This window comes from Gorilla gorilla, chromosome 14 (assembly GCF_029281585.2).
Source record: "Gorilla gorilla gorilla isolate KB3781 chromosome 14, NHGRI_mGorGor1-v2.1_pri, whole genome shotgun sequence".
Classification (NCBI taxonomy): Eukaryota; Metazoa; Chordata; class Mammalia; order Primates; family Hominidae; genus Gorilla; species Gorilla gorilla.
In genome coordinates, this window is record NC_073238.2 from 90902995 (window position 1) to 91047173 (window position 144179).

Here is a 144179-nt window from a genome sequence, read left to right on the forward strand (position 1 = left end):
GAAAACTAGTCAGCATCACTACAGAATTTGAAGAAAGACTTTCTGATCAGAAATAGGGTGGTCAATATAGCTGATAAAACAGGAACCTTGCTAAAGATATAACAAGTATCAACTGGTAGTAGTTGAAGCTCTTTCATGAAGTGAATCATTCAGGCTACATTAACTTAAGTCACTTAAATGTTCAAATACCATAACTAACTATTCTTCTTCTCATTCTACCTATTTCATTTTCCATATATCTTATAAATGTTCTAAATGCCAAGACAAGAATTTTTTCTTTCATTTATTCATCCTCTTATACATTCATGCAACAAATATTTATTGCCAAATTCTTCCATATTCTTTTCTGGATTGCGAGAAGAACCTCTACTTTCATTTGTCAGAATTTCTTTTTCCATGATTTTGGCTTAGAGTCTACCAATGAGACAGATGCTCATGTGATTTGGAAAACGGTAGAGAGGGAGAAGTCATTATTCTCCAGTGGCAGCAATTTCCAGGAGCCTCACAGGTGCAGGGCAGAAGTAAAGTTCACAGGTGAGCTGGTAATAGTAAGCCACTTTGGTGTTGCAGCCAGCTGATGCTGGTGTCAGTGACTTTACTAACCCCCGCCCCCTCCGGGTCTTATAATGGTGTATGCACTCTTAATTTCTGTATTAAAATACTTCCTCTTTAGAATTGTTAGGGCAGCTTCTATGTTCTCTACCAAATCCTAACTGATATGAGTATGGTTTAAACATTTTTGGCTTTAAATGTATTATTTATTTTTCAGGGAAAATTATATTGGTCTAGATGAATATTGCATATAATCAGGGTGGATTTTTCTCCCTATAATACTCTCAGTTTTAACAGTTGCCATAAAAACAAAGCTATATGTTGAAGAAAAGCAGATAAAAGTCTTTTTTATTTATTTTTTGTTTCTTTTGTCTGTGGCTTTTACAAATCCCAGTTGATATAGAATCATGTCATCTACAAATGGATAGTTTAACTTCCTCTCTTCCTGTTTGAATGCCTTCATTTCTTTCTCTTGCCTGATTGCTCTGGCCAGGACTTCAAATATGATGTTGAATAGGAGTGGTGAGAGAGGGCATCCTTGTCTTGTGCCAGTTTTCAAGGAGAATGCTTCCAGCTTTTGCTTATCCAACATGATGTTGGCTGTGGGTTTGTCAAAGATGGCTATTTATTATTACTTTGAAGTATGTGCCTTCAATCCCTAGTTTATTGAGTGTTTTTAACGTAAAGGAATATTGAATTTTATCAAAAGCCTTTTCTGCATCTATTGAGATAATCATGTGGTTTTTGGTTTTAGTTCTGTTTATATGATGAATCACATTTATTGATTTGTGTATGTTGAGCCAACCTTGCATCCCAGGGATGAAGCCTACTTGATCATGGTGAATCAGCTTTTTGATGTACTGATGGACTCAGTTTGCTAGTATTTTGTTGAGGATTTTTGCATCCGTGTTCATCAAGGGTTTGGCCTGAAGTTTTCTTTTTTGTTTTATTATCAGCATGAGCTTGCCTTACAGAATGAGTTGGAGAGGAGTCCTTCCTTTTCAGTTGGGTTGGTGTTTTGTTTTTTTTGTTTTTGTTTTTCTTTTTTTTTTTTTTTGACAGAGTCTTGCTCTGTTGCCCAGGCTGGGGTGCAATGGCGCAATCTCGGCTCACTGCAACCTCCACCTCCTGGGTTAAAGCGATTCTCCTGCCTCAGCCTCCTCAGTAGCTGGGATTGCAGGCATCTGTTAACACGCTTGGCTAATTTTTGTATTTTTAGTAGAGATGGGGTTTTACCATGTTGGTCAGGCTGGTTTCGAACTCCTGACCTCAGGTGATGCACCCGCCTCGGCCTCCCAAAGCGTTGGGATTACAGGCATGAGGCACCGCACCCGGCCCTTCCTCTTCAATTTTATAGTAGTTTCAGTAGCAGTGGTACCAGCTCTTCTTTATACATCTGGTAGTATGCAGTTGTTAATCCATCTGTTACTGGGCTTTATTTGTTTAGAAGGCTTTTGGGCTTTTTATTACTGATTCAATTTCTTAAGTAGTTATTGGCCTCTTCAGGGATTCAATTTCCTCCCTGGCTCAGTCTTTGGAGATTGCATGCATCCAGAAATTTATCCATTTCTTCTAGATTTTCTAGTTTGTCTGCATAGACGTGTTCATGGTAGTCTCTGACGTTTTTTTTTTTTTTTTTTTGTATTTCTGTGTGGTCAGTAGTAATGTCTGTTTATCATTTCTAATTGTGCTTATTTGGATTGTCTTTCTCTTTTTATTAGTCTAGCTAACAGTCTGTCTTACTAACTCTTCAAAAAATTCCTGGATTTGTTGATCTTTTGTATGGTTTTGTGTCTCAATTTCCTTCATTTCAGCACTGATTTTGGTTATTTCTTATCTTCTGCTTGCTTTGGGGTTAGTTTGCTCTTGCTTCTCTAATTCTTCTAGTTGTGATGTTGGGTTGTTAATTTGAGCTCTTTCTAAGTTTTTGATGTGGGTGTTTAGTGCTCTAAATTTCCCTCTTGACACTGCCTTAGCTGTGTCCCAGAGATTCTGGTATGTTGTATCTTTATTCTCATTAGTTTCAAGGGATTTCTTGATTTCTACCTTAATTTCTTTATTTACCCAAAAGTCATTCAGGAGCAGGTTGTTTAACTTCCATGTAATTGTATCATTTTGAGGCATTTTCTTAGTATTGATTTCTATTTTTATTTTGCTGTGGTCTGACAGTATGGTTGGTATGATTTCGGTTTTTTGAATTTGCTGAGTATTATGTTCAATTGTGTGGTTGATTTTAGAGTGTGTGACGTGTGGCAATGAGAAGAATGAATATCCTGTTGTTCTGGGGTGAAGAGTTCTATAGATGTCTATTAGGTCTGTTTGGTCAAGTGTTGAGTTCAGGTCCTGAATATCTTTCTTAATTTTCTGTCTCAATGATCTGTCTAATACTGTCAGTGGGATAGTAAAGTCTTCCACTTTTACCCCATAGTCTCTGCCCAAAAGCTACTTAATCTGATAAACAACTTTAGCAAAGTTCCAGGATGCAAAATTGATGTACAAAAAACACTAGAATTCCTATACACCAACAACATCCAAGCTGAGAGCCAAATCAGGACCACAGTACCATTCACAGTTGCTACAAAAAGAATAAAATATCTAGGTGTAAAGCTAACTAAGGAGGTGAAAGTTCTCTACAATGAGAATTACAAGACACTACTCAAAGAAGTCAGAGATAATACAAACAAATAGAAAAACATTCCATTTTCATGGATAGGAAGAATCAATATTGTTAAAATGACCATACTGCCTAGAGCAATTTACAGGTTCAATGCCATTTCTACAAAACTACCAACAACATTCTTCACAGAACTAGAAAAAACTACTTTTAAGTTCATGTGGAACCAAAGATGAGCCCAAATAGCCATGGCAATCTTAAGCTAAAAGAACAAAGCTGGAGGCATCAGGTTACCCAACTTCAAATTATATTCTACAAACAGCATGATACTGGTACAGAAACAGACACATAGACCAATGGAACAGAATAGAGAGTCCAGTTATAACGCTACATACCTACAAACATCTGATCTTTGACAAAGCTGACAAAAACAAGCAATGGAGAAAGGACTCAGTATTCAATAAATGGTGCTGGGATAACTGGCTAGCCATTTGTGGAAGATTGAAACTGGACCCCTTCCCTACACTATAAACGAAAATGAACTCAAGATGGATTAAAGACTTAAATGTAAAACCTCAAACTATATAAACCTTGGTTTGCATTTGTCTAATGACCAGTGATGATGAGCATTTTTTCATATGTTTGTTGGCTGCATAAATGTCTTCTTTTGAGAAATGTCTGTTCATATCCTTTAATTTAGAAAATAATATTCTGGACATAGGACCTTGCAAAGATTTCATGACAAAGACACCAAAAGTAATTGCAACAAAAACAAAGATTGACAAATGGGATCTAATTAAACTTAAGAGCTTCTGCAGAGCAAAAGAAACTATCAACAGAGTAAATAGTTATCCTACAGAATGGGAGAAAATATTTGCAAACTATGCATCCGACAAAGGTCTAATATCCAGATTCAATAAGTAATGTAAACAAATTTATAGGAAAAAACAGGCAACCTCACTCAAAAGCAGGCAAAGAACATGAACAAACATCTTTTCAAAAGATATACATGCGGCCAACAGGCATAAAAAGTTATCAACATCACTAATCATTAAAGAACTGCAAATCAAAACCACAATGAGATGCCATCTCATAACAGTCAGAATTACTATTATTAAATAGTCAAAAAATAACAGATGTTGGTCAGGTTGCAGAGAAAAAGGAACATTTATATACTGCTGGTAGGAGTGTAAATTAGTTCATCCATTGTGCAAAGCTCTGTGGTGATTCCTCAAAGAACTTAGAATTGCCATTCAACCCAGCAATCCCATTATTGGGTATATACCCAAAGGAATATAAATTGTTCTGCCATAAAGATGCGTGCCTGCATATGTTCATCACAGCACTATACATAATAGCAAAAACATGGAATCAACCTAAATGTTCATCGATGGTAGACAGGACAAATAAAATGTGATACCGTACACACCATGGAATATTATACGGCCATAAAATGAATGAGATCATGTCCTTTGCAGCAACATGGAAAGAGCCAAAGGCCATCATCCTAAGCAAACTAATGTAGTAACAGCAAAGCAAATGTGACATGTTCTCACTTACAAGTAAGAGCTAAACAACGAGAACACATGAACAATATGAGGTGAACAACAGACACTGGGTCCTACTTGGAGTGGAGGGTGGGAGGAGGAAGAGATCAGAAAAAGTACCTCCCAGGTACTATGCTTGTTACCTGGGTGATGAAATAGTATGTACACCGAACCCCCAGGCCATGTAGCGTACCAATATAACAAACCTGCACGTGTACCCCTTCACTGAAAATAAAAGTTAAAAATAAATATATACATACATACATAAAACCATACCAATTGAATCAAACTCATTCATGATGCTTAAAGTTTAGGGCAGATAAGGATACATTAAATTTAAAATGGTGTTTATTATACCTTCACCCATTTTTGTTTTAAAAAATTCTTTTAAAAGAAGTGAGAAGATTCCCTTAAGTATGTTAGTTGTGTAATTCTCTGCCACAAGTTACAGAGAAGTTTCTAGCATTCCAGAAATAATTTAATGGCTTCTCTTAAGAGTCCAGAATTCTCTATCACGTATTTTTATCCCAAGCATGTCTTTATAATTTCAAGCTGTAAGTTGACTTTTTTTCCCATCATGTTCTAGGATTTGTCTATCCAGCTTGGAGGATTTTTTTGGTTTGTTTGTTTGTTTTGTTTTGGGGTGGGGGAGAGAAGTTTGAAATTTCAATCTTTTTTTTTTCCAGGGAAAATGGCAACATAATCAGACATCATTATTACTCTAGACTCATTTCCCATATTTAGAGATACCATAGATGGGATTAATGATGATCATTTAGGAAGAAAGGTTGAAGTAGACAAGATCTGATGAGGATGTGGTAATCAGAGTGTGCAGATGGGTAGAAATTCTACAGGAGAAAACGCCCCATTAGCAGCTTAGCAATTAAATTCATTTCTCTTAAGAGCAGATGTGGAATATTCCTTATTGCATATAGTGCATGTTTGAAAGAACATGTAGGGACAAGCCGTTGGGGACAGTTATTTTCTAAGTCATATATGAAAATAAACTAATTGTGGAAGATCTATCTTGGATTTTTCATTTTGTTCAGAAAAGGCTTTAACTTTCATTCTCTGATAGCAGAGCTCTTGGGATTTTTCTTTTTTTTTTTTTGGCTCTCTCACTAAGATTAAAATAAGTTCTACCATTAAAGCCCTTTCCCTGTCTGACCATACAAAGAAAGTAAGGAGCACAACCTTGCTGGAGTCGTTGACCAGATTATAATGAAGGGGACCACAGGTCAGGAAAAATCTTTGCTCATCATCAAAAATCTCTTTGACTTTTTATTTCCAAGCTCTTTGAAAATGCTAAGTCAAAGTGTTAGGTTCATGCGACTTCCAAAATGTGTTGTGCTGAGATGAGCCAAGAACTCTTCCTGCTGTCATGTATATTCTCCAAACCAATCACTTGTCAGGTGTGTTGTGTTACCTACCATTTATTATGGATCTCCATTATAATTTCTCTTCAGATGACTAAATACAGCACCATTACTTACGGGCTCTCACATCCAGTTGGCCTCTATTCCAATTTAATGCTCCTGTTGGTCTGGATTTTAAAGTCTTGTTTGTAATTTCTGAAGTCTATCAGTCTGAGGAGGAAAACTGTGACTGATGTGCAAATTGTGTACTCCATTATGTTTTGCAATATTCATTTTCATTATTCACACCATGGTGCATTTCTTGGCAGAAGCAGAGAATTTTGAAAAAGTACATTCCCAGTGGTGTGGGTGCTATTTGAAACATATAGTGATTTTCTACTTTTATTTCATTAGGGCTCATCTATTTCTGGTTTGTGGTCCTGTTGACCTATGTGGGTTTGCATAGCTAATAGTAAATATAAAGGGAAAGGAAAAAGAAAAAGGCTTTTTAGTGAATCTCAAAAAATAAGGAACTAGTTTCCAGACTACAGTGTGTTGAGGGCAAACCCTCGCCTGTGACATGAGTTCCTTTCATTGATGAAAATAACATTGACTCCAGTACTCCAGTACTCAGTTAGTATGGAGCTTTCGTTTGTTTTTTTTCAGCTTTAGATAATGGTTGACCAAAGGTCTCAGGTGTGAGAATGTTAAATTGTGAGCAACTCTGCCTTCCTTGTGAGTTGTGGGATAATTTGGGGGCTAACCAATTTCCACGTGGAAATGTTCAAGCTTTTTGTTTTGCATTTCTTAACACCATTCTTCTACTCTTCATTTTTGTGAAAATATTTTAGTTACAGGTAAATTTCTTTTGGTTAAATGCTACAGATACCTTACCTGAATCAGTCCCACTGACACTAATTAAGGTGCAAAAGAGTCAATGCTACACTTCTTTCTTCTGTTGCAGAATTGTATCTTGATGATTATTTCAGGATTGCCATGGCCTCAAATCATCTAACTTTTTGTAGTTCCCTTTGATTTTTTAGCTTCAGTACAGAAAAGATCAATTTCCTCTCTTTGAGTGCTCGTGTTTTCCTGGAGGTCACCTTAAACCACCTTTGGCTTTCACTTTAATCACAGCACACTTTCCTCTGTTCCTGGATTGCTTTTCTTTCTTTCCGTGAATATTTATCGTCTTCCAAATTGTTGCAGAATTCTGTCTAGCTCATCATGCTATCTCTTTGCCAAAAGGAGTATATCTGTATCCTCAGTGGAAGGTACAGCACAGAAGCGTGTTTTCCACAGAAATCTAGATTGAAAATAAATGAGAGAAAATAAGTATTTCATTGGAGAAAACTAGCCTTATAAGACTACCTTATGGGAGGTGATTTCATCAATTTAATGAAGCCATTTTTGGTATGAACTGTGAGCCTGGCATTGTGTTAGATGCTGAGAAGCAGAGATAACTAAGGCACTATTTCTGCCATCGTAGAGCATCAGATCACTGTGGTTCAACTTTTATGCAACAAAGGTTTGAGTTGCTTTTCAGTTGCCATGGCCCATCAGAAAGAAGTTCTTCTAAGCTGAGAATGCTCAGCTGAGCCAAGTATGCAAACCACAAGTGGAACCTATGTGCTCAGACCCAGGAATGGGACTGATTTAGGAAGTAGACACTATGTGGTGGGTTATAAGGACCAATCAGATTGAGCCCTGGAGTCACCTGTTGGCAGGATCTAGTCAGAGTATGCCTCCTGGTATCACCCAATGGCAATATCCAATCAGATTATGCCTCATCACCCACTGTTATAAAACCTGCCCCAACCCCCAGCTTGGGGAGACAGATTTGAGCATTTCCTCCTATCTCCTTGCTACTCAGCTCACAATAAACTTTTCTTGCTGCAAAACCCCCATGCTTTGGTGTTTGGCTTTCAGCTGTGCATTGGCAAACAACAGACCCAGTCTGGTATGCTAAATAAAGGAGAAAAACACCAAAATGGAGCAATCATGGAATATAATAGTTCTGCAGTAATGTGTGTACTGAGTATCCTGAGAATAGAGAAGAGTCTACCCTGTCTGACTTTCCTTTAACTGGATGGCCAATGGTAGTTTGAGACAATCCCACCATAATTAGCCTAAAATATGAATATCCAAGGTCACATAAAATAAAATAACTACTCAATTTCAGGTATAAATGACCTATGTACAATCTCTTTGCTTTTAATGACTGTGAGGGGTATCGGCATGTGATTTTTTTGTTTTTTTTAGATGGAGTTTTGCTGTGTTTGCCCAGGCTGGAGTGCAATGGCATGATCTTGGCTCACTGCAACCTCTGCCTTCCAAGTTTAAGTGAGTCTCCTGCCTCAGCCTCCCAAGTAGCTGGGATTACAGGCACCTGCCACCATGCCCAGCTAATTATTATTATTATTATTATTATTTTTAGTAGAGATGGGGTTTCACCATGCTGGCCAGGCTGGTCTCAAACTCCTGACCTCAGGTGATCTGCCTGCCTCAGCCTCCCAAAGTGCTAGAATTACAGGCGTGAGCCACCATGCCTGGCCTGGCATGTGATTTTTAAAATGACACTCTTCTTAAAAAGTTCATGTGCTCAAAAAAATTGATATTCTCATCTCTAAAGACTAACTAAAGTCTCATCTCTAAAGACTAACAGGTAAGAAACACTAATTGTGTGCAATTTGAAGTAAAAAAAAAAAAAAAAAAAAAGGTGGGCTATGAGAAGTGTTGAAGACCCAAGAAAATGAAGGCATGAAAGAGGCATTTTATTGTTTATCCTGTAAAGTGTATTGGCATAACATTTTTTTTTAACAGCAACAACAGTGTCCACATTAGATCCTTTTCTGACAGTAGATTTACATGAATGTGGCAGCCGAGATAGGACAAAAAGAGAGGCTAAAAAATTAAATAGATCTGTGTCTATTTTACAATTTTGCCTAGGACCAACCCTGTTTCATAAATATAAGTGACTTGGACTTCACATCTTGTTGATTGAAAAAATTGCATTGTAATGTGACATTATTTTTAAAATGGTGTAAATAGAATAAGTGTTTATATAGTTGATAAAATTTCACTCTCACATGTGATATAAAACACACGTGTCATATAAATAAATGCACAAAGTGATTCTGAGAAGGTAATTCTCCAAAATGCAGCAGCAGTTACTTTTTATGTTGGAGATGGGTAGCTTTTTATTTTCTTCATTAAACTTTTATTTTCCTTGAATTCAAAAAAAAATCATTCAAATACATTATACACTAGGCATTGGCACTATTATCTGAATATACAAAATACAGCCAAAGCATATGTAATTTTTCCCTCACCAACATATATCATTGTTTTTATTTCTTCTAAAAAAAAGGGGGATACATGTGCAGAACATGCGAGTTTGTTACGTAGGTATACATGTGCCATGGTCGTTTGCTGCACCTACTGACCTGTCCTCTAAGTTCCCTCCCCTCACCCCCAACAGGCCCTGATGTGTGTTGTTCCCCTCTCTGTGTCCACGTGTTCTCAATGTTCAACTCCCACTTATGAGAACATGTGGTGTTTGGTTTGTGTTCCTGTGTTAGTTTGCTAAGGATGATGACTTCCATCTTTATCCATGTCCCTGCAAAGGACATGATCTCATTCCTTTTTATGGCTGCATAGTATTCCATGGTGTATATGGACGACATTTTCTTTATCCAGTCTATCATTGGTGGGCATTTTGGTTGGTTCCAAGTCTTTGCTATTGTGAACACTGCTGCAGTAAACATACTTGTGCATGTGTCTTTATAGTAGTATGCTTTATATTCCTTTGGTTATATACTCAGTAATGGGATTGCTGGGTCAAATGGTATTTCTGGTTTTAGATCCTTGAGGAATTGGCACACTGTCTTCCACAGTGGCTGAACTAATTTACATTCCCACCAACAGTGTAAAAGCGTTCCTATTTCTCCATAGCCTTGCCAGTTTCTATTGTTTCCTGACTTTTTAATAATCGCCTTTCTGACAGGTGTGAGATGGTATCTCGTTGTGGTTTTGATTTGCATTTCTCTGATGATCAGTGATATTGAGCTTTTTTAATATAACAAACATATATCATTTTTAACAACCAAGAATAACAATACAATTAGATAGACGGAAAAATAGAGCAATAATAATTTTTTAAACTCGAAGAGATTTAATATACTCTGGGGACACTTAAAAAATAAATATTTGAAGGAGATCGAGACCACCCTGGCTAACACAGTGAAATCCCGTTTCTACTAAAAATACAAAAAATTAGCTGGGCGTGGTGGCTGGTGCCTGTAGTCCCAGCTACTTGGGAGGCTGAGGCAGGAGAATGGCATAAACCTGGGAGGCAGAGCTTGCAGTGAGCCGAGATCATGCCACTGCACTCCAGCCTGGGCGACAGAGTGAGACTCTGTCTCAAAAAAAAAAAAAAAAAAAAATTTGAGAGGCATTAGCTTGCCAGATGTTTAAAAATAGTCTCATATTGCATGGATGTTGAGCCCCGAGGAAATTAGAATGAGTCTTTTAACAACATGATAATCTCTTTTCCCAATATTTTACCTATTTGTTTAGGTTGGGAATTCTTCTGTGATTAAACTATATTTCTATTTTCTTATGGGTATATACTTTCTCTTTTTTTCAGTTTTGCACTTCATTTGGAAGCGGGAGGTAGGGGGCGTTGATAAATAGAGGTGAGCTGGAGACAGTTCACATAGATGACAAATTTTATGAAGCAATTTATAAGGTTAATTTAAGTAATAGAAAAACACAGGAGGAGGGTTGAATTTCATGTTACAACATGGCTGATAATGGAAAGATTAAATTAAAAAACAGAACAGTAGAAGCATGTTTTAAAATAAATTATATATTAGAATTATTTCCCCAGGGAAGATATGTAGTGGTCAGTGCTAACAAACACTTTGAGAAACACTAAAACAATTTTTTTTAGTACATTCTTCAGCAAAGTGTGTATGTGTGTGTGTGTGTATGTGATCACTTCAAAGAAATAAAAATCACAAAATCATGTGTTCAAGAATTTGTTTAACTCCTAGCATTACCAACTTTGTTAATATCAAATGTTTTGGAGTTATATGTTTCTTTCATTAAATGATAATGTGTGAATGAAGAAAAATGCATGGAATGATAAGCAGTGATAAGGAAATTTGCACTCAGCATCTAAGAAAGCCTGAATATTTTTCCTACAAAATCTTTCCTGTAGTGAGTACTTTGTAATCATCTAAAGCCATCACTTTTTGAAAATGAAGTGGACCAAGATTTTGGTTACAGAATGTCTTCTTCCTCTAAAGAACTTAGTTTTTAATTAAATTATTATTTTTAAATAAATTACATATTATTTGATTTATTAATGAACATACATGTAGATCCTGTGGATGTTCCTAATAATGCTGTAGCAGCTTATACACATACACACACAAACTCAAGAGTAGTTTGTCTTTAGAGGACCTGTGGCCAGATTAAACTTATTTATGTACCGCTTCTTAGAGTAGAAATAATTTAAGCAAATTTCCGAAATTCTACTACCACACAGGAATGCCTTTCCCTCTAAACTGAGTGGCAGTCACATTTCTAAAGTTTACACTGAAAAATCAAGGCTCATAAGATACAACCAGAATACAATTCATCCCCTATTACCAATAAAACTACCCTGGGGGATTGTTTCTTAAAATTTTGGGGTGGTTCCATGACTTTTGGTGTCTCTTGGAAAATCAGAGCTTCTGGTTACTTCAGTCACAGAAAAAGGAAAAAAAAAAAACTCAATTTAGTAATTAATGTATATATTCCAGTGTGATAATTGAAACTCTGAACTTCATTGCAAGCTCAATTTTTACCCTGTTTTGAGCTAGAGCTTGTTTGAGTTGAACTGCTGCAAGGGAGAAAGAGGGCATGAGAAGTTTCTCTTCTAGGTTCTTGTATATTGCTCCTGACCCTACTTGTCCAGTATCTCAATGCCTCTAACTCCTTCATGGTTAAAGGCTGGCAAGAACAGATTTTACTTGACCATGAATTTGGCATTGGATGTATTTGACCATGATTGATGTTTAAACTGAACCTTGTCCTTGTTGGTGGGCTCCTTGAGATTTCTCTCTTGGGTATCTCTGACTTCTGTGCTCTTGATATGTATAGGGCCCTTTCTTTAGCAGGCATCCTAAGACCCCCTGACTCTTAATATTAAGCCAATTTTTGCTGAGGTCTTCTTATCCTGCGCAGGAAGTCCTGAGCTGACATTCCTCCTACAAGTTACACATATGGTTCATGGATCTGTCCTTGGTGGAGATGTACATCTGGTCCTTGACCTGTCCTTGGTGCGGATACAATCATTCTCCACATGGACTCCTCTGCTCCCATGCCGCATATCTCTTCAGCCATCATCTCACCATAAACCAGACATCTATCCAGCGCATCCTCAAACTTCAGGCAAAACGTCCCACATACTCAAGTGATGTCTTTGAAGACCTCCTCACAATGTGTGAGATGAGAGAAAAGTTCTTTTAATTCTTCCCAATGGTGGTAGGCTGTGAATGCAAAACCCTTACAACTGTCTCCAAAATAAAACTTTCCTTAGTTTCCATCTTCTTGTACTCCTCTACTTTAGTTCTTTAATAGCCTTAAAGTGACTATAAGGGGTCATGATCAGAAAATTATTTTATAGACTCTTTTGAATGTCTTGTGAAGTTGGTCTAGCATAGAAGGTGTTGGTAGCTATTGTCTTAAGGCCTCATTAACTGAGTCAGAAAGTTTTGAATTTTGATATCCTGTTATGAATGTATTTGTACATATCATTATGTTATGAGCACATACATATATGTGTTATGTGTATGTGTGTATATGCTCTTTCTTTCTGTCTTTCAAACATACACCCAATTTGTGTTTATATTAATACATTCTCTTGTACAGGCATTTATGAAGATACCTCTCAGTGTAAACCCTGTTAGGAACTGGTTATATAAAATGGCTAAGATTTCTTCTTAAGAAATACAGGCTGGCAGGATGATAAACATAAAAGCAGATAAATACATTATAAAGTGAGAAATGCTGCTGGAAAGCTCTGTCAACTACTTGAAGGACAAAGATTAGCCATGATGCATGGAGGATATGATCAAACAAGCATCATTAAACCAGTAACAGGTCAAAGTAAGGATCTTCAAGTTAATGGGCAGTAATTACAACTCCACCCTATAAATAGCAGAGCATTCCTGGAACTACTAAAGAAGTGCATGTGTTACCTTTGTGTCATTATATTGATCCAAAATTTAGGGTTTCCTGCTTGTGTATCCTCCTTCTACCCAATTTAACTGTGCAATACACTGAAAATGTCTCTCTCGCTGTCTCTTACCGAAGAGAAGCCTGACTTTAAGAAACCAGCCTAATCAGACAGCTGTATATGTTAATCAAGAATAATATTGTTCTCTAGAATACAATTTTTAGTAAAACTGTATTGTAGAGATAGCTTAGTTGAAGTCTCCACATAAAAACGTTTTGTTTTTCATCAAAATTCAGTAAAAAGGGAATCTGAATTGAGTGTCTTGTGACTTTGCAGATGAAAATCTGCAGACTCCAAGAAATTTACTCTTGAAAAATCAGTTCAATTGTAAGGAAATTGCTTACATATTGAGAATCTACTCAGAAACTGAGCAAAATTTAGGGTCAAATAATTCTCTTGAGTAAAGAAAACAGTGATTAAAAAAAGGAGCGAAATATTGCTCAATTTCTATTTGTTAATGAAAATGAGTTCATTTGTTTTTTTCAGATGCTTAAAAACATTGCCTTCCAGTTTAAATAGAAATATTTTTCATTGACTATACTGCTTAAAGAAATATTATACTTATCAAGTATAAATGCCACTGACTCTCTGAATTGTTTCTACATGTGCGTGTGTTGACTAATATTAACATTTTAATGTATGGTATTAATCTTTCATTAAGGATGTTATCTTACTACATTAACAATAAAAGTTAATGCTTTTTATTGGAAAGGCAATTACCATGGTTTAGATGGTAAAGACATGATGATAAATTTTCAGGCCATGTTTTCTTATTTACTTTAAGAATAAATTTAGCATAATTAGTATCCTAACTTGAACTTGAACTAGTGTGGTTGTCTGGAGACTTGCTGGAGAATTCACAGGATTTTTCCAGATATTTTAAGGTTGACTACAAATTAAAACCATATTTGTTTATGTAACCTAAAACTACCTCTTAACAGGAATTCCAAGAGGACAGTTTTAGTAAACTTGAAATATGTGAGAGTTTAAGATACAAATATGAAACCTGAGAAATATGGGGCTTACAAACTTGGAACAAGCTGTTTTTAGCATCTTAATCTCTAACAGTATCTGTATACCTTCATTAAAATGTCATACATCAATGTTTATACATTCGTACACACAACTGAAACTAAGTCTATCAGGTTTTAATTTCCAATTGGAAACATATTACAGCATATGAAATTTCTTTTCTCTATTAAATAAGAAATGCAGCAAAAAATGGATTCCTATGATACTTCAACATCTGCTCATGCTGACATTTCAGAGTTCTTTGTGAAGATTCTTTAAAAATTTTTTATTATACTTTAAGTTTTGGGTTACGTGCGCAGAACGTGCAGTTTTGTTACATAGGTATACACATGCCATGGTGGTTTGCTGCACCCATCAACCTGTCACCTACATTAGGTATTTCTCCTAATGTTATCCCTCCCCTAGCCGCCCCCTACCCCCCACAGGCCCTGGTGTGTGATGTTCCCCTCCCTGTGTCCATGTGTTCTCACTGTTCAACTCCCACTTATGAGTGAGAACATGTGGTGTTTGGTTTTCTGATCTTGTGATAGTTTGCTGAGAATGATGGTTTCCAGCTTCATCCATGTCCCTGCAAAGGATGTGAACTCATCCTTTTTTATGGCTGCATAGTATTCTATGGTGTATATGTGCCACATTTTCTTAATCCAGTCTATCATTGATGGACACTTCTCAAAAGAAGACATTTATGCAGTCAAGAGACATGTGAAAAAATGTTCATCATCATTGGTCATTAGAGAAATGCAAATCAAAACCACAATGAGATACCATCTAATGCCAGTTAGAATGGTGATCATTAAAAAGTCAGGAAATGACAGATGCTGGAGAGGTTGTGGAAAAATAGGAACGCTTTTATGCTGTTGGTGGGAATGTAAATTAGTTCAACCATTGTGGAAGACAGTGTGGCGATTCCTCAAGTATCTAGAACTAGAAGATTCTTAAGGTAGCATACACTAAATTGCTGTCCTGTGCTGTAGATGGTGACATCATTGTTTGCTAAAGTGATATGATCTGATAAAATTCATCACAACATTGATAGACCACCATACAGAAATCTACCCCATCTCTAAGTGGAACAAGCCATGGCTACAATGATGGGAAAAGGCCAGCCTTATCACTTGGCTACCATCGGCTGATAATTGAGCTTTTTTGCTTTACCTCTCTTCCTTTATCTTTTTTGCTTTTGGTTAATTAACTTTTTGTAAAGAAAAATTCAGAAAAAAAAGAAAGATGGTGAGATTCTTTCAAATTATTTATCCACTTATTATTTGGTTATTCCTAAGTACTTAAAACAAGTTTCTTTTCACTTACTTTTTAAAAAGTTTCCTTATCCTCTCAAACTTAACCTTAGCCTTTTAGTTTTGTATCATCTACCAAAAAGCAAAGCGTTAATTTTTATTCTCTTTTGATAGTTCTCCTACCCGTGATCATTTTTGTTAGTTTTTTCTCTTCTTTTGCATACCATTCAAATGTTCACGTCATTCAGCATTCTTCCTTTAGTTCTCCCCCCGCCCCACCCAGTTCTCTATATTTTCCCATATTGACTTCATTCATCCTCATAACTACAACAGCTATCTCTATTCTATGGATATCCAAATATATTTCACTGTCATAACTATCTCTTCTGAATTCCAGTCCTTTTTATCTAACTGCCTATGAGACACCTCCATACTGGATATCCCATAGTTGTCTCATCAGAACAAATGTTAAGATGAAAAACTTTTCCTCTGTACTTGCTCTCTGTGTATTGCCATTGCCCTTTAAAAGAGAATAAAGCTTCCTCCAGCCTGAGCACCACCATCCCTGTGATTAAGGAAGGGACCCACTGAACCTGGAGTGCTCTTGTCAGTTGCTCTTCTCTCCCAACACTGACATTCTCCTTTACACTAATGATTCCTCTAATACATTGGCTTCCATGTCTTTGACAGTTTCCTCCAAAGATCTTGTCCTCTGTTCTGAGACATCCACTCCCATGATTTAGTCTAGACCTTACCAATCTATAATGAATACATCTCATGCTTCTAACTTTCTTTAGTGCCCCGACTTTAAGGATTTCTCAAATTCTCCAGGATCTTTCCATAAACTATTGCTCCTGCCCCACTTTTCATTGCCTCCCCACCCTCCTCAAATGTTCACTTCCCAGCTTACTCAGTTTAAGTTCCATGGGCAGTCGTAACAATCATTTTCATATATACTCTCAACTACTTCTTCCTTTCCCTGCATAGTGTATTGGCAAACACAAACCCACACAAAAATATATGGCCTTTACTCTTCACATGAACCTTAGCAGGTGATCATGGTGAGATCACATAGCTAATTTGCAGAGAGAGGTTTTTTGTTTTTTGTTTTGTTTTGTTTTGTTTTTGAGATGGAGTCTCGCTTCCATCATGCAGGCTGGAGTGCAGTGGTGCAATCTCGGCTCACTGCAACCTCCACCTCCGGGGTTCAAGAGATTCTTCTTCCTCAGCCTCTTAAGTAGCTGGGATTATAGGCGTGCACCACCATGCCTGGCTAATTTTTTGTATTTTAGTAGAGACAAGGTTTTGCCGTGTTGGTCAGGCTGGTCTCAAACTCTTGACCACAGATGATCCGCCCGCCTTGGCCTCCCAAAGTGCTGGGATTACGGGTGTGAGCCATTGCGCCCGGCCTGTGTGGATGGATTTTTAAACTCATGATGTCTAACCTCAAATACGCCTCCAGTGTTGCCTAAAAATTCCTCTCCATTTCCCCATGGTAGTCATACTCCCACTCTTATAGATGAATAGTAGTACTTACCTTTTCTCTTTTCTTTAAGCTTCACTACATTCTCCTCATTCTTGTTTTCAGCTGATAACTGCTTCTTATTTAACAGAGAAAATACACATGACCAGACAAAAATCTCTACTTTTTATTTCAAACGAATATAGAAAGTTACCTGCATTTGTAAGCAAATACTGAATATTTTTGGTTCTATTCCCACTTCACCCCTCACCCAACTTCTCACTGAATTCCTATTCCTACTTCTGGATATTGTGAGGTCTCAATCCTGGTATCTCACTGCCTTGGTGATGTCAGCTGTGTCATAAGTTTAAATATTGTCTACATGCCAACCAATCAGAAATATTTATTTCCTGTCCAACCTCTCTCCTGGATTCTAGATTTCAAGTGTCCATCAGCTTAATTAACATCTCTGCTTAGATATTCTGGAGATTGTTAAGGTTGTTCATAAATACTCTCCTACCTTTGGTACATGGTACAGTTGCATTTCTCGGAACCCTCATACCCATGTTGTTAGCCAGGAAAGTATTTTATGTCATGTACGTGAGAAACCTTAAAGAGCCACAGTGTAATGGCCACATTCCTGTTCCTGTCATTGCTGTCTATTGGGGAAGCATGTGTCTACAGACAGCCTACATCAGATTGGCTCTCTGAGTGACTGAAGTGGGTATGGCCTGCTGCCAACCCTGGAGGATTTGAAGCAAGAGTGAGTAATAAATTGTCTTACTAAGCCCTTGGTACTTTGGGATTGTTGGTTCTTCATCATAGTTTATCCCAACTGGTAATATTTCTATTATGCATATCAAATTTAATTTATTCTGAACAACCTTTTGCTTTTCCTTTCCAGATCTGATCTGCCTATAATTTTCTCCATACCAGGAAATGGATTCACCAATATTTCAATGTCTAGTCAAAACTATCATTACTTTTTCTTATAACTCACATCTACTCCATCAACAGATCTTTTTGGCTCCACTTTGAAAAGGTAGTCAGATTTAAATTACCTACACTGCAGGCTAGTAAGTATACAACTAGTACACTTGTCCAAGCCTGAGTTTTGCAATGGTCTCCCAACTTGCCTTCCTGTTTCTCCATTTAAACTATTATAGTCAATTTTCCACATAGCATCAAGAGGGATTTTTAAAAATACATCAGATTAGGCCACACCTTGCCCCAAACCACTCAGGGTCCACCATTCATAAAGTAATATTTCAAGTCCTTACCTAGCTTACAAGATCTGTATCATCTGACCCACTTATAATGATCTGTTCTCATTTTTACTTATCACTACTCTTTTTCACCACTCACTGCTTCAGCTACTCATTTCTCACTTAAACACTACTTACTATATCCAGGACATTGTACTTGCCATTTCACTTGTTGACATTTACTCATCAATTACCATTAATGTAAGTTAAATCTATATCACTCTGAATCTTGTCATAATAGAGTTAACTTTCTGGATAAGTCTGATTACTAAGAGAAACATAGCATTCTATATTATTCAGAGATGTGTGTTGTAATCATTCTGTCTTCTGTTGTAGTCTTGAGAATATAAGTAATAATGAAAAACTACATTTGTTAGAATATTTCTTTTTGAAAGAAGTGTTTGTTCAGTTAAAGTTGTAAACCCATGGTTGTGGAGTTAAAATATGTGCACATATTCTTAGCTACACCTCCTTTCAACAGGTGGAACTTGATTATTTCCCTTTGAGTATGGGCTGTGCTTAGTGACTTATATTTAATGAATAAAATGTGGCAGAAATGGCAGTGTAGTTCTGAAGACTGGATCATAAAAGGCACTATGGTTGGGGCTTTTCTCTCTCTGTCTGTCTGTGTGTCTCTCACTTCTTCTCTCTTTGATCAGGTGCTATCAGGGAAGTTAGATGCCATGTCATGAGGACCTTTCTTACCATCAAAGGTCCACATGGTAAGAAACTGGGGCCTTTGGTCAACATCCAGCAAAGAACTGAGGCTTCCAGCCACAGTGAGTGAGCATTCTTGGGACAGAAAATGAGCATTCTAGGGAAGCAGACTCTCCAGCCCCAGTCAAGCCTTCAGATGACTGCAGTCTTGGCCACCATCTTGACTCTATATTAATGTGAAACTCTACACCAGAAATACTCATCTAATTCCTGGATCCCTGACTCTCAGAAACTGTATGAGACAATAAGTGTTTATTATTTTAATCTGCTACATTTTGAAGTAATTCCTGATGCAAAAAAATAAATAATACACAATATCATTTTTGTCATAGAGGTTTGATTATGATTAAATATAACCAGTGTAAAAATTTACCTCTTTACTACCATCTTACTGATCTCATAAAAAGTCAAACAGTAAAAAGATTATATAGATTATCTTACATTTGAGAATATGTATAAAGCATTCTTCTTTGCAAAATTACTTTATCAATAAAATAGACAATTAACAAATTAATTATAAAATGCCTTACAGAGTCTCTTCTATAGGGGTGAAAATATGAGGGAAAGACAGGAAGTGAAAATTAACATTATGCTTGCTGGGTAGGGTAGTTGTCAGCCTCTCTAGAGTAAAAGGCAAAAAATGAAGAAAAAGCCAAATCATTTGCCTTTAAGCAATTAGTTACTAAGAATTTCTTTGAAAAATAGTACTTATAAGTTTATTTCATAGTTCACCTTAGATTACCTGTAATTTCAATTGAATTCAAATCGAGATTTACTGTTTGCCAGGAACTGGGTTAAAGATTCAAAGATAAGCAAGACTTGGACCATTTCCTGGAAGAGTCTAGTAGGGGAATGAGAGCATCAGAAGATAATCAATAAATGTATTCTATACTATACATATATGGCCAACTGGAGGCACCTTTATGATATATGCAGGCTAATTCTGGGCCATTGCAATAGGCCATGCAACTAACAGGATAGAAAGCATATCTAAAAAGCAACTTGAAAGTCGATTCAATGTTCTCCTGTTAACTCATAGGAAATGATTCTTGTGGTTTCAAGGATATTATGAGGTTGCCCCTTGTGCCTTAAATATCAGTAATAATTTTCCCTTTCAACTCTTGGCGTTCCATAAACAGCTGAAGATGTGGTAGCAGAGAACAACAAATCATCCTGTTGGCTCCTGCCATCACCTGATGACAGAAGAAGAGCTGTCAGATCGTGTTTATAAGCACTACTGATTCCTGCTGGTCATGCTATTGTAGGACCACCTGAGTCCCCCCAAGGGAAAAAGGTTTTGAGGCCATCTCCTAGCAACAACAAATGTAATAACTTAATACCAAGCATTTATTTACTTTCTTTGCCTAAAATTCAGCTTCATTATATCAGAAGAGAAAGATGAGGGAGAAGGAGCAATGGAACAAAAAAAGTGGATGGAGAAGGAAAAGACAGTAAAAAGGTGGAGTGGAAAGAAGGTTGCAGATGCTTGAGCTCAGTATATAGGACAATTGGGGAAACATTTGAAAGCTAGTTCCTTAGGTAAATAACTCAACCTCAACCAGAGCAATTGATGAAACCCTTGCCTTTCCTGAGACAATTTTGTTCCCAGCATAGTTCTTAGGGGGTGCTCAGAAATTGTCCCTGAGGCAGGTGTCAACTATGTCAGCTGCTTTCTTCATAGCTGTGAGCTGATAGTTCCACATCCTTCCTGTTTCCACCACATAACTCTTTTCCAACCTACAGTTTTCTTTCCCTTTTGAAACTGCTAATGAAGCAGAGAGAGGGAAGCTGATGCTCACTGTTTCCCCTTGCAGGGCCCGTTTTAGGTACTGTGGTCTCTGTCACTGTGACCTGGGCAAAAGATATGAGGCTGTACCATATAGGACAGAGGATTCTATAGGAGCTTTGTGGCAGGCCCATTCTTATACGGTACCTGCACACACTCTGCTGCATGGAGGCCAAGATATGCATTGATGTGTAATTCCTTTGTGCCATTGTTCTGGTGTGGTCAGATTTGTCTGCTACAGCCTAACCTAGCTGTTCTCAAACTGGAACATGTATGAGAATTACCTTCAGGGTTTGTTAGTACACAGACAGGTGGGTCCTGATCTCAGAGTTTCTGATTCAGTAGATTTGGGGCAGGCTCAGGAATTTGCATTTCTAACCAGTGCCTATGCGATGTTGATACTGTTTGTTTAGGCCTTTAATATAGAATCTCTCTCCTTAATAATCACTGGCCTAAGCCATAGTGATGAGCTTGCCATTCTCTAAGCTTCTGTTTAGTGACACTGCAGTTTTCTTCTATTTTCTTTCTACCAGAGGCCGAGAGGTCCAGGGAATACCCCTATATTCTTCTTGGGGATTTTTTTTTTTTTTTTTTTTTTTGCTTGTTGCCTGTTGACATTAAGAGTCACATAGTATCTGGATGGAGAGAGAGAAAAGGGCCCCTCACAGCAGTGGTGAGAATGACTCAGCAGCTGGTTTTTGAATGTTCCATGGTGCAGTTGGTGTGCTTCACAGTCTTCACCCAAGCCCCATTCGGAATAGTTTCTCCTACTCTTTTCACAGTAAAAGGCAAGCAGGGGGTTTTGTATTTCCAAAAGTGTACATGAGTAAAGACTACTTTGTTGTCATCTTTCTGGCTAAATGTGTGAACCTGATTCAGCAGCATATTCTCAAATATCTCAGTATCATTTGGAACGTATGTCTGAAGGCCTCCCCACTGAATCCTCTGTGAGCGTAGACTTATTTCAGGTTTGCAGATCATTGCATAGGCTTCTTTCAAGTGCCAAAGTTCACACTAACTTTCTTGCACATTTTCAATCATTTTCCTATGAAAGTTATGCTTTTTTGCTTACTTCTAAGGTTTAAAATAACCAATTGTTTAAAAAACACTTTTTCTTGATCTTTGATTACTTCCTTTCCAAATCATCTCATGTGCTCTGTAATACTCTGAATTACATACACACACACACACACACACACACATATATATATGTTTAAGTTCTAGGGTACATGTGCACAACGTGCATGTTTGTTACATATGTATACATGTGCCATGTTTGTGTGCTGCACCCTTAACTCGTCATTTACATTAGGTATATGTCCTAATGCTATCCCTCCCTCCTCCCCCCAACCCCACAACAGGCCCCGGTGTGTGATGTTCCCCTTCCTGTGTCCAAGTGTTATCATTGTTCAATTCCCACCTATGGATGATGACTGCAATAATGGTGATAGTAATAAAACTTGCATTTGCTTATTATATACTTATTTATTGATATATGCCAGGCACTGTGCTGAAAACCATATACACATACTATTTAGTTTTCACTGGAAAGCAAAAATAATAAAACCATTTCTATCACCATATTATGGATGTTGAAACTAAGACTTAGAAAGGTTAGTACTTCCTAAGGTCAAAACAACAAAAATTAGAGCAAGAATTTGAATTCAGACCTGGTTTCAAAACTGTTTACAACTTTTCTGAAAGATATGTTTATTTCTCTCTCTGGGCAATTAGGAGAATTCCCTTCTCTTATTCGACTTCCCTGTCCAGTCAGTTAGTCAGCAAATATGTTCTAGGCACCGAGTTTGTTTCAGATGCTTCTCCAGTGCTAACAGCCTGGAACCAAACCAAGTGAATATAATTTTATGTATGATTAGTGTTATGTAGAAAATAAGCAAGGCAGTCATAAGTGATGAAGGATCTACATTAACTAGGTTGGTCAGTGAGCACTATCCTAAGGAATTACATTTGCAGCAGGCACTGAATTAATGAGAAGAAAGCAACAATGGGAAGTTCAGTGGTTAAGTCTTCCAAGCCAAAGGAAGAGCAAGTGCAAGAAGGCTGAGAAGGAAATGAGATTAGTGTGAACAAGGAACTCAAAGAACAATGGGGAGTGTTGAAGGAGATGAGGTTGGAAAGGCAAACACAGGCTAGATGATGCAGGATCTCATAGTCTAGAAGAAAGAGTTTAGAAGTTTCCATGTTATTCTCCTTGCTATTTATCAAAGAAGCTTCAGCAGGGTACTGATGTAATCTGATTTATGTTTTGGGAAGATACTGTATGAACAATGAATGATAGTCATGCTGGGGATGAAGGAGAAGAGAGAACAGTTATGTGGCTGTTTCAGTTATCCAAGAAAACAGATGTTGGCAGTAGGAAAAATGAGAAGTGGTCAAAATTCTGGATATAATTTAGAGGTAGTTCCCAAAGGATTTATTGGTGAATTGAATGATGGAGTAAAAGGAGAATGAGAAATTACAGATACTTCTTAGGGGTTGGGTCTGAGCAACGGGTAAATGATGTTATTTGCTGAGATGGGGAAGGTAAGATATAGAGCAGATTGGGGGTTGCAGGGGATTCTCAGAAGGGAGTGGAGGATAGAAATCATAGATCTGTTTTGATATTTAGTTTGAGATGTCCATTCAACATCATAGTGGAGATCTCAAGTAAGGGGTGGATATGTGAATCTTGAACATGGGGAACAGATATAAATGCTAGGGCCAACAGAAGCCAAATGAGATTAATGCCATGGGTTAGGAAGGGATGTGTAGACGTAGGAGGATGAGGACTAAGGCACTCTGAGCTCTGTGCCCTTTGGCTTCATTATTTCATGCAAACTCTTACTATGCTTCTATTTTAGATGAAAAACAGAGACCTCAGAAAAAGAGGTAGCTTGACCTACAGTTTATAATTGGACAGAGTAAGGATCTGAGCTTTTATGTTCAAAAATGCAGAAGGCTATGGTCTTAGCCACTGTTGCACAGTAGGAAGTATCATGAATGTGATATCTAAGTACTAAATTTAAGATCTTTTTAAAATCATAAGATAAATATATTAAATGTATTAATATACTTAAAAATATAATTGGAAAAATGTACTAATGGTCTAAGCAGTGTATAAAGCATATTTTAATGTATTTTCACTTGATCCTTGATAAGTCTAAGCAGGAATAAGAATTATGTCATTTGGATCTCTAAGGATTTATCTTAAGAATTTGATAAACATCAAATCCATGATTGCCGTTATCTTAAAATAACTTACTCAATTAGTTTTAAGTGTGTGCAGAGGGGCAGGGTACAGAAATGGGATCACTCTGCATGAATGATGCATAGCTTTTGGCATGCTAACAAGAGCTATAAAGTACGAATGGAGGGTGTCAGCATGCACACACACCATCACACAGCTGCTGCTTGCAAATTGGAAAGAAAAATATTACTAGGCGAGCATTAGCAAAGCTAAACCAGAATTTCAACATTGCCAAAACCCCAAAGAATCATCAGAGAGGAAAGGAAGAAATGAACCAAGGATGAAATATTTGAATATTTGAATGCAGCATTGTGTGCAAAAGACTGAATTCTTTAAAAGATTTATTTAAAATACCTAAAATTCAGAAACAAAATATTTTTATGAAATGCTCAGTTTAACCAGTAAAGGCGTCTCTTTGCCTCAGACAAAATTCAAATTCTGTACATGTTCCATTATCACATAGTTTTTTTCTGGCCAAAATTGTTCATAAAAGCAGGGATAGGTAGATTTCTACAGTAACCACATTTTATTATTTAATATATTCAGAATGTCCCCCTAAGGTGAGGTCAGGAGAGAGGAATATTTTCTGTCTTTTGTGCATTTATTCCAAACAGACATCCTGAGTTCCAGTCCCCATTCTTTGTGACCGGCTGTGTAGACTTGGATAAGATCATTAACCAATCATCAGTTTCTCCATGTGAAAGGGGATAATAGTAACATCGATCTCATTGGCTTGTTATGAGGATGAAGGTAAATAATTCCAGTGATTTGCTTTGCACTATGACTAGCACATAGTGACCACTCAAAACATGATGGCTATTGTTATTAGCCAGGGATCCTGCCCTCAAAGATAGACGATCAAGTAGGAGAAGATAGTAAAATTCACATCCAGTGCAAAGTAAAATAAGGTAAAAGTATAAACAATGAGGAAATTCAGAAAAGGAAGCAATCTTATTTACAATGGCAGTTAGAAGAGGACATAATGAAGAATGGTGCAAAGAGAATGGAGAAGACCACAAAAGATAGAGTGGAAAGAACATGTTCATCCTTGTCTGCCCATTGTAGTTGGACAGGGGTGGTGATTTGACTCAGCCATTGAGACCAAACCACTCCTAGAAGTTGAAACTCTAGTGTTCTCAGCATTCAAAATCCTGCAGCAGGACTAGAATGGAGGAGAGAAAGTAATTTACCTACTGTTTGATCTGAGAAAGCTTTTGGAAGGTTTGCTAGTTGGTATTATATCAGTATTCAATAAAATCATAATATTTGTTTCTCAAGAAAGGGAGTAGGATTTCCTTCCCGGTTCTGTAAAATTATTCCCTTTTGGAGCACTGTTTCCAGTGATCACTTTTGAGATTTTTCTTTTGAAAATGACTTCAGGTATTTATGAACTATCCTAGTTAATGTTATATCTTTAATCTTTGAGAGAAGATTGATTTTTTTCTTAACTGAAATCCATCTGAACCAAATATTGATCATATCAATCACTATGATATTTTTGGTTAAAAACTAAGTGTTTCTCTAATAAAATATGATCTTCTTTTCCATTTTTTCTTTTTTTTACAACTTGTACGTTATCTCTCAAGTCATTATGTTCATTTGGACCGTGCATATTTTAGTATGCTAATTAACTCACCTAATGCCATTACTTTATCATCTTATTTTTTATATATGCCTATGGTGAGAAACTGATAGACATGACATAATTATCAGAGAATGAATATATGTAGAATGATACATCTCATGATTGTTACATGGGACTTCTTTGTGATTCAGAAAATTTTTGCCCAAACCGTGAAAGATCCCCTACTTGCTGAAAAGAGATAATGACCAGATTTTATCACCACCAATTTGACCCAGCATCTGCATCTTCTATGCACCTTCTCATTGTTCCTGTTCTGTCCATCTTCAGCTGGCTTGTTATAGACTATAGGACAGCTATAGTCCATGAGTCCCCTGACAGCTCCCCACAACTCACCAACACATTTGTCTCTGTTCCAATCATCAGTTTCCAGTCTTGATGTGTTAATGTGGTAATGTATGTGACATATAGAATTTAGAATTAAAGATTTTAATATAAGAAAAGATGTAACACCACAATCACATTCAATTCCTTCAACAACCAACAAATCCATTACCATATTTTAAAGCAACAGAAGGTTAAAATTAGAACAAGTTGAGTAAATCCTAAAGCAAGCAAGAATACTTTTGTCTGGGCCAAATTGATGAATGTTTTGTTCACATCTTTTAATCTAGCTTAGTGAGTCTCAGATTTATAAAGTATGAGAATCACTGTATATTATAGGTGATTTAAAGGATTTCCTAGGGTGATTTGAAATAGATTTTATTTTGGTCTCATCTCTGATTTTAGAACTAATGTTCCCCCACTTATCCTTCCCCCCAACTCTGCCCCTACATGCAAGGTTTATCTCCACCTTGACCTCAAGTCTTTATAATGATATGCCTTAGAAGTGGGTCACATTCCTGAATCCTTCCCCCAAAGTTCTCCTTCCATTTACCACACTGTGGAACTGGTAACTTCTCATGCTAGTAAAGTAACAACCGTCCTTGTCTCCTTTCATTTCCTTTCCCTGTTCATCGCCTGCAACCTGGTCTGGGCCTCTGTTAAGTAGCCAGAACCCTGCATTAATTTGCCTGTCAGTCTTTTTTCCCTGGGCCTGTATCTTTGACCTCACCATCTGAGAGCTTCTCATGTGACTCCCGATAAGGAAATACCACCTCAATTCTTTGCCATGATCGACCTCTAGTAATTTTCTGAACCAACATGGTCTTGCCTACCCTTTCATTATTGTTAACACCAACAGATGTAGCACTGGAGCCAGTTTTGTCTGCTGAGTTTCAATGGCCCTACTGCTTTTGTCTTAACTGAGAATCCGATTTCCTACTTCCATCTTACTGGCTTTTTGAAAGGAAAAAAAAACATGTGTATTACCCAATCTGTGGATTAAATATAGTTAAGTTCTGAGTAATGAAAACTTCTTTGAGTGGTGCAGTAAAGAAGATGCTGATTTTGGGTTCTAATGTAGACTTCAGATTATGACTTCAACACTGATTAGATTTGTGATTGTGGCAAGTAACCAAACTTCTTTCCACCTGGATGTCCTCATCTGTCAAGGGGTTATTGTGATGATTAAGTATGATCATGCATGCAAGGTGCCTAGCAGCACTTAGGGTTGCATGGTTTTATTTTCCAGTGTCAATAAATCTTAGGTCCCCTTCCCTCATTTCAGGATATGAAAAAAGAGGGGAAGTGATGCCACTTTCTTCTTGGGATCAGAATTATCTTACTAAGTATGGATTTCAAATTGGAGTAGAATATGAACCTTTTTAGATCCCAGTTAGATTCCAATTAGGATAATTCAGATTTTATTTTTGGTTTCTAGAAGTATTTTCTCCAATAGTATATTCATCCCATCTTCTGACTCTAAAAGAGAATAGAAGCATAGTAACCATAAACAAGAGAAGAAAGGCTTAGGCAAATATAATTAATAGGGTAGCAGAGAGCCAATGAGTTGGCTGAGAAAAAGGCAAACATATAAAGTTCATTTTCAAACTAACTATTATTTTCATACAAAAAGAGGTGAGAAGAAGTGTAATTCACAGGTAATTTAAAAAATAAAGTCAGATTTTTAAGACACACCAGAAGTGGCAGTATGACTTTTATAGACTTTTTATTTGTCTTTCTTTTAGGAGATTTCTTTCTTTTAGGAGATTTTATTTCTTTGTGCTTCAGTAACTCAGCAACTTATGTCCTGACTGCTTATATATTATGCATGGAATTGATGGTATAGGTTTACATATTAAGTAATATTCCATAAGTAGGGAGAAAGGTTAAAAAGCCTATTGTGCACTGAAACTTGTTTTTAAAGTTGCAAATTAAATTATTAGTTTATCCTTATTCTTGTGAAGTCAGTAACAAACATAATGAGAAAAGTACATAAATAGACATATAGCAAGTTGCCATTAGTCACACAGAGTAACACAACAGAGCTGGAATCAAAACACGCATTTCTTAACGAAGGCAATGTAGGCAGCTGCCTATAGGGTGTAATTTGCTGATGAGACTTTTCTTCCTCAAAATATCTCTACTAAAATTTTATCACTTCTTTTGCTTAACAAATTAATCTTGAAAAATGTAAATATTCTGGAAGGGTTATGACAGCAAGCAAGCTAACAGGCTTTAGAAAGGCAGAATCATAGAGTTGGGAGGGTTCTTTTACAGCATTTTCAGTTCCTTACCCAATTTTTACAGCCCCTCTTTCTTATCTCAGAGAGGTCATCTTTCAGGTAAAATGCTCTCAGCAGGTGCCCTTCATTGGAGAGCAGACCATTCCACTGGTGGCCATCTCCTATGGTGGGAAGACTCTTGCCTACCCTGAGGCACAGTGACGAAGTGCGAAATGCCGGTCCTTCAGCGTTGGAGAGACATGACTATTTATCTTGGTTCTATCCCATTCTGGCACGTAAACTTGAGCATGTATGGCAAATTTTTAAGGCTTCAAATCATTCTTCTACAAAAGGAAGATGAAATGCCTACCTCATGAAACTGTTGGGGCTGGTTGATTGAAATAATGTACACCATTGTCTAGTAAGACAATTGGTAAGGAGTCAAAACCAACATGCTTTTTCCTTCTCTCTTCATTTATCCAATGTGTCCCTCATAGTAACTTTTACTAATTAGTTTCATTTCTGTCTTTGGAGCCACAAAGAATAGGTTTAGTTCCTTCCTCTCTTTCTCTCACCTCTTTTTCTTCTGTTCTTTCCTTCTTTAAAATTTTTTTCCTTACTTGTATTTAATAAAGATATTGCTAATCTTTTTATTTGATCTACCAGTACCGTAACGATAATAAAAAATAACACAGTAATTTTGACATAACTTGTTTTTGCTGAACCAATATTAATGCCCCTGATGACCAACATATTCTTAATACCCACAATTCATCTGAAGATCATGGGTGATTTATATCAGAATTTTGCCTGATGTTAAAATGAGTTATTTTTTAGAAAATTTCCTTTCCTCTTTTACAAAATAGGGAGAGAACTTGCTTATATTTTTCCATTCACTTCATTATTCCATTTGACATAATATTTCCAGAAAATATGGTTTGAAATGCAATTAGCCTATTGCTATAAATTCATCTAAAATATCTAGATAGTTTTGCCTTTTATTGCTCTTTTCTTTATTCTATTTTATTACTTTATTGTTTCCAATGGGAAGATTTTTTTTTCTCTTAGGTAGAGAAAAGTACAATTGTTTTGTCATCTTTTTATCATCTACTAGCAGTAGACCATCTGTTCAAAACAGAGGTTTCTCCTTTTTAATTAATTTTATCAAAAACATAGTTATAATAAAGCTCTTTTAGCTTCTGCCATTATTTTCAAGTCTTAGTTCATTCCAGATTTTAACATTGCTGAGAGTGAACTCAGAGTATCACAACACTCCTGTGTATTCATTCTTGGATATGGACTTCCCTTTTCCTCTTTTGTACCTGCATTTAAACCTAATCCACATAAGCGAATGTCCTCTGTGCTACTTTGGCTTTCTCAGATACCACATCCATTTTTCCTTATTTGCATTTGTGTACTCAATAGTTAATAAGAAAAATTAAATTTAAATTCTCTCTTTAGAATTACAGCATCTTTCTGGGATCTAAACATGGGACGGTGTCTTTCTCTGATAGGCACCAAATTGTATAAATTAAGTTCTAGATATATTATACATCTGTATGGTCATTTTGTTTAAATCTACTTCTCAAACTGGACTCTAATTCCATGAGGGCAGAAAACAAGACTCTTTTTCTTACCATAGTTTTCTCAGCAATCACACAGGGTCTAGCATACAAAAGATATTCAGTGAGAACTCATTGAATGCACTTGTAGCTTTGAGTGTTTGCTTGCTCTGAGCTCGGGTGTTTGAGTCATCTGCACACTAACAAAGGCCTGACAGTACTACACAGTAGATGGTTTCTTTGGTGTGAATCAGAGAAAGGTTCCACAAACTGGCACCACAATTGTTTTCTTTCCCTTATTCTTCTCCTGCTAAATCTCTGTTTTCTTAAACCTCTACTCTCAGGACAAGGTCAAACTATGCCTCTGTTTTACTTACATATTTATTTTCTCAAACCATGAATCATGTATTTCCAACCAAGCCCAAAGCAGCAAAATACAAAGCACATTCTCAGCTCATGTTGGACCAAAGGGTTTCAGCCAAGGTCCGGTAATATAGTCCACCAATCTCTGGGAATTTTTCAAAGATGCAAATGTCACTGACACACAACAATGCATCTGCAGCAGGCTGGACAGAGGAGAATAGGTGGCACTACCAAGACTGATTGACTTGGGTGGACCACGTAAGGTTCTCTTGTTATTTTTTCCAGGTTATTTTGAACCAGGAATAGTTTTAAAATGAATGAGGCACAAGTGAAGAAAAATACTGCTGAAAATAATTTTAAAGTTATTTCAATAGATTTCAAATAACTTTACTCATGTAGAAGAAATTGACATTTAATGCAGAAGAATTGGAGATGAAGTAAAGATTGAACTATTAACTTTTGAACTACATATATTGTATTTGGGGTGTAGTTTGAACTTAAGATTATATTCAAGGATCGTCAAAAATGGTGAGATGAGCTTCCCATCGTAAACATTATATTGAGTAAAAACCCCCAAAATTACACAGTCGAGTTCCAATAAAAAAATATCCTATGACCCAGGGGTAACAGGAAACTGATGACTCCAAGGCCAGGGTCAAGAGGTTCTCAGCTGTGTTGAAGGCCCAGAGGCCAACTCAGGGACTGGTTTGGGCTCCGTTAGCCCATGAAGGCCACTCTCCACGGTATACTTTACTTATCCCTAAATCTTCAGTAAGATGTCTTCAAAAGCCACACATTGACCTTTGCTCTGCTACAGAGAATAGGGAAAACAAAGCCTCCTCTCTGAGGCAAGGGCAGAACTATGGGGCTGTCTCCAGCAGAGGACAGTGTAGCACTGGGGTCAGCTGAACTATTACCACCTTAGTAGACCGAAAACCAGATGCAGCCACAGAGAAGAGAAACTCACAGGCGACCATGGGTAGAGTGCAAGGTACCTAGAAAGGAGAGTATATATATTCTTATAATTTTGCCATGTAGAGTTCATGCCATATTAGTAAAGGATGGAAGAAAGTAATTACTTTGAAGTCACAAACAAGTGAGACTTTTAATGTGGGAGTTGTATAACCCACAATTGTAGACTAGAAAGAACCTCAGCATCCTTCTGCTTTATAGAGAGTGAACCTAAGTACCACAAAGCTTCCTGTATGTGATCCAAAACTAAATGCCATGACCCAGTGGTATGGTATGGCTTACCCCCACCCAAATCTCTCCTCTTGAATTGTGGCTCACATAATTCCCACATGTGTGTGAGGGACCCCGTGGGAAATCATTGAATCATTGGGGTGGTTTCCTGCACAATATTCTCATGGTAGTAAGTCTCATGGTATCTGATGATTTTATAAGGGGAAACCCCTCTCGCTTAGTTCTCATTCTCTCTTGCCCAGTGCCATGTAAGAAGTCCCTTTGCTCTTCCTTCATCTTCCACCATGATTGTGAGGCCTCTCCAGCATGTGGAACTGTGAGTCAATTCTTTCCTTTCTAAATTACCCAGTCTTGGGTATGTCTTTATTAGCAGCGTGAGAACAGACTAATACACCCAGGATTCTAGCTTCATGTCCAGAGTCATTTCTCCACACTGTGGCTTCTTTGAAACTAAATGTTTGATTGCAGGGATTCTATGGGGACTCATCATGGCACGTGAAGACACAGGGGGGCTCTGGAGCCAGCTAGCCTTAACTTAAATCCAGGACCTGCCCCTTGCCAAAAGTGACCCTGTGCCTCAGTTTCCTCATCTGTAAAAAGGGGATAATCAATAATACCAAAGTCATATGGATATTGAAAAGGTTAAATGAGCTGATACATGTACAGCACTTAGATATCAATATCATTCTGTGTTCAGAAAATTCTAAATATTATCACGAGTCATGATTTGGTTCCACCACACCTTTCCTACCTCACTTCCCACTGTTTTCTCCCCCTACCACTCAGTGTTTTGCCGTGTTGACCTTCTTGTCATTTCCAGAAAACCTAGCTTTTTCATGCTTACATGTCTTAATGCATGCTATTTTCTCTGCTGGAAATGACTTTCTGCTTCCTTGTGCATATCTCATTCCTGAGGTAAAGTCCATCTTGGTCCATCTTTACTTCATAGCCTTCCTCTAACCCTGTCTCCCATCCCCAATATCACAGTTAGGTGCTCTGGTCCACGTGTTCCTAGCCGCACCTCATAAACTCTCCATCAAGCAGATCAGATGGAGATTATGATGTTGTGTCTTTGGTCCAAATGACTGTGATGTCCTTGAGGGTACGAACTATGTTTTAATCATTCTTGCAGAATTAGTATCTTGTTCTTCATTGTTTTGCAATAAATGCTTATTTCAAAATGATAAATCAAGGCTGCCCAGGACACCCTTTCTAAATTGGTAACATTGCACACCTAAACACACACACACACACACGTGCACTGCCCCCTCCTTGCCTGAATTTTCTGCTCAGCATTTAACATACTATTATTTATTCATCTTGTTTATTACAGTAACATATGTTCAAACTTAGAACTCTAATGGCAAGCAACACTTAGTAAATTTTCTCATTGTTGTTATTAATATCATTAGTTGCTCTGTCATTGCGAATGATGATAGTATTTGTATTCACTGTCCTTGTTATTGTTATTACTAATACTGTTATCATAATTATTATCACTGTGCTCTTGTTATTCTATATGGTCAAAAGAGAGCAGATCATTCCTTGCTTTATGAAGTCCTGTTCTATGGAAGTACAATTGGTATATTTTGTTTGTAAATATAGTTAACCTATTACTTTTTTACATATAGATTTCTTACTTTCAAGGGTATAATTTGGAAGAATGCAAGACTAGGATCCAGATAACCCAGATTTTGCTAGCTGTGTGACCTGGACCAATCTCCTTCACTTATCTTTAAAATACGTGGTAGGGAAAATCCAGAGAAGCTTTTGTGTTGACTCCTCTGTCTTGCTCCGAAGGCAGCTGTTGCTGTTACTATTGAGGCTGGCTGCAGCTGCAGTGTCCTTGTCATACTCTTACAGAGCATCAAGTTTCCACTGGCCAGAGTTGGAATGCAAGCTGTAACCTACCAGTCGTCCTGGAATGACCCCTGATCCCTTACTGTTTCATTGCATTCTACAGATGAACACAAAGACGTGTGTCCTTGTTCCCACTGTGCACACACACTTCTCCTCACAAGTTCTCATTGGATTCTCCTAAAATATATTTTAGCTCAGTCCTCACCCTAAAGCTGCCTGTATAGAACTTACTAGTCAGTGTGCTGCAAGACCAAAGGGAAATTTCATATGTATCTCCACCTCTGGTATATTACTCACTAGAGGAAAACATAAAGTTTTCTGTTCTTGTTTTTATAGACCCAGAGGCATATCAGCTCCCTTATGGGCCATTGTGTAGTCAAGACAGTTCTCCTTATGGAAAAGCAATACTTACATTTCATCTTTCTCTACAAAGTCAGGAAAGATATTGGTTTTTTAAAAAATCAAGCATATGTCATGTAGGTGAGAAGATGAGTGAGCTAACGCTTATGAAGTATTTTCCTTTGCTTTGGAAAAAAAAATCAAAAGAACAACTCACTGAAACCCCTTCAATTGAGTAGACCTGTTCTGACCCACTCATCGGAGCTCAACCCCAGTATGGAGATTCTTGAAAGCTTATTAAACAACTCGCAATTTACCAGAGATTTGTCTCCATATTTGAAAATAGGTAATAGTGAGTTTTCTCTTTAGTTCTTATTTTTAGTTTTAAATGTGCATCCTTACAAGATTTCTTACTGTTTGGTGCAAATAACGAATGATAAGGGGAAATGGGAGGTATGGTATAGTCAGCCTGAAGGCCAGGAACACTAGCTGCCACCACCACCACCAAAACAATAAGCAAATATTTTACTTAACTTTCTTTCATGATAGAAGAACTGTTTACTTCATGAGTCCAGAAAAATACAGCAAGGAAATCTTCTCTTAAAGAAACTTTGGGTAGCTTTGTAAAAACCTCTTATTGAGTCATAAACTGTTTGCTGAATTCAATGAATCCTCACTTTTCCCTCAAATTAAATTTAGTGGGTGCATCTGTTACAAAAAGTATTGTGATGACACCTGACTGTGGAAATTATTTGCAGAAAGCTTTTCACATCTCCTGGAGAGGCTGCCTCACAGAGAAACTATGTGAGTTAGTTACAGTTTATAGATGCTACAGGAGCACTAACTCATGAGTGTGATCATCATGGCTCTGGAGCTGGACACTTGAAGCTCTGATGAGAAAAGTCCCCAAAGGGAATTGTGGTCCCAGAGGAAATCCAATCTAAGATTGTCCTGTGCTACTTAATCCAGCTGTCACATGTAACTTCCTGGGTCCCCCTTCTACCATATTCCTCTTTCCAATGTAAATAATTACAAACACAATTACTGGACTGTCAAAAGGCATTGTGATATTTGTATAGAAGAGTCAAAAATTCCTGGAGGAAAAACTATCATCACACACACACACAAACACACACACACACACACACACAGCTCTATGCCTTATAATGACATTTTGGTCAATGATAGACTGTGTAGCTGATGGAAGTCCAATAACATTGTAATGTAGCTGAAAAATTCCTTTTACCTAGTGAGGTCAAAGCCATTGTAATGTGATAGAGCAACATATTACTCACATGTTTGAGGTGATATCGGTATAAACAAACCTACTGCGCTGCCAGTCCAATAAAAGTATCGCACATACAATTATGTAGAATACATAATATTTGATAATGATAATAAACAGCTGTGTTACTGGTTAATGTAATATATATATATATATATATATATATATATATACAAGCTTTTATCATTTTTTATAGTGTACTCCTTCTACTTATAAAGAAAAAGTTAACTAAGTTTACCCATCCAGTGGTTTGCAGAAAAAGGAGAAGGAACACAGGTGGATAACGAGCAATAAAGGGCAACATGCTTGCAAATAGAGAACAAAGGCCTCTGAGTGCACAAGGAAGGATAGAGGCTTCTTTCATCTGATAAAAAGAAAGAGGGAAGTTTAATAAAAGAGGTCACACTTGAGCTGGACCTTGGATAAAGACTGGAATTTGATGGTGGAAATGCGATAAAGGTTCTTTTTGCAGTGAACAGCAAGGATAAAGGTATGGAGACAGAAAACCTCTTATACATTGCAAACCTGTTTGGGTGAAATATAAGAATATTGGGAAACAAGATAGAATCATTGTTTTTAAAACTACCCTCGTGTTTCCTTCCTGTAAGATGGGGATAAAGATAATTGTGCCTATTTCATGAGGTTGTTATGAGGATCAAATGAGTTGATGCATGTAAATGGTTTGATTTCGAACACACAGAAAGCACTCAACAAATGAAAAAAACATGAGGCTAGAAAGCCCTCCACTGCTACTGATTGTTAATTTTTGTAAATCTTCCACAGAACTTGAAAGAAAGTGCTTTCTCTGTTTATGTGAAATTATAGTCAATTTACATCAATTAGATAACTCTTACTGTGTTATTTTGTTCAGCTCTGTGTTTACTTAGTTGATCAATTGTGGTTTAGAACAGGAGTTGGCAGACTACAAACAGTAGGCGAACACACCTGAAGCCTGTTTTTGTAAAGGTTTATTGGTAGCCAGATATAAATGTTTGTTTATATAATATCTCTGATAGAGTTGCATGTCTGTGACAGAAACTGTATGGACATCAAAATCTAAAACCTTCACTATCTGGCCTTTTATGGAAAAGTTTCCTGACCCTTGGTCTAGAGAGAAACAAAATTAAGTTTCTTGCTACTATTTATTTCAATCAATTTGTTTTTGTACTTACAGCAATTTTTAGTACTTGTATTTTGGTTCTATATTATCTCATGCTTAAAAATTCATTGTGGCATTCACTTTTCATCATTTTTAAATGACAGTATTTATCCAAGTTATTTATATTTTGCAATAATATTTAACCTTGACAGATGCCTGTATTGTCAACTATTGATTTCTTTGTTTGCATCTCTCAAGATATATCTTCACTTGTACTTTTAGAGCCAACTTGTTATGATTGCATCTTTTTCTATATACTTTTTAAAATTTAATGTGATATAAGGTGAATTTATATCCCATTTACCTATAAATACTCTTCTTAATCTTAAGCCCTTCATTTTGTTTTATGTTTTTCTTTGTAACTATCTTTTCCTCTATAGGATGTGTGTGCGTGTGTGTCTGTGTGTGACAGAGAGAGAGAGAATGCTAGGCTATAGCTACAGACTGCAGAAACCACTCTAGATAGTTCAAATAGAAGGGGATTTACTACCAGCTAGGTCAGTGGTTTGTGAAATTGTTGGTAGGGTTGGAAGAGCAGGATTTGGGCAGAGTTCTTTGCTCCCAGGATTGCACTCAGCTATGATTGTGATTGAGAAACCTGTGATGATTTCTGCAGAGAAATACTGAAACACAAAGATATGACCATGGCACTCACTTTGTCACAGTCTGGAAAACTGCCGTTCCCATTGTGGCCAGTGGTTTTTCCTGGGCCACATTACTTCCACTGTGATCTCCATCTGAAAATGGATGCTTCGTACTCCACCTCCTTCTTACTCACTTCCACATTTCTCAGTGAATGCATATGTTTAGTAGATCCTAAAACACACCTAAAACCCTCATACATGGAAGTCTGGGAAATGAAGATTTTAGCTGTTTTTTCTCTGCAATCTAGGGAGGCATTTAAAAATAAACGTTGAGCAAATCAATCCACCATATCCATCATCTTGTGTTCTTCCCTATTTTAAATAACATGCATGGCTTTGAATAATTATCTCGTTTTAAATAGTACACATAAATATCTATTTCTTGACTTATAAATATTAATTGGAATCTATTATCCCTCAAGTATGAAATATAAAGTATCTAACTCACTCTATTTTCTCCAAAATAGAAAAAAATGAGGCAATGAGCTCACTTCCATTTTCCTGTTTCCCCCATTTTTCTCATAATTTATATTAATCATATTACTATTTTTGAATGATCAAGGTTTATGACACTTAAATTCTATCCTATAACTGTAATTCACCCGGTGATTGGTATGAGTTATACACTTTTACAGATTTAATTAAACTGACAGTCTTTCCATACTATGGCTTTTCCACCTCTGACTAATTGCAGATATCCATGTTTGGCTGTATTTAATTAACAAATATGCCTACCTTGTGGCATATTTGTAAAGATTTAAAATAATGTATTAAATGTCTCATGTATGATAGCTGCTCAATAAAAGGCCATTTTATATGGCCTTACTCTTATTAATAAAGAAAAATAAAATGACAAAATTGAGAATGTAAATAAGATAAAGATAGAATAGTATTCATAGCACATGGTAAATAATGAATAGATTTTGTACTTAATTTTCTTTGAGCATCAATAATGTTAGATTTGAGGAGGAGGCTGAGCAAGATGGTAGAATAGAAGGCTGCACTGATCATTCCCTCTTGCAAGGGCAGCAATTTAACACCTACATACAAAAAGCACCTTCGTAAGACCTCAAAATCAGGTAAGCACTCACAGTATCTGGTTTTTAACTTCATGTCACTGAAAGAGACACTGAAGAGGTAGAAAAAACAGTCTCGAATCGCTGATGCCATCCCTCCCCCACCTATAGCAGCAGTGGCATGGTGCACAGTATTTCTGTGGTCTCGGAGAGGGAGAGTGCAGCAAATGGGAGGCATTGAACTCAGTGCTGTTCTGTTATAACAGGAAGGAAAACCAGAACAAACTTAGCTGATGCCCACCCATGAAGGGAGCATTTAAACCAGCCCTAGCCAGAGAGGAATCACCAATCACAGAAGTGGGAACTTGACTTCCCACAAACCACACCACCACAGGCTAAAGTGCTCTGGGGCTGTAAATAAACTTGAAAGGCAGAGTAGGCCACAAGGACTGCAACTTTTAGGAGAGTCCTAGTGCTGAACTGGGCACAGAGACAGTAGACAGGGGTTGGGGGGAGGGCATGCTGAGACACCACCCAGGACAGCCAAAGGAGTGCTGCCATCACCATTCCCGTAACCGCAGGATGCACAGCCCACAGCTGTAAAAGAGATGCCCCTTCTTTCTGCTTGAGGATAGAAGAGGGAAGAGTGGGGAGGACATTTGTTTTAAACATGGATAGTAGCTCAGCCACATCAGGATAGGACACTGGTCAGTATTAGGAGGCCCCCTTTCCAGCCCTAAATCTTGCATGACATTACTAGACACATCCCCCTGGGCCAGAAGGGAACCTACTGTCTTGAAAGGAAGGACCCAGTCCTGGCAGCATTCATCACCTGCTAACTGAAGGGCCCTTAGACCCTGAATAACCAGCAGTGATACCCAGGTACTATGTTGAAGGCCTTGGGTGAGACCTGATATTTACTGGCTTCAGAGGAGGCTCAGCAATTCCTGCTGAGGTGGCTGCAGGAAGAGACTCCTTCTGCTTGAGAAAAACAGAGGGAAGAGTTAAAGAGACTTTGTCTTGCACCTTAGGTACCAGCTCAGCCACAGGGAGTAAAATACCAAGCAAGCTCTTTGGGTCCCAAATTCTAGGACTTGGCCCTTGGATGGCATTTCTGGACCTGCTCTGGGCAGAGGGGAGCCCACTGCCCTAAAGGGTGGGTTCCAGGCCAAGCAGCATTCACCACAAGCTGACGAAACAACCCTCATGCTTTAAGGGAAAATTGGCAGTAGTCTGGCAGTACCGTCCATGGGCCTGTGGTGGTGATGGCCACAAGGTGAGGCTCCTCTGCCTTTGGAAAGAGGAGGGAAGAGAGGGAAGGACTGTGTCTTCTGGTTTGAGCGCCAGCTCAGCCACACTACAATAGCATACCAGGTATACTTCTAAGGTTTCTGACTCTAGTCTCTGGCTCCTGGACAGCACCTCTGGACCTGCCCGGGGCTTGGGGAACTTGCCACTCTGAAGGAAAGAATACAGGCCTGGCTGGCTTTGCTACTTAGTGAGTATAGAGCCCCAGGGCCTTAAGTGAAAATAGGTAATGGCCAGGGAGTGGTTACAGCAGGCCTTGGACAAGATCCAGGGCTTTGCTTACTTCAGGTCTGACCCAGCACAGACATAGAAGTGGTGACCACAGGAGTGCTTATGTCACTTAACTCTCAGCTTCTGATGGCTCAGGACAGAGAGAGACCCCATTTGTTTGGGACAAAGTAAGGAAAGAGAACAAGGGTCTCTGCCTGGTAATCCAGTGAGAAGAGAAAGAGATAGGGGTGGAAAGTTTATTAAAATGGATAATAACAGAACTTCCCAAATCTGCAGGAAGATATCAATATCCAAGTACAAGAAGGTTATAGAATACCAAGCAGATTTAACCCAAAGAAGACTACCTTAAGGCATTTAATAATCAAACTCCAAAGGTCAGGGATAAAGAAACAATCCTAAAAGCAGCAAGAGAAAAGAAACAAAAAACATACAGTGGAGCTTCAGTACATCTGGCAGCACACTTCTCAGTGGAAACCTTACTGGCCAGGACAGAGTGGCATGATATATCAAAAGTGCTGAAGGAAAAAAAAACAAAAAACAAAAAACCATTTACCCTAGAATAGTATACCTGGCCAAAATATCCTTCAAACATGAAGGAAAAATAAAGACTTTCCTAGACAAATAAAAGCTGCAGGATTTCATCAACACCAGGCCTGATATACAAGAAATGCTAAAGGGAGTACTTCAATCAGAAAGAAAAGGATGTTTATGAGCAATAAGTAATCGCCTGCAGCTGCAAAATAAGCCTGCACTCACTGATAATAGTAAGTATAGAGAAAAAGAGAATATTGTAACACTGTAAGGGTAGTGTGAAAACTACTCTTATTCCAAGAAGAAAGACTAAACAATGAACCAATCAAAAATAATAATTACAATAAATTTTTGAGATATAGACAGCACAATACAACATAAATAGAAACAACAAAATGTTTAAAAGTCAGGTGAGGAAGTTAAGGCTTACAGTTTTTGTTTTCTTTTTGCTTGTGTTTATACAGTGTTAAGTTGTTAACAGCTTAAAATAATGGTATTTGCAAGCCTCATGGTAACCTCAAACCAAAAAACATGTAACAGGCACATTAAAAATAAAAAATGAGAAACATTCACATCACCAGTCAAAATCACCTTCACTAAAAGGAAGACAGCAAGGAAAGAAAGAAGAGAAGACCATAAAACAACCAGAAAACAAAGAACAAAATGGCAGGAGTAAGTCTTTACTTATTAACAACAACAATGAATGTAAATAGGCTAACCTCTCCAATCAAAAGCCACAGAATGGCTGAATGGATGAAAAAACAAGACCCAGTGATCTGTTGTGTGCAAGAAACACACTTTACCTATAAAGACACACATAGACTGAATATAAAAGTATGGAAAAAGATATTCCATGCCAATGGAATACCAAAAAAAGAGCAGGAGTAGCTATGCTTATATCAGACAAAATATATTTCAAGACAAAAACCATAAGAAGAGACAAAGGTCACTGCATAATGTTAAACAGGTCAATTCAGTAAGATAAGAATTTTAAATATATATGCACCCAACACTGGAGCACCCAGATATTCATAAAGCAAATATTATTAGAGCTAAAGAGAGAGGTCCCAATAAAATAACTGGAGACTTCAACACCCCACGTTTAGCATTGAACAGATCATCTAGACAGAAAATCAAAAAGGAAACACTGGACTTTATCTGCACTATAGACCAAATGGAAATAATAGCTACTTAAAGAACACTCCATCCAGTGGCTACAGAATGCACTTTCTTTACTGCAGCACCTGGATCATTCTCAAGGATAGACCATATGCTAGGTCACAAAATAAGTCTAAGACATTCCAAAAAATTGAAATAATATCTTCTCTGATCACAGTGGAGTAAAACTAGAGAGCAATAACAAGGAATTTTGGAAGCTATACAAATACATGGGAATTAAACAATATGCTTCTGAATAACCAGTGTGTCAATGAAGAAATTAAGAAGGAAATTGAAATATTTCTTGAAACCAGTGATAATGGAAACATAGCACACCAAAACCTAAGGGATACAGCAAAAGCAGTACTAAGAGGGAATTTTATAACTATGAAAACCTACATCAAAAAAGAAGAACTTCCAATAAATAATCTTACAATGTATTTTAAAGAACTACAAAAGCAAGAGCAACCCAAACAAAAAATTAGAAGAAAAGAAATAGTCAAGTTCAGAGCAGAAATAAATAAATTTGAAATGAAAAAGAACAAAGCCAAAAGATCAATAAAAATGTCTCTTCTTGGCCAGGCATGGGGGCTCACACTTGTAATCCCAGCACTTTGGGAGGCCAAGGTGGGCAGATCACAAGGTCGGGAGATTGAGACCATTCTGGCTAACAGGGTGAAACTCTGTCTCTACTAAAAATACAAAAATTAGCCAAGCATGGTGGCGTGTGCCTGTAATCCCAGCTACTCCAGAGGCTGAGGCAGGAGAGTCACTTGAACCCAGGAGGTGGAGGTTGTAGTGAGCCGAGATCGTGCCACTGTACTCCAGCCTGGCAACAGAGTGAGACTCTGTCTCCAAAAAAAAAAAAAGTCTCTTCTTGTCCTTTGCCCACTTTTTAATGGGGTTACTTGGTTTATTTTCATGTGAATTTGTTTAAGGTCCTTATAAATGCTGGACATTAGACTTGTGTCAGATGCATAGTTTGCAAAATTTTTCTCCCATTCTGTAGGTTGTCTATCAATAGTTTATTTTGCTGTGCAGAAGCTCTTTAGTTAAATTAGATCCCATTTGTCAATTTTTGCTGTTGTTGCAATTGCTTTTGTTATCTTTGTCATAAAATCTTTGCCAGGTCTTATGTCTAGAATGGTATTGCCTAGATTGTCTTCTAGGGTTTTTTTTTTTTTTGGTTTGGGGTTGTACATTTAAGTCTTTAATCCATCTTGAGTTAATTTTTTATATGGAGTAAGGAAGGGGTCCAGTTTCAATCTTCTGCATATGGCTAGCTAGTTATCCCATCACCATATATTGAATAGGAAGTATATTCCCCATTGCTTGTTTTTGTGAGCTTTGTTGAAGATCAGATAGTTGTAGGTGTGTGGCCTTATTTCTGGGCTCTTAATTCTGTTCCACTGGTCTATGTGTCTGGTTTTGTATTGGTACCATGCTGTTTTGGTTACTGTAGTACAGTTTGAAGTCTGATAAAGTGATGCCTCCAACTTTCTTCTTTTTGTTTGGGATTTCCTTGGTTATTAGGGCTCTTTTTTGGTTCTGTATGAGTTTTAAAATAGTTTTTTCTACTTCTGTGAAGAACATCATTGGTAGTTTGATAGGAATAGAATTGAATCTACAAATTGCTTTGGGCAATATGGCCATTTTAACAATGTTTATTCTTCCTATGCATGAGCATGGAATGTTTTTTCATTTGTTTGTGTCCTCTCTGATTTCTTTGAGCGGTGTTTTGTATTTCTTATTGTAGAGATCTTTCACCTGCCTGGTTAGCTGTATTCCTAGGTATTTTATTCTTTTTGTGGCAGTTGTGAACGGGATTGCATTCCTGATTTGGCTCTTGCCTTGACTGTTGTTGGTCTATAGGAATGCTAGTGATTTTTTTACATTTATTTTGTAGACTGAAACTTTGCTGAAGTTGTTTATCAGCTTAAGGAGCTCTGGGGCTGAGACTATGTCATTTTCTAGATATAGAATCATGTCACCTGCAAACAGGAATAGTTTGACTCCCTCTCTTCCTATGTGGATGCCTTTTATTTCTTTGTCTTGCTTGATTGCTCTGGCTAGGACTTCCAATACTATGCTGAATTGGCATGGTGAGAGAGGGCATCCTTGTCTTGTGCCAGTTTTCAAGGGGAATGCTTTCAACCTTTGCCCTTTCAGTATGATGTTGGCTATGGGTTTGTCATAGATGGCTCTTATTATTTTAAGGTATGCATGCAGCCAACAAGCATATGAAAAAAAAACATTTCCATTGATGCTGAAAAGCTCTTAATAAAATTCAATATTCCTTTATATAAAAACTCAAAAAAACTATATAGAAGGAACATACCTCAACATAATTAAAGCCATATATGAAAGACTCACAGCTGGTATTATACTCAATGGGAGAAAACTGAAAGCCTTTCCTTTAAGATCTGGAACATGACAAGGATGGCCACTTTCACCACTGTTATTCAACATAGGACTTGTGGTCCTACCTAGATCAATTAGACAAGAGAAAGAAATAAAGGGCATCCATACTGGAAAGGGAGAAGTCAAATTATTCTTGTTTGTGGACGGTTTAATCTTATATTTAGAAAAACATAGACTCCACCAAAAAAATCTATTAGAACTGATAAACAAATACAGTAAAGTTTAAGAATGTAAAGTCAACATACAAAAATTAGTAGCATTTCTATATGCCAACAGTAAAGTCTAAAACAGAAATTAAAAGGTAATCCCATTTACAATTAAAATTAAATACTGAGGAATTAACCAAGGAACTGAAATATCTCTATAATGATAACTATAAAACATTGATGAAAGAAGTTGAAGAGGACAACAAAAAAATGGAAAGATATTTCATGTTCATTGACTGGATGAATCAATATTGTTAAAATGTCTATACTGCCCAAAGTAATCTACAGATTCAATGGACTCCTTATCAAAATACCAATGACATTTTTCACAGAAATAGAAAAAAAAATCCTAAAATTTATATGGAACCACAAAAGACCCAAAATAGCTTAATATCTATCCTAAGCCAAAAGGACAAAATTGGTGGGATCACATTACCCAACTTCAGATGATATAGTACAGAGCTCTAGTAGCCAAAACAGCATTGTACTGGCATAAAAACAGACACACAGACCAGTGGAACAGAACTGAGAACCCAGAAAGGAATCCACACACCCACACACCTTTGTGAACTCATTTTCAACAAAGATGCCAAGAACATACACTGGGGGAGAAAAAAACAGTCTCAATAAATGGTGCTTGGAAAACTGGATATTCATATGCAGAAAAATGAAACTAGACCCCTATATGTTCCCATATATAAAAATCAAATCAAAATGTATTAAAGACTTAAATCTAAGACCTCACAATATGAAACTACTACAAGAAAACTTTGGGGAAAGTCTTCAGGACATTGGTCTGGGCAAAAATTTCTTGAGCAATACCCCACGAGCACAGGCCACCAAAACAAAAATGCGCAAATGGTGTCACATAAAGTTAAAAAGCTTTGCACAGCAAAGGAAACAATAAAGTGAAGAGACAACCTACAGAATGGGAGAAAATACTTGTAAACTACTTGTCTGACAAAGGATTAATAACCAGAATATATAAGGAGCTCAAATAACTCTATAGGAAAAAAATCCAATAATCCAATTTTTAAAATGGGCAAAATATTTGAACACACATTTCTCGAAAGAAGACATACAAATGGCAAACAGGCATATGAAAATGTGCTCAACATTATTGATCATTGGAGAAATGCAAATCAAAACTATAATAAGATATCATCTGACTCCAGGTATAATGGCTTATATCCAAAAGAAAAGTGGGAACAAATGCTGGCAAGGATGTGGAGAAAAGGGAACCCCCATCCACTGTTGATGGGAATGTAAATTAGTATAACCACTTCGGAGAACAGTTTTGAAGTTCCTCAGAAAACTAAAAACTGAGCTACCATATGATCTAGCAATCCCACTGCTGGTTGTATACCCAAAAGAAAGGAACTCAGTATATCAAAGAGAGTGATCTGCACTCCCATGTTTTTTGCAGCACTGTTCACAATAGCCAAGATTTGGAAGCAACCTATTTGTCCATCAACAGATGAGTGGATGAAGAAAGTGTGGTATGTATATACCATGGAGTATTCTTCAGCCAGAAAAAATAATGAGATCCTGTCACTTGCAACAATATGGATGGAACTAGAGATCATTCTGTTAAGTGAAATAAGCCAGGCACAGAATGACAAACATTGCATGTTCTGACTTATTTGTGGGATCTAAAAATCAAAACAATTGAATTCATGGAGATAGACAGTAGAATCATGGTTACCAGTGGATGGGAAGGGTAGTGTGTCTGGAGTTGGGGGGGCTTAGGGCAAGTTGGGGATGGTTAATAAGTACAAAAAATAGAAAGAATGAATAAGACCTAGTATTTGATGGCACAACAAGGTGACTATAGTCAATAATAACTTAATTGTACATTTTATAGTAACTGAAAGAGTATAACTGGATTGCTTGTCACGCAAAGAATGAGTGCTTGAGGGAATGGATACCCTATTTCCAATGATGTGGTTATTAAGCATTGCCTGTCTGTGTCAAATCATCTTATATATGCAACAAATATATACACCTACTATGTACCCACAAAAATAAAAAAGAAAAAAGAATTTACAAACAATAAATAATGTTAGATTTGAGTATTTTCTATGATACTAAACTACATTATGACATTAAACCAGGTAAGATGTCTCAGGTTGTTTCCTGGCACAAGTTATCTAGGTTAAGGAGCCTCAGTTCAGCCATCTATAAATTGAAACAGCAGTGCTCAAAAGCCCTTCAGCTTCCTACAATTCTATATTGCATTTTCATGACTCTTGCTGGGTTACCTGTAACTATTTTTAGGATCTAAGTTTGCCTTCTTCCAGGTGCTCTGAATGTTCCTTGACATATTTTCTGTGCTGTCAGTTGATGTGTGTGACAGGGAATGCCAACTAATTGTAATATTAATCTAAAAAGGCTATTATTCAAAATCAATTTGTAACATTTATCAAAATTAAGGAGCAGTGATCCTTGTTTGTCTACAGTGTAGGCAGGGCATGTCATTGCAGGGCTTTTGCAATATGTAAAATAAGAAGCTGACATTATTTGTGTTCAAGTCCAAAGTAGCATTTTGGGAAACTCTGGAGCTATATTTTTTTTAAAAATCAAATTTCATTGGACCTAGTGTGTGTGTGTGTGTGTGTATATATGTGTATAACTATTTGAGTACACTTTTTTCTTATGGCTTCCAATAGCCTCAAAGGCTCATAAAAATGAGGAAGATTATAGAAATGAAAAATAAGAAATAAAGAAAAACCTCATGCATGACTATGGGTTATTTTATAATAATTGGTCAGTGATTGGAAGCTTCTGAAACCATGGTCTGGAACATTAAATTGCAAGCTCGTAACTGAATATCATAGTATCAATTTTCTGAAATTTGACCCAAGAAAATTTAGAACACTTGTGAAATAACAAGGCAATGATTTCCCAAAACACTCATATCACTGAAATTGGAGATGATATGGGAACATACTAGTGAAAGCAAAATACTAAGATTTTGTGGGAAGATATTTTTGAGTCTGCAATGTGAAATTGAGAATTGATTAAGAGGTGACTTTGTGGTGGCCAATTAGGAAAAAGTTATTTGTGTCTACATGTTTCACTAAGTCTAGTGTCTGGAATTTGTGTTAGTTAAGTAACTATAAATAAAAATGAGCTGCCACTCAGGCAGTTCTGACTTTGGAATTCCATAAAAGATAGTGCTACAGGAATCCATTTGCAAAATTTAAAAAGGAATCCCATAATTCTTGCAGAATAGTGGGTTTCGTGAATTGTTTTAGCACAAAGACACCACCATGCACGATCATAGCAAACTACTTAGAAAAGTCTTGTCCCTGGGAAACAGTTAAAGCTTAAAGAGTGTTGGATTCTTTCTTTTTTTATACTTTAAGTTTTAGGGTACATGTGCACAATGTGCAGGTTTCTTACATATGTATACATGTGCCATGTTGGTGTGCTGCACCCATTAACTCATCATTTACATTAGGTATATCTCCTAATGCTATCCCTCCCCACTCTCCCCACCCCACAACAGGCCCCAGTGTGTGATGTTCCCCTTCCTGTGTCCATGTGTTCTCATTGTTCATTTCCCACCTATGAGTGAGAACATGCAGTGTTTGGTTTTTTTGTCCTTGCGATAGTTTGCTGAAAATGATGGTTTCCAGCTTCATCCATGTCCCTACAAAGGACATGAACTCATCATTTTTATGGCTGCATAGTATTCCATGATGTATATGTGCCACATTTTCTTAATCCAGTCTATCATTATTGGACATTTGGCTTGGTTCCAAGTCTTTGCTATTGTGAATAGTGCTGCGATAAACATACGTGTGCATGTGTCTTTATAGCAGCATGGTTTATAATCATTTGGGTATATACCCAGTAATGGGGTGGCTGGGTCAAACGGTATTTTTAGTTCTAGATCCCTAAGGAATGGCCACACTGACTTCCACAATGGTTGAACTAGTTTACAGTCCCACCAACAGTGTAAAAGTGTTTCTATTTCTCCACATGCTCTCCAGCACTTGTTGTCTCCTGACTTTTGAATGATTGCCATTCTAACTGGTGTGAGATGGTATCTCATTGTGGTTTTGATTTGCATTTCTCTGATGGCCAGTGATGATGAGAATTTTTTCATGTGTCTTTTGGCTGCATAAATATCTTCTTTTGAGAAGTGTCTTTTCATATCCTTCTCCCACTTTTTGGTGGGGTTATTTGGTTTTTTCTCGTAAATTTATTTGAGTTCATTGTAGATTCTGGATATTAGCCCTCTGTCAGATGAGTAGATTGCAACAATTTTCTCCCATTCTGTAGGTTGCCTGTTCACTCTATGGTAGTTTCTTTTGCTGTGCAGAAGCTCTTCAGTTTAATTAGATCCCATTTGTCAATTTTGGCTTTTGTTGCCATTGCTTTTGGTGTTTTAGACGTGAAGTCCTTGCCCATGCCTATGTCCTGAATGGTATTGCCTAGGTTTTCTTCTAGGGTTTTTATGGTTTCAGGTCTAACATTCAAGTCTTTAATCCATCTTGAATTAATTTTTGTATAAGGTGTAAGGAAAGGATCCAGTTTCAGCTTTGTGCATGTGGTTAGCCAGTTTTCCCAGCACCATTTATTAAATAGGGAATCCTTTCCCCATTTCTTGTTTTTGTCAGGATTTTCAAAGATCAGATGGTTGTAGATATGCGGCATTATTTCTGACGGCTCTGTTCTTTTCCATTGGTCTATATCTCTGTTTTGGCACCAGTACCATGCTGTTTTGGCTACTATAGCCTTGTAGTACAGTTTCAAGTCAGGGAGCGTGATGCCTCCAGCTTTGTTCTTTTGGCTTAGGATTGACTTGGCAGTGCGGGCTCTTTTTTGGTTCCATATGAACTTTAAAGTAGTTTTTTCCAATTCTGTGAGGAAAGTCATTGGTAGCTTGATGGGGATGGCACTGAATCTATAAATTATCTTGGGCAGTATGGCCATTTTTACGATATTGATTCTTGCTACCCATGAGCATGAAATATTCTTCTATTTGTTTGTATCCTCTTTTATTTCCCTGAGCAGTGGTTTGTAGTTCTCCTTGAAGAGGTCTTTCATGTCCCTTGTAAGTTGGATTCCTAGGTATTTTATTCTCTTTGAAGCAATTTGAATGGGAGTTCACTCATGATTTGGCTCTCTGTTTGTCTGTTATTGGTGTATAAGAATGCTTGTGATTTTTGCACATTGATTTTGTATCCTGAGACTTTGCTGAAGTTGCTTATCAGCTTAAGGAGATTTTGGGCTGAGACAATGGGGTTTTCTAGATATACAAGCTTGTCATCTGCAAACACGGACAATTTGACTTCCTCTTTTCCTAATTGAATACCCTTTATTTCCTCCTCCTGCCTGATTGCCCTGGCCAGAACTTCCAACACTATGTTGAATAGGAGTGGTGAGAGAGGGCATCCCTGTCTTGTGCCAGTTTTCAAAGGAATGCTTCCAGTTTTTGCCCATTCAGTATGATATTGGCTGTGGGTTTGTCATAGATAGCTCTTACTATTTTGAGATACGTCCCATCAATACCTAATTTATTGAGAGTTTTTAGCATGAAGTTTGTTGAATTTTGTCAAAGGCCTTTTCTGCATCTATTGTGATAATCATATGGTTTTTGTCGTTGGTTCTGTTTATATGCTGGATTATGTTTATTGATTTGCATATGTTGAACCAGCCTTGCATCCCAGGGATGAAGCCCACTTGATCATGGTGGATAAGCTTTTTGATGTGCTGCTGGATTCGGTTTGCAAGTATTTTATAGAGGATTTTTGCATCGATGTTCATCAGGGATATTGGTCTAAAATTCTCTTTTTTTGTTGTGTCTGTGTCAGGCTTTGGTTTCAGGATGATGCTGGCCTCATAAAATGAGTTAGGGAGGATTCCCTCTTTTTCTATTGATTGGAATAGTTTCAGAAGGAATGGTACCAGCTCCTCCTTGTACCTCTGGTAGAATTTGGCTGTGAATCTGTCTGGTCCTGGACTTTTTTTGGTTGGTAAGCTAGTAATTATTGCCTCAATTTCAGAGCCTGTTATTGGTCTATTCAGAGATTCAACTTCTTCCTGGTTTAGTCTTGGGAGGGTGTATGTGTCCAGGAATTTATCCATTTCTTGTAGATTTTCTAGTTTATTTGTGTAGAGGTGTTTATAGTATTCTCTGATGGTAGTTTGTATTTCTGTGGGATCAGTAGTGATATCCCTTTTATCATTTTTTATTGTGTCTATTTGATTCTTCTCTCTTTTCTTCTTTATTAGTCTTGCTAGCAGTCTATCAATTTTGTTGATCTTTTAAAAAAACCAGCTCCTGGATTCATTGATTTTTTTGAAGTCTTTTTTTTGTGTGTGTCTCTCTTTCCTTCAGTTCTGCTCTGATCTTAGTTATTTCTTGCCTTCTGCTAGCTTTTGAATGTGTTTGCTCTTGCTTCTCTAGTTCTTTTAATTGTGATGTTAGGGTGTCAATTTTAGATCTTTCCTGCTTTCTCTTGTGGGCATTTAGTGCTATAAATTTCCCTCTACACACTGCTTTGAATGTGTCCCAGATGGCCCAATAGGAACAGCTCCAGTCTAGAGCTCCCAGAGTGAGCGATGCAGAAGATGGGTGATTTCTGCATTTCCAACTGAGGTACTGGGCTCATCTCACTGGGGAGTGTCAGAAGGTGGGTGCAGGACAGTGGGTGCAGCGCACCCAGCATGAGCCAAAGCAGGGCGAGGCATCGCCTCACCCAGGAAGTGCAAGGGGTCAGGGAATTCCCTTTCCCTAGTCAAAGAAAGGGGTAACAGATGGCACCTGGAAAATCGGGTCACTCCCACCCTACTACTGTGTTTTTCCAATGGTCTTAGCGGCACACCAGGAGTTTATATCCCGCTCCTGGCTCGGAGGGTCCTAAGCCCACGGAGCCTCACTCATTGCTAGCACAGCAGTCTGAGATCAAACTGCAAGGCTGCAGCGTGGCTGGGTGAGGGGCGCCCGCCATTGAGTAGGTAAACAAAGTGGCTGGGAAGCTCGAACTGGGTGGAGCCCACCACAGCTCAAGGAAGCCTGCCTGTCTCTGTAGACTCCACCTCTGGGGACAGGGAATAGCCAAACAAAAGGCAGCAGAATCCTCTGCAGACTTAAATGTCCCTGTCTGACAGCTTTGAAGAGAGTAGTGGTTCTCCCAGCACGCAGCTGGAGATCTGAGAACAGACAGACTGCCTCCTCAAGTGGGTCCCTGATCCCTGAGTAGCCTAACTGGGAGGCATCCCCCAGTAGGGGCAGACTGACACCTCACACGGCTGGGTACTCCTCTGAGACAAAACTTCCAGAGGAACGATCAGGCAGCAATATTTGCTGCTCACCAATATCTGCTGTTCTGCAGCCTCCGCTGCTGATAACCCAGGCAAACAGGGTCTGGAGTGGACCTCCAGCAAACTCCAACAGACCTGCAGCTGAGGGTCCTGTCTGTTAGAAGGAAAACTAACAAACAGAAAGGACATTCACACCAAAACCCCATCTGTATGTCACCATCACCAAAGACCAAAGGTAGATAAAACCACAAAGATGGGGAAAAAACAGAGCAGAAAAACTGGAAACTCTAAAAATCAGAGCTCCTCTCCTCTTCCAAAGGATTCTTTTTTATTGTTTAAACATCTGTAGCATCAGTATGATTTTGAACTTAAAAGGAAAACAATTATTTGCATGTATGTTAGTACTGTACCAGCTCTTCCACCTATCAACTACATGAGTTTGGGAAAATCATTTCATTTCCCTAAGCTACTTACTGGCGTTATTTTGAGGTTTATAGAAGAAAATTCATATGATACAGTAAAATTCTACATATGTAACATTATTGCATTGCATTAAAAAAAGCATTAAGAATTATTTAAGCACATATCCACTAGTTAGACAAAGTAAAAACTTTTTAAAGCAACATTTAAATCCAATGCAATGTCTTAAAATATAAGCACTACCAATTCTTATCACTGTTTTCTTAAATGTAGTTAACTTTTAATTATTAGCAGTGGATTGCCCACATAGCAATTTATCAACAGTAAAGCTTCATACCTTCAACAGAAGCATTGTGCTAGGATATACTTTGATTACTTTATCAGTGTGATTTTAATTAAAATGCAATGTTTAATGCTAGAGGGAAAATTGTTTGGGTTTTCTCTTTATACTTCACTAAACTCAGAAAAAGATATTGAAGACACGTTTCACTTTTTAATCCTTATCTAAACATCCTAAAAATTATGAGAAAAAATGCAGCATCGCAAGGAAAATTGTTTAATAATATTATCTTGAATATTTGCTGTTTGCAAATTTCAACAATTTAAGAAAAATGCTAACTTTACATATACGACCATATGATTTCTGCAATTTGTTTCAGCATAACTCAGTGGAGGATGGGAAGGTTACGTATGTGTAGATATACATGAAAAAACATTTGCAAGGCATTGTTGATTGTGGAAACTGAAGAGGTTCATTTTACTGTTCTCTCTACTTTAAAATTTTTATGCTGAAATGTTAACAATAATATACATAAAATGAGAAAAAAAATTATGAGGTGATTTGATGGCTTATAAATCCAATGGAAGAAAAGAAATCCTAAGAGTTAATATGAAATACATTTCATCCAAGTACGTTTCAAGAGCATTTCCTTTAGGAAAGTTTCAAAACCTTTTGAAAACTGAGAATTCATTCAGATTATAGCATGGTCATGTTATGATCCTCTGATGCTTAATATTGATTGTCAACTTGATTGAAGCAAAATATTGTTGCTGGGTGTATCTGGGGGGGTTTTGACAAAGTAGATGAACATTTGAGTCAGTGGACTGGGAAAGGCAGACCCACCCTCAATCTGGGTGGGCACAATTTAATCAGCTGCCAGCTCAGCCAGATTAAAAGCAGGCAGAAGAGCATGGAAAGACTAGAATGGTTTAGTCTTCTGGTTTCTATCTTTCTTCCGTGCTGGATGCTTCCTGCCCTCGAATATTGGACTCCAAGTTCTTCAGCTTTGGGACACAGACTGGCTTCCTTGCTCTTCAGCTTACAGATGGCCTATCATGGGACCTCACCTTGTGATCCCTGTGAGTCAATACTCCTTAATAAACTTCTGTTTATATCTACATCTGTTCTATTCTGTCCCTCCAGAGAACCCTGACTATGGCAGATGCCAACTAAATAGCTTCTCTCTATTATGGGAAATACTAACAGTTTGTATTTCATATTAAGTTCTCTGTCATTATACAATTATTTTATGTCATCCAGACACTAAAGTTATAAACACAGATTATCACATGTGAAAATAAAATTGTATAGGTTATTATTTAGAGGTTCCTAAACATTTCATGATTTGAAAACTATGCATAAATGTATTTATACTTCTACCAAACATTTAAAAAATTCATCTATTTGGTAATATGAAGAAACAAATACAAAATAGTTCTAGTTTAAATGACTATATACTGATTATTACATCTACAAAAGCAAGTGAAGCATTGGCAAACATCATCTGAGAAACTGGGCTTTTCGTATAAATAACCTAGATGGGATCTTTCTGCTGAATCAATTCTCTGGATAAAACTAATTCTCCACTTTTTAAAAAACCTTTGTAAACAGTCTTCCTTAATTTTGTAAGATAAAGTGAGCCCCTTCTGGCAATAAGCTCAGCTTAAAACAAGCACTGATTTCAAGTGAAAGTGTGGAATAATTTGGGAACATTTATTTTGCTGCCTTACATATGTACAGACTGATTACATAATGACAAAGAGGTCAGGCTGCTTAACTCGACGCAAGAGTACTCACTGGGGCAAAACCTGGAGTCTGTTGCTGTCTGTAATACAGGTTTATGTTTAGTACAGTGTTCACAGATCTTCCTGAAGTGAATCCCTCATGATTGTTTTACATGCCTTATTAGTTCTAAAACTTGTCCTACACATTAGTATTATCTAGACAAAATATACATACAATACCTTTGCTGACCACCAAAATCCAGAACACATAGAAAACTAAAGGAATATTATAATCTGGCTCTGCTTTTTAATCTGACATCATTCCTTTCTATTTTCAAATGAAGCATTTCTCCCACCTTAGGGTTTTAGCATTTGCAATTCTCTATCACATGTTTGCTTCTTAATCGTCAGGTTTCAGCTCTATACGGTCCTCCTCTATAAGAGGTATTTTTGGACCATTCAATGTAAAACAGATTCATCCAGTCCTTATCCAATCAATAATTTTTTCCTAGTTAAAACTGTCTTGTTTAATTATTTTTATGTTTATTGCCTGTCTCTCTTCACTAGGATGTAAAACATAAGACATCTCCATGAGCACACAGAAGAACAACTTCTTCCTCCTCCTCCTCCTCCTCTTCCTTTTCTTCTTCCCCTTCCCCTTCTTTTTCTTCTTCTTCTTTTTCCTCTTCCTCCTTTTCCTATTCTTCCTCTTTCCTTCTCCTCTTTTTTTTTTTTTCCAGACAGGGTCCCTCTCCCTGTCAACCAAGCTGAAGTGCAATGGCATAATTATAGCTCATTGCAAACTCAAACTCCTGGACTCAAGCAATTCTCCCTCAGTTTCCTGAGTAGCTGGGATTATAGGAATGAGCACCTGTTTATTTATTTATTTGTTTGTTTTCACCACAGTGTTTAAAATACTGCCTGGCACATTACTAATGCTCAGAAAGATATTTTTGAATGAATAAATGACAAATGAAAATCAATGAACAAATAAAGTTTATGTAGGGCTTGTTTTCTGAATCATAGTTAAATATAAACAAAGATTTACTCATCAATAAAAATTATGACACTTTCATTAGAACAAGTTACTAAACAAGGCTCTAGATTAAATCAATTAATAGAACAAGGGCAAAGTCGTGTCATTTATCACATACAATTCAACTATTTACTATCATATAACAGCAAAAGCTCAAGTACTTTATAATACACATGGTACTTTGAATTCTATTTGGCAGATTTAGAATCCAAATTATTGAGCACATATTCTTTATTTGCTCAAGACATCAGCCTAACAGGGTGCAATGTGAAAGGACAGCTGGAATTAAAACCTATCTGAGTAAATACATAAAGGTAGCATTTTTAAACTTAAAATAGGTTATATTTGAAGAATGAGGAAAAGATGACCCCATGACTCAAATGTAGTAGACTTTTAAAAGGTGAGGTTGCCCTTGATGCTGCAGAAGATTAAACGCTGCTAGACAAAACTGTAGGCTAAACTGATGAGATCTGCTCTAATTTATATTATCTTATGTGAACTAGCTCTAAGGTAGGTTGTTCTTTCTTTTCAGAGACTCTACTGGGTATTTCAGAGATCCCCAAACACTGGTCATCTGTGACCTGAAGTTCCACACAAGTGCATCTCTATTAACCATGCTGACCAGTTGTTTCTCATCCTCCATGTTGCTCCTCCAGATTTTTGGCTCAACAAAAATACCCTCCTTGTTTCGTGGTTCTATCCATATGCTTTTTCTGACAGTTTTACTTACTTCTTTTAGGAATGCTGCACTTATCTTGTCCATTACCCCTTCTTCAAGTGTTTATATATATCTCAACCAACTCTTTCACAATATTTGTTGATGTGGCCACCTGAAAAAAAAACTCTCTGTGTAGTGGAAAGTTTACTAAATTTGGGAGCAGTTTACCCCATTGCTTGACTCTGAATTCTAATATAAAATTCTTCATATTATGCAAAACTCTTTATACTTATAGTTTTTCTAAATTGATTCTGGTTTTCTTTTTGAAGCCTCTTCCATGTAAGATGCCTTTGAATATTTTTAGATATTTATTATGCCATTTCAAGTCTTCTCTTCTTCATTAAAGAGAAACATCCTTAGTTCGAAGTAGTTTGATGCTGGCCCACCCAGCTGGCCTCCACCTCCTTCAACAGCACCATCAAAAGTACTCCTTCTATAGCACTTCCAATCAAGAGTTCTGGCCTCTATTGAATTACTGATTTGCTGGCCTATTCATCTAGAGTCTAACTCCCTGAATAGCAAATGGGCTGGATAGGCTACTTCCTAAGACCAGAGAATCCTACTCCTGACATCAGGGACCTGCATTTATCAGTGATAAACCCACCATGCATCCCATTCCTGTGAAAACTATATACCTTTCCCCATGTTATCCTAATTGCACTGTGCGATGCTGGCATCTGCTGATCCAGCTGCCGACCATCTCTCTCCCTTTCAAAACTGCACAATTCCTCTGGAACTTCATTTCATATTAAATATAACCCCATAGATACTCAAACTTTTTAGTAAACATTCCATGCACTTTATTTCATTAGCTGAAAACTGCTTCCTTTACTGTGTACACCTCCCTAAAAGCTGACATGATTCCATCATGTATTGTCCAAACTCGGATTTTTTAGAGTAAATAGATAAAACCATTAGTAATTACAATATGAGATTAGGGGTAAACTGGGACTGGGACTGCCCTGAACAAACCAGGATGTATGTCCATAATAGTTTCCTGGGGCTTCCATAAGAAATGACCACAAATGAGTGGTTCAAGAAAACAGAAATGTATTCACATATAGTTGAGGAAACTAGAAGTCTGCAGTCAAGATGTCAGCAGGTTTCCTTCCTTTCAGAGGCTCTGAGGGAGAAGAAATCTCATATTTCTCTCCTAGCTTCTTGTGGTTGCCAACAATTCTTTGCTGTACCTTGACTTTTAGATACATCACTCCGATCTCTGCCCATATTGTCACATTGCCTACTTAACTGTGTCACTCTCTTCTCCTACTCTGTCCCTTGTTAGGACTTACACTAAATGTCAGAGTCATTTTAATCCCATATGATCTTACCTTGATCTTTAATTACATCTGCCAAGAGCCTTAGTCCAAATAAGGTTACATTGTGAAGTTCAGGTTGGCATGGATTTTTGAGGGACATGGTTCAACACACCACAATGGTCAAACTACCTACAGGATGATGGTTCTTCTCCCACAGTCCATAGCTTTTGGAGTTGTGAGGTGCAGTTAACACATTCTCTCCCCGTGCCATTTCTACATTATTCCTTCATCTTGTATTAAAATATCCCTCTTGATACTCATGTCAGTTGGTTAAATCATATTCCTTTCTTTTTGTTTCAATCTCAGTCAAGTCCCTTCTTTTATCAAAACCTATTTAAGTTCAACATTCATATGAATAAAGCCTAATATCCCCAAAAAGTCATTCACTTGATAGTCTCTGTTCCATCGACCTTTACCCCAACTCTGTTTCAGGTTTCTATTCCGTGACTCATATTATAGATTGTAAATTATAAAAATATCCATTTCAAAAATGGTTAAATGTCAGACATTTCATACAGTTTAACAAAATAGAATTTGTTCTCAATTCTCTGCCTGATATGGCTTGGATCTGCGTCCCCACCCAAATCTCATGTCAAATTGTAATCCCCATTGTTGGAGGTGGGGCCTGATGGGAGGTGATTGGATCATGGGGGCAGTTTCTCATTAATGGTTTAGTACCATCTCCTTGGTACTGTCCTCACAATGGTGAGTTCTCACATGATCTGGTCATTTAAAACTATGTAGCAACTCCCCCCTCTATCTCGCTCCCACTCCCACCATGTGAGAGGCCTCTCTCCTGCTTTGCCTTCCACCATAATTGGAAGCTTCCTGATGCCTGCCCAAAAGTAGAAGCCACTATGCTTCCCATACAGCCTGCAGAACCATTAGCCAATTAAACCTCTTTTCTTTCTAAATTACCCAGTTATAGGTATTTCTTTATATCAGTGCAAGAAAGGACTAATAACAAAGGACTAATAACTTTACAGCAGTGCAAGAAGGACTGATAACTGCCTCATTGTCCTTCTGTCTTACTTTCCCCAAAACATCCCAATCCTTTGTCAAACTAATTGTCCCTTTTCTCTTGTCTCACACATGGTGTCTGTGGAAAATCCTACACTAAGGCAGATTGTTGCTACTTCATTTTGGTTTCCATAAATTATTGTGTTAGTGTTGCCTAGAGCTCTTCTTAGTCATCACTTGACTGGTTCTTCACAGCGACTATTTCAAACCTTCTCCACTCTGTTCCAAGTTCCTACTTCCCACATCATCCTTCACACTCATCATGCTACCTGTCCTCCTACTTTATAAAGGAAAACAAAGCCAACAGATGGAAAATTTCTTCATTTTCTGACGTTCTATTTTAACATTTTGCTGCATTTACATCTTATTTTATCATTTACATCCTACCACAATGGTATAAAATATCCCCACTTTTAATTTTAGAATAGTTTCTCTGCTTCAATTTTGCATACCATCCGTTTGTCTTCAAGGATACTCCTCCACTGATTATTTCCTGTGTACCACTCTCTTATAGCTCCTACTTCAAGAAGCACTCCTATCAAATATTGAAAAAGCACTTACTATATTTTAGGTAACATGCAAAATGCTGTGAAATTAATAATGAACAAGATATTCACTGCCACTGTCTTCATGAAACTTATAATCCGTTTAACAAGAGACTAATTCAACAGACTACATTTTGTTTTCTTTTTTTTTTTTTTGAGACAGAGCCTCTCTCTGTCACCCGGACTGGAGTGCAGTGGCATGATCTCAGTGGCTCACTGCAACCTCTGCTTTCCAGGTTTAAGTGATTCTCCTGCCTCAGCCTCCCAAGTGGCTAGGATTACAGGCGCCTGCCACCACGCCCAGCTAATTGTGTTTTTAACTGTAATTTGTATTTTTAGTAGAGACGGGGTTTCACCATGCTGATCTCGAACCCCAACCTCAAGTGATCCACCTGCCTCGGCCTCCCTCCCAAAGTGCTGGGATTACAGACGTGAGCCACTGCACCCAGCCAACGGACTATATTTTCTATTCATCAAATATTTTCTCCCATTTGTCTTTTAACTCTGATTTAGTATTTTGTCATACAAAAATCTTCTTAATTTGATTTGTGTTCTGTTTTTACATAGTCAAAGTTTTCTCTTTTTAATTGCATGTAGATTTGAGACATAGTTAAAAAGACTTTTCTAACATCCAGGCTGTAGAGTAATTCTCCACATTTTCTTCTAGTACTTTCATGGTTCCTTTTTTTCACAATTATATTTTCTGATAATTTTGAGTTTATTCTTTGTATGGTAAGGTATCAAACTATTTTTTTTTGCTACCCAATGAATATCCAGTTGATACAACCCCATTTCTTAAAAGGTCTATCTTTGCAGCTGTAATTTTTGATACTATTTTTATCAATTACTAAATTTTCACCTGTAGTTTATTACTAGACTTTCTATTCTATTCCACTGGTCAATCTGCCTTCTTAGGTACCAGTTCCATGCTATTTAGAGAGGCTTTGTAGCTTGTTTTAATATGTGCAGCTATTCCTCTCTCATATCTTTTTCAGTGCCTTCTTAGCTATTCCTGAATGATGACTTTTAAAAATCAACTTGTGCAGATTAAAAAACTGATGATATTTTTGTTGGGATTAAATTAAATCTATTAATTAACTTACGGGGAGAACTCACATCTGCATAATTTTGAATTATTTTTATCCAAGAACAAGGGATATCTTTTTATTAGTTTCAAGGCTACTTTTGTGCTTTTCAGGAGGGTTTTAACTTTTCTGTATATAGTTTTGCAATTTCTTGATAGCTAATTTTTTCTAAGTATTTTATATTGCTACTGTTAATATAATTTTCTCTTTCATCATATCTTCAAACCTGTTATTGTTTGTATATATAGGGTACTGGGTTTTGTCTGTAATTTTTGATCCTATTTCCTTACTAAATTCTTTTATACTTTGGATTTATCATTGTTTCTCTGGGTTTTCCAGGTGCATTATCATATCATCTGCTGATAAAGAAAGTTCTGCTGCTTTAATTCTCATTTATTTACTTACTTTTTACTGTTTTAATTGCATTTAATTGCTGACACTTTTAATATAACATTACATAGAAGTGGATATTCTGATCATTCTTGTTCCCAACCATAATGGAAAAAGCCTTTTGTGCTTCCTGATTAAGTAAGAAACTGGCTTTAGAATTATGTTTTTATAACATTGAATAGTACCATCCATTTATAATTTGAGTACTTTTATGATAAATAGATGTTGAATTTTCAGCATCAATGGAGAGAAACATGTTTTTTCTTCTTATGCCTATTAATTTCTTGAATGTTATTAAATATTCTGATTAATATTAAACCACATTTACATGGCTGGTATAAATCCCATCCCAACTTTGTATTAGTCTGTGCAGGCAGCCATAACAAAATACCATAGACTGAGTGGCTTAAACAACCCAGAAATATGTTTCTCACAGTTCTGGGGACTGAGAAGTCCAAGATCAAGGTGCCAGCAAGGTAGATTTCACTCTGAAGTCTCTTCTCTTGGCATGTAGGCAGCCATGCTCTTCTTGTGTACTTACTTGATCTCTTGTTTGTGCACATGTGAAGAGACAATGATCTCTCTAGTGTCTCTTCTTATGAGGATACTAATCCTATGGGATCATGACTTCTACCCTTATGAGCTTGTAAACTCTATTTTTATAAAGATCCTATCTCCAAATACAGTCACATTGGGGATTAGAGCTCCAACATATGAATTTGGGGGACACAAACCTACATTCCATAATATTTTGCCCCTTCTCCCTCCCCCAAATTTATGTATTTATTGCATACAAAATACATTCATTCCACCACTCTCAAAAGACTTAACTCATTCCAGCATCAACTCTAAAGTCCAAATTCTTATCTGAATACCATTCATCTAAATATGGATAAGACTGAAAGTACAGTTCATCCTTAGGCAAAATTTGTCTCCAGTTGTGAACCTGTGAGAGCAGACATGTTGTGTACTTCTAAAATACAAAGTAGGACAGAGCTAAGGCAAACATTCCCATACCAAAAGGGCTAAATAAGAAGGAAGGAAAGGTGATGGTTCCCAAATAAGTTCAGAGCTTAGCAAGGAAAACTGCATTAGATTTTAAGTCTTAAGTATAATTTTATTTGGTTCAATGTTCTGCCCTCCAGGCCTACTGGGGTGGCAGCATCAGCCCCATGTCTCTGTGAGGTGGCCTTATTTTGTTTTGCTAGGAGAGCGAATTCTGCCCACAGGTCTCTCTTTGGTGGCCCTACTCTCTGCAGCCCCAAAAGAAAGCCTTTCTCCATTGGCCTTTGGTAGGAGTTGCTGTCTTGATCTCTAAATCCCTTTGGGCCATTCTTCCCTTTACTTAAAGAATATCACACATTTATAGCCTGTACTAGTCTGTACTCACACTGCTAATAAAGACATACTCAAGAATGGGTTATTTATAAAGGAAAGAGGTTTAACTGACTCACAGTTCCACATGGTTGCAGAGGCCTCACAATCATGGCTGAAGGCTAATGAGGAGCAAAGTCACGTCTTACATGGCAGTAGGCAAGAGAGCTTGTGTAGGGGAACTCCCTTTTATAAAGCCAACAGAACTCATGAGACTTATTCACTATCACGAGAACAGCAAGGGAAAGACCTGCCCCTTGATTGAATTACCAGCCCCCAGGTCCCTTCCATGACATGTGGGAATTATGGGAGCTACAATTCAAGATGAGATTTGGGTGGGGACACAGCCAAACCATATCATAGCCAAATAACTATATGGTTCAGTCTTGTAGAATCCAAGAAGTCTGGCAACCTTTCATTCAGTTTTGTTTTTTCTCTTCCCTGTAATTCAAACTGTCAGTGTCTCTGCTGGTATAATCCTCTCTCAATTCCTGGATTCTTCTGAGATGGCTGATTAAGCCCATGAGGTGAACCCATGATCTATTCATCAAATGATTGTTCAGTCACAACCCTAGTGTTCTTTTAAGAACAAGATTTCTCATTTTTTTAATGTAGATAGGCCATAAATTTTCCAAATCTTCAAGATCTGATTCCTTTTTACCCTAGCAGTATTTTCTCCAATTGTCTCTCTCCTCTTGCCCTTTATATTTTAAGCACTCAGGAGAAACAAAGCTAATCCTTGAACACTTTGCTTAGAAATCTCCTCAGCTAAATATCATATTTCACTGCTTGCACGTTCTACCTTCTACAAAACATTTGAACACAGTTCAGCCAAGTTTTCTGCGACTTTATAACAAGGACTGTCTTTTCTCCAGTTTCCAATAACTTTTTTTTCCTGAGACCTCACCAGAATGACCTTTAATGTCCACATTTCTGCCAACATTCTGTTCATGACTATTTATGTATTCTTTAAGAAGCTGGAAGCTTTCTCTCCAGCTCTCCTCTTTTCTGTCTGAGTCTTTACTGAAATCTCCTTTAACATTCGTATTTCTTACCAACAATACAATCCAGGCATTTTATAGCATACACTTCTTACCTCCTCCATCCTCTACCTGTTACCTATTTCCAAGAGGCAGGAGAATCACTGCCTATTTCCAAACACCTATTTCCAAAGCCACTCTTACATTTTTAGGTATGTCCTATAACAGCACCCAAATTCTCTGTACCAAAATCTGTGTTAGTTGCTCAGGCTGCCATAACAAAATATCACAGATTGGGTAGCTGAAAAAAACATAATTGTTTTTTCTCACAGTTCTAGAGGCTGGGTAGTCTAAGATCAAGATACCAGATAATTTGCTTCTGGGTAAAGGCTGTCTTCCTGTGAGAGCAGGAGCAAACTCTCTGGTGTCTCTTCTTATATGGACATTAATTCTGCCAGACCAGGGCCTTACTCTTGTGATTTCATCTAACCTTAATTATCTCTTAAAAGCCCCATCCTGAAATACTATCATGTTGGGTGGTAGGGCTTCAACATGTGAATTTTAGGGGAACACAAACATTCAGCCCATAACAGATATGGTGTACTATTGGTGGTATTGGAGTCTACTCTCTAATATTTCATTTTAAAACTGCAATACTTATAAGAAATATTAGTCCATGATTTCCTTTGTTAACTATCTTTAACAGGTTATGGAACAATATCATTCTTGCTTCATAAATGAACTTAAATATTTTTAATCATTTTTCATATTCTAACTTGTCTTTAAAAGTTTGGAAGAATTAGTTGGTGAAGCCATTTATGATACTATTTTTCTAAAGTAATTCATTTACAACTGTATTGCAGCTATGAAAATGTATATCTTTAATTCTTCTAGACTTAATGGAGTTAATGTTGGTAAACTAAATTTTTGTCTAAAGTTGTTTATTTGTATAGAGATCTGCCTGTAGTTCTCAATAGTGAAGTGACTGGGGACTGATCTAGAAGTATTTATTTCAATTTTAAAAATTAAGACTAAAGTCTAAATTTTGAATTTTTTTGTGTTCAGGTATCATGGAACATACATATTATAATAATATGTTTTTCCTTGTTATAATCATTGTTTCTACCCATTTGCATCTCATTTGTTATTTTTCTTTTATACAAGAATACGCCTTTACTGCTACCTAGTCAGGAGATTGATGATAGATTCCTCAAGGTCAGGAACCTGTCTTCTCCTCACTATAATATACCATAGAGTACAAAACTCATAGTGTTCAGCAAATATATATTATTATAAAAAGCAATATGGATCATAATAGATGTTTGACGTTTCATAATAATCTTCTAACAGCATGTTATCATGCAGTACCCCATGCTAAGAACAAAAATTGACTTAAGAAAACATATCTTTGTATATAACTTGTAATAAAAATCATAGCTATATAATTTTGTTAGACTCTGCAAATAACTCTAAATAATGTATTTAGAGAGTAGCAATTGTCAAGAAGTATGAATAAGAAATGATAATTTGACATTTAAAAGAGTGAAAGTTTTACGCCATTAACCATAAACAGAGAAATACGTGAGAACAAAAAAAATGTGCCAAAGGAAATATTTATGAACTAGTTGGAGTTCAAGGACAAGTACATTTAACATCTAAACGAAGTTCACTGTTTTTTATATGTCCTTGTCAAAGATTGACTTTCACCTACTTTCACTCAATAAATGAATGGCAGTTTGGCTTTTTACAGAGTAGGAATCCAGGGATCCATTAAACCTTTCTAAATGTCATTAATGTCATGATCATACATTTTTTTGAGAGGTAACCATTTCTTCAGGTTGGTCTTGTTAATGAATTTTCGCATTCTCTATTAGCATCATTATCGAACATGAAAACAAGGTAGAAGCATCACCATTAGAGTATCAAGTGAACACCAGCACAGCACTTTTCTGAGTCACTGATCTGCTGCCAGCAATAAGCAGTCTATCAAGGGGAAAGTGACCTTCAGATAAACTTTACTTTATCTGTAATGTTTCATTGATTATAGGCTTCTTTTAGCAGGGGATATAAAATGTAGATCCTGTTACTAAAAATCATGATAAATAATTTCACATAGTATCATTTCTGAGCAAAATTTCATTTGAAAATAGTGAATGAAGTATTTATAAGAAAATATTCTTTTAGTCTAAGTTTGAATGGTCTATTTTCATAATTTTTATTTTACCTGCTGTGACTAAACAGCAACCAGCCAGAATATACCATTAAATTTCAAATTTTCAGACACAATTTAATGCACAAAAATAAAACTTGCAAACTGATTCAGATTAATCAAGTATGACTGTTCCAAATGCAACACAATATGTTGCACAAGCTTTTAAAAATGTTTATTTCAACACATTAGATTCTTTGCACTGCATTATTGTACCCTTTGGGTCAAGGAAAGGAAAGTTTTATGCATAGAATTAACTGCCATATACATCTGTAGAGCCATAGACATGTATGACAGTAGGGATGACACGTGTTATGGTTTAGATATACCAATAAAAGTTATTTAACAACCTACCTTTTACATAGTATAAATATGAGAACAATTCTCCACATAATTTATAAATAAATTCATTAGGTATTTCAAGTGTGTGATCTATTTACTTATGAGTTCTGGGAGACATTTGAGAAGAAAATTATGATCTGCCTTTTTCTGAAACGTTTTGTAGTTGAAGCAAGATGTTTAGCCTTGATTTGTCTTAGTTTTTTTTTTATTTACAATTCTCACCTTTGCTTTGCATTTCTGGCCTTAGCCTGAGGCCAATCACGGTCTGAGTGTAGCTATGGATCATTAGGCTATGTCTGATGTGCACTGATTTTACTTGGCCAAAATGTCCCATTGGCTTTAGTTATTATATTGATGATAAGCTTCATTTAAATATTATTGATATTATTTAGGTGATGTAGATTTTTGATGTTTGATGTTTACACAATAGATAGTGAGTACATTTGAATGTATATTTCTTTGCTTGCCATTAAAAAAAAACAGGCAGCTTATCTGCTTAAATATACAAATATATTGGAACCTCACACACTCCTCTAAGGGCAAGTAGTGAAAATAGTTTTGGTGAGAAAGTGTTGGCATTTCTAGCAGTAAAATCTTGATAATCCATTATGATTAAAATTAATTTCTCTACTGCCCCCTCCAAAATAGAGGACACTTTATTCCCTATCTCAATTCATGAATTAAGCTGGAATTCCTGTTGTCATGGTTGACAGCTCCTCTTTCCTCAAACTTTATTTTCACTAATTTGTGTCAATTCTTCCTGTCCAATGTCTTTCAAGTCATTCAACTCCATCCTTTCCTCACTTTCAAAGATATATTTCATCTTCAGGTTTCATGTGCAATTTCTGGGCCTTCGTTTCTGATGCCATGAAAGAACATCATAATGCAAGGGTGGGAAGATGTTATTAGCATGGGAACACAGGAACAACTTTTAATCTGCTGTAGTTAATTAAAATGTTTCATAAAATATATGCCAAAGTAGATCATTGTACAGCATTGGGTCTTGGTACAATTGCTGAAAAATAATGTGGTCTATATTGTGTACTCTGTTGCCAGTTATTAAAAATAATTTTGGTGATGTCAGTTCCTTTTACAACAAACAATACAAATTCTGCATTGCCTGTAGGATAAGGTTCAAACTTCTTGGAAAGCCATACAAATCTCAACAATATAATTTTGGCACATATATCTCCTACAATGTGTGTGTATATACAAGTTATGAAGAGTTATGGGCCAGGCACGGTGGCTCACACCTGTAATCCAAGAACTTTGGGAGGCTGAGGTGGGTGGATCACCTGAGGTCAGCAGTTTGAGACCAGCCTGGCCAACACGGTGAAACCCCATCTCTACTGAAAATACAAAATTAGCCAGGTGTGCTGGTGGGTGCCTGTAATCTCAGCTACTTGGGAGGCTGAGGCAGGATAATCCCTTGAATCCAGGAGGCAGAGGTTGCAGTGAGCCGAGATCATGCCATTGCACTCCAGCCTGGGTGACAAGCGTGAAACTCTGTCTCAAAAAAAAAAAAAAAGTTATGAATTGTTGGAATAACTCTAGGCACATATATACATACCTTGTAGGATTCATATATTATAGAACATCAATGTATGACAATTGGTTTTATTGACTATGAACTAGTAATTAATAGAAGTCATTACAGAGCAGACTGCTGTCAATTTTACTTAAATCAGCATGTCTCTAAGATAGAGGTCAAAATTATACCATACCCACTTTGGCTCTGTTTCAAATGCACTGTGGGGAGGTGTCTGTCTACAAGGTAATTAACGAAACATTTTATTTTCAATCTCAATCTATTGTTGTCTTTATAAATTCCTGGTTTTAACCTGAGAGTTTTTATATATTCAAGTAATTTTAATAAAATGAGAAAAATGTGAAGACATTACCAAATAAAGGAGTCAAATTAAATATTGGGGAAGACAGGAATGCAAGGGACATTATAAAAATACAATTGGCCCTTGAGCGACTAGAGGGTTAGGGTGCTGACCTCCTGCACAGCCAAAACTCTGCAGATAACTTTGAATCCCCCAGAACTTAAGTACTGATAGCCTACTGTTGATGGGAAGCCTTATAGATAACATTATCAATTAATACATATGTATTATATACTGTATTTGTACAGAAAAGTCAACTGAATAAATTGTTATTAAGAAAATTATAAGGAAGAGATAATATATTTACTCTCTGGTAAGTGGAAGTGTATTATTAAGGTCTTTATCCTCTTTGTCCTCACATTGGTAGGCTGAGGAGGAGGAGGAATAGGAAGGGTTGGTCTTGTCTTAAGAGTGGCAGAGGTGGAAGAAAATCCATGTATAATGAATCTGTGGAGTTCAAACCTGCATTGTTCAACCTGTGTTATAGTATTATTACTGCAGTCTAAGGCATCCTGGCAGTATACAAAACTTGCTACCCTGTTTGTTTTCTAATTTCTCTTTCCTCCCAACTATAATGCTTTTCCCAATTCCAGTGAAATACTTTCTTTTTCAAAGTGCAAATGTTTTAAAAATTTAAGAGTAAAGGAGACCTAACGTTAATTCAACTATTCAAATTAAAGAAAATTTATTGGACATTTATTGTTTGCAATGCACAGTTTCAGTGCTAACAATTATAACTTCCTAACAATTCACAGTGTAATTGAAGAGACAGTTGCATAAATATCTCTGTACAATAAGGAAAGATAGAGACTCATTCTCTTTCTGTGCTCTGAGACTTTCACTGAATGGCACTCTTGACCACCCAGTGGAAAGATCACTTTACCTGCTTCCTCCATAGTCTTTTTTTTTTTTTTTTTTTTTTTGAGACGGAGTCTCGCTCGGTCGCCCAGGCTGGAGTGCAGTGGCGCAATCTTGGCTCACTGCAACCTCCGCCTCCCAGGTTCACGCCATTCTCCTGCCTCAGCCTCCCAAGTAGCTGGGACTACAGGCGCCCGCCACCGCACCAGGCTAATTTTTTGTATTTTTAGTAGAGATGGGGTTTCACCGTATTAGCCAGGATGGCCTGGATCTCCTGACCTCGTCATCTGCCCACCTCGGCCTCCCAAAGTGCTGGGATTACAGGCATGAGCCACCGCGCCCGGCCCATATTCTGTTTCAAAAGCAGTCACCAACCTCGGTGAAGTGAATCATATTTTCCACCATTCATTTTTGCTCTTGCCTGGCATCTTCTATCTACCTACCCACCTATCCACCTAAATTCATAAGTAAGTTATTCTTATACCTTCACTACCTATATTTACCACATCATCATGTCTTATTGATTCTATCTCCAAAATAATAAATCTTAAATGTGTCCACCACTATGGCAGTGCCCAATTCTAAACAACACCAGAGTAGGCATTTTAAAAAGTATATTGAATCCTGTCTATTCCTAGCTTAAGCACAAATTTATCACTGCTATATGTAACACTCTGCATGATCTCAACTCATCCTTGATTCCTCCTACTAGCACATATTTATTGAGAGCCCAAGAATGCCAAGCTCAGTGCTGGATATACAATAGTGTGGAAGATGCATATGTTGTCTTGCTTTTAACAATCTTATATTCTAGTTGAGGATATGGAAACAGTCATGTGAGTAAACAAATAAATCAATTATAATACATTTTGATGAATGCCATAAAGGAAACAAATTTGGTTCTAAACCATAATGGGATTAGGGAGCACCTATTAGATACAGTAGCCAGAAAAACCAATGAGGAGGTCACTTAAGAAGAAAAGGCTTAGACTGAAGAAGCCAGCCCCAGGAAGAGTGGAGACAAAGCATTTCAGGCACAGAGATCTGTATGTCTAAAATCCATGAAATGGGGACCAGAAAAAGCCTGAGTGAAAAAATCAAAGTAATATAAAAGGAGAGGGTCAGGAGAAGTGGTAGAGGAGTAGGTAAGGGCTTGTTGATCTGGTTTGGCTGTGTCCCCACCCAAACCTCGTCTTGAATTTTAGTTTCCACAATTTCCACATGTCCTGGAAGGGACCAGGTGGAGATAATTGAATCATGGGGGCAGTTTCCCCCATCCTGGTCTCATGATAGTGAGTTAGCTCTCACGAGATCTGATGGTTTTATAAGAGGCCTCCCCCCTTTTCTGGGCACTCATTCTCCCTTCTGCTGCACTGTGAAGAGGTGCCTTCCAACATGATTGTAAGTTTTTTGAGGCCCCCCCTAGCAACGCAGAATGATGAGTCAATTAAACCTCTTTCCTTTATAATAAATTCCCAGTCTCAGGTATGTTTTTATTAGTAGTGACAACGGACTAATGCACTTGTTTTTTTTTTTTTTTCTGCTTAACAATTACACAAACTTACTTACTGGCTTCAAACAACACACAGTTATTACCTAACTCACAGTATTTGTAGGGAAGGAGTCTGGACATAGATTAACTGATGCTTAGCTCAGAATCTTAGTCTCACAAGGCTGCAATCATGGTGTTAGCCAGTGTCTTTTTTTCTGGAGCTTAGTTTACATGGCTGTCGGCAGGTTTCATTTTCTTGCACTTGTATAACTGAGGTATCCATTTTTCACTGGTTTCCAGCCAAAGTTCATTCTCAACTCTTACAGGTCATTCAAAGTTCCTTGCCACATGAACGTCTCACAGCACTCTTTATAACGTGCTATCTGACTTCCTCAAAGCCAGCAGGAGAATCTCTTGCTCCCATCAGCTATAATGTGATCTTATATAGTGTAATTACACAGTGACATCTTTGCCAAATTCTATTGGTTACAAACAAGTCACAGTTTTCATTGCACTCAAAGAGGGTTGTGCAAAGACATGACTCATTGGGGACCACCTTAACATGTTTCTGCTGCAAGACTCAATCATGTAAGTCACAGTTAGGAATTTGGATTTATTCTGAATGGAATGAGATGTTGTGGAAGGGAAGGAAGAAAGATGAAAGGAAAATAGTTAATGAGGCTCAAATCATGTCCCAGGGAATTATGAGGAAATGTGTACTTAATTCTGTTTATTGACTCAGATATTTCTTGGAGAAGATGGGCTCTAGGATAATAGGACTGGTGGATGAACACAGAAAGAGATAACATCAGAGGAAGATAAAATCTTTGCATAGACTGCAGGTAGACACGAGCAGGATGTGCTTGGGGAAGAGCAAGTAGCACACACTTATCAGAGGGCTCAGGATGCACCAGTTCAATAGTACACAGAAATCCAATGGATTTGAAAGCAGTAGGCTATTTTATATGGTCTTAAATGGAATCTATATTATCAGATATCTTAGTTTGGAAGGTAAGCCTGGTGCTACCAATAGAGAGAATGAATTGGAGGAAGAATTCATCAGACCAGTTAAGGAGATCATTATTTTCAGAGAATTAACAAAATTTTTAATACATTTTGAAATCTTTGAACTCCACATCAAGCATCAGAATAAGTTTCTTTAAAAACGCCGTATCCTGATTAGTAAATGGAATAAATCTTTTGTTTGTTTGCAGGGACTCCTCTGAAGGATGAAGGTTTTAACACATCTAGAAATAACTAGGTACTGTGCCTTTAATCAGCGAGTTTCAGTTTTAGGACAAAGGAATTAGGGGTAAGGAATAAGGGTTTGTAATCAATGTGTCTGCTAAGTAGAAAATTATTACTTCCATTGGAACTGGAATCCTGGTTCCTCTGTTTAATCTTTGCATCCCCAATCGCTGACAACATACTAGATCCTTCAAAATTATTTTTAAGTGGACAAATAAATGGTTACATCAAATAAATGTTATTCTTATTATAACCTCCAGAGCACCACCTCTGTCCATCCCCTCTTTCCTGCTTTTTTTTTTTAACCTTCTGATGTCCAAAGACATCAGGAGATTTGAGGCATATTCTAATCTTAAAATCTCAATGCATTAATTTTTATCTTACTTTCTATTAAAATGAAGTTATGTAGATTGTCTTATTCATAGACTCTATGTAATGCATGAGATAATTCATAAGATGTATGGCAAACTTAAATTGCTTGAGTACTAATGATGATTATACAGAGATTTGCACTGTTTTTGAAATTAAATTTAGATAATTCTTTATCTTAAAACTTCTATCGAATGCCATTCTGGGTTATGAATGACTATCCCCTAGGATATTAGTTCAGAAGAAATAAGTGATAATTGTGAGATAAGATAAAATAGAAGAAACCAATGTTTATTAGTGCATGACTAAAGGTATGTTTGATATTTTCTTCAACACAAATATTTAAATATCCTTTCTGGAACTTTTAAATAAATAGCATATTAGCATTTAGAATTGTTCAGGATACTTACGTGTTCTTTTTCATTAATTTTCATTATTATTAAAGCAGGATAATGCTTTTTTTCTCACTTTAAATAATTCTAGCAGGCCGGTTATAGTGGCTCATGCCTATCATCCAATGCTTTGGGAGGCTAAGGAGGGAGGATTGCTTGAGGTCATGAGTTCAAGACCAGCCTGGGCAACATAGTGACACCCTGTCTCTACAAAAGCTAAAAAAAAAATAGCCAGGCATGATGACGCTTGTAGTCCCGGGTCCCAGCTACTCCGGAGGCTGAGGTGGGAGGATCACTTTAACACAAGAAGTCGAGGCTGATGTAAACTGTGATCAGTGATAATGCCACTACACTTCAGCCTGGGCAACAGAGAGAGAACCTATCTCAAACAAATAAAAAAAATTACAATCCTGTTCAATATACACAAGTCAATAAATGTGATTCACCATATAAACAGATTAAAAGCAAAAACCATATAATCATCTCAATAGACTGAGAAAAAGCTATCGATAAAATCCGATATCTGTTCATGATAAAAACAATCAACAGACTAGTCATTGAAGGAACATACCTAAAATGATAAGAGCCATCTAATGACAAACCCACAGCCAACATCACACTGAACAGGCAAAAGCTGGAACTATTCCCGTTGAGAACTGGAACAAGACAAGGATGCCCATGCTCACCACCCCCACTATTCAACATAGTGCTGGAAGTCCTAGCCAGAGCAATCAGGCAAAAGAAAGAAATAAAAGGCATCCAAATAGGAAAAGAAGAGGTCAAATGATCTCTCTTCACTGACAATGTGATTTTATACTTAGAAAATGCTAAATAATCCACCAAAAGGCTTCTAGAATGGGTGAATGACTTCAGTAAATTTTCAGGATGCAAAGTCAATGTGCAAAAACCAGTAACATTTCTATACACCAATAACACCCAGGTTAAGATTCAAATCAAGAACATAATCCCATCTATAATAACCACATACACAAAAATGAAATACCTAGGAATAAGCTAACCAAGAAGATGAAAGATCTCTACAAGGAGATCTGCAAAACACTGCTGAAACAAATTAGAAATGACACAAATAAATGGAAAAACAGTGCATGCTCATGAACTGGAAGAATCAATATCATTAAAATGGCCATACTGCCCAAAGCAATTTACAGATTCAACATTCCTCCTATCAAACTACCAATGTCATTCTTCACAGAGTTAGAAATACTCTTCTAAAATTCATATGGAACTGAAAAATGAACCCAAATAGCCAAAGCAATCCAAAGCCAAAAACAAAACAAAACAAAACATAAACAAAAGACAAAGCCAGTGGCATCACACAACCCAACTTCAAACGATACTATAAGGCTACAGTAACCAAAACAGCATGGCAATAGTACAAAAACAGACACATAGACCAATGGAACAAAATAGAGAACTCAAGAATAAAGCCACACACCTACCAATTATGTGATCTTTGACAAGGCCAACAGAAACAAGCAATGGAGAAAGGACTTCTTATTCAATAAATGATGCTGAGATAATGAATGTATAGAATGTGTTCATATGCAGAAGAATGAAATTGGACCCTTACCTTTCACTATATACAAAAATTAACTCAAGATGGATTAAAGATATAAACATAAGACTTCAAACTATAAAAATCCTAGAAGAAAACCTAGGAAATACTTTTTTTGATATCAGCCTTGGCTAATTTTTGGCTAAGTCCCCAAAAGCAATTGCAGAAAACCCAAAAATTGACAACCTAGAGAACTGGAGAAAATATAGTGGGGATAGATAAGTTAATATGTGCAACTTGCTTAGAAAAGCACCTATCACTTGGGAAATGCTGTATACAATTAGCCATGACCAGTAAATTTTGGAAAAGAATAGCTTTTATTTTATTGTCTAAAGGGATTGGATATTTCAACAGGATACTGTATAGATTATGCAGTGAAGGAAAATACTTTGTTAGAAACCAGCAAAGAAGTAAAAATATAAAAGAAACAGTTGAACCAAGCTTTTATGAATATTTATGTACCTAAAACTAATTTCTGTTGCTTTCACTAACAGAGGATGTTTTGAATGAGCAACTATTTCTTCTACCCAATTCATTTTCTCCAAAGATTATAGCTTTGTCTCTACTCTCTCCTTTATGATAAAGTCTGAGATTTTTTATTTTTTTAGTAAGGAATCTGTCTGCCTACAACTCGTTGGATTTTCTTAATGTATGTGTTTTGTTCAGCTAAAATAGTGTCTCTTTTTAGTTATTTTACCTGGAATATTTATAATCCTGTTTTAGATTTGCATAGGCTTTTTTCCAACTTAGATATTTTTTTCTTAGACTGTGTGTTTTAGTATTCCTTCTATTCCAAATATTCATATTTCTCACTCTTCTCAATCTTCCTCAGAATGATGACTTTTTTCAGTTTTTTTCCCTGGTCCTTTTAATTTGCCTTTAATAAGCAATAGTTTTTCATGTTATTTTTCTGATTTATGTATTTAGCTTTCCTTGGTTCATTGCAAATTTAAATTTAATATTGTATTATTAGTTTCCTTTTTGATTCTTCCTTATCTTTACTCTTCTCCTTTTAATTTTCTTATTTTCATTTCAGCTTATCTTTATTAACTTTCTGTTCATATTTCATTGAAATCATCATGTCTTCCTGTGTTTGAGGTAGCTGTCAAAAATGTAGTTATTAATTTGAACATCTTTTCTAAATAATGTAGTTACATTGATTCTAATTATAAATAATGATTTTTCTCTTTTTTTTTACAGCAGAAAAAATTTATAGGCATAATCCCTCCTCCCCCCCAACACACAGACACACATTTAAATAAGTAAATGTCTATCCAGATTTGGCATTGCCAATAAACGGAAACCACGGGCCATAGATTGTTTTTGGCCCCACTTTTTATTTACTTAAGAATTATGGTCACACTGAACTATCTAAACATATGTGCATGGCTCCAAGCCAGTTACCATTGTGAATTTGTGTGTGTGTGTGTGTGTGTGTGTTTCCCCAGCTGAGATCTGCTAGAGCCTTTCCTACCCTCATGATCTGATTACCCATCACTGTGATTGTATGGTGTACATGAAAAAGTTTAGTCTTGTTTATTCTCTTGCCTTCTTGCCTCTGCTAATACCTAGAGCACTTGACCTCAAAGAGATACATTTACCAGCACTCATTACCCGAATACAAATAAAAAGAGAAATACTGATGGGAAATACAGATGAGGGGACCCAAAATGCTGGACTTTGAAAACACAGCCCTAAGAGTATTGACACCGCTGGCCAATATATTAATTAACCTGAGTCTTGAGTAAGAAATGCAAGATCAATTGACTTTTACATGGACAGCATATGATATTTCTGGCAGCATATAAAAGATGAGTCACCATTTGATTTAAGTTGATCTTGTCATTTGAAATTCTTTCCATATTATGAAAATACATTGTATGAAAATCTTACCTAATAGGGGTTTAGTGTGTGTCTGTATACTGATGTTATTGCTATTTTTGTCTATATATGCATTTTCAATGAAAAATAGAAGAGTCTGTGTTGGTGATTGATCATCAGATACCATATTAAATCAGAAATAGAGACTTTCATTTTAAGCAGGATAACAGGACTGCCACTACTCATATAAACATTATAGTGAGTCCTGCTCACTATAAATATTTACCTGATCTGCATGAATGGAAGGTCTTCATTTATCCTGTTACTCAGCATGAATGGAAGGTCTTCATTTATCCTGTTACTCAGTTTAATTTAACAGATTTAATTTTTCACTTTGTCTTGTTTTGGCGCAGGGTGGAGGCGATAACTATAGTGAACTGTCTTTGCTTCATTAAGCATATTTACTTATCACTTATGACTTTCTTGTTTAAAAAGCAGCCATGCAGAGCACAGGGCTGTATTAACTATCATAAAGGAAGAATTAAAAAAGTGCTTGCAAGAAACTATGTTCTGTCTTCTTTGACATTGTTTCAGTATCTACTGTTCTTGCTTCAGCTTTCCACATATAGGAATTTCTAGGTAGTATGGAAAAAGGAAGAATAGCATTCCAGTTATTTTTGGCTTGTATGTAACTTAATTGCATACCAGCCGAAAAAAAAAAACACGTGATTTCTGAATACCTTCTATAGATACTCTGCTTTTTTTTCCTAGAAGGAGAAGGAGGAGGAAGGGGAGGAGAAAGACGAAGAGATGGAGGAAAACTGAAAATGGTTGCCTTGCCCTTCCTGCTTCCACCTCAAACCCTAAAATGACAGTTCTACAGATGAGTAAGTCTTGGTACAAATGAGCCTCTGCATTACAGAATAAGAATCCTATGATAAATTTGAATGGAAAATGAATTACATATTTTCACTTATTTTACATTCAAAAAGAATACAATTTGTTTTGTATTGTTTGATATGTGTAAAGAAATCTGTTTTTGTAAATCCACAAAGATCCTTTGTAAATCCCTATGCAAACCTTCGCTGTTGTCTCATTTCCGTATTTTTATTTTCATTTTTATTTTTGATATATATTTTTTATTATACTTTAAGTTCTAGGGTACATGTGCACAATGTGCAGGTTTCTTACATATGTATATGTGTGCCATGTTGGTGTGCTGCACCCATCAACTCGTCATTTACATTAGGTATATCTCCTAATGCTTTCCCTCCCCGCTTCCCCCACCCCACAACAGGCCCTGGTGTGTGATGTTCCCCTTCCTGTGTCCAAGTGTTCTCATTGTTCGATTCCCACCTATGAGTGAGAACATGCGGTGTTTGGTTTTTTGTCCTTGCGATAGTTTGCTGAGAATGATGGTTTCCAGCTTCATCCATGTCCCTACGAAGGACATGAACTCATCCTTTTTTATGGCTGCATAGTATTCCATGGTGTATATGTGCCACATTTTCTTAATCCAGTCTATCATTGTTGGACATTTGGGTTGGTTCCAAGTCTTTGCTATTGTGAATAGTGCCACAATAAACATACATGTGCATGTGTCTTTATAGCAGCAGGATTTATATTCGTTTGGGTATATACCCAGTAATGGGATGGCTGGGTCAAATGGTATTTCTAGTTCTAGATCCCTGAGGAATCACCACACTGTCTTCCACAATGGTTGAACTAGTTTACAGTCCCACCAACAGTGTAAAAGTGTTCCTATTTCTCCACAACCTCTCCAGCACCTGTTGCTTCCTGACTTTTGAATGATCGCCATTCTAACTGGTGTGAGATGGTATCTCATTGTGGTTTTGATTTGCATTTCTCTGATGGCCAGTGATGATGAGCATTTTTTTGTGTGTCTGTTGGCTGCATAAATGTCTTCTTTTGAGAAGTGTCTGTTCATATCCTTCGCCCACTTTTTAATGGGGTTGTTTTTTTCTTGTAAATTTGTTTGAGTTCTTTGTGGATTCTGGATATTTGTCCTTTGTCAGATGAGTAGATTGAAAAAATTTTCTCCCATTCTGTAGGTTGCCTGTTCACTCTGATGGCAGTTTCTTTTGCTGTGCAGAAGATCTTTAGTTTAATTACATCCCATTTGTCAATTTTGGCTTTTGTTGCCATTGCTTTTGGTGTTTTGGACATGAAGTCCTTGCCCATGCCTATGTCCTGAATGGTATTGCCTAGGTTTTCTTCTAGGGGTTTTATGGTTTAGGTCTAACATTTAAGTCTTTAATCCATCTTGAGTTAATTTTTGTATAAGGTGTAAGGAAGGAATCCAGTTTCAGCTTTCTACATATGGCTAGCCAGTTTTCCCAGCTCCATTTGTTAAATAGGGAATCCTTTCCCCATTTCTTGTTTTTGTCAGGTTTGTCAAAGATCAGATAGTTGTAGATGTGTGGTATTATTTCTGAGAGCATTCCATGCTCATGGATAGGAATAATCAATATCGTGAAAATGGCCATACTGCCCAAGGTAATTTATAGATTTAATGCCATTCCCATCAAGCTACCAATGACTTTCTTCATAGAATTGGAAAAAACTACTTCAAAGTTCATATGGAACCAAAAAAGAGCCCTCATTGCCAAGTCAATCCTAAGCCAAAAGAACAAAGCTGGAGGCATCACGCTACCTGACTTCAAACTATACTACAAGCCTACGGTAACCAAAACAGCATGGTACTGGTACCAAAACAGAGATATAGACCAATGGAACAGATCATTTCCGTGTTTTTTTATTTGCTTGGCTCAGAAGCACACCTTGCCTTTTCCTATACAAAGGTGCTAGTGCATGAAGACTCTCTAAAGACAAATCATTAATGAATCATATGAATAAATTTGATTGGAAGAAATTCTATTTCTTTCCTTGCTTTCCAATACTGATTGATGGAAGCTATAAGATGTGCAGATGCTAACTACAGATATTTTGCAAAGGCTGTGCATTAGACATGACTCATGTATATGCTGAGTAGTGTAGGCTGAGAAAATTTGGAACAGTGCATTTTTCTTTTTTTTTCTTTTTCTGTTTTGTTTAATTGTATCATACATATTTAAAGCATATAATATGTCTTTACCTTTGAAAAATGCACTACTATACTATAGCGCACATTTTTCAAAGGTAAAGAGCTTGAGCTTAGTAATTTAAATCACGTTATATGATATCTAATACCACGTGTATTTTTCTTATATCCATGGGCACTATGTAAAATTTAAAAAATAAAGGGAGTATGAAAAAGGGTATCAGGATTGAATTACACCAGGGAAATAGAGATATTTCAATCTTCACAACTAATTTTCAAACAGTTCTTTTGTGCTAGAAATTGTGCCTGACCCAGAGTAGATGAAAGTTACCAAAATAAACAACCTTTTGAGGAAAACAAATATAAAAAAAAAAATCCCACCAAATACCTTCAATTAGTACTACAATGAATGCTGTAAAGCAAAATATAGGATATTTAGGCAGGCTATATCAAAGAAAACTCATCTAGGACATCTAATGCTTACTTCTGAGGTAGTGCATTAATTTAAAGTGAGAAGTAAAAGAGGAGATGGGAGTTACAGTGAGCATCTTAATGAGAAGGTATGATGGTGAGTGTAAGAAGACTCTAAGGTGGGAAAGAGTCCCAGTACATTTGAATGAAGTGCTTGATAGCTGTGTTAGTCAGTGTTCTTCAGAGAAATAGAACCAACAGGAAATATACATATAGATATATAAGATTTATTATGGGAATTGACTTATGCAATTATGCAGGCCAAGAAGTCCCACAGTATGTCACCTGGCAAGCTGGAGAAACAGGAAACCTGACTGTATGATTTAGTCTCAGTTAGAATGCCTGAGAACTAGGGGAGTTAATGGAGAAACTCCCAGTCTGATGCTGAAGGCACAAGAATTGAGGAAGAGGTGGGGGAGGAAGGGTTAAGTCTCAGAGTCAGAACGCATGAAAACCAGGAGCTCCAATGATGAAGGGAAAAGAGAAAATGGATGTTCCAGCTCAAGGAGAGAGAGAGAAATTTGACTTTCCTACACCTTTTGGTTCTATCCAAGCCTTGATGGATTGTATGATACTCACCTACATTGTTTAGGGCAGATCTTCTTTACTCAGTCTACTGATTCAAATATTAATCTTTTCCAGAAATACCTTCACAGCCACACCCAGAAATAATGTTTTACCCACTATCTGGGCATCATTTAACTCAGTCAAATTGTTACATGAAACTAAGCATCACAATAGAAGTATGGTGAAAAATGAGATTTACATCTCAGGGAGGACCTAGCTTATACTTAATCTTCTGGTTATGTTAAGGCTTTTATTATTATTATTATACTTTAAGTTCTAGGGTACATGTGCACAACGTGCGGGTTTGTTACATATGTATACATGTGCCATGTTGGTGTGCTGCACCCATCAACTCATCATTTACATTAGGTATTTCTCCTAATGCTGTCCCTCCCTCCATCCCCAGACAGGCCCTGGTGTGTGATGTTCCCCTTCCTGTGTCCAAGTGTTCTCATTGTTCAATTCCCACCTATGAGTGAGAACATGCGGTGTTTGGTTTTTTGTCCTTGTGATAGTTTGCTGAGAATGATGGTTTCCAGCTTCATCCATGTCCCTACAAAGGACATGAACTCATGCTTTTTTGTGGCTGCATAGTATTCCACAGTGTATATGTGCCACATTTTCTTAAGGCTTTTGAACAAACCTAAGAGCAATGGATTCTGCTGCAGGTAAAGAGGAGTTGAAAATGAGGTATAGCTAGAATCATGAACATACATAGGGAAGTTAGAAATTTATTAATGTAATTTTAATCAAGAGATGATGACTTGTACTTAGTTGGTGACAACAAGAGGGAAAACATAAATTAAAAAGCTGATAACAGGAAGATATAAAACTTTGGTCTTAAAACTGTTTCATTTTCTCCTATAAATGTAGAATTGTTGATTTTGTTAAAGGTCAGGTGTCCTGGTTATCATCTGATTCTGCCTCCTCATTTTACAGATAAAAACAGAGCTTTCCAGTTCATACAAGAGTCTGGGGACAGGGGATAGAAAAAAATGGAGGAAGGAGGCAGGACTAACTTGCAGCTCCAAGTTGATGGACAGAGCATCGTGTGGAGACTCACATTGTGACCTTTTGCAGGAACATACCAGGGAAGCTGAGAGAATCCACAAACCCTTTGAAGGAAGTGGCTTGCTGCTGAAGAGTGGGACAGCAGAGGAACTGTGAGTCGGCTTGCTTTCTCAGCTGGGAGGCTTGTAGCCTGAGGCAAGTTCTCAGCCCTGCTCACTGGCTGCCTGGAAATAAACCAGGTGTTGTTGGAGGGGCAAGATGGGAGTGAGACAGGCCTTTCAGGCTGTGGGCTATATGGGAGCTGGGTGAGGCCTATGGCTACTGGCTTTCCCCCACTTCCCTGGTGACCTGTGTGATGCAGTAAAGGCAGCCATAATCCCCCTGGGAACACAACTCCATTGGCATGGGAACCACACTTCCATCCTCCACAGAAGCCACAGCAAGTCCCCTCGAGAGTCTGAGCTCAGACACACCTAACCCTGTCCCCACCTGTTGATCCTTCTCTGCCTACCCTGGTGGCCGAAGACAAAGGACATAATCTCTTGGGAGCTCTGTGGCCCCACCTGATCCTCTTTATATTACCACAGCTGATATGCTTTTGAAACTGCCACCTCCTGGCTGGAGGCCAACTAACAGAAGACCAGTGCACCAAACAAAAATACAACCGAGGACCCTCACAGATTCCACTTCACCCCCCTGCTACCTCCACCAAAGCAGCTGCTGGTATCCACAGCTCAGAGACCTGAAAATGGATCACATCACAAGACTCTTTCCAGACACTCCCCAGTAGCAGCCCATAGCCAAGTAGCTCCATTGGGTGGCTAGATCCAGAAGACAAATAAAAATCACTGCAGTTCAGCTCTCAGGAAGCCCCATCCCTAGGAGAAGGGAGAGAGCATCACATCAAGGGAGAATCTGAACAGCAGTCCTTGAGTCCCAGATATTCCTTCTGACATAGTCCATGCAAATGAGAAGGAACCAGAACAACAATTATTCTAATATGACAAACAAGGTTCTTTAACACCCCCAAAAGATCATACTAGCTCACCAGCAATGGCTCCAAACCAAGACAAAAATCTCTGAATTGCCAGAAAAAGTATTCAAGCTGATGATTAAGCTAATCAAGGAGGCACCAGAGAAAGGTGAAGTCCAACTTAAAGCAATGAAAAAAATGATATAGGATATGAATGGAAAATCTCCAGTGAAATAGATAGCATAAATAAAAAATCACAACTTCTGGAAATCAAGGACACACTTAGAGAAATGCAAAATGCACTGGAAAGTCTCAGCAATAGAATCAAACAAGTAGAAGAAAGAACTTCAGAGCTCAAAGACAAGGTTTTCAAACTAAACCAATCAAAAAAAGACAAAAGTTGAACAAAACCTCCAAGAAATTTGGGATTATGACCAAATGACCAAATCTACAAATAACTGGTATTCCCAAGGAAGAAGGTAAATCTAAAAGTTTGAAAAACATGTTTGAGGGAATAATCAATGAAAACTCCTGGCCTTGCTAGAGATCTAGACATCTAAATGCAAGAGGCTCAAAGAACATCTGGGAAATTTATCACAAAAAGATAATTGCCTAGGCATGTAGTCATCAGGTTATCTAAAGTCAAGACGAAGGAAAGAATCTTAAGAGCTGTGAGGCAAAAGCATCAAGTAACTTATTAAGGAAAACCTATCAGATTAACAGCATATTTCTCAGCAGAAATCCTACAAGCTAGGAGTGATTGGGGTCCTATCTTTAGCCTCCTTAAAACAATTGTCAGCCAGTTTTAACTGACAATTGTCAGCCACTGGATACAATTTTGTATCCAGTGAAACTAAGCTTCATAAATGATGGAAAGATACAGTCTTTTTCAGACAAACAAATCCTGAGAGAATTTGCCACTACCAAGCTAGCACTATAAGAACTGCTAAAAGCAGCTCTAAATCTTGAAACAAATCCTAGAAATACACCAAAATAGAATCTCTTTAAAGCATAAATCTCACAGGACCTATTCAGGCAACAAATAGCATGATGAATAGAATAGTACCGCAGATCTCAATACCAACATTGAATGTAAATGGCCTAAATGCTTCACTTAAAAGATGCAGAATGGCAGAAGGGATAAGAATTCACCAACCAAGTATCTGCTGTCTTCAAGACTTCCCTGATACATAAGGACTCAAATAAACCTAAGGTAAAGGGGTGGAAAAAGATATTCCATGCAAACAGACACCAAAAGCAAGCAGAAGTAGCCACTCTTACATCAGACAAAACAAACTTTAAGGCAACAGCAGTTAAAAAAGTCAAAGAGGAATATTATATATTGATAAAATATATCAATTTTCCTATTGGACTAGTAAAATAGGACAGTAACACAATAATAGCAGGGGACTTCAGTACTCCACTGATAGCACCAGACAGGTCATCAAGACAAAGTCAACAAAGAAACAATGGACTTAAACTATACCCTATAACAAATGGACTTAACAGATATTTACAGAACATTCTACCCAACAACTTCAGAATATACATTCTATTCATCAACACATGGAACATTCTTCAAGATAGACTATATCATAGGCACAAAACAGGTCTCAACAAATTTAAGAAAATCGAAATTATATCAAGTACTCTCTCAGATCACAATGGAATAAAATTGGAAATCAACTCGAAAAGGAACCCTCAAAACTATGCAAATACTTGGAAATTAAATAACCTGTTCCTGAATTATCATTGGGTCAACAATGAAATCAATTTGAAAATTTAATAAAAAATTATTTGAACAGAATAATAGGGACAAAACCTATAAAAAACATCTGTGATACAGCAAAAGTAGTGCCAAGAAGAAAGTTCATAGCATTAAATGCCTACATCAAAAAGTCTGAAAGAGCACAAATAGTCTAAAGTCACACCTCAAGGAACTAGAGAAATAAGAACAAACCAAACGCAAATCCAGCAGAAGAAAAGAAATAACTAAGATCAGAGCTGAACTAAATGAAATTGAAAAAAATACAAAAGATAAATGAAATGAAAAGCTAGTTATTGAAAAGATACATAAACTTGATAAATCATTAGTGAAATTAACAAGAAAAAAGAGAGGGTCCAAATAATCTCAATTAGAAATGAAACAGTTGATATTAAAACCAATACAATGGCAATACAAACGATCATTTAAGGCTACTAGGAATACCTTTACACGCATTAACTAGAAAACGTAGAGGAGATGGATAAATTCTTGGAAATATACAACTCTCTTAGATTAAACCAGGAAGAAATAGAAACTCTGAACAAACCAATAACAAGCGGCAAGATTGAAATGGTAATTTAAAACTTGCCAACAATAAAAAACTCCAGTACCAGATGGATTCATAGCTGAATTCTATCAGACATTCAAAGATGAATTGGTACCAATCCTATTGACAGTATTCCAAAAGATAAAGAGGGAATCCTCCCTAGAACTTTCTGTGAAGCCACTGTCACCCTAATACTAAAACCAGGATAGGATATAACAAAGAAAACTACAGACCAGTATCCCCGATGAACATTGATACACAAATCCTCAACAAAATACTAGCTAACTGAATCCAACAGTATATCAAAAAGATAATCCACCATGATCAACTGGGTTTCATACCAGGGATGTGGGGATGGTTTAACATACACAAGTCAATAAATGTGATACACCACAGAAACGGAATTAAAAACAAAAATCACATGACCATCTCAATAGGTACAAAAAAAGCATTTAACAAAATTCAGCATCACTTTATGATTAAAACCCTCAGCAAAATTGGCATAGAAGGGACATATCTTAAGAATAAATGGACAACCCACAGAGTGAGAGAAAATTATAGCAATCTGTGCTTCTGACAAAGGACTAATATCCAGAATCTACAAGGGACTCATACAAATTAGCAAGAAAAGAAGCAATCCCATCAAAAAGTGGGCTAAGGACATGAATAGACAATACAAATAATATACAAGTGGCCAACAAAAATATTAAAAAATATTAAACATCATGATTGATCAAGGAAATGCAAATCAAAACCACAATGTGATAGCAAGAATGGCCATAATAAAAAAATAGATGTTGGTGTGGATGTGGTGAAAAGGGAACACTTTTACACCACTGGTGGGAATGGAAACTAATACATCCACTATGGAAAACAGTGTGGAGATTTCTTAAGTAACTAAAAGTAGAGCTACCATTTGATCCAGCAATCCTACTCCTGGGTATCTACCCAGAGCAAAAGAAGTCATTATACAAAAAAGGTACTTGCACACACGTTCATAGCAGTACAATTCACAATTGTGAAAATGTGGAATGAGCCCAAATGCCCATCAATCAACAAGCAGATAAAGAAAATGTGATATGTATATTATATATATATATTTATATATATTTATATATATTTATATATATATTTATATATATATGATGGAATACTACTCAGCCATAAAAGGAATGAAATAATGGCATTTGCAGCAACGTCTATGGAATTGGAGACCATTAGTCTAACTGAAACAACTCAGGAATGGAAAACCAAACATCGTATGTTCTCACTCACTCATAAGTGGGAGCTAAGCTATGGGGACGTGAAGGCATGAGAATGATACAATGGACTTTGGGGACTCTGGGAAAAGGGTGGGTGTAGTGAGGGATAAGACTACACATTGGGTACAGTGTACACCGCTTGGGTGATGGGTGCACTAAAATATCAGAAATCCCCACTAAATAACTATTCATGTAACCAAATACCACCTGTTCCCCCAAAAACCTATTGAAATAAGTAAATAAATAAATAAAAGAAATTTTAAAACAAAAACAAAGAGTTTGGGAACAGAATTGGGAACAAAATCTAGAATCTATGAAGTGTTTATTTTTATATAATATTTATTATTACAGAACTATAATTCTAAAGGCATTCTAGTATTTAACTATATGAATTATATAAAATTGTTATGTTTTATGTGAACTATATAAAATACTTGTGTTTTATATGAACTATATAAAATGTATTTTATATGAATTATATAGTTGTATTTTATATGAACTATATAAAATAGTTATGTTTTATATGAATTAATATAAAATAGCTATATTTTATATAAATATTAGGAGCATTTATGAAGCACTGAAGTAGACATGAGTATTTTTGGATGCTCTACTGCAGAGAAGGCAGGATTTTAATATTCTGGTAGTGTTTTCACTGTGACAGGTTGCCTCAAATCAAAGATGAAATCTTAGGACTCAGAATCTCAGGCTTTGGGGGAATCAAGATGTCAGTGTTAAAATGCTCATCTTCTACTGTTTACGCTTCCATTATCACAAACAGGTTGAATTTAAGGACCGTAGGAGCACGCATTTACTAAATTTTCTTCTAATGTACCTGCCAGAGAGATGACTGGAGGATTTTAGGATCCATTTTGATACTCACTTTCTTTAGCTGCATTCTAAAATTTAATTAGCCAACATATCTGCTGAATCGATGTGGCGAAATTCAGGACTTGGGCCACTTGATTTTGACTTTTGGAAAGAGTCTCTGGGAGTAAGCAGTGTTAGAAACAGATGCATTTTACTTGAATTTCTCTCTTACCTCCAGAAACAAGCCTCGGTAAATAGAAATACAATTCAAGAAATGTGCTGAATAATGGTAAATGTGGATCAAACTATCACCTGCCAAGAAAGACCTTGTAATTAAATTAGTAGAAGTGACAGAATTTGTGGAACTTAAATTTAAACAATTTCTGTGTGCTCAGTTTGCCAAACTCAGCACTCTGCTTGGGCATCTTACTTATTGGTCTTCGACCTACGATGGTAGCATAAAAATTACCTCATCATTCAATTTGAAAAATCTGATTGACCTATCCATTTAGGTAGGATGACTCCTACCTTAGAATTAACCATGGATAGCCCTTCTAGATAAGTTTTGACTGGGGTAGCACCTTTAACTCATATATTTCTCATACCACATTTAATTTCAAGGTATTTTGATGGGGGCAAAAGGATTCAGATCATATGTGTGACTAAATTTTTAAAAGGCTAAACATTGCCACAGGACTGTGACACTAGAGACACTAAGAGCAAAACAGAAATTACAGACTTACACTTCAAATATCTTCTCCTACAGCTCTGTATTTTATAACGGGTCAGGCTCTCTGGTGTGAATGGGTCCTGGCTCCACCCTGCCTAGTCAGCGTCATTTGTAATGGCCCAACATCCTTAACAACTTGCATACTTGTGGAACACAATTGCAGTGTCTAGTAGGGGCAGCAGTGTTGCTAACCTGGTTATCAACTGTTATTGAGATTTGATTCAACAGTGGATATGTGGGCTGGTAAGTGCAATATAGCTGGCAGGACACGATCTAGGCAGCTAGAAGGCAAGTCTGTGAACATTCTACCTTCTCCATTGGCCCAACCTGAAACTTGTACGGTAGCCAATGGTGAATATACTATTGATAGTATTTCATACTTTGAGAGATCTACAACTGTTTTCAATCTTTGGTGTATCTTTGGTGAAGAGGTTAGAATAGTTACATCTCCATTTCTTTTGTTGAGTGTTTTGATTTCAGAGACTGAGTTCAAATGTAAACATGGAAATAGATTGACTACTTAGGCTGAGATAAGCGATCTTACATTTTTTGGCAGAGATCCTCTAGTGTCCTGGGTAATCTATTAGTGCAATACCAGGAAATGCTTCTCGGGGTAGAACTTAGAAAGGACTTAAATCCACAGGCAATAAGGGAATGTGACCCAACTTCACTGTTATCATCTGTGTCTAACAATCCAGATAAATACAGTTCCGGTATGGCCATACAGTGGATCTTCCAAGATTGGGGCTGAGCACAGGGCTTATCATTGTTGTGCTAGCAGTTTCCCTGACTCTGACACCTCAGGGCAACCAAAAAGAGATAACTTCCCATTTTCGCACTACTACCTATCCCTCTCCACTGAGCAGGATAAAGGAAGAAGTAGACGTAATCAAAGCACTTTTGGAAAGGTTGGAAATTTGTTAGGGTTTGACAGTGTAACTATAGGCATTCAATTCCCCAAATGTTTATGGTTTTTGTATATATGTTATTTTACATATATGTTATGTTACGTTTATATTATATGTCATGTATATGTTATTTTTCTCCAACTTTTACAGATCACTTTTATCCAGGACCACTAACAAATAAATTTATTAGAGGCCAGGTGCAGTGGCTCACGCCTGTAATCAGCACTTTGGGAGGCTGAGGCAGGTGGAAAACTTGAGGCCAGGTGTTAGAGACCAGCCTGGACAACATGGTGAAACCCTGTCTCTACTAAAAATTCAAAAATTAGCCTGGTGTGGTGACACACACCTTAATCCCAACTACTCAGGAGGCTGTGTAAGGAGAATTGCCTGAACCTGGGAGGCAGAGGTAGCAGCGAGCCAAGATCACACCATGCCACTCCAGTCTGAGCAACAGAGCAAGACTCTACTCGGTCAAAAAGAAAAAAAAAAAGAGAGAAAGAAAGAGGGAGGGAAGGAAAGAAATGTATTAGAGAACAAGAGGGAAGCACCATGTAAAGAGTATTATAGGGAAAAGAACAAGGGGGCATAAAGGCCTGAGTCTACACAGACCAACACCTTGACCCAGGACAAAACCATTTACATACTGATATCTTAGTGTCTCCATCTGCTAAATGTTTCAGCTGGCCAACAGTAGCAGCCATTAATACCTTTAAAAATAGGTAATTCTATATTCGTGGCTTTGTTTTTCAACCAGCTTATTTTCTTTCTTGGAGATATTAATCATGGTTTTTAAGAATTTATTTCATAGTATTGTATAATGAGCCTCTGCACAACAAAGAAACTATCAACAGAGTAAACAATTTATGGAATGGGAGAAAATTTTTACAAACTATGCATTCAACAAAGGACAGTATCCAAAATCCATAAGGAATTCAGACAAATAAACAAGAAAACAACCCAAATAACCTCATAGGCAATGGACATGAACAGACACTTCTCAAAACAAGACATACAAGCAGCCAACAAACATGAAAAAATGCTCAACATGGTTAATCATCAGAGAGATGCAAATCAAAACCACAATGAGATACCATCTCACACCAGTCAGAATGGCTATTATTAAAAAGTCAAAATATGCAGATGTTGGTGAAGTTGAAAATAAAAGGGAACACTTTATACACTGTTGGTGGGAATGCAAATTAGTTCAGCTGCTGTGGAAAGCAGTCTGGAGATTTCTCAAAGAACTAAAAATAGAATTATCATTCAACCCAGTCATCCCATTACTGGGTATAAAACCAAAGGAAAATAAATCATTCTACCAAAAAGACACATGTACTCACGTAGTCATTGCAGCATTATTCACAATAGCAAAGACATGGAATCCACCTAGGTGCCCATCACTGATGGACTGCATAAAGAAAATGTGCTACATATACACCACGGAATACTATGCAGCCATAAAAAAGAATAAAATCATGATCTTTGCAGCAACATGGATGCAGCTGGAGGTCACCATCCTAAGCAAATTAATGCAGAAACAGAAAGCCAAATAGCACATGTTCTTACTTACAAGTGGGAGTCAATCACTGGGCACACAGGGACACAGATGGGAAAATAGACACCAGAGCTTCCAAAAGAGGGAGAGAAAGAGGGGGCCAAAGGTTGAAAATCTACCCATCAAGTACTATGTTTGCAACTTGGGTGAACAGATCACTAGAAGCCCAAACCTCAGCATCATGTAATATACCCATGTAACAAACCTGCACATGTACTCCCTGAATCTAAATATATGAAAGGAAAAAACAGTACAGCAGCAGTAAATACTAAGATGTGCCACCTAGATTCTCCTTCAGGAATAAAGTACATATGGCCGCAGTTGCTGAGTGAGCCACTGGCATCCAGACCTCAGCTATCAGCCCTCTTCTGAATTGCCTCTGCTGAGGAGTGCTATCTTGCCCAAGGTCATAAGTACTGGACATAAGAATGTAAAGGCTCTGTCTTCTCCCTTAATTCTTAAAAACTGTTAAGGACAACCCTTGATTCAATATGGTTGGCTAAAGGCCTTCGTTGTGACTGCATCACAGCCCAGCATCTTCCTCTGCCAAATCCTGCCTTTCTCTTCATTTCCACAGGTGTTGATCCCAAGAGTGCTTCCTAAGAATCCTCCTCCATGTTAACTTTCATCCTAGAGTCTGCTTCACTGATTGCCCAACTTGCAACAGAAAGTAGTAATATCTCTGCTTTTTTATTGTTTCATGCACTACTCATCTAAGGTTCTAGGACGGTGTTCTCTCTCGTTTCCAATAATAAAATTCTTCTGATTGTCCTGGGGAGTATTTTTGATGTGCATTTTATAGTCTCTCATGCAGCAAAAACCCAAGTGAAATAGCTATCTACACTTTGTAGATTCATTAAATGCATTGAATACTCAACGAAATTGAGCTTCTTATTTATGGTTTCCTTCAATAAATGTGGTTTTAAAAATTCCTTGTTTGTGAATAATTTAAGTTCACTGAAAGGAGTTTGACGGGTTTTTTAAATTGAACGTTGTGGAGAAATAGTATTATTTTAATTGCTAGATGTTTTAGCCATTCTGTGAAATCTCTTTATTCATGGAAATAGCATAATTTTTTATTTTGAAAAAGTGTATTTCAGCCTGCGAAACATGGTGAAACCTTGTCTCTACAAAATATAGAAAAATTAGCCAGGCATGGTGGAGCCCCTGTCATCCCAGCTACTTGGGGGGCTAAGGCAGGAAGATCACTTGCACCTAGGAGGTTGAGGCTACAGTGAGCCATGTTCCCACCACTTCACTCCAGTCTGGGTAACCAAGTGAGAGACCCTGTCTCAAAAAAAAAATTAAGTGCATTATTAAAAAGAAAGCTATTTCACTATTTTTACTTCAAAAAGAGGATCTGAAAAGAGAATGATAGACATTGTCAAATAACGTTGGCTTACAATATTCAACATTAAGTGAAAAGTGTGTAAAAAAAGAACTGCAACAAGATGGACTCTACACAGAAGAGTTATTTTCTCATTGAAAGTCTCTAAAGAACACTTTAGGGATAACTTAATGACATCTCAATATGAGAAAAGGAAAAAAATGGGCCATTGAGACATTCATTGTGAAAAACATCAAATATTTTTATAAATAATATTTACCTATCATTTTAATTTTATGTAACAAAAAATACAAATTTAGTATTATCTAAACTAGGGATGGGGTAGTTTTATTTTAACGCAAACATTAATATTGAGGCAGCTCACCCCACCAACCTGATTTCTGGAAGTCTGATATAATCATTTGCTATCAAATCTACTTATCTCAGTGGTCTCGGGAACAGGGCAATTGTACTCAGGAATTGATGAATTACAGGGAAACATAAGGATCAAAGAAGCACAAACAAGACCAACTTCATGGCCCACCTGCATTATTTTGTTGCAGTGAAATTTTGCATAGAAAATATGTTGCCCTGTATCACATTCCTAGGTTTCAGGAGCTTATGAATATGTATTATAAACCAAATGAAGAAATAAATCATCTAAACATAAACAGAAAAAGATAATGGAAACTAATATGCATTGCTTATCTGGCACAGTTCTAGATACTTTTCCCTTAATTAATAGCCATAGACCCCATAAGAGGCTTAAATTATTAAGCATACTTCGCAAAGAAATTAGTAACTTAGCCAACGTCATACAGTTAATAAAAGGAGGAGTCAAGATTCAAAGCAAGATCAGTGAGGCTCCAAAGTCCATTTACATTTGTTTGTTTGTTTGTTAATTTTTTATTTCCATAGGTTTTTGGAGAACAAGTGGTATTTGGTTACATGAGTAACTTATTTAGTGGAGATTTGTGAGATTTTGGTGCACCCATTATCACTCGAGCAGTATATACTGAACCCAATTTGTAGTCTTTTATCCTTCACCCCCATTTGGATTCTTACCATCACACAAGTAGGAATGATTATGTGCACCTGTGTACTATCCTGGCGTCTCCATGCCCCTCATAATCTTTCTCCTCTTTCTTCTTCAGCCCTTCCCTGCTACTTTTTGTGTATCTCATTTGTTTGCTTATTTAATGAAGGCAAGGTATCTTAACTCCTTATGAATAACAAGAATGTTTGAGGTAAGAAAGATGTGTAAGTTAATTGCTTCTTATTGTGAGAACAATACAGGGTGAGTATCCCTTATCCAAAATAGTTGGGACCAGAATTGTTTTGGGTTTCATTTATTTTCGGATTTTGGAATATTTGCATAAACACAATGAGGTCTCTTGGGGATGGGACCTAAGTTCATTTAAGTTTTATATACACTTCGTACACATAGTCTGAAGGTAAGTTTATACAATATTTTAAATAATTGTATGTGTTAAAACAAAGTTTTTGCTATGTTTTGACTGTGACCTGTCACATGAGGTCAGGTGTAGTGCATTTCAAATTTGGGATTTTCAGATTAGGAATGCTTAACCTGTAGTGCTATTACAAAAATTTAACTTCAACTCATCTAAGCTCCTCTGTCTTTTTCAAATAGCCAATAATTGAGTTGTAGAGGATTATGTAAATTACAATAAGCAATAGTTGAACTCATTACATAGGCTTGGTGTGCTTGTATAAATAAACCTATCACTAATAAAGTCATTTACCATATTTCTGGGATGACTATTATGAAAAATGTGTGCAGTTTTCAAGAGACTTAAAATTATTTTTAACAATCCAAAAGAAAAAACGTGATGCATTTAGGTCAATGGTTATTAGCCATGGTGAAGTTGTCCCCTACGGGACAGTTGGCAATGTCTGGAGACATTTTTGGTTCTTACAATTCTATAGGGTGCTATCAGTATCCAATCCACAGCATCTAGGGATGCTGTTATATATCTTACCATGCACAGGACAGCACTCCTCTGCCCCACAACAAAAACTTATTCAGCCCAAAATGTCAATAGTGGTGTTATTGAGAAATGCTGTTCTAGGTGACATGCAAGTTTTAAGAAATGGGATCAATCTTTCTCTTGTCATAAAATCAAAAGTTATGGAATATTTATTTTCCTGCCTCAATCTGTTATACCTTTATTTTAATAGTTATTTTATCATGAATTTTGCCTAATATTTATTTTAAAAATATTTTATAAAAATATTGCTGATTTTGTCTATTGAGTTTTGTGGTGCCAGGGCATGTAAGACTCAGTTATTCCACCGTGGTCTTTGTTCTGTTTTTTAAAAGGAACATAATACAGCACAATGGTGAAAAATAAGACTCTGGGATTTAAATGTCTGGGCCCAAATCATGGTTTTACCAATTCTAACCCCAGGTCCTTGGTTTAGTTTTTTTTTTTTTTTTTGAGACGGAGTCTCATTCTTTTGCCCAGGCTGGAGTGCAGTGGCGCGATCTTGGCTCACTGCAACCTCTGCCTCCCAGGCTTAAGTGATTCTCTTGCCTCAGCCTTCTGAGCAGCTGGGACTGCAGGTGTACACCACCATACCCTGCTAATTTTTTGTATCTTTAGTAGAGATGTGGTTTCACCATGTTGGCCAGGCTGGTCTCAAACTCCTGACCTCAAGTGATCCACCCAGCTTGGCCTCCCAAAGTGCTGGGATTATAGGCATGAGCCACTCTGCCAACTCCTTGGTTTACTTCTCCATGTCATATGGTTGGCTCAAGAGGTAAATTTATCAGCAAAATATCTGGTAAAGTCAACTCACCATAAACACCATTAAAACATAACACTAAACTGGGCATACTTTGTGGTGTCATAAATAGCAGGGAGGGAGAATGAATGTTCTTTTGTTGTTCAACATTTGTAAGGAATAGCACTATCCCGTCCATTCCCTTTTTCTCTATTTATAAGGGCCACATCCAAGCCCTTCATTTTTGGTTATCTTACCTCCATGTGGTTGTAGAACAGAACCTTCTAGTTACCTAGAACAAAAATCAATTTCCCGCTTCTACTACAATAACAAAATTTTGCATTTAATCTGGTCTCACGGTCATCTGGAATTAAAAAAAAACAATGGACAGTATTTCCTAGATTCCCTTGTAGCTAGCTGTAGCCTTGTAATAAGTAGTACTTACCACAGCAGAAACATATATGTGAAATTCTAGAAAGGCTGTTTATGGATTTAAATTATTAAGGAGGGAGATGTTTTTTGCTTTATCTTTTGTTCTTCATCTGGCCTGCAATGCCAAAGTGATTGGAGATCCAGCCATCACTTCGAAACATGAGAATGTTAGAGTAGGTAGCTAAGCAAACATGAGCAGAAGAGGAGAGGGCCCCCCGTCCCCTCTGCCTCCCAGGAATATCAGGTGACCATCAGGTGATGGTCAGGCAGTTGTTAAAGAGTCTCTCTAAAATAATAATTGGTTGTAGCTGGCACCAAGGAAAGGCAGGCTCCTAATAGACAGAAAACACCTGAAGCTGGTGGTCAGCAACTTCCTGATAAGAGTTCAGGAGCTGGGTGAATGGGCTCAAGCATGCACAGTACGAGACAAAAAAGAAGACTTCAACTGGTATATGACCTTCCTCTAGGAACACTCTACTGGTAAGGAAAAAATGTCTCAAATGAGCATGTGCACAACTTCAGTAAACACACTGTACATGCGACCCCTCCCAAGTGCTGTCAGGCCACTGCACATGTAGACAGCCCACCCCAAAGAAAAATCAAGGGAAAAGAAATGCAAACTTCTGAACCATGCCAGTCTGTAAAAACCCCAAGTCAAGGGCCAAACGGTGCTCTTGGATCTCTCAAGTTGCCCGCTTGGTCCTCTTCCAAGTGTACTTCCCTTCCTTTCGTTCCTGCTCTAAAACTTTTGAATAAACTTTCACTCCTGCTTTAAAACTTGCTTCAGTCTCTTGCTCTGCTTTATGCCTCTCTGCTGAATTCTTTCCTCCAAGGAGGCAATAATTGAGTTGCTGCAGACCTGTATGGATTTGCTACTGCCTACAAGAACACCATGGAAATAGCAGACACTTTATGTTAGCATAGTGAAGTGGAAAGATGGATGTCAGGGTTCCTGATCTGATGATAAGATGGAGTTGCCACTTCAGCCTTAACCTGCCCACTTCTGGACCTTTTTTAAATGAGAGAGAAAAAGAACAATCTTGTATTTCTCGTCAGTCACAATATTTGTGTTTAGTACAGCCAAGCCTTATTTTAACTGATAAAATCACCTTTTCATGTGTCATTTTGGAACCCTTGAGAGCTAATTAGCTTTCCTTAACCACACTCACTCTAACAAGGATTTGTATGTCTAGCAGACTTGCTTAATTTATAAATAGCTTTTTAGGACCTTTATTTTCATTTTCCCTTATCTTCCACTTAAAGTTATTAACTTGGCTTTCGGCTTTAATTTCTGTAGCTCGAATTTTGCTAGTCATATGTGCAGATAAGTGGCCCACACTTTTGACTCACACCCAATAGAGAATGTTTGCTTAACAATGAAACACATTTTATTTTTACATGTAACTTCTTCTCTAGCCATAAACTGGAAAGTTGGATGTCCTTGCTTTTGCAAACTGCTTGGTAACCACTATTCTGACCTTATTTGATTGAGACTATTTTTGGATACAGAAAAATGCATATTTGTGGTTCAAAGCTTAAATTACAAAAACTTGTTCTCGGCTACAGTTGCCAGAGTAAGTCATGGACAATTTCTAATAGGAGAGAACAAAGTGATTCTTAATATTATTAATAATATGGAAATTAAATGGGAAATGGGTAAAATCAGAGTCTCATTTAAGTGCCAGGAAAGTCTTCTGCTTCATGCTCATCAAGTGTGAACCTGCACTGTGTAATACCCAATGGGTAGTGAGGAGGACGAAAAGGAGTAAATGGATAGATAGATAGATAGATAGATAGTAGAAACACATGGCTTTGGTATTTTTTTTTTTCTATTTTCCTTTTCAGGTTTCTTCCTGATGCTAGAAAAAGTCTAGAGTATCATTTGAGGAAGTTGTCAAATTCTATCTAACCTTTTTAAAGACATACACTATGTCTTCTGAAACATACATATATTATAATAGTAAATACTGTCAGTGCCCCACCTCTATTCCCATGTGCCTTATCAATTCAGAGGACTTCATCTGGCCATCACATTCTGTTCTGTCCTCAAGTGGAGCAGGCCAGAAATACCAAGAAGCTAACATCCTTCTGGCAGTAGGCCTCAGCCAGTGAGTTACTGGTGAAAGTTGGTGCGAAAATACCCCAGTTCTCTCTCCTGTTGCATGGTATAACTCTGAAATGCATCTTTTACACCTGCTCCCAGGGATCCTCAATGTGATTAAGCTGGCTTAGTAATGCATAATTTTAATAAAAGATGATTCTTTGTTGCTGTATATATGTCAAGCATTATCTAATTTCAGACAATGTACCTATAATCATCTTCGTGATTGGAAAGGAGCTCAAAGAAGTCCAACTGATTATTTTAATCATGTAGCTCTACAGGATCTATCACATACATTACCTCCTCTGCAAGTGCTTATCAGAGAGCAAATAATAAAATTCTTGAGGGAGAGGAACAATATTTTTTTAAATTCCTGAAGATCATGCATTTACTAAATATGGAACAAATGTTTCCATGTCTTCTGTGTGTCAGATGCATTGCTATGAACTGGGGATATAATGATGTGTTTGTTCTCATGAAGTTTACCACCTAAAATGAGATTAAGGGCTAAGTAATAAAACATGTTTTAAGACAAAAAAAAATGCCATGTAAACTGTATTTATTGCCTGTGCACTCCTCTTTGCAATAAAACTTGCCTCTGTATTAAGCCAGACTCTCAGAGAGACCAGAACAGAGGTGGGTTTTATTGCAAAGAGCAATGCACAGGCAGTAAGTATAGTTATAATACAGAACCGTGTTTTGTTGTAATGTCATCAGCGTACGTAAAAGTAGATTATACAGAAACAATACAATTACACATAGTACTGTGTTTTTTGGAGGATAATATGAGGAGTATTAGTTAAATCCATCTTATAGGATCTCTCATAAGGACACAGAGTAATTTTTCTACTCTCTAATTAAAAGGGATACTTATGCTTGTCCCAATCAACTGGTTTGCTTTTAACTTATGGCTACTATGATCCTTCTATGTTTTCCTATTTTATATTGTAGGCTTTCACTCCCTCCAATATTTGTGGCTCTCACTCTGAAATTCATTGTATTTGTTCTTATTTTTCTCTTATTATGTTTCTCTTAGTTTTTAATATGAATTTGTCTTTATGTAGTGTCCAAATCTTTTTAGGCTACTTCAAATCATTCCAGATTAAGATTGTATATAAGTAACTAATCAAAAATGTGAAATGATTAAAACATCTCAAAGCAAAATATTCCCAATTTTAATAATTTACACAGATATTATTTCATTAGTTAGATAACGTTTCACCTGATCTTTATATCAGAAGTTATTAGAAAACCCATACCTTAGGTCATTGTTGTTAAATTTGAATAATTTTCAATGTGTTTCAAATTTTAAAAGTTTTATATTCTGTGGATATAAGGGAATCATACAAAAATCAGTTTTTTCCTGTACTTCATATATTAACCTCCTAGTCATACAATTTTCAGAGGATTTTAGCACTCATGGAAAGGTTTTTGATCATGCTCAAAGTTTAATATTGCTGCTGCAATAACATCTGTATTTACTTTGAGGAAAAGAACAATCATCCAGCAATTGAAAGACTATACTATGCGGAGGATAACCAAGAACCTTCTTAGAGTTGCAGAGTGTTATGTGTTACTAAAAGAGAGGGACGTTTACCGCAACTAAGTGAAGTCTTCAGATTCAGCAGCCTTGCGAATTTTTGGTGTATAAAATTACAGAGCTCCTTTTGTGGAAAGATGATCACTCTCAAATTTATGTCCTTTGTTTACAGATTATGTATGACTGTAACAACTCTTTGAGTTATTTAGCCTTTGAAATATTGAGATAGTCTAATTCTATGTGGTTCAAATTAGTTAGATGCGTTAGCTGGATTGGTTTTTTTGTTTGTTTGTTTTTTTGGTGGGGGACTCGTTTTTTATTTAACTAAATTTCCCAAAGTGCACAAATGACAAGACTGATTGACGCATTTATTTCTCTAGAAGAAAATAAGATAATTATTCTTTTAAAATATAAAAGGCTGCAGAAAATATCAAAGATTTCAGGCACTTTATTTTCCCTAAGTATTTTAGTTTAATTTGATGCTTCACAGGTACATGACTTTCATATAAATGTATCTCAGAATTGTTTAAACCAATTTTCTGCATTATTTCTGCTCTTGTCCTATCAAGGAACTTCTCACTTTAAACAAGACCCCTACTGAGAATCGAGAAGTCATTTAAAATGCCACCATGGTTCTGCATTATATGACTCTGCACCCCCTTCTCTCAGGATGTAAAAAGAAATAATATTGTACCTGAACATAACAACTATAATAGAAATGTTCTGCTTTTTTAAACAACCCCTCCTATACCATAGGAATTCAAGTTGGTTGATGCAAAAATATAAATAATAACGGATATTAAATTAATAAATAAAGCCAGCTTGGATGAAGGCGATGGGATGGTAGAGGACATAACTTGTTGACTGTGAAAGTGTTTGATCCAAGTTGGAAAAATGAAGATTCCTTAAGAATTAAGTTTCTTTGTGAGCCCTGTGGTCACAGGCAAGCCTGCCCTTTTATTCTGTGTTCTGAAATGATGTGGAATTTTTTCTCCAAGGCTGTCATTCCAGTACTTTCCACAGGCAAGTAACTGAATATCCAAAAGCCTGGTACTGAAGAGCCAAGCTCAACATCCTCTCTTGGCTCCATTCTATGGCTTTTTCTGCTGAATAAGGCCTGCTGAGAATGACTAGATTGTAGTTTATTATGTTGTCCTGATTATGAATCAGTGCAATTTACAAATGTTTTGCATTTGAAACCCAGAGTTGTTTTAGGCTCATTTGCTGACATATGTGAATTTGCTAGAAAGGGCCAGGATCAAATGACATCCACCATCTGTGGAGGGTATTATGTCTAGAGCTAAGAACTGGAAACATAAAAGGGGTTTGCAAAGTGAATTGAACCTACTTAAGTCCCAAACAAAAGCAAATACATATTCTTGCAAAATATGTTCAAAATCATTCCATTTTGAATTACATGTACTCTTGGATGTAGAAGATTATTATAATGCACACACTAATGTAAACTTTTAAATCATAAAGAATATTGAGAACAAATTTAGGCTTTCAGGATATGTTTCTGTTAGAGAAATTATTACAAATTATGAAATAAAAAATCCCAACATATCTTTTGTTCTCAAAGTAACCCCCCCATATATACAGAGAGCATGTTAAGTCCAAGACTCGTATTTCTATCAAAACCTATCTTCAAACACATTTCCTGTCATACTCCTTCTTGTAAATATAAGTTATAGTTCATTACTTTCCCAAGATTAAATATTTTAGAATTAAAGAACTTGTCTCCTTTATTTTAAAATGAGTTGGAAAGGGTGATGGAGGATGGGAGCAGAGGACAGGATGATTTGAAATCGCTTCTCATAGTGAACATAAACCAGGCACTACTACAGAACTTGGGTCTGAAACAATGAACAATCAATAAGACAGTCTTTAACGACATTCATATTCCAATGGGAAAAACAGAAAATAAACAAATATATATCTCAGGTGGTGGCAAGTAACACCAAAAACAAACCAGGGTAGAGAAATAGAAAATTATTTAGACTGAATACCAGATGACCAAGAAAGGACTTTCTATGGAAGTTATATTTGACCAGGACTTGAATTAGGCCGTAGTTGAAACAAATAAACTGGGAAGAACAGAATGCCCAGTATAAAGGCCTAGGCCTGGAGTGTGCTAAGTGTATCCGAAGAGTAACAAAGATGCCAGAGTGGTCATTATTGAGAATGCAAGGGAGAGACTAGCAAGAAAGCATATTACATGTGTAGCACTGGGCCTTTGGACAGAAGTAAGAACTCTGCAGGGTTATTTTTTGGTGTATAAGGCAAAAAAATATGTGAAATAAAATTTACAAATTTTAAGTGTAAAGTTCAGTGATTTTCAGTATATTCACATTGCTGTGGAACAGACCTCCAGAATTTTTTTATTTTGCAAAACTGAAACTCTATACTCACTTAACAACAACTCCCATTTACCCCTCTCTCTAGGTCCTGGTAACCGTCATTCTGCTTTCTGTCTTGATGAACTTGACTAGTGTATATATACAGAAGTGGAATCATATAGTATGCATCTATTTATGACTGGCTTAATGCACGTACAACACATCCATGTTGTAGCACGTGCCATGATTTCCTTCTTCTTTTAGGATGAATGATATTCTAGTGTGTGTGTGTGTATCACATTTTGTTTAATCAATTTATTTTTCACTGAAATGAAATCTTACAATTTGTTGGCTCCTGTTTTGTATCACACTTTAAATCCATTTATATTTTTGCAGGCATTTTATAACTTCTTTTTGTAAATATTACTCTCTGGAAATTTTTCTTTTTTGTATTAAACTTCACTGTTCTTTTTACTCCCTTCTAAAACAACCGCTATTTGTTCTAATCTTGCTTCTATCACTGTTGCCGCATGGCTTCCTCATTATATTCAGTCTTATTACTGGCATTCATCACAGCTAAAGTAAATTATTATTTGAAAAGTTATTTCTTTTATACCTTTCTTATCCAACTAACAGCCAGCACAAAATAGGCCTTAGAACAGGCATCTCTCACAAACACACACACACGACTACTGGGAATCTATGTTCTTTTGCAGTTTAATCTAATTTATAACCATCTCTCTGAGTTATAGTACAAATTCTTTTCTCCTCATAAAGGCTCAGTAATCTAAAGGGAGAAAAAATGCTTTTTAGGGCAAAAGCAGTATCACTAGGAATACCAATTAAAATGCAAATTAGCAACAGAATAGAATATACATCATTTTATAAATAAAGTAATATAAAAGGCAAACCTATAAGCAGCAAAGAACTGTGCTGGTGTATTAAATACTATCAATCATCATTGATAGTGCCATAATGAAGATACACACATTTATGCCAGATAAAATTTTCAAAAATTTAGAACAGAGGATTAAAAAGTTCACATGAATAAAATGATATTAAAGCATGTATTCAATTTTTGATGGGTAGGGTTGGGAGGAAGGGCATTCTAGGTAGAGGAACAGCCTAAGCAAAGGCAGGAGATGGAAGGCAGACATACAGACCCAAATTCTAATGAAATATATTAAAGCATACATCAATTAAGTGTTCTGTAGGGAAACGGTGGGGAAAATAGTGTTCATGCTGTCTGATATGTCAAGCTAGGGTGTTTGTATCTGATTCAGTAGACAGGCAGTGGGAAGATGTGGAAAGGTTTTGAGAAGATGAATAATACAATCTGAACTTTCCTCTGTGAAGAATGATCTTGTAACAGTGGCAGATTTCAGGGACACAATGCCTACAGACTATGAAATCAGGTGAATGGTTATTTCAATAATCCTTAGAGCAGATAACAAAATGTAAAATGTGGCAAGTAGCAATGAGGATGAACAGTGAAGAAGGGATGGAAAGGAAATATATTTTAGAGGTATACTTAACTGCACTGGGTGGTTGAGTGACTATGAGGAATTCAGGAAAGGAATGGTGCTAGAAGATTCTAGGGGCTGCAGAGCATAGCAGACACACACCATTAGGAGTTGGGAGGAATGGAGCCAGTTGGGAAGAAAGTATCATGAATTTGATTTTCAACTTGTAATGATAACTTGTGGGTCTACATGAGTCATAGAGGACAAGCAAAACCTATGGGAAATCATTATGGTGGATTGATAGGTACATGGCTTTAACTAATGTTTGGATAAGGGTGGGGTTTGGGGATATACAGTAGTGGCTACAGAAGGTACAAAATAATAATAAAAATGTATTAAGCATTTACTAGTTATGAGGAAGTAGGCAAACTATTCTATGCAATTTTTTTTTTAAGAAAAAACATCTTTCACAACAGTTCCATGACGTAGTCACTATTGGCTCAATTTTCTTGAAAAAGAAGCAGACATATTAAATAACTTATCAAACATACACAGCTGGTAGGTGCCAGAACTTGTTAGGAGCCTGTTCATCTGACTGCGGAGGTCACTTAGATTAGTGGCCAATATCCCGCTTTTCCTTTAGCACTATTTCTTTCTATCCTGGTCTGTTTTGGTAATAATGCAGTTTTTGAAATTATATTATTTTTGATGCTGAGAAACAACGTGGGGTATGCAAAGCTCTAAATACCCAGAACTAATAAAATTACATTGATCTGTAGCACATCAAATTCACAATCCAAAGCAATTCCAGATACTTTTTCCAATTTAGCAGTAATTAGGTCTAGGGAGGCTCAAGAGTCCTGTGTTCTTAGTATTTCTAGAAGATGATGTTTGCACTCCTATGCTTCCAATTATATTTTGAAGATTGTTTTTATTACCATCCCAGGAAAGAGGCAATATAACCTTGTTTCCCCTGTATTATTCTAACCAGAATAAACCTGGATTTATTTAAAGAAAAACAAACCAACAACTACCCAAATACTTCATACCAGAATTTTTTTTTGTTTCTAGACATAAAAATGATGGTTGCTAAGAGATCCAAAGAGGTGAAAAGCAAAACGAGACAAGGGAGATTGAAATAATATTTGTCTGGTGACTCAGAACAAGATTGAAATAATATTTGTGATTCAGAACAATACACGGTTGCTTTTGCTTTCTTCTTTCCTCTTTTTTAAAATGAACTAGTGATATATTCTAAACTTCTGAGTGAATATAAATACCACCCTTGTGCTACTGACCTACTAATGTCCTCTGGATATTTCTAACTGAAAAAAGACAGTCAAAACATTAAATTTTAAATACTTCCAATATTAGAAGAAATTATCTTTCTTTCTTTCTTTTTTTTTTTTTTTTTTTTGAGATGGAAAACTGTCACTTGGAAAGAGTGCTTTGGTGTTACCACTGGAAACCTCCCCATAGGGATGACTGATGAAGGCAAATGATGAAACTGTTAAAAATATAATTCTATTTGGGGATTGGCGCATGTTGGGTGTGACAATTACTGAGTTGACTTCCAAGCATGTACAGCATCTAGTAACTAGGACTTAGTAAGATAAGAAACTTTTATTAGTACTTACAGTTTGGGGAAAATTGTAATCAACTCCTTTTGAATGCACACTATTGTTAAGGTCTCACATGCAAGCTGGATGGGGACCTATAAGGGCCTTGACTCTTACTCAATCTGATGGCATCATTTAGCTTGAATTCTTTTTTTTTCTTTGCTATTTACAAACAAGTGATTAGGTCAAATAATTACTTTTATCAGGTTCAAAGCATGAGGAAATCAAACCATTTGTCTAAGATATCATTGGGTCAAGCTTTTCTTCAAATCAAGAAAGGAGTTATCTTATTTTCTTGTCAGAGGGAGACATATGAGGAATATTTTTATGCTCTTTAAAACTAAAAGCAGTAATTAGGGTTTGAAGTGGAAATATTCCCCACCCAGCTTCTGGTACCATATTCATCTTATAATATGGTCATCAGGTAGCTGACCACAGTGGCAGACAATTCTACAGTTTTGTTTTTGAACGGAATTTCACATATGCAAATTTAGGAAGAGAACATTGTCCATTGGTGACCAGATAAATGAATTATGCTGTGTTGATTGAAAGCAGAACAGATTGATTACTTACATGATTGTTTTAAAGATATCTTACACATTGGCAGAATTTAAGATTAGATAAGAATTAAGTTTCAAGCTCCCTCTCCCTCCCCCCTCTCCCTCTCCCTCTCTGTCTCGGTCTCCCCCTCTGCACGGTCTCCCTCTGATGCCGAGCCGAGGCTGGACTGTATTGCCGCCATCTCGACCCACTGCAACCTCCCTGCCTGATTCTCCTGCCTCAGCCTGCCCAGTGCCTGGGATTGCAGGCGCGTGCTGCCACGCCTGACTGGTTTTCGTATTTTTTGGTGGAGACGGGGTTTCGCCGTGTTGGCCGGGCTGGTCTCCAGCTCCTGACCGCGAGTGATCTGCCAGCCTCGGCCTCCCGAGGTGCCGGGATTGCAGACGGAGTCTGGCTCACTCAGTGCTCAATGTTGCCCAGGCTGGAGTGCAGTGGCGTGATCTTGGCTCGCTACAACCTCCACCTCCCAGCCGCCTGCCTTGGCCTCCCAAAGTGCCGAGATTGCAGCCTCTGCCCAGCCGCCACCCCTTCTAGGAAGTGAGGAGCATCTCTGCCCCGCCACCCCGTCTGAGATGTGAAGAGCGCTTCTGCCCGGCCGCGACCCCATCTGGGAACTGAGGAATGTCTCTGGCCCGCCGCCACCCCGTCTGGGAGGTGGGGGGCGCCTCTGCCCGGCCGCCCCTTCTGGGAAGTGAGGAGCCCCTCTGCCTGGCGGCCACCCAGTCTGGGAGGTGTGCCCAGCGGCTCATTGAGAATGGGCCATGATGACGATGGCGGTTTTGTCAAATAGAAGAGGGGGAAATGTGGGAAAGGAAGGAGAGATCAGATTGTTACTATGTGTGTGGAGAGAAGTGGACATAGGAGACTCCATTTTGTTCTGTACTAAGAGAAATTCTTCTGCCTTGGGATGCTGTTAATCTATAACCTTACCCCCAACCCCGTGCCCTCTGAAACATGTGCTGTGTCCACTAAGGGTTAAATGGATTAAGGGCGGTGCAAGATGTGCTTTGTTAAACAGATGCTTGAAGGCAGCATACTTGTTAAGAGTCATCACCACTCCCTAATCTCAAGTACCCAGGGACACAAACACTGCAGAAGGTGGCAGGGCCCTCTGCCTAGGAGAACCAGAGACCTTTGTTCACGTTTATCTGCTGACCTTCCCTCCACTATTGTTCTATGACCCTGCCAAATCCCCCTCTCGGAGAAACACCCAAGAATGATCAATAAATACTAAAAAAATTTTAAAAAAAGAAAAAAAAAAGAATTAAGTTTCAAAAGCACCAAGAACTGCAAAAGAGATAAAATATTGTCATAAATAAGCACTATGACATAAAGCTCTCCGAAGCACAGCAAAGAATAATGGCCTGTGTTGGTCCTTCAGGGGACATGCAGAATGGAAGAGATAAACGCTTGCTGACCATCAGGAAATGGACATAATGGTGAGTGCTTTCAGTGGGAATAGCTTGGAAAATAATAGAGTTCCTTCCCCTTCAAATCCCAGTTTGCTCAGACATCTATGTATGCATACGTAGAATTTTCCCATAATTCCCGATATTTAGAGAGCCCTGAGTACAATATAAGTTCTCTGAGAGCCAGGACTGTCTTCTTCATCAATGAGTTTCTAGTTTCTAATACATGTTCTAGCACACAGGCACATAACACATATTGGTGAATGAATAAATGATTTTAGAAAGATCTTAAGTCTTCCTCTTCTCTACATACATCTTCTTAGCAGATCTAATTAAAATTTGAACCATCTTGGGTTTCTGTCTTCATTGGAAGAGCCCATCTGGGCTCATCAATCTCATCCTCTTCACCAAGCAACTTCGAGTCACATAGTATATGTTTAGTAATTTATCACCTTTACAAAAAAATAAAACTGTGCAAGGGAGTCGTTGCAGTGTAGAAAATCTCATTAACATAGCAAATTCAATCCTCCTACCCATCTTTTCAGCACTGCAAAAGAACAAATGTATGCCCAAATTCAAGAAATGATAGTATTTATATAATGCAACTGTAACGTTGTGCTATTTATTATGGTATGGCTTTGGAATAGCTCAGTTTATATGTCCATTCGAATTGTTCAATATATTATGGGATAATTCAGAATAAGACTAAATTGTTCAGTGCTGAGTTTCCAAGTGTTAAAAAAAAAGAAATTTTGAGTGCCAAAAGTAAGAGATTTTTTAAAAAGTATTCACAGCAACAATAATTCTGCCACATCAAATGATTGAACATATACTGTTTTCATCAAGCCTTGAGCTCTATACATACTTGGAAAATCTGTTTATGAGCAAGAACCTGAAATGTTGAATGACAACATTTTTAATAGTTTACTTAAGAACTTCTGATAATGCAGTTATTTTTTATATCTCCATATGTTACTCAAGTGTGCATTCCGAATACCTTTAACAGAATGCAGTTTAGTCTGCCAGAAGGCATTTATACTGGTGATAGCATGGATGCGGGAGCAAAGCAGAGGGTGGCCAAGACCCAGCAATCAAGTACTGTCCGTTTACCTTAATTGTCATATGTCCAATTCACAGCTATTGCCCTTGATGTGTGTCTGAGAGAGGTTCTGTCTAATAGTGTTTTCAATGTGAATGAATGATACTACAATATTCACTAAATATGTATTTGATATGATAATTTATGGACTTATTAATTGAAACAAGCACATTTCTAGATGCTGGGGCTACAGCAATGAATCATATAGGTAAATTTCCTACTCTTACAGAGATTACTTTGGAGAGATACAGATAAAAAAATTTAATATGTCAACTGATTAATAGATGTGATCAAAAATAGAATAAGAATCCTACAGAGTGATATTGGTGTAATAAGGAAAGGCCCCTCTGAGAAAGTGGCATTTGTCAGAGACCTGAAGGGTATGTGAGAGTAATTCATGCAGAGGAACCCGTGAGTGCAAAGGTGCAGCTGGGAGGCTGAGTGGCACGTGAACTTGACATAAAAGGAGCCAGTGTGGCAGCAGAGGTGGGAGTGAGAGGGAGAATGGCAGAGATGAGCAAAAAGAAAAAAAAAAATTCCAGGGAGCTATATCACGTAAAGCCTCTTAGGCCATGACGAAATCTTTGGGTCGCATTCTGAGTGAGATGGGAGCCTTTGGAAGGTTTGAGTGGAGGGGTAAGGTGATCGATTTCGCTTGCATTTTAAATGACCCACTCTGGATGCTACAGAGGGGTTGGACAGCAGGTGGAAAAGGGGATAGATTAGATTACAGGATTGCTGTAGAGATAATGAGATAGTTAAAATTCTGAATATATTTCAAAGACAGAGTTGAGAGGCTATATTGATGGTTTGCTTGTGGGAAGAAAGAAAAAAAGTACAGAGATAAGAATGACACCAAAACTTTTGGCCAGAACAACTGAGAATGTAGAAAGCAATGCCATTAATTAAAGTGGAAACTCATAGAGGGAAAAAGATTTGGGGATAAAAGTAAAAATTTAGTTTTGGACATGTCACATTGAACTACTTATTATAAATTTGAATGGAGATGATAAGCAGAAATTACATAACCAATTTCAGAGTTCACTAAAGTGGTCACAACTGGAAATAAAAGCTTTGGGGTCATCAGGATGTAGATGGTGTTTAAAGCCAAGCTACCAAACTAGTCACCCAGGGAGGGAGAAAGAAATGCAGAAAGGAGCCCTGGAGCATTACCACATTTAGAGAATGTAAACTTTAAAGTTTAAACTTCTTTACTCTCATTCTCTAAATGTGGTAATACTCCAGGGAAAAAACAAACAACCCCATCAACAAGTGGGCAAAGGATATGAACAGACACTTCTCAAAAGAAGACATTTATGCAGCCAAAAGACACATGAAAAAATGCTCCTCATCACTGGCCATCAGAGAAATGCAAATGAAAACCACAATGAGATACCATCTCACACCAGTTAGAATGGCGATCATTCAAAAGTCAGGAAACAACAGGTGCTGGAGAGGATGTAGAGAAATAGGAACACTTTTACACTGTTGGTGGGACTGTAAACTAGTTCAACCATTGTGGAAGTCAGTGTGGCGAATCCTCAGGGATCTTGAACTAGAAATACCATTTGACCCAGCCATCCCATTACTGGGTATATACCCAAACGAATATAAATCCTGCTGCTATAAAGACACATGCACATGTATGTTTATTGTGGCACTATTCACAATAGCAAAGACTTGGAACCAACCCAAATGTCCAACAATGATAGACTGGATTAAGAAAATGTGGCACATATACACCATGGAATACTATGCAGCCATAAAAAAGGATGAGTTCATGTCCTTTGTAGGGACATGGATGAAGCTGGAAACTATCATTCTCAGCAAACTATCGCAAGGGCAAAAAACCAAACACCGCATGTTCTCACTCATAGGTGGGAATCGAACAATGAGAACACTTGGACACAGGAAGGGGAACATCACACACCAGGGCCTGTTGTGGGGTGGGGGAAGCGGGGAGGGAAAGCATTAGGAGATATACCTAATGTAAATGACGAGTTGATGGGTGCAGCACACCAACATGGCACACATATACATATGTAAGAAACCTGCACATTGTGCACATGTACCCTAGAACTTAAAGTATAATATATATATATATATATATATATATATATAAAGAAGTTTCAAAGGAAGGAAAATTGTATTTTCCTTTCTCCTGTTAACAGATACTGACTACTGCTCGACCAGTGTTTTTTCAAACGGAGGTCCTTGGACCATCTGCCTGAGAAACATCTGAAGTGCCCATTCGTTATGTGGATTTCTGGCTCCACCACTCACTGACTAAATCAGAAACTCTGGGAAGGGCGCCAGGGCTTGTGTTTTCCCAAGTATACCAGGTGAAACTTGAGCCTACTGAAGTTTGGAAATTAGTGGTTCCAAAATATTTCATAGCATGTCTAGAAAATGATACAACTTGTACAGCATATTGAGTAAATGAATAAAATGCTGATGTGGGCAGAAGCGATGGGCCTGGAGCCCTGGCTGCCCAGGCTGTCCTTAAGGTGTGAGGGGATCAAGATGTTGGTTGTACCTATAATCAATCTGGAGTCAAATGAGGGTGCTGTGGACACAGTTTAGTCTGTTACACAGAAAATCAGCTTTTTACAAAACTATTATATTTATATATGTCTTCCAGTGCTTATGGGACTTACTGAAGTCATGGAATCAGGGATTAACCAATATCTTATTTAAAATATCTGTTTCAGTCACAAAGGCAAATATAAGATAACCTAAAATCCAAAGGAAATTTCATTGTCTAGAAATTCATAGTACTAAATTTTAGGAAAAAAAATTTGAAGGGTCTTTCCTTAGTTTCTATATCACTAATGAATTCTCTTTCTTGTTTTTCCTCACACAGGCATTTAAGGACTAAACATCTTGTTTAACAGTGAATTTTATGTATTTAAGCCTAAGGTAATATTAAGGTAACATTTCCTGAAATCTACTGAGTAAAATGTTAACGGTTCCATAGTTTGAGATACTGTGGGGCCTGCTATACTTCCTTGGTGGTTAACAATTCACACAATGTTATCAAGGAAAAATAATTTAAAAATAAAAGACAAACAAAAACAAAACCCAAAAAACAAAAACAACACACACACACACAACACAACTTATTATTCACCCCAATATATCCTAGATGTATTTAATCAAAACTATTTCTTTGAAAAAGTATTATTAATGTCTTAAAGTTTAATACTGTTTCTAAGGACCCAATATAAGAAATTCTGGCCTAGAAAATTGTTACAACATGACATGTCAACAACTCCAAGATAGTTTAGTACAATCTGTATACTAGATAACTAACTAGAGCAAAGTGATAATGAATGAGGTGATTAGAATTAAGAAACTCTCTGTAGAAGACGAATCTTGCCAGTAAAGAAAAGTGTGATAGTGAGAAGGAAAAGATAGGGCAGCAGGAGAATAGAAATAGGGAAGATGAACTTTTGCCTAAATTCCGAGAAATAAAAAAAAAGAAAATTCCTCACTTTAGGGACGAGTGTGTGTGTGTGTGTGTGTGTGTGTATCTGAAAAGTATTGTGAAAGATCATTCATTAAGCTGACACTAATTACTGACATTGGAGATGAGAAACCAGTCAGAGGGCTCTTCCTGGAAGGTTATGTAACAATGAGCTGTTGCTGCATAACAAACCACCCCCCCAACTCAGTGGTTTAAAACAACAGCCATAAAATTAGATCACGATTCTGTGGGTACAGCACTTCGGCCAGGTGCAGCTGAGTGATTCTACTGGTTTAGGTAGAGTCATCATGTGTCTGTGGTCAACTTCTGGTCCACTAGACAGCTCTTCTGCGTTTTCACCAACTGTATGCTGGGGCAGAGAAGGCTTATGGGCCACATATCTTCCATCAACCAGGAGACTAGCCTGCTCTTGGTCATGTTCACAGGGTTTCATTAGCAGCAGGAGAGGAAGGTCTCTTGAAGCACAGGCTATGAACTTGCACAACATCATTGCCACCCGATAGGTCAAAGAAAGCTCAAGGCCAGCCCTGATGTAAAGAATGCAGCAGTAGACTCCACCTCCTGAGAGGGTAAGCTAAAATGCAGTGTGTTCTTTTCTGAATTCTACCCCAGCAGGTGATGGGAAATGCACTGTGAGGACAGCTAGTGGAATGAGAAGGAAGCCAGGAAACCAAGAGTTTGTAGAAGGGGCACAGATAGAAAGAGAAGTAAAGTAATGGAGTAATGGGAGGTCATATAGACTGGCAAGATTTGGTTAAGGTGATACTGTAGCTTTCTCTGAAATCCAAGATTTGTAGACTAAGTAATAATGATTAATATTCTTGCCAAGTTTTCTAAAGGTTTCTTTAAATTATGTATCATTAAATCTTATCTCCCTAAACTATCTCTAGAATCCTTCTATACCAGGTGTACCCCATGTACCTATGTTCAGACAGAGCTGCTCTCACCCTTGATAGTGGCAACTTCAGAGTCAGGGGTAAAACTGACATTCATATGTCCAATAGATACAAATATCTTAGTTACAGACCTGGCATCTTATCAAATCTTTATATATAGCTTTTGTTAATATATGGCACCATGTTCCGGGTGTTTTTAATTTAAAGTTAATAAAATTCTAGAGCTAAAACTGCAGATATTTTCAACAAATCCTGGGAAATGGAGAAAAATGGAGTAGATGATTATAAATAAGCTTAAGATCTTATGTAATTTTCGGAGAGAGTTTATAGATACAGACTTGTCCTTTTAAAATATTCATTTTAATATGTAATACATGTATAACAAGAATGAAGTAATACATATATAACAAGAACTTTTAATTCTCTGAAATTATATGCTGTTCCAAAAATTATATAATGGACAATAACACTCTCACTCCAGTTTCCTTGTTCACTATCTTCTCACTAGAGGAATCACAATTACTGATTTCTTATATATTCTTATAGAACTGTTTTTATATCTTTTTTTGTTTCCATCTTCATCTTCGTTACCTAAGAGATAACATACTACATCTATTGTTCTACACTGTAATTTTCCCTAATTCACAAGTTAAATCAATCAATCCGTAACATCAAGCTGCCTCATTTTTTAAACTGCTGTATTTATCTCCAATTGCATACCAAAAATTAATCAGTCCTTTTTGGAAAGACAGTTATACTCTCCAATATTTTGTATTTACTCTCCAATATTTTGTATTTATAAGCCATGCTAAAATGATGTTCTTTTAGATGTAGCTTTGTTAAACATGCCAGTATATTTGTGGAAATAATCCCAGGACAAGAATCGCTAATGTAAAGAAGAATGTATGCATTTGTCATTTTGACAAATAGTGTCCAATTACTATCGATCGAGACATTTTGCTATGCATGATTTAAATATTATTTTGTTATAATTAAATTTACAAAATGCTTTCCTTTATGATTTTGAGCACTGTCTCATATTCAACTCAATATTATAAATTTCTCATTTCTTTCTGAACTTTGTAATTTTTAAATTCATTTTTATATTCTTTATTATGATTTATGGTTATTATTTTAATTATTTAGTCTACCTGGCATTTATCTTGTGTAAAGTATAATGTAGAGACATATTTGTTCAATTTTACTCAGGTGTTCCAATCCATTTATTGACTAATATATATTGTTACTGGCAATTAGAAATAGTATCTTTATTATCTTGATTCATTTTTTATGTTGTTTTCTTTCTTGTTCTTATTTATTGATGTCTCTTTTATCTGTATTAGATATCAAACATTGGTTTTTCACAGGAGTAAATAGTTAAGTAGAGGAAAAAGTTGTAATAGTTTGGCAAGGTCGATGAGGAATGACTTAGGTAGGGAGTTGCCACTGAAAGGAAAAGACAGCATGAAGGAAGGCAGTATCTAAGAAAAGCTAGACAAAGAACATTACACATATATATCTACATATCGCATCATACCATAGATATCTACACACACATACACATACAGTGGAGAGAGAAAATGAAAGAAATCTTGAAACCATACCTTTATGGGAAGGGAAATATACAGAAGGATTTAGGAATATTACAAAATCCAAAAGCTCCCATAGGGATGGAAGATTAGGATGAGATTTATCCTTAGCATTGTGGTCTGCAGTAGTAGGCACAACAAATAGTACCTCCCTTTCCTACTCCAGTTATGAAGCAAAGTTTCTCCCTCCTTACTGATAGAGGCAAAATTAGAAGTCTTGGGTGTGGGACTGTTAACAAAGAGGGCCTGCTAATCCTGAGCTCCAGAATTCTTTATATTTAACCACTTCATGAAGGCAGTACAAGACTGGAGATGCTTCCCTCAAGAAGAGCTGGTTCTCCCTGGAGTGCAGCAAAACTGCCACTCACTGCAGGCATCTTGCTCCCTAGAGGAACAGGGATAGAGCAGAACCGAGCTGGTCCAGATGTTTCCAAACAGGAACATGGCTTCGGGTAACTCAAGCAGAAGCAGAGTGAATCAAGGGGCAGTGAAAGGCAAGAAGGGTGTCAAAACCTCTCATCTAGGAAATCAGGAGGAAAAGGTATTTCCTACAACATTAGATTTCTAGGCCTAATGAATGATGAGAGAAATGATCCCTGAAATAGAACAAGAAGGCATCCGTTTCAGGCATGCTACCCAATTAAATGCCTGTTCCTATAGGTAAAGGAATAAAGGATAATCAGGTAGATGCTATTAGAAATTGTAAAATGAGCCAAGGTTTTGTTGCTATAAAAATGATAAAGCATTTACTAGGAATTTTTAGGAATAAATAGGTAAAAACACAAAATCACTCATTTACTGTCACGGGTCACAAAGAGAAAGAGTGGTCATAATCACTGTTGTTATACAATTACATCCCAAAAGAAATCTATAATGATTATATTCATAATAGTTTGGAGATGAAAAGTTTGCCCTCATTGTTTGTGGCCAGGTACTCCACCACACACATATATATGCATGTGTTCCTGTACACACACATGCACACATATATGGGTGCACACACACACAGCCAACTGATTTATTAAAAGTAATGGCAAAAACCACAATTACTGAGGGAAAATGAGAATGCTCTGCACTCTAGTCAGTTACTAAATAATGTGAGCAGACACACAGGAGCTTTAGCTGGACTTTCCTCGTGCATTTACATTTTTCCTTAGTGTTTGAGATCTGCTTTTTAACTTCAAAACATTTTCTTGTTCATTTAAGGAGAGGCATTACAGAAGTATGATCTTTGAAAAGGTTGAGATTTTACTAACCTAATTCAGTACACCCACAAGGTAATGAGTAACTGTTATCCACAATACTGACAAAGACATGAAAATTCTGAAAGCTTACTAAGCTTCAAATAAGAAATTGATGGCTTGCAATAGTATTTGAATGGCTGATTCCAGAAGTTAAAGAAAAAAAATGATTTTCAGATAATGACATAAGAAGTAAAAACAGAATTCTCATTTAATTACTCTCATTTGTGCCATCTACCATTTAATTTCATTAAATATTTAATAATGCTGAACGGAAGATCAGTTGGCTTCACTACAATCTTGATAAATAAATTACTTCATTTTATTCTAAACTTTGGAATTCATATGTTCATTACTTAAAACTATAAAATTTGTAAAAGCCATATAAAGAAGTTAATTCTTAGCTCTATCACCACATAACATTTCCATTGCCATATCATAAATCAATATATTTGTACATGTGTAAATTGTAAGGCAAATTTGTTTTCTGGATGTCTGCTTTAAATATATTTGTTTCCATGGTGTTGGAAATATTAGGTGGAATATGTGAGTTCTTACTTTGTTTCTCATTTCTCTAAATCAATACTTCTAAAAGTACACTCCCCAGATTGGCAGTGTTGGCATTACATGGACGTTTGTTAAAAGCGCAAATTCAAACCATCCCCCAGACCTGCTGAATTAGAAATTCTGGGGATTAAGACCTGGAAATATATGTTATAACAAGTCCCCCAGGAGAGTCTGATGCATGTTAAAGAGTGAGAACCGTAGTCCTATGTGAATCCATACTGTCCATTTCAAAATTCTCCCTCTGAAATTGAGTCACAAAAATTCAGACAATGCATCTTAGAGATTCATAAGGACATGGCAGTGGAAAATTACAGTGTCACATTGAATGTCTATTTAGGTAAATAAATATATTGGCAGAAATTGTGCCTTTTTCTTGATCTGAAGAAGATAGGCTTAGGATTAAAATATATAGATATAATACAGGATGAAAAGATGATGCCTACACAATTTACTACTTTGGAAGAAGACTCTAATTTCTACTTTATAAGAGCACGGTCGTATCTGCTGGCACCTAATAAAATACAACTTGTAAATATTTATCCTTTAATAAAGGTGATTCTTATTCCCCAGAGTTGAATTTGTTCTCCAGTACTTTTTGAATATTTGCAGGATTATCTTGTCTGAGGCCCTTAGGGAAGTGGTAGAAGCAAGGATGGGGTGTCACCAAAAAGCAGCTTTAAAAGGTCAAGAAACAACACATGCTGGCGAGGTTGCGGAGAAATAGGAACGCTTTTACACTGTTGGTGGGAATGTAAATTAGTTCAACCATAGTGGGAGATGGTGTGGCAATTCCTCAAAGATCTAGAACCAGAAATACCATTTGACCCAGCAATCCCATTACTGGGTATATACCCAAAGGAGTATAAGTAATTCTATTATAAAAATGCATGCATGTGTATATTCATTGCAGCACAATTCACAATAGCAAAGACATGGAATCAACCCAAATGTCCATCAATGATAGACCGGATAAAGAAAATGTGGTATATATATACCATGGAATACTATGTAGCCATAAAAATGAATGAAATCATGTCCTTTGCAGGGACATGGATGAAGCTGCAAGCCATTATCCTCAGCAAACTAATGCAGGAACAGAAAACCAAACATGGCATGTTCTCATTTATAAGTGGGAGCTGATCAGTGAGAACACATGGACAGAGGGAGAGGAACAACACACACTGGGGCATGTGAGGGGTTGGGTTGGGGGAGGGAGAGCATTAGAAAAAATAGCTAATGCATGCTGGGCCTAATAGCTAGGTGATGGGTTGATAGGTGCAGCAATCCACTATGGCACACGTTTACCTATGTAACAAACCTGCACATTCTGCACATGTACCCTGGAACTTAAAATAAAAATTAAAATATACATATACAAGTCTATCTATTATATTAGCTTTCTTCAATGAATGAAGCTGTGATTAATTCATCAAGAAAGCAGCTTTAAGCTCAGCCCAAACCATCTGTTCTTGAAATAACCACCAGTTATTTTTCTTGGTATAGAAGGACAACATAGCACCAAGGTTGTCATGTCCACAAAGATTCCTCCAACTAATAGTGCTTCTTGGGACTTGTCTTAGCCTCCTTTGTAGAACTAATATAATTCATTAAAGATAAGAATCATACATTGCAAATATTACTCCAAATTATTCTTTAATTTTATTTACATAGAAAACAATATGTTTCTTGTGTCTATTTATACTACAAGCTTAAGCAAGTGTTTTCTCTCCAAATTATTTAGTCATATGTATTTTCTTCCAGTGCTTTTCTTTTTTCACTTAAATTTGTAATACAGCTGACATTTGTTTTGCTACGAGTATAAATTAGGAGTCCATCATTTCTTCTAAAGAACTCCCCATCCCAATGTAATATAAAGTAAGAAAACTTGTTGGCTGTCAAGGGAGGACTTGTGAATACTAAGACTATTTGAAAATTGTAGAAAAATTTTGCCAACTAATCTTATTTCCTATGATCTGCTTAATAGCATTTTGTCATTGTGTTTTTTCAGGGGATTGACTCGAAATTTACTGGTTAATATGAGGTACAAGAACAAACAGTTTACTAATTCTGAGCTTCTTTTAAGGTAACCTCTTTCTTCTCGGATTTTAAACTTTTTAAAAGTTCTCTAATTGTTAAAAGTCGCACCGAGTTTTTCCTTCTGATGAGATCCCAGTGGACTATTTGTTCCAAAGACAGCTATATTTCTTCTGAATAAATGCAGCTTAAAACATAAAACACTTTGTTCCCTGGGTCCCTCTCTATTGCTCTTTGCTGTAAGTTGATACAATTTATAGTCCCTTACTAAGACCAATTGCTTATTTTCTTTAGAACATGTTTCCTTTCGGGTGAAACTGAACCGTGTCTTTCTCTGAGGCAAAGTTCTGAGGCAGAGAAGCTCTGAGGGAAGAAGTTCTGAGGCAAACACAGCATCTCCATGCCTTCATGGACTTACGCATTCCATTTAGCTTTCCAAGTTGTTTGAGCTGATCTTTCCTTATCAGACTTGGGCATTCCTCAGAATGCTCTTCTGTAATCATAGACTGGTATGTTGGCTGCACTACAGAGACTGTGGCCTGGTGGACTCCAGATAGAATTGCCCGACAGAGACTCAGTTCCAATTCTTACTGTGCCATTCATTAGCTTTCAATTCTTGCTAAAGCCCCTTAATCTTCCAGTATTTCAAGTTTTGCTGCAGCAAGTGATAATAATGCTGATGTGTTCTACCAGGAGGATATTAGGATTAACTAATTAATGGTCACAAAGAGCCTTTTAAATAGAAAGTACCAAATGTCTTTCCTGGTATAAGGTAAAATCATTTTGCCTGTCTTTTTATCTGCCTTTTCTTGTCAAACTGTCTTCTATCATCTGCTTTCAGAGTGCTTAGGCCATTTACTTTTCAATTCAGTTCCTTCCAAGAGACTTTAAACTACAAGCAAAACTACTTTAGTTCCAATTATAAATGGGACCCCACTTTTATAGCTCAATGCCTAGAGGACCTGAGTCATACAGTGCTTCTGATTCACCTTCATGCTAGTGTTTAAAATAAAATCCATATATATAGCATAAGGAAATTTTAAAGGGTCAGATTCCAATTACCAGAAACTTCAGTTAAATAAAAAACATTTTCCTGACAAATCAGTTTCCATAAGTCAAACAGGTTATACATTTGATTTTAAGAATATGCACACAAATTCAAAGATGTGTCAGAGTCTGCTCAATCTTCTGTAGAGGTGTATCTGTAGACTTGATATTCACATAAAACCAGGGCACTATGAAAAGTGAAAGAAGGTCTGTTTGTGATACAGTTTATAGCTGATCACTAATCACTAAATCAGATCAGCCTTGTATCAAAACCAGGCTAACTGTGATATATGGTCACTATGTCCATACATTTACTGAATGATAATCATTGGCAATCAGCCTGATGATACTGATTGACTCAGGCAAGATTTTAGGTTTCTCTGTTATTGACATAAAGAAAACATAAAAAGGTTTTCTGTCTGAGTTAATTAGTTAATTTAGTTAGAATTTTTTGTTTACTAATCATTCTTTGGCCACATGGAGTATTCATAATTCAGAGAGACATAGGGTAGTAATTAAATACAGCAATCATCTGTTTTCAAGGCATCAATTTGAGGTCTTCTGTTTTGTAATGATCCTTTCTTATGCATGACAATTTCAAAATCCTGCCCTCCAGGGACATGTAGTGGGAGTCTGGGCTGGTAGAGCACGTTTCAGAGTCTCAGAATGTCTGTGACCTTGACATGGACTGCATTATCTTACCAAAGAATCACCCACTGCAGAAGGACTTGTAGTAGTACTAGCTACTGCCTCCCCTCTGGGACGCTACAACTAACAAATTACAGCTCTCAGCTCAAGAGCAAAGAAATACCTGTTTCTCCGATTTCAGTGTGAGTAAAAATCACTAGTTTGTCTAAAATAAATACTCCTGGGGCCCACTCTCAGAGATGCTGATGTAGTTAGCTAGTCAAGGGGCTATCCTGCATTGCTGAAAACATCCTTGGTTATTCTGAAGCACATAGCCGTGGACCTCTCTTCTAGGAATAGAATATTTTTTTCCAAATTGTAAACACAAAAGTTTGGACCATAACCTATCCATGGCTCATAAGTATGGTTATACCTGTATTTACACTGAAACACTTTGGACAATGATGACTGCAAATTGATAGGCTAAGTAAATCTAATATTTTTCTATAAAATAAGAAAGAGCAAGTAGAACCAACTTTACTTATGAAGAATTTTTTAAGTTAAATCATTTAAAGCTAGAAGCTTCACTTAAGAACCTTTTCCCCCAAAACTGCACTTCTTAACATGCCTCAGGTTATTCTGAAAAAAGTGGTTGATGGGCCTCAAACACACCGAGAAACACTATTACTAAAAGTTAAAGTCAATTAGTTGACTATCACAAAGCTTTATATTTCATAACAATGATTGTGTAGATTTATAAAAGGAATCCTAAACATTTAGAATATTTTTTAATCCAATAAACTATAAGCAAACATAATTACAACTTATATCTTGGAATGTTTTACAATTTAATGGGGAAAATGGACCAAATGCAAAAAACAAGTATAATTATGCAAATAACATTTTATTTCCCTGATTATTTAAAAAGTGTTTGATATACACTATGGGATATTACTCAGTCTTACACAAACTCCTGTAATTTTTCAACAACATGAATGAACCTAGAGAACCCTGCTAAGTAAAATAAGCCAGAAATAAAATAACAATTACTGCATAATCTCACTTATATATGAAATCTACAAAAGTCAAACTTATAGAAGCAAAGAGTAGAATGAAAAGAGAGGGTCATGAGGAGTTATTGGTCACTGTTACACAATTCAGTTATGCAAGAGGAATGAGTTCTGCAGGTTAAATGTACAGCATGGTGACTACTTACCATAGTTAATACCGTATTGTACACTTGAAATTTATTAAGTAGATTTTAAATGTTCTCAACACACATTCATAGAAATTGTAGAAATTGTTACTATGTGAGGTGATGAATGTGTTAATTAGGTTGAGTGAGGTAAACATTTCACAATGTATATGTACATGAAAACATCACATTTTACACTTTAAACATATGCATTTTTTTCAATCATACCTCAAAAAAGCTGGAGAATAAAAAGGAAGTATTTGAGAGCCATATGTGTTTCTGCACATATTCAATCTTCCCCATTAGATTGTAAAACATTTCAAGATATGTTTCTATTATATTGGCTAATGTTAATAGCCAACAGTTATATGCTGGGTATATGCTAATTGGCATACATATAAAGTCATTTAGTAAGAGTTTATTTGTTTTTATTAATTAGTTCCACAACTATTGATTTGACTTCTATGAAATGGGACATATTATTCAAGGTGCTTGTAATGATGATGAACAAAGTAGACAGCAATATAGACCTAACTTGAAACCTCAGTATTGATTTTTACAAGACAACTTATTAAGAGTTATAAATTGATCAAATTATATGTGTTAATATTGTTTGGAAAGAAGCATGCCATAACTTAATTCCTCATTCATAGGTTCCTTTTTTTCCTTTTCTTTCTTTCTTTCTTTTTTTTTTTTTTTTTTTGAGACAGTCTCATTTTGTTACCCAGGCTGGAGTTCAGTGGTGCAATCTTGGCTCACTGCAAACTTCACCTCCCAGGTTCAAGTGATTCTTCTGCCTCAACCTCCCAAGTAGCTGGAATTACAGGTGCCCACCACCACACCATGCCCAGCTAATTTTTGTATTTTTAGTAGAGATGGGGTTTCACCACGTTGTCCAGCCTGGTCTCAAACTCCTGACCTCATGTGATCCACCCACTTCAGCCTCCCAAAGTGCTGGGATTACAAGTGTGAGCCACCATGCCTATCCGGTTCATTTTTCTAATTGAATCCTTATAAAATATGATAAAAGCAAGAGTAGACGAATAAGTGATAGACATTTTGACAAGGATGAGGAATAAAAATCTTAAGAAAAAAATGTTTTAAAGGAGGAGTGAGAACACCGAACTCCCTCTATGTTCAATTATCAGAATCCTCCAAAGGCCCAGTATGAAAACCATTACAAATTATTGCAATAAGCCAACAATAAAAGTATATTTTAGGATACTAAAACAACAATATATGAAGATAGCTGCAAAGATGAATAGATATTATCTCCAACTTTCACAATCCCTGAGCTAAATTTTGCTTAATTAAAATTAAAGAATCGTAGTTATAGAAAATCTTCATGATAGAACCTTAATTCAAACCCAAGAGCTGGTTATTTATAGTTATGAACTATCATACTTAGTAACTAAACTAAGCCCCACTTATTTAATATATATTATGAAGATAAAGTAATACTGATTTTATATGATTCTTTTGAGTATTAAAAGGTATAGTATATTTAAAGTGTTTAGCATTGTGTGAGGCACATAGTACTCAAGAAATATGAGCAAATGTTTTACTCTAAGTCAAATCATTCAGTTTATTATTTCTTCGTTCCATTTTCTGTAATATGAGTGCAATATTGTCATGTATAATATAGGTGTTGTGATGGTTTCATGGATATTTAGACCTTATAAGATGTCTGTTATCTTTAGACTTTAACTACAAAGTTTATAAAACAAAGGCATTTTTTAATAATATAAGCAAAGGACTACAGAACTCGTTTCATAAAAATCACAGTTATAATTGTGCCAGTTACCTTGCTCATTTCTTTTATACTGATCTAGGTTTGCCTATTAAGGATTCTCTTCCTCAGATTCTGTACTTTACTGAAATACAATTGAGAGGTCTTCAATTATAGAGGAGAAGAGAGCTGATGAATTGTTAAACAATTCCCCTTGTGGGAATAATGTCTTTGACTAAATACAAACACAAAGTTCAGAGAACAAGCTGGAAACCTTTGGCTGAGTTCCATTATACAGATCTGCTTATGTCCCCGCCCCTCAACCCCTACCTATCCTACCCACTTGGTCCTGTATTTTGTTCTTTATTATCTTGCACTTTTATTACATATCATTAATATAAGAACTTTCAAAAATTCTTTGGAGAACTCAAGGGAAGTGTTAAGCATTTAGGGTAGATGAGATCAGACTTTTCAAAAGCACAAATTTTGGTGAGTGGGAAACAGATGGTAGAACAAATGTTAAAGCCATATCTGTCCTCTGAGGCTACTCCCAAATGACCCTCTTCTTACCTGAGCTCACCAAAGCCACCTGTCTCATTTTCTGGGTGGCTCCTGAGGGCCATTTTACCAACCAGGAGCAAGCTGAGTGTCTCCCTCCCCTGCAGTGCAGCCTGTGAGAACTACAGCCAGGGACTACGAGGCATCTTACCCTTGGCTTTTCCATCATGAAAATGCTTGATTCCTCTCACTGCATACTGAAGCAATACCATTTATTTTTCTATTTCCTACAAGAATCTTTAAATGAAGGACTCATATTTAGTCACCCTCTATTTAGGTAAAAGTACTTGCTAATGTGATGAATGCCTCATCATTTGGTATCTTTAATAGAACTGCCAGAACACAGACTACAATGCCTTCATTTTTATCTTCAGTGATTGATTTGGAGAGGAAACGTATTGATTCTGTTATCAGTCAGGCTGAGGAGTAATGGGAGTAGTTCATGAGTGGCTTCACTTGCTTTTCCCCTTTGTGAGCACATAAAACTCAAAATTCCATATTTTCTACTTTCCTCCAATAACAAGACAGTCATACTAGAGTAGTAACCAGTTCTTAGAGTGGAAAATATAGACTGCAAAAAAGATATTTTTTTGATAGCTGATGTTCTCACTATATTTGAATTCACACAACTGCACCAGGGATAAAATGCACGCATGTGTGTGTGTGTGTGTGTGTGTGTGTGTGAATGACTATATATATTATCTGTAAGTAGGGCAGCTCTTGTTTGATTTAGCACAGAGTGATTTTTCTGAAGGATATTTTAAAAAGAAGATTGTATATGTGAAGAAATAGTGTGGCCATTATGCTCAGGTAACCTTTTCAAATATGTGTGAATGATATACATTCCCTTGTTTTGTTCTATTTTAAATCCAAGGTCTACCTTTCAAAGTAAGAAGTTGGCATGATGTTTTGAAATAGTAGCCAATATTGGTAAGTGTAAGTTGAAATGGCATTCTCATAAACAAATGATTAAGGTGTATTCTGTACATCATTAGGGAAAGCAATTTGAAAGTAATCTCAAAAGCATTAAAATATGCATAATTTGTGATCTAGTAACTACATTTCTAAGAACCCATGCTAATCAAATAATCAAGCATGTAAACAATTATTTTTCAGCAATGATGCTTGCTATTAATAATGTTAGAATATAAGAAATTTCTGAAGTATCCAAAGATTAGAAAATTAGTCAATAAATTAATCATAATTATAACATTATGGTACCACTAAAATCATATTTGTTTTAGGAAGAAAATAAAGAAAAAATATGCTTTATTGGTGTATGTATTTCCAAAAGATAACAAGAAAAAATGCCTAGGGGATAATGCCACTTAAGGAAAAAGGTTTCAAAACTATAAATCAAATATTATACTTCTGAAATTTATATATATATATAAAATATATGAAAATAATAGAACACAGCAAACTCGATGTCTATTCAATTACCTCTACATGGTAGCATTATTAGAGGCTTTAATTCCTCATAGATTTTTCTGTATTGTTTACAATTAATGTGTATAATTGCTTGAATCTGGGGAAAATTTCATTTTTAAAATATCAAATTATTTCCCATCTGTTCCACTGTTCACCATACACTAATTCATACTGCTATTATTATTGCTATCTCTCAAATATCTCTTCCCTAAACTACACATACTTAAGCTTCCCAAATGCTTCCATTAAATGTTTTATATTACCCTCAGTAAAGTCAAACTGCTGCAAAATATAAAACATTTACAAAGAATCACTCAGTGAAAAAGGTGCTTCACTTATATTGCCAGGAATAGTACACAATTATTAGAGAATGTCATTGAAAAAACTGAGAATCTTAAGGCATGTTGAACCTTAATAAACAAGATGTTATCAATGTTCGTATTCAAGGAGTCAGAAAAAGTTAGTGAGATCTCATCATTGGTCTGTCAGCTCACAGCTGGAAAGAGTTACAAGAATCTTCTAATGTTATGGTCTCTATTTTGTCTTAACAAGAGCAATTTATTATTCACTTGATGAGATTTGAATAAGATTTTACAAATTATACTTACTCTTTTCTGACCATTGTGTGGAAGTGCATCAAATCAAACTAATTTCAAAACATGTTTTTGTGCAAAGCATTAAGCTTAGTGCTCCAAATACATTTTCATTCCAGGTAATTTTCATTATCATTATATATTATAATCGTGTATAAGTGATCATGACATATTGGCATGGTGTTATCACTTTCAAAATCTAATAAATATTTCAGTTATTTTTCTCAAAAATTAAGTGTCAGAAATAGCATTCTCTTAAACTGAGTCCTCATGGCATTTTAAGTAAGTAATGAATATGGGCAGAGAGGGAAAAGGGCATCAGAAAAAGTCTCAGAATATGGAAATATCTAAGGCAAAAGAGAAAAATTACTGAAGAGAATTCTGCTGTAGGAAAAACCGGTTCTTGTCACACGACAAGGAACAATTAAGTTTGCAGACACTTTGAAAGGTGAGAAGGACAGGGTCTATTGGGTGAAAAAAGGAAAAAAGGAGAAAATGGGACTCTCAGCAAAGTGAGAGTCCTGCTAGCTGGCTTTTTGCCTCACAGACTGAATCCCCGGTTACCACCCAGGAACAGGAGAGGCCAGGCTCCTCCCCACTGAAAATAGCATGAGCTTCCATGGCTCCACCCTGGTGCACAGGCCTCCCAGTGCACAGGCCGGTTGGAGGTTCTCTAAGGACCTTCCCCCTTTATAGTTGCCTGTCTCAGTTCCAGATTGCAGAAACACAGTGGAAGGACAGTGGAGGAAAGAAGGGTGAAAAAAACACAAGCAAAAAAAAAAAACAAAAACAAAAAAAAAACAAACTTGGGGTGGGAACTAGCAAGGTGTAGTATACCAGGCTTAGGAGTTTGGACTTCATCCGGAGAGCTGTGGAAAAGCCATCAAAGAGAGCAGCAGAGTCACATGAATCAGAAATGCGTTATTTATTTATTTATTTGTTTTGAGACAGAGTCTCGCTTGCCCTGATGCCCAGGCTGGAGTGCAGTGGCACGATCTGGACTCACTGCAACCTCGGCCTTCCAGGTTCAAGCAATTCTCCTGCCTCAGCCTCCCAAGTAGCTGGGATTACAGACATGCACCACCACACCAGCTAATTTTTGTGTTTTTAGTAGAGATGGGGTTGTGCCATGTTGGCCAGGCTGGTCTCAAACTCATGATCTCAAGTGATCCACCCGCCTAAGCCTTTCAAAGTGCTGGAATTACAGGCGTGAGCCACCACGCCTGGCCAGAAATGTTTTCTAGAATGATTACTTAGGCTTCCAGGTGGAAATGTATTGACTGATCATTTTAAGTAAACAAATGTTTATTGATCATCTACTCAGTACTATGCACATGATTGATACTGGGGATTTATTGATGAATAGAAAAGGGGTGAGGCTGGGAATGGAGATGAAAAACATTAAACAAACAAATATAAATGTGGTCAGTGTTACCAGAGAGGATGCCTTAAACTAATCTGGAAGACCTAACCCAGACTGGGAAGAGAGAGAAGGCTCTGAAAGAAATGACTTTGAGCTGAGACCTTAGCTAGCTTGGCAGGGTCAGAGCAGAGGGTTGCGAAAACACATCAGGATGCAGGAGAGCACAAGATAGGAGAGAACTTAGCAGGGTCAAGCAATTTAACAAAGTTAAATACACTATAGGTTAGTGTAGAGACCTTGGAGGAGAGAAGGCATGGTGATGGATAAGGAGGGTGAAGCTTAAACATGCAGAGTGCTGTAAGTCAAGAACTGTGATCTTTATTCTAAGAGCAATGGAAAGCCTTTAACTCCAAAAACGACAGTGACAAAATCTGATTTGCATTTTTGAATGGTCATTCTTAGAAGCACTGTAAAAAACACATTTGTAAGTCAAGGGAGGCTAGTTAGGCAGCTGGTAAAATCACTTCAAACGTAAGTTAGATAGAAGGAATAATTTCTAAAATCTGAAAGCAGAGAAGGGTGACTATAGTTAATTGCAAAGTATTGAATGCTTCAAAATAGTTAGAAGTGAGGACTAGAAATATTCCCAACACACAGAAATAATAAACACTCCAGGTGTTGGATACCCTAAATTCCCTTGCTTAATCATGACACATTCTATGCATGTAACAGGATATCACATTACCCCCATAAATATGTTCAAATATGATGTATCAATCAATATAATTACATGGTTATGTGTGTGTGTATGTATGTATGTGTGTGTATATATATATATTTATATATATACATATATATATATAAATATATATATATAATTACCTGGTTACATATATATATATAATGTTATATATAATACATATTATATATAGTATAGTTATATATATTTAAATATATGTGTGTATATATATTTAAAACTAGGTAATGGTGTTTTGAATAGTACACATAGTAATAGAAATAGAAAGAAGTGGACTAAGGCATTTTCATCCAGCACCTCCTCACCTAATGACTAAGACTCCATGCAGGAAGCCAACCCTGTTCTTTATGAAATATAAACCTTATAGTCCCCTCTGGTCAGTCTGACAGGCAGAGGCTTGACTCCTTGATGGTGACTCTACCATTTGTTTTCAAGATGGCCAATGAGCCACTTACCATGATGCCTTTTTAAACAATTCATTTAATAATAACTACCTCAACCCATTGTTACAAGGTTTAAATGTGATAAATTACTTGAAAGTGCTTGGAATCTATGGTCATTTTATGATACACATTAAATGGTGAAATATAAAAACCCTAAACATATCCACTCATCAATATTTATTCATCAAGCCTTTTCTATGTGGTTGACATTGTGGGGGATTGGAAAGACACAAGAAATTTATGAACATAGCTGGTTGTGATTTAAAGAGGTGCTTCAGTGCTAATAAAATTAAGGGAACAATGAAAATAATAAGATGGACCCAGACCTTAGGCTCCAAATATAGCCCATGTTTCTCTGTTTCAAGTCTGTGAGAACTGTGCTGAACTAACCTTGTAAAACACTTCATCTTTTCTTGATTTGTTATTTAGAAGTGTCAATTGCCCTAGGGAGAGAATTATCATCTTGTGAGTGAACTTGGGAAGTTTCTGGTGGAGATTTTCCCAGCAGTTGGAACCCAGATGATGACTGCATCTGCCCAATGTCATGGCCAGACCCTGATAGTTTATGTTTCATTATAATGGAATTAGGTAAACAGAACCTTAAAGGTTTACAGATAACAGAGATTCCAAGCTTTTAAGTTCTCTTTTATTTTCCCTCCTGTAATGGAAGAAACTGCTCATAGGAAAACACACCCAAATAGATTATATTCTTGGTCAAATCATTTTAATTTCATCTAAACTGCCTCTGGTTCCTTTCATATTTCTGCCACAGTCTTCCTGATCTAGACCAGGTTGTTAATGATCACTTTCACTCACCCTTTATGAAAACACCACTTGTATTATCACTTATTCTATTGCTACCCTTAGATCTATGTTCTAAAAAATATAAAGGCCCAAGTTTCATGAAGCAAATAAATTTTAAAGAGAAAACGAAAGTACATTTTTAGTTTCTTAGCTTGTAAAATTAGACAATTTTTGAGTATAGTTGATTATACACATGTTTACTTAATGTAAATTTTATTTGAAAGGTTATGAAAAGATACAGCTTATTATTGGTAGAAAAGGTATTATGAATATCTGTTCTTGTGATTATAATTTTATATGAAGAAAAGATAGAAGATATATATCTTAGTTGTAAGAAAATTCAAAAACATCCCAAAACTTCAATTTCCTTATCTTGACCACAGAAAAATAATATCAAGGGAAGATGTTCTGAGGATTACAGAGGATATCATCCAGGAGAATAGTACTTTAGAAAGTAGAAAACACCATATAAATTTGTCATTGACGGGCAGCTTTTATCTAAAGGCCTAAGTTTAATCAAGGACTTCAAAACATAAAGTTGACTGAAAAGTTTTGTTGAGTAAAGGGTATATTTCATTCAGTCATAACTTTTACCTGTGAAATTTAAGAAACCATATCCATTAATTTCATGAAATAATTTTAATAATTAGAATGCTTTTGAGGTTTACTATTTTAAACGTAATGACTCATTTTAAACATTTTACATTTTAGAAATTAAGATTTTTCTCTGAACTTGAGATTACGATATACCAGTTTACTTATTCATTCATTCATGCTTCCAATAAATGTTTATTGCACAACAAATATATACCTAGATACTATGATAAGTTCTGGGGATAAAAAGAAAGAAATGAAGATGTCTTCTTCTTTCTATCATATACATATAATATATAATGTATAAAATAATATAATATATCATATATAATTAATATATCATGTATAATTATATATAATTAATATATAATATATCATATAAATATATAATATATAATATATAATATATCATATATCATATATCATATATAACATTTTGATATATGATATACAACATATATCAAAATGTCATGCTGTAGTAGCACAGAATATATGATATATGATATATATGATATATAATGATATGATATATATGATAGATCATATATCATATCATTACATATGATATATCATACATATGTAATGATATGATATATGATCTATCTTATATATAGTTATATATAAGATATATAGTATATCACATATCATATATTATATATAATTATATATCATATATGAGTATATTATATATGATTATATATCATATATAATTATATGGTATATATCATATATAATTATGTCATATGTTATATATCATATATAATTATATATGTATATATGGTGTATTATATACGATATATAATTGTATATATGATATATTATATATCATATAATTATATATCCATATACAATTATATATGGTATATTATATATCATATATATCATATATTCTGTGCTACTACAATGTGACATTTTGATATACATATATGCATAGTTAAATGATTACTACAGTTATACAAATTAACGTATCCATTATCTCACATATGTACCTTTTTTAATGGTAAAAGTACTTAAATGCTAGTCTCTTGGCAAATTGCTAGGATACCGTAGAATATTATTAACCATAATCCTTATGTTGCACATTAGAGATCTAGACTTATTCATTCTATATAACTGTAACTTTGGACTTTGTTTCCCCATTTCCCTCACCACTCCAACCCCTAGTAAGTAATCAGCATTCTAGTCTTTGTTTCTATATATTCAAAGGTTTTTTTGTTTGTTTGTTTTTTTTTTTTAGATTTCACATATAAGTGTGAAATGCAGTATTTTTCTGTGTTGGCATATTTCACTTAGCATGATGTCCTCCAGGTTCATTCATGTTTTCTCAAATGGTCAAATGGGATGGAAGCATCTCCTTTTTTAAGACTGAATATTAATTATGTATATCCTCCACAATTTATTTTTCCATTCATCTGCAGTTGGATACTTAAATTGTTTCCATATCTTGGCTATTGTGAATAAGGCTGCAATAAACATGGAGCACACATATCTCTATGAGGTGGTGAGTTCATTTCCTTTGGGTATATACCCAGAAGTGGGGTTGCTGGTTCACATGGTTGTTCTATTTTTAATTTCTTTAGGAATCTCCATATCATTTTCCCCAAAGGCTGCACTGATCTACATTTTCACCAGGAATATACAGGTTTCCCTTTTTTCATAACTCTCACCAGTAATTGTTATCTCTTTTCTTTTTGCTAATAGTACTCCTAACACATGTGAGGTAATATCTCATTATGATTTTGATTTGCATTTCCCTGATAATTAATGATATTGATGTTTTTATATACCTGTTACCCATTTTTATGTCTTATTTTGAGAATGTCTATTTAGGTTCTTTGCACATTTTTAATCAGGTTACTTCTTTTTTTTGTTGCTATTGAGTTAGGTGTGTTCCTTACATATTTTAGATATTAACCTCATATAATATATGGTTTGCAAATATCGTCCCTCAACCCATTGGCTGCCTTTTATTTTATTGTTTTCTTTACTGTACAGCAGTTTTTTAGTTTGATAAAGTCCCATTTTTTTATTTTGCTTTTGTTGCCTGTGCTGTTAGTAAGATATCCAAAAGTCTTTTAACCAAAATTCAAGACTAACATCAAGGAGCTTTTCCCCTGTTTTCTAAGAGTTTTATGGTTTCAAGGCTTATGTTTAGGTCTTTAATCCATTCTGAGTTGATTTTTTTCATGTGGTATAAGGGTTCATTTTCATTCTTTGAATGTGAATATCCAGTTTTCCCTACACTGTTTATTGAAGAGACCATCCTTTCCCTATTGCATTATATATGATATATTATATATATCATATATATTATATATCATATATTCTGTGCTACTACAATGTAACATTTTGATATACATATATGTATAGTGAAATGATTGCTACAGTAATCATTTCTTCAATCATTCTTGGTGGCCTCATCAAAAATTAGTTAAATGCATATGCTTGGAATTATTTCTGGGCTCTTTATTCTGTTCTGTTGGTCTATGTGTTTGTTTTTATGCCAGCACCATACTGTTCTAATTACTGTTGCTTTATGATATAATTTGACATCAGGAAGTGTGATGTCTCCAACTTTGTTTTTCTTTCTCAAGATTGTTTTGGCTACTCAGTGTCTTTTGTGATTCCATAGAAATTTTAGATTCTTTTTATATCTATGAAAATGCCTTGGAATTTTGGTAGGGATTGCACTGAATCTGTATATTGTTTTGGGTAGCATGCATATATTCCCAATATATTAGGAAAAACTAGCAATTTCAGTATACAATAGTAGACATTGATGCACAAAATGGGTAAACCAGCGATTATGATTCGCAGTAATAAGTGTTATTTAAAGTTTTAAAAGTATCATGGATATACAAAAGACGTAATGAGGAGATTATGTGAGAAAACTATTATAGATTATAGGAGATGTCACAGAGGTTTCATTTGAACTGAGTGTTATGGGTTGAATTGTGTCTCCCCACAGTTCATATGTTGAACTAACCCCCAGTACCTTAGAATGTGACCTCATTTGGAGATAGTACCTTACACAGATAACCAAGTTAAAATGGGATCATTACGGTGGGATCATCCTAAGTAAATATGGCTGGTGTCCTTAGACAAAAAGAAATTTGGACACAGACACCCACACAGGGACCACACAATGTGAAGATGAAGGCAGATATCAGGGTGGTATTTCTATATGCCAAAGATTGCCAGAAACCACCAGAAGCCAGGGAGGTGGCATGGAACAGATTCTGCCTCACAGCATGAAGAAGGAATAGACCCTGCTAACACCTTGATCTCAGACTTCTATCTTCCACAACTGTGCGGCAATAAATACCTGTTGTTTAAGCCATTCATCTTGTGGTACTTTGTTACGACAGCCCAAACAAATTAATATGCTGGATCTTAAAAACATGAATAAGAGTCTATCAGTACTACAAAAGAAGGAAGCAAGAGGGAGGGTATTTAAAACCAAAAGGGAGTCAGTGCAAAGACAGAGTGGGATAAAGAAGCAGAAGCCAATTATAAAACTGCAAGTAGTTCAGTGTGGAAGAACATGGGATTTGAGGGAAAGACCAGCAGCAGAAAACCTTAGAAAGATGGTCAGGATTCACCCTGTAAAAGCATAGTGCCAAGCCATGAGATGTCATTATCAAAAGTAACTGTGAACCACTGAAGGCTTTTAAGCAGAGGGAACAGTTGATGAGATGAATGTTTTAGAAACATCGCTTACTTTTTTAGTTCTGTGAAGGATGGTTTGATGGAATAATACAAGAGATCCAGAGGTCATACAGGAATATACCAAGATAGTTAGGTGAGAAATGGTGGTTGCTCAACTAGGGCAGTTCAAAGTAAGATAAATGAGCAGATTCAGAACATAGAGGAAATCAAAATTCAGTGACCAGCTGCTCAGCTGAGAGAGAGAGAGAGAGAGAGAGGGACAGGAAGAGAGAGAATAAACAAGAGAGAGAATAAACTGTGATTTTTAGTAGTAGCAATGAAAAAGGAATAGAGATGAGAGATATTTCAAAAGAACAGCTAAAAGACAAAAGGCATGTCTTTCTCCCAAATGAAACTTACATGATCTCGACAAAACTATGAATGCTCTTAACTACTGGTCTGCTTACTTTGGGCCTTTGTGGGAAGGCATTTTATTGTACTGTGATTCAAAAAGCACTTGGTGGGCACTGTTGCCTATTCAAGTACCACAAATTACATACAAGCAATTCCATAAACCATATTTTCATTATATTTTATTGTACATATCAGACAGATACATATCTAGTTTGATGGCAAACAAATGTTCCCACATTAAAAAATGATTTTATAAACTGTATTGCATTTTGAGTATAAAATATAAAATTCATCTGGTAGCTAAACTGCAAAAAAGTTTTGCTATAAAACATTAATGTTTTTTCCCCAAACAAAGAAGAAATACAAATCTTCTGGTGACACTCATGGAAAGCAACTTTATCATAAACTATTCATTCAATTTACTTTTTCTTGAAGCTTCAAAATGTGTACGTCATTTGAATGTTAAAAAGGAAAGAGAATCCATATGGCTGTTTCAGAAAGAAATTCTGAATTTTTCCATTGCAGAAAATTACAGGTACCCAAAGGGTATTTTTTGGTGTTTTTATCTTTTTTGTTACCAAGTACAATAGCTTCACAAACCAAGTGTCTTCTCTTTCCATTAAAATCAATCAGCCCCTATAGTTTGCATTTCCAATAAGTGATTTGTTGAGACTCTGGTTGTTTTTTTTTTTCAGTCAGGCTTTTACCCCGTTGCCTCAGCTGGAGTGCAGTGGCACAATCATAGTTCACTGCAGCCTCAAACTCTGGCTCCAGTGATTCTCCTGCCTCAGCCTCTCAAGTGCCAGGACTACAGGTGCACACTACCACACCCGACTGAGGCTCTGGTTCTTTCACAGAGGATCTACAATGAATTTCTTCCTTTATGTCCTTCTATTGTAAAAAAATTTTCTCTAACAACCTCCATGTTGCTTCCCTAAGCACCACCACACAGATTAGCCTGTGCTATGTCCTTGCCTACCCTTCCCCAGAACCTTTCTCTTACTTGTTCTTGCTTATTTTTCCCTCCCCATTTTGTAGGTAGTTTGACTTGAAAACCATTTCTTCCAGGCACTAACTCCTGGGCCTAATGCCTTTCCCATTTTGTGCCTCGTAGAACCCTGTGAATGGTTGTGCCATTTTACTTCATCTGGTTTCACTGAAATTATCTAAATAGAGCCTCCACTCATAAAACAGGAAATCTTAAAGCAGGCTGATACATAGAACCTGAGACCAACTGTATTTTGTATCACAGCACTAGCCCTTTTAGCCAGTCTTAAAGACAAATCTACTAGTGAGAAATGCATTTAGTTTTCCTTTGTCTGAGAATGTCTTTACTACCCTTTTACTACTGGAAGATAGTTTTAGTGGATATAGAATTTGTGGTTGAATTTCTTTAACATTTACAATATTGTGTTACTTCCTTTTATGTCTACCATGGATTCAGATAATGTGATATTTCTTTTTGGCTTCTTTCAAGATCTTTTCTTTTTCTTTAGTTTGAGAAGCTTAATTTTTTTTTGTATTGGCATGGATGTCATCAACTTTATGAATCTATTAGTTTGTGTCTTTGGCCAAATTTGAGAAATTTCAGTCTTTATTTTCTTTCAAAAACTTTTTATCCCTTCTGTTTTTCTGCTCTCACTGGGATTCCAAGGATAAGAATGGTCAGTGCTTTGTTATTGTCTCACAGGTCCCCAAAGATCTGTTCATATTTTTCCAGCCTATGTTCTCTGTTGTTTAGATTGGATGAAATTTATTTTTTCTGTTTTCAAATTCAGAGCTTTGCTTCTGAAAGCTTTAGTAAGCTTTTATTAAATCTGTCCTCTACTTCAAACATTAAGATATATGTGGAAGTATTATAAAAACAAAAAGGTAAATAAAAGATGACTTTCTAGCTCTCATCACTCATTCTAAGCAGTTTCCAAAATAATGAGATAGATGTGTAAACTCACTATAATGTAAGAGATTGTGAAGTAATGGCTTTTAAAAAGGGACAGACAGCACTGTCAAAGAGAATTGGAAAGAATGCTTACATCTGACTAGGCAGATTTGAGAAAACAATCTAAGACATGTTCTAAACATTGAATAAGAGATGAATGATTGGAGTAGAGCAAAGACATTCTCAGAATGAGAAAATGAAGAACATGACAACAAGGAAACCTTATTTCAGCTGTTTCCTAATTAACACAACATGAAGCCTTGCTCTGGTTACCAACCCCATAGGTCTAATACTGAGTTTATCATCTTGCTCTCATCAACCCTCAAATGTGTTTCTTCCTCTTTTGAGTAATATTCACAGACTATTGGTCTAGGAACTTTGCAGCCTGAGTGCAACTCACACCTCTCTATCTTGCTTCTTATTCATGTGATCGCAAAACCTTCCAGTTCATCATTTCTCCAAAAAATGTTTCCCTGATACCACCATTTCTTTCTCCTTCTTTAGTCCTAGTCCAGGCCCTTGTTACTGTGCATATAAAATAATGCACTTACTGCCCAAATATTTTATCTGACTCAATTTTGTCACTTTTCCAATATATTTTTACTTAAGCCAGACTTATTTTTGAAAAATGGATAATATTATGTCATTTTCCTCATCAGAACCTTTGCTAGTTTATTCATTTTTTATTCAACAAATGTTTAATTGCACACTATATACCAGGCATTGTGTATTAGATGTCTACTGAATAAAATCCAAATGCACTGACCAGCCAATGTCCTCTCACCCCAGACTTAGGCTCAGATTCCATCTCTTCTGCCTTCTCCTAGTCTTTGTTCCCTTGATTCTCCCTGCTCCTAATTTCTGGCGATTTCTACTTAAATATACATAGTCTTCTCATCCAAAATACACACACACTACCTTCCTGAAAAATTAATCTTCGTGTTTCTATTTTCTTCATATAACTGCTCAGTTTTTCAAACCCTTTAGCACAGTATAGGTTTTTCAGTAGTGATGTGACATAATCATATTTGCATTTTATAAAGTATAGAAATGTACTCTGAAGAAGAGAGTGAATAGAAAAAAAAAGGGATGCAGGTAGTCAATTTAGGCAGCTATTACATTTGGCAAGTTACATCTCCAAGCAAGAGTTGATGAGGATGTGAATTGGGGTAGTTGCCTGGGGGATGAACAAAGTGGATGGATTAAAAAGATTTGTAAAAACACAACTTAAAGAAATTGGGAACTGAATGGATATTGAAGAAAGGGAAAGAAATCCTTAGAGACAACTTCCAGAATTATAGCACAAGCAACTCATTGGAAAATAGTTTCAATTGCTAAGTTTTAAAACCCTAGAGAATGAGAAGGTTGCACTTTAGATATTAGGTATTAAGTTAGCAAGCATGTGGAATATCTCAAGGGCGATGTTAAGTAATATAGTATGTATTTGTGGATCTCAAACTTGGGATAATTTCATAGTCAATTGTGCAAATGGCCACAAATTACAGTCCCATCCATGATCTTTGATAGCACCTTTAGATATTATGTATTTAGACCTTGATAGCAACTGTAGATATTATGTATTAAGTTAGCGAGCATGTGAGACATCTCAAGGATGATGTTATGTAATATAGTATGTCTTTGTGGATCCCAAACTTGGGATAGTCTACACAGTTGATTGCAAAAATGGCCACAAATTACAGTCCCATCCATGACTCTTGATAGCACCCACCCATACTGACTTTAGGCTAGCATTGACTTAGCCAGTGGGATATTACCAAGCATGATGTTATCAGAGGTGTGAAAAACACATGTACAAGAAAATTGGCCTTCTTGCTACTCTGCTACTCTTGGGAACCTCACAATTGACGACCATATGATGAAACCCAGGCCACCCCACTAGATAATAAGCCACTGCTTCAACCATCCCTACTGCTGTGACCCACAGCCTGTCAGACATGAGAATGAAGTTATTCTAGGTACCCTAGACCATTGAACTTCCTGCTGACAACAGGCACAAGCCCTGCAGAATCAACAGAACTAGCTCATATAAAAACAACCACACAGGCCTTCAAAATAGTAAACTGAAAAAAAAGAAAATTATTTTAAGCCAGTATATTTTGGGGTGGTTTGTTATACAGTAAAAGTTAACTGACACAACCTACTGAGAATATAATAATAATAGTAGACAAGAAATAAAGAGCTCATTATGTTCTAGCACAGTGTAAAATACTTTACATTAATAAACTAAGCAACATAATTAAAACAACCTTTATATAAGTTTAAGGATTTTAAAATATGAAGATGAAAAGTTATATGATTTAAAAGTTTTAAGATATTAATGCTCAAAGAAGAAGAGTTAAAGTATTTGCTCAAGGCTACTCAGCTATTACATAGCAGAACTAGAAGTCCAGGGATATCTAACTTAAAAACTTCCTGAGCCTACAAATTGTTTGATTCCAGGAGTTTATAGCTTTGGGTTTACTGAATACTCAAAACCTGTTGCTTATCCTTAAAATGTTACCTTAGTTCACATCATTTTAGACCTTTGGTAATTTTTCCAAGTCTCTGTCAAGGTATATTTTCTACTTTGATCTTCTTCTAAATACTAATTCTATGCTTTATGCAAGCTTCATGGGCAGCAGGAAAAAAAATTATAGCCTTCAGATACAATTATAGGTGTGAAATTTTCCACAAATAGCAATAATCTACCATATCATTGGACATTTTTCTATGAAACATAATATTCATAGAATTTAAGAGTTGCCAAATCAACAGGTTCTTCTAGTAAGAAAAACTATTTCATATTTGCTTTTTAAGTTTTTTTTTCTTTTAGTGAGATGAGTAAAGCCAAAACCGGCACAGTGAAGGCAATAATGTTTGTGTAGTGCTATTCCTTTAACTGAATAGTACTGTTTGTAATTGTTGACCTTGTATCACTCCTCTTGCTGCATTTCTTATCTGAGATCTACACAAATGCTCCAGTTAGAGTGTGCTTTAGGTTAAGATAAGTAAAAGATGAATTAAGAAATAGTATGTCAGCCGGGTGCATTGGCTCATGCCTGTAATCCCAGCACTTTGGGAGGCCGAGGCAGGTGGATCACCTGAAGTCAGGAGTTCGAGACCAGCCTGACCAACATGGCGAAACCCTGTCTCTACTAAAAATACAAAATTAGCCAGGCATGATGGCACATGCCTGTAATCCCAGCTCCTTGGGAGGCTGAGGCAGGAGAATCGCTTGAACCCGGGAGGCGGAGGTTGCAGTGAGCTGAGATCATGTCATTGCACTCCACCCTGGGCAACAAAGAGCAAAACTCCATCTCAAAATAAATAAATAAATAAACAAATAAATAAATAAATAAATAAATGAAAGAAAGAAATACTATGTCATGGCAACAATCTATATCATTGCTAAGACATCACTGGAAATCTAATGATTTAATGATGGAGAATGTATTAGCTTCCCATTGCTGCTGTAACAAATTATTACAAATTTAGTGCTTAAGCAACACAAATATATTATCTTACGGTTTTGGAGGTCAGAAGTTCAATATGGGTCTCACTAGGTGTCTTAGTCTACTAGAGATGTCATAATAAAATACCACAGACCATGCAGTTTAAACGGGAATTTATTTTTCTTACAATTCTAGAGGCTGGAAAGTCCAAAAGCAAAGTTCTGGTCGGTTCAGTTTCAGGTGAGGGATCTCTACTTGGCTTGCAGATGGCCATCTTCTCATTGTGTCCTCACATGGTAGAGAGAGAGAGAGAATGCTCTGGTGTCTCTTTCTCCTCTTATAAGGTCACTAGCCCTATAGAATTAGGGCCCCATGCTTGTCAGCTTATTTAACCTTTATTACCTACTCACAGGTCCTATTTCCAAATACAGTCACATTAATAGTTAGGACGTCAACATGTTAAATTTAAGAGGGACACAAATATTTAGTCCATAACATCAGGCAAAAATCAAAGTGTCAGAAATGCTGCATTTCTTTCTGCAGACTACAGGGAAGAATCCATTTTCTTTCCTTTTCCAGCTTCTGGAGGCTGCTCACATTCATTTGTGGTTCGTTCCATCTGGAAAGCTATGCACTCATTTCCTAGAGCTGCTGTAACAAAGGACCACAGAATGGATGGCTGAAAATAACAGGAATTTATGGTCTGATAATCCTGTAGGCCAGAGGTCTGACATCAAGGTGTTGGCAGGGTTGGCTCTTTCTGAGGGCTGAGAGGGGGAATCTATTCATGCCTCTCTCCTAGCTTCTGGGAGTTTGCAGGTATCTTTGGTATTCTCTGGCTTTCAGATGCATCACTCCAATTCTCCATCTTCACGTGGTGTTCTCCCTGTGTCTCTCCACATCGTCCTCCCTCTGTGCATGTCTCTTTGTGTCCCAATTTCCCCTTTTTATATGGACACCAGTCATGTTAGAGGAAGACCCACCCTAGTAACCTAATTTTAACTTGATTACCTTTTAAAAGGGCCTATTTTCAACATGGCTTTATCCAGAGGTACCGGAGATGAGGACTTGAACATTTCTTTTTGGGGACACATGTAATCCATAGAAGTCAGCAATGGCCACTTGGGTCCTTCTCATATTGCATTACGTCATCTCACTTCCTCTTCTGCCACCCTCTTCCACTTTCAAGGATTCTCGTGACTATACTAGGCCTAGATAGATAAGCCATAATGCAGGATAATCTCCCCATTTTAAGATCAGCTGATTAGCAACAAAAATTCCATCTGCTACCTAAATTCTCCTTTGCCATGTAAGAGAATGTATTCACAGGTTCCAGGAATTAGGATGTAGACACATTGGAAGGGCCATTATTATGCCTACCACAGAGAGAAATGGTAATTTGCCAAAAACTCTCAGAAGGAGTCCTAGATATGGCTTGAAGGAAGAGTTAGAAAATCCACTTACGTTTGGGAATGTGAAGATGATGTGACTCTGTAGTGGGCATGTTTGCTAAGCTGCCTTCCAAGGAGAAAGGTTTCTGAGTTTTTGAATGACCTAAGTAAATTCAGTGCCAGAGTTAAAATATCCTGAATGGAGAAGCAGTTTTCCATTTCCACAGCATTCTTTCACAGAACTTCCCCTAATCCTACATCAACTTCATCAATCCTTCACAAAGAAGTTGAAGAAGAGCATCAACTTCTTCCCTAAATAAGTGCTCAACAGATCTTAAGCTTGGGTTTCAGAACAGGGTTGCTATGCTATTTTGTGCACAAATGTGGACTGAAATGCTAAGAGTTCAATTTCAAGGAACAAATTTTTGTTTTAGGACATAGATCCAAAAGAATCAGGTACTTTCTGTACCCCACCCCATCCCTGAAAACATACACACATGCACTAACACACACACACACACACACACATACACACACAGCTCATTGACGTTCTATTGGTGAAACAAAGGAGATAAGAGAAAAGGAGTCTTTATAGTGTCCTCACTTAAAACCTGTTTTTCCTGAGTTAGGTGCATATTTAGAATTCTGGCATGGTTTTCTCCATATTCAAGCCCATTCTTACCTTCACTGAATATTTAGATTTTGCTTCATGGTTTTTAAATAATTTATACAGTTAGTATTTATTTTATATTCTATAAATTTGCTGAGACCTCTTACATTCAATATGTAAATTTATTAAAGAAAGTGTACATTCCAATTCCCTGGACTAAAAGGCCGAACTGAATATCCTATTTGGTGTATCTGCCAAGGAAGAAGAATTAGGTAAAAACATTCTGAATTATTTCAAAAATCTTCTCCAGGATCACAGTCAGTTGCTAGAAAGACTGGGTTTTCTTTGGAAATATAAAACAGATGGGAGAAATAAAACAGAGGGAAAAAGAAAGGGCAAGTATTTGAAAGAATGTAAACAGGAAAGAATGAGAATTATGGAAATAAATGAAAGATGAGAAATCTATGAAGACTGAGAAATTAAGAGAACATATAAAGCAGGGTAAGACTCAGAATTCTAAGGAAATAGAAACAAGGGTATCTGGAGGAATCTAGAGAGAACTAAGGAAGTAAGTAATTATAAAAACAGAGAATAGCAGATATAAAGATGAAGAGACAGTGGAAGAGGAATGCAAATATGAGCAAAAAATGAAGAGGTGGAAAAGCAGAACCTGGTGGCTAAGATTTTTTTTTATTATTATTCTGCGGAGTACATTTTCTTTCAATCCTAAGGGAAGAAAAAAGAGAATGTGTGATTAGACTATGATAAAAAGTGAAGAGATGATGGCAGCCAGAGGGCCAGAACCTTCTCAGGCCACTTGGAGGATGCCGCATTCTGACTTTGAACATTGGCTGGAATTCATTCTTGCTAACATGAATCCAGGAATGATGAATTTCTGGGCGCTGCACAACAGCCCCAGATTCATAAATCACCTATAGACTTTGCACATATGAGTTTTATAAATGATTCTCCAGGCATAGTAATCACAGGCGGTGGGAAAGGAAAATGAGCCTCTCCTTTGCAGCAATTTTCCTCTGCGAAGTTGTCATCCTATGACCATAGTGCAGTCCCCTAAGAGGAGCTGCCTATGTAGCCACTACAAGTTTGCAAGGTTATTGGATCCTTCAGTAACTTCTAAAGGCTTCACTATATGTCGTTTTCAAAGAATGCTGGGGGAAGTCAAAATTTAAATTTCAACACTGTTTAAAGATTGAATGATGTAAGCATTTAGGTGATAGGCCAAATTAATGAAATAAAATAAAAACCTAAGCCTTGAATGTGTAAATATCCAATCAAGTGGCCTAGTGGCTTCCATCTAAATTTGGTGTTCTTCCTTGTAGATTCTGACTCCATATACACTCAATATGTGTGAATCTACAACTGAATGGTGATCTGCACTACAGAATCTTCTTGTTCTCTTAGGATTGTGAGTGTGTGTGTGCACGTATGTGTGTGTGTAGTCAAGATACTACCTAGATCCAGGGTAGTTTTTGAAATTATTTCTGATTTGCTTGCCACTAGGAAAGAAAGTCTCATGTTGCAAGCTATGCATATTTCCAAAGTTCTTTCCTTTTCAAATAGATATTTTGTCATTAAAATCTACAAGCAAAGCCATACTTTTTACTCTTCCGTCATTCAGATACCCAGATTGATGTAAAATGAAAAGAAAGGGAGAGACTGCTGTGCCATGCACTCTAGGATTATCTATCATGAAATCTTTTTATATTGCTTACATACAAACTGACTGAAAATTTAAAAATATATTTAAAAAAATCTTTTTAGCATAAATGTTTTTTTCTTTATCTTTATAGGTATCTGAAAATACTAAAGAATGTACAATCTTATGAAATGAGTCAAGATGCATATTTGTGTTACACAAATGTTTTCATGTTTGTTGCCTGTGTGGTAATTAGTAGTAGTTGGCTAGATGTATAGTTCTCTCAGGGAGCAACGAGAAAGTTTACAATCCAAAGAACTCAAAACAATTTAAAGCATTTTGAATTATGTTTTACCACTAGGTATGATTCTCATAACTGTGAGCCAAAGCATTGCATTTCCTGGATCTAAGCCAACATAAAAATAAATTCTGAAACCCACAGCTGGGAGTCTCTTTAGAATGCCTTCTTTAAACATTGGTTCATGGAGGGGAAGTGCCAAGAAAAAAAATAAAAGTGTGTGTGTGTGTGTGTATGTGTGTGTGTGTGTGTGAGAGAGAGAGAGAGAGAGAGAGAGAGAGAGAAGAAAGAAAATCTCAAAGAAGTGCCATAAGACTCAGATAGTCACATTCCCTCCAACCATTTTTGGTATAGTTATGAGTTTGGAGAAAAGAAATAATAATCTCAACCACTTGCCTGTCTTAACTCCAGATGCTTAAAATAATTACTTTTAATATGCTTCTTATTAGATTTCAAACAAACTGCTCTTGACAACTACCTCTAGAAATGTCTTAGTGTTTTCCTTTCCATTTCATAATGAAATGTTTTACCCACTCCAAGAGTGATACTGCAAAGACATTGCTTCACTCAGATACATATGAAAAACAAAATCTGTAGAAGAGCTCCTAAGTGCTACCTTAATCGTTTTTTCCCCTCCTATCCCTTCTTCTCTCCTCCTCTCCTCCCTCTCTCTCTTCCTTCACTCTTTCTTTCCCAACCTCCCTTCCTCCCTTCCTTCCTTTCTTCCTTCTTTCCATTAATCTGAAATCCTGTGGTGGAAATAGCAAAAGATAAAACGGACTCTAGCATTAGGAGTATTTTCAGAGATCTTGAAACATGACACATAATTTTGAGGCTGAGCATAACTCTCTTTAGTGTTTTTTTTAACTAACAGACTTTATGTTTTGAGTAATTTTAGTTTTAAGGAACTATGAGCAGAAAGTACAAATAGTTTCCTTATACAACCCCCCACCCCAGTTTCCCTTATTATTAGCATCTTGTGTGCTACATTTGTTACAAATGATGAGTCAATATTGGTGCATTATTATTATTAAATAAATTCCATAGTTTATAGTAGCGTTCACTCTTTGTGTTATTATTTTTATTACCAAAATATAAAGGATGGAGCCCTGATATTCCCAGAGGCCCTGGTTAGTAGAAGCAGTAGAATTGCAGTAATGCCATTGCCATGTGCCTGAAAGAGTGGTTCTTGTGGGAGAAGACTTGAAGGAGCTAGAACGATGGGTAGGCAGACAGGACAGGAGGGCTAATGAAACTGCTGAGTTCATGGTGGGACCTGACAAGGGAGACTGCCCATTAGTTACTCTGTATCATGACGCACCAGGCTCAGAACCAGCCGTGTGCTATATAGTAGGTATAATTCGACTTAGTACTTTCTCTTACCATACACTCCTCATAGAGTTTTTTTTTTCTCTCTACATTGACTCTGAGGAAGTCTATGAGGGAGATTATCAATCTCTGGTGAGTATTTTTAACTTTTCAAATGAAGTGATTATACAATGACAAAAGCTTTGCACTTAGAATATAGCTTCTCAACAAATAAAGTTATTTTGAAGAATAAATTGTTTGTTTTAAACAATTGTTTAGCTATTAAAAACGTTGATGCCCAAATAACTGCATCCTCACTATACATAATCTCTTTTACTAGGTCAATACTTACTGTTATTATCTAACTTTTGTGGAGTGCTGTGACTGCAGGGGATACTGGAAAAAATATAGGAATAAGCCCCCAGTGTTACATAGGCTTAAATTAATTTTGGGGGGCAAAAATTAAAGGTATATAATTAGTTCTATTTGTTATTATTGTAAGTTGAATTGTGTCCCGTTCTCTCCCAACCAAAAAGAAAGAAAAACCCAAAACTGAAACCCCTGTAGCTCGGAATGTGACTTTAGAGATGAAGTCTTTACAGAGGTAATCAAGTTAAAATAAGGTCACTGGGCGGAAGGTTAATCCAAAATGACTGGTGTCTTTACAAAAAGGGAAAATTTGCACACGAAGACGCTGTGTAGAGGAAGATGATGTGAGGACACAGGAAGAAGATGGCCCTGAAGCCAAGGAGAAAAGAAGTCTGGAAGAGACTTCTCTCACAGCCCTCAGAGGGAGTCAACCCTGTCAATACCGTGATTTCAAACTTCTAGTCTACGGAAGTGTGAGACAATACATTTCTTTTGTTTAAGCTGCTGATTTTGTAGTACTTTGTTATGGTAGCCCTAGTGAACTGATACAATTATGTTTGTTTGTTTTTTTAAAAATTGCTTTCTGTTTGTGCCATATGTAGAATTCTCATTTTCAACTTCAACTGTTTTGGACTGGTGAATAAATTTTAACTTGTCATAGCAGTTTTCACCCAAAGCACAATTTATAAAGCATGTATTGCCAGGTACACAAGAGGTATTTAATTTTTCTTTAGATGTATTTTTAAAAGGCTTTACATACTCCTACAGGATTGCCATGAACATAAATAATGCCTGTAATTGTCTGACACATAGAAATGCTCTATAAATATTACGTAATATTATTTTTAAACGTGCTGTCCACAACAGTCTTCTGAGTGTTGTATGTGGTAAAAGAGACTTTAGAGCAACAGGCTGTAAGACAGAGGAGCCAAAAGAGAGGCTTACATATTCCTCAAGCTGTCCACTCTCCTAAAAATACAATGTATCTTGAATAATTTATCTGAATAAAAACAACACGTGGCTTAAGAAAAGGTTTTGGGTAACAACTTGTTGATGTAAAAGACACATACAATGGAAAATATTCACAAAGTACTAACGTACAATCTGTGATTCAGGTCTGTTTCCCTGCCCGCCCCCCGCCCCCCCACCCCCAGTTCTTCTAAAGGAGCACTAGGCTTATAACCTCTAATCTTGTGTGAAGCCTTGCTCTCCAGAGTTTCTGTTTACTTCCATTATTCCATGTAGAGCCATATATCTACGGATTTTATGCCTACTTGGACACCAGATATTCTTGCCTCTCCCTTGGGGTAATGGTAACAATTGTTTGCACCAAAAATGTAAATGGGCTGGGCATGGTGGCTCACGCCTGTAATCCCAGCACCTTGGGAGGCCTAGGTGGGTGGATCACTTGAGGCCAGGAGTTCAAGACCACCCTGGACAACATGGTGAAACCTGGCTCTACTAAAAACGCAAAACTTAGCCAGGCATGGTGGCGGGCACCTATAATCCCAGCTACTCGGGAGGATGAGGCAGGGGAATTGCTTAAACCTGGGAGGTGGAGGTTGCAGTGAGCCTAGATCATGCCACTGCACTCCAACCTGGGCGACAGAGCAAGACTCCGTCAAAAAAAAAAAGAAAAAAAAAAGGAAATGGTCTTGCTATCTTGTTGCAGTAGCAGAAGCAGCTGAATCTGTTCGGCTAATAAAGACAAAAAAGCAGCAATTCTCATTCTTGTAATGCCTATATGCAGTCTTCATTATCTAGATGAACAAAACTTCATCATCCCCAGTCAGTAAGTCAACCTGCCCATCAGGAGGCAGCCCCACTCACCTCAAGTGTCACATAGTCTTGGATTGGGTTCTCTTACCATGAGGAGGATGCTTGAAAACTCCAACCATAAACATCCACATCCACCAGATCAAGTCCATTTCTTCCTTTCTCTGGGGTAATGAATTTCAGAACTATAACCAAGTTGTATTTCAAACTTTTGAGAGAAACCAGAGTTGAATGTTTTGGCTTTGCTTGCTGGTTGACATTTTTTATAAATTACCTCTGTCTTCCCAGACAGAACTATTCATTTAAATAATAAAGTGTGAACTTTGACTTCTGTTTAGCTGGTTTATAAGATACAAGGCTCTCCTTTCAATGTATTAAACAAAATACCTAAACCAGGCATTTTTTTTATCAACGTATACTCAAAATCTTTACTATTCTATTCTGATTAAAATCCCAGCTAAAATAATTTTTATTCAAAAGACAAATTTTAATGATTTTTAAGCCTGATTCTGAGTTAGATAGAGCCAGTGGAGTTAGTAAAAAAATAAATAAATTCTCAGCCCTTCAAAGATTTTGGGGTCAGACTCTCAGATTAGGTCATATATTTTTAATAACCTCACAAATGAGTCTAGTGCACTCAGCCTGACATGGGAACTGCAGACCATATGCAATAAATTTTGGTATTAGTGGAACCCTGAAGTAATTTCAATAATAACTTCTAATGAGATAATTGCAATTTTTATGATTTAAAAATTTCTAAGCAATGATAAATCTCTAAAAAGCAGTTTAGTATAGTGAACATAGATGTCCTTCAGGGTCAGATAAACCTTGACCAAGTTTCCCTGTATTTTAAGTGGGGATTATAACAGTCTTGCAAGTAGAGTGGAGACGATGTGTATTGAATACCATTACAGTGCCAGGCACACACAGAATGCTCAACAAAGGATACCCATTACTATAGAAGACATGTAAAACCACTTCCCTGGGGAAAGAGTGTAACTTTTGAATTTTCCTAGTTTTTTCTGTATTACCTAAAAACAGCAGAAATTTAGGTGTCTAAACTTCATTGTTTTTTATTTCTACAGACATGCATTAATAGAATCCTCATATAACAAAACGTTCTTGATTTTTATCAAGGAGTACTAAAAGAAAGCCACACTATTACTTTTGCATGTTTGGCTAAATTGCTGAAAATATTGCTCACTGACCCTATATAAAGGTTTACCTGTTGTTAAATACAAGGAAACATATTTTTCTTTTAACATACCAGCATTCTTCCAATTATACATAATGATTATTATAGGATTTATTTTTTCTTTAAGCCATCACTGCCGGGAAAGTGAATTCTGACCTAGATTTAATGCTTAACTACAATAATTTTTCTTGGATTATTTGTATTAGGTTCCTTTCTTTGACTTTACCTCTCAACTCTTATTTTCCTGTCCATATCATTCTTTCCTAGTTTTTTTTAAATTTTATTTTAAAATCATCTTAAATAACGCAGGATGTAGGCATAAATGAATCAACTAATCAACCAAATTTCATAGTCACCTATTTCAGTAATAATGCTGCATAACAAACCTTCCCAAAACTCACTCTCCTATGACACAAACATTTATTCTGTCAAAACAAAACTTGCACTTGGCAAAGTGAAACAGGCAAGGACGATTCTTCAAGACTATTGCAACACAAGAATGATTAATACTCAGTTTGAACCCAACTCCACTCAAACAAAGAGCTGGAGAATTTTTAAAGCAAGGATATTTTGGGGGGTTGAGGAGTAGATAGTAGTCTAAATATGCTTACTAATTGGCTTACCCAAAGGAAACCTAAACTTCCTTCAAGACAGGAGGTAGTTTTGCAGCTTGGAGCAAAGTACCTGCTGAAGTTAGGCTCGTATCCTGCCATAGAAACTGGGAGATAGGGGTAAGGGGTGCTATCTTCCTTGATGATTACATTTCAAAGAGAGGTTCCCAGGTCCTTGAGAAAGACATTCATGAGGCTTTTTAAAACAATTTACATTTCAAAGGGGCAGAGAAAGAATTTACAATGACAAATTTTGTAAAATAAATTCTTTAAGGGAAGGGAGGTCAGGACCCAGAAAAAGCCTATCTAGTTTAGAGAAGCT